Source organism: Bradysia coprophila, unplaced genomic scaffold (genome assembly GCF_014529535.1).
Source record: "Bradysia coprophila strain Holo2 unplaced genomic scaffold, BU_Bcop_v1 contig_297, whole genome shotgun sequence".
Lineage (NCBI taxonomy): Eukaryota > Metazoa > Arthropoda > Insecta > Diptera > Sciaridae > Bradysia > Bradysia coprophila.
This window is the reverse complement of record NW_023503555.1, coordinates 2,195,085-2,316,980: the sequence shown is the minus strand read 5'-3', so window position 1 is coordinate 2,316,980 and position 121,896 is coordinate 2,195,085. Positions and strand designations below refer to the sequence as shown.

Below are 121,896 nucleotides of genomic sequence, written 5' to 3'. Positions count from 1 at the left end.
AGTCGTTGAACGTTCAATAGCTGATATTCGTACAACATTTCAACTCTTAAATTTACTTCTATATCGAAGAAAAAAGTTGCCAAAGAAATGTTTCCATGACCTTCTGACATATCTTCACTTTTTACCTTCTTACATCAAACAAAAACATAGTCAACAAATCGCCGAATTTTCTCAAAATTAGTTCACGTTGCTGTATAACTCTTAGGCAGCTCGATCTTAGAATCTTTTCCCTGCACACAATTTTGAGGGGGAGTGGAATTGTATCGGGGAATCTGACATACGGTGCCAAGAGAATCCGTTTTTGAACTACGTAAGAGGTGAACTCGCACACGCAAGTTTATTGCTGCAAATGCTTTTTAGCCATGTCATCGACATAATGACTCCTTTTCACCTTTTACATAGTTGAAAAATGCGTTGTTTTATCACCGTGTGCCAAATTACCCCACGCCCATGTTCAACTTTAGTTCAAGTAATTTTTGCTCTTCAACATTTCTGTATCTGATGTTATCATTTCACCCGAAGCCCCACACTAACAATATCCCTAATATAAAAATTTGAGTGCTTATAGACCTTAAAATGGATCATAAGAAAAAAAAAATTATTAAATTTTGAAGATAAAAATCGCATGCCATTCGCGAAATGGATTACGAATAAATAAAAATATTCAAACGTAAAAGAAATTCTTTATAATAAAATGCAATTTATAAAAGAAAGAAAAACAATTTTATATTAAATATAAAAAGACTTGAGAAATATTTAAATTTAAAAAAAAATTAAATTACGAACGGACAGTGATACAAAATTAAAGAAAAGAACGACAATGGACGAGTAAGTTTTTAATTTTTGTTAAGTTGTTACGCCATATTTTCTGTTTACATTTTGTTAAAATTTACTTTTAATCCGAAAAGTTACCGCAAAATTTCACTGTGATTTGACGACTAATCCAAAGTTTAATTTTGAATTTTCAACTTTTCAATTTCATTTTAAATTAACACTCGGAACGGGTCTGGAAATTTCTGGTCTGACGGTGATAATGACTGATCTGATTTCGTTCAGTTCAAGCTGAGGTTCCGGAGTATACAACCCTGATAAGGCTTTAACCTGATTTTCGAAATTAAATTTTACTACAATTTTTGAAATAAATCTAAAACCAGCTTTAGCCTAGGTGTTAAATTACCGAGGAGTTTTAAGTCAAAATCAAACAAGTTGAGATTCATGTTAGCTTGAGCTGAGATTTAGTTCAGCCTGAGTTGAGATTCAAGTCAGCATGAGATCACGTCTTGAGTCTTAATTTTAATTTTATTAAAATCTATTACTTCTTTCATAAAAAACAAATTTTATTAAAATAAATTATTCAGATTATACTAAAACCGTGTAAAAATAAATAAAAATAAAACATTAAGCACACATACACACACACATTATTAATGAATGAAAACGTTAGTTATGTAAAATTTTAGTAAAATTTAAAAGCAAAAATTAAATTATATTTAACAAAAGAATGGAAAAAATAATCTTAGAATTTAAATTTAAACCAAACAAATGGACACAGTTTAAACATTCAAGATACAAAAAAAAAATCTCTAAAAAAATACTATTTTTGTTCAACAAAATGTAATTATTTTACACACATCTATGTTTGTATAATTAAACTAATGGATAAAACAAAAATATGATATTCAATATTATATATGAAAAACAAAATAAAATAATTTAAAAAAGAAAAACTGAACAGTTTGTAAATGTAAGTGAAAAATAAGAAGAAGAAAAAAGAAAGAAAAAAATGTTGCGATATTATTATTTAAGAAAAGTAAATTAAATTTAAACAGAAAAATTATATTGTTTCGGACATAATGTGTGTAATGAATTATTATAAAATTATAAAAGAAAATTAGGTTAAATAATAATATTTCATAGAAATTTCGACCGAGTTATTTCATTTATTATGTTCCACACTCAACCAACCTGCGTGAGCCCGTATATTACACAAAAATCTGTTACATTTGAGCTTTAGTTTCCAAACAGCATTTCTCCAATTTTTTTAAGCTTGAACAGCTTGAACATTTCGATCAACTTTTGATTAGTCGATGTACAGTATTCCAGTACTGCATATGTAAGTTGTAAGTAGAAGGAGGAACAATACAATAGTATGTTGTGTTACAAGTATTGTAATGTTGATTTTTTGGACTCGCTCCACTCGTAAGGAAAACTTGGGTCGTGTGCTGAAAAAATCTCATTACAATACGTGTAACACATCATGCTTTGTGCCAAACGAGAATTGAAATAGACAGATGCCCAAAAATCATAATTTTTATTGTAAGCAATCACTCTTCAAATTTGATCGATCACATTGCTTTGCATTTTCTAAAACGAATGCTGTAATACAAATTCCATAACAACACTGCTTTGAGTGATGAAATGTCCCATCAAACTGGTGTTGAAATTTTCGACTTTTCAATCTAGTTATCGGTATCCGTAGTATTTCAATTTTCGGTGGCACAATAGTATGTTGTGTTACAAGTATTGTAATGTTGATTTTTTCAGCACTAGACCCAAGTTTTCCTTACGAGCGGAGCGAGTAAGGAAAATTGGGTCGTGTGCTGAAAAAATCAACATTACAATACGTGTAACACATCATGCTTTGTGCCAACCGAGAATTGAAATAGACAAATGCACAAAAATTCAGAATTTTCATTGTAAACAATCACTCTTCGAATTTGATCGATCACGTTGCTTTGCATTTTTTTAAAACGAATGCTGTAATAACTCATACGAATTTCATTTCAACACTGGTTTGAGTGTTGTAATAAGCCATGAAAACGGGTGTTGTAATTTTGGACATTTCAATCTAGTTATCGATATTGAAATCCGTCGTATTTCAATTCTCGGTGGCACAAAGGTGTTTTATACAACCGCATAAAATTCATCAGGCTGTAAATTTACCTCAAGAAACTCTTCAGGTAGTACAAGATTGTGAATTTGAGCACTATTTCACAGGACTCTCAATGATTGGCGCTGTCGGCGAATAAAATGTTTTTTTAGGAAAATTCGGAATTTTGTTTTTGTTACGTTGCCTTTTTCGTATAAACTTCGTAGCCGCTGAACTCAATTTGTGTGTCACCGCCTTCGTGATCAACTCAGAGTTGTCTTAACCTGGTTAGGAAATTTGTCATTTGTTAGGAAATTAAATTTTCATGAAAATATTGTTCGATGAATTGACAGAATTGACCGACTTACCGATAGCGTCAATTATTGAGAGTCCTGTGAAATAGTGCCACGACAGAGTAAAGTTAACCAGGCAGGAGCGCTTGTTTGACTAGGGACCTGAATCTTCTAGTAGCCCTATATATTTTACGAATAAAATTTTTCAATTTACGTCAGTGTTCATTTGAGTTCATTTTCATACAGTGTATTAGGTCCCTTATTTGACGTTTCTAAAATGAAGCGCTCCTGCCTGGTTTATTTTACTCTGCCGTGATAGTTCTCAAATCCACAATCTATATCTACTGAACGATAAGACTTTGGAAAAATTAAAAATTGGTATATCAGACTTGTTCAAGTTAAATGGTCACCAAACATTTCGACTGGACTTCGCAGTCATTATCAATGGTTATTGACTGGAAATAACAGAAACTAGTTTAGTTACAAATTGGTTGCGTTCGTTAACCTGTTACAGACAGTTGTCATCTGTTATCGACAACGACAAAAAGAATAATCGGCAAGCTCTGATTAATGAGGTCTTACATAGCAAAGATCATGTTAAAAACAAATGAAGTAAAAGATTTTTGAAGTCAATCTATGAAAATCTTCGATCAAATGAAGTAATAGTAATAAGTCCAAGGACTCAAATTTAAATTTTTAGACCCGTACGAAGTACTGGGGTCTTATAGGTTTACGCATACGTTTGTAACACGTCGAATTGGACTCCCTGAGTAAGGGGAAACCTATTGTGGTTGTCTAGAGATGCCAAATCCGCGAAAAAAAAATGTCCGTCTGTCCGTCTGTCCGTCTGTCTGCACGATAACTTGAGTAAAACGCATCCGATTTTGAAAATTCTTTTTTTTCCCGTTTGGTAATGTCAAAAGACAGACTAAGTGCGAAGATGAGTGATTTTGGATCGACCCCTCCCGAGCTGTGGCCCAATAAGTGCTTTACGGTTTTTCGAAGATATCTCCGGACATTTAAACGCTATACTCGTAAATGATACATCGAATGAAAGATATTTACAATACCGATCGACAAAAAAAACGTTTATGGAAATCGGATGACCGACTCGTGAGTTAGACCCCTTGGTGTGGAACAGGCACAGGGCGGCAAGCAGTTTTTGCTTGTAGGTCGGCCACATTTGAATATATTTCGTCTGTTTTAGCGTTATTAGATAGGTATTGACCGTACCAATCAGGGAAAAAAAATTTATGAAATTATGTTCTCCGGAGCGTGAGATAGGTCTCTTGGAGTGAGCTCTTATCTGGCTACTCGGCCGTACAGTGAACGTGGAGTATTTTGTCAATATCTCGAGTAAATTTTGACCGAATTTCATGAATTTTTTTTTGTTTGAAAGGTATTAACGAATGTAAAGCGTCGGTACTATTTCCGGTCTCCTAACAAAATGGCTGCCGGCGGCCATATTGGATTTTATTAAAAGTGATATAAAGTGGGAAAAATGATACTTAGAGAGTTTCTGTTAACATGGAAATAATGTGTTAAGTGTGAGGGGTTTCATATATGGACATCTATATATACCTATATACAGCTATATTGAGCTATATACAGGCATATAGAGCTATATAATAGCATATATTTATCTGTGAAATGTTTATTTACAGTGAAATATAGGTAAATATAGCGGTATATAGCTGTTTAAATAGGAATTTATGAAATTTGACTTCGTACGGGGCTGTCTATATTGCCTCCGGCAATTTAATTGTATATGTTAACAAGGCAAAGAGTGGATAATGTAAGTGATTTAAAAGGAAGAATAGTTTTTCAGCAGAGAAGAAAATGAAGTAAGAGAAATGAAGAGTTTCACATTAAAGGCTTTTGATACGAATAGGTGTTTCGTACGGGTCGGCGTTAGCTATGTTTTTCAACCAAATTCTATTTGATGTTCGATTATCTCCAAATAAAACAAAAATAAGAAAAACCTTTTTTTCCTGGATTGGTAACGGCAATGCCTGTCGTTTGCCATTTCATTTACACTTAGGCGGCTCTAACTCACGAAGGGCTGATCATAATATTCCCACTGCCCATCTTCGAACTTAGTCTCACTATTTCAACGACACCTTTCAGGGATAAAATTTTTTGTAAATGGGATCTGATTTACTCAAGATATCTGCATCGATTAGTCTGATCGCGACTTCTAAATGTTAAACTCATTGACTTGTGCAAAACCGAGCCTATCTAGTCGATTGGCTCTAACTGATCCATTCTTTTTCAGGTAAAACTAAATACAAAATTCAAACCTTTCCTCGCTCTCTCTACTTTAAGCCACGTTATTATGAATTAATGCGAAGCTTTCATAAAAGATTTACGAGTTTACAAATACAATTCGTTTACCTACACTATCTTTGTTGAATGCTAATACGCGGAAAAAGGAAGATAACAACCAAATCAATGAATCGCTGCTACTTTTCGTTTATTTGTCACTTCAGTCGACACCACCATATTCCATAAAAATTTAAAATTGTGACAAAATTCTGCAAGTACAAAATGTCGCTCACATTGGTCACCGTAATGCTGTAGCTTTAAATCACCATACTTCGTACTTCTCAAGAAAATCATAACATTTTTGTAACCCGCAGATACGCCAGCCCTACTTTTGGACCTAATTTACCTGCATTAACTATCGGAGGATTAAATGACACGGAAATGCTTGACTTGAAAACGATCACGTCACTCTATCCGGAAAATAGCGAAATAGAAATGTATGGAACATGGTCGGTTAATTTCCGATTGGGTAACGGTAAGTCCGGAAACAAGACAAAAAGGTTACAGTGAAAAATCAGTCATTACCTACCATATCGAAGAAAAAAAATTAGTTCGAAAGCTTTGGTAAACTCACCGTTTTTCATTCTTCACTTTTCGTTCAAATTTTTGAAACGAACTTTAATGACTGGTTACATCGCATTTCCACTCGTCGACTGTATTTCTTTTGTAAATACATGTAAATAATGTGTGGATGCTTCAGTTACTAGCGGAACAAACAGTTGGATGGCACTACCTCCTGTTCATACAGTGGCACCATTTATTTCTCGAATCAAAACTTGGGGCTACAAAATAACATTTTACAATTGTTATACTCACAACATACAATTTGATCCATTAGGAAATACTGTGTGGCCGATACTGTCCTACACATGGATGCTCGAAAAGTAATTATTTTTGTGTGAATAAAGAAATGTCTTTTTTCTGATTTGATGAATATTCCAGAGACTCCGAATTAGCTGAGCCTCCCCGTGAAAACTAAGCAACATCTACTCCTAACTATGAAACTAATGGGAGTTCGGCTCCTACGAAAAAATATGTATAATTGAAAGAACGTAATAATTATTAGAATTTTGGTATGTTTGACGCCAGAAGTAAGTGCAATTATAGTTATTTACGTATTTATTGTGGACGGTATATTTTAGGCATTTTCACGAGTTGTAGCCCGAACGAAATGCCTAAAATAAACCGTACACAGCAGCCTTCGTTTTCGTCCCCAACACATGAAATAGTTCATTAAGTCCTTGGTTCCTCTTGTTGTATTTCAATTCTCAGTGTCAAAAAAATCTTTTTGAGATCCTCCCGTGACAGACGGCAAGCATACGACCAGTATTATTATTGGGTCTATTACTTCCATCGATCAAAGTTTTTTAATCGGTTGACCTCAAATCTTGTACTTCAATTGTTTTAACATACATTTTACTATATAAAGGACCATATTACCCAGAGCTTGTCATAATTCGTGTCTTGTCGTCGTTATAGATGTATGTGACAGGTTGACCTAAACTTTTGTGAACAGACTGACATTGCCACCCAACTTTCTAGTAATCTTAGTGTTGTTCACTACATATTCTGTCAGTAAATTTTCATTGTGCCGGGCAATAAATAAAACAAAATTTTCGGTTTATGTCGCGTACTTACCTATATACTCTGTCACATTACATTAAAATATGGAAAGTGTCTTTCTTACCAGCGGTCATCCAACAGTCCATAATCCATTTCTGATGACCTTAAACATTTTCAATCAAATTCTGGGCGACAACGAACGATTCATTCTGGCTTCGAATCAATGCGATGTAAATTCCACATTTTTCAAAGACGCTCAACATCGTGTTCTGATGGTGATAGCGTACACTGTTGGAGAAACAATAACGGTGGGCTGTCCAGATAATTATTGGCGGACGTCGCACAGGTCTAGGTACCATACAACCCATACGACCACGAAGATCCGCACGAAAGATACAGTATCAATACACGACGCATTTGGCCACTTGTTACTCACGGCAAGTGGGTATCGTCGAGTAAGAGGAAACGGTATAATATTAATTTAGACTTTGTTTACGAAACTTCCTCTATAAACAACCAGTCAATGATGTCAATAACGTCTGGAGAGCCGCTGATGACTATATATTGTAATACACAGACTCTGGGCACACTTTGTGGAAGATCATTTTTCCTAAATAGTCTGATTGCGAAGGGCTTTCTGGGCGAAATACTGTTTTTCAGTCAAAGGGGAAGTGAAGGTGGCAACACGTGTTGCACCTGCGGCTATACCACGACAGCAACAGAGTTCACGTTCCTATCGAATGGGGTGCAGCTAGCACGTATCGAAAGACACGCTGCTGAACACACGGCAAATGAATTTACGAACTAAAGTTGTTCTAATATTCGCCGCATACTACTTGGTAGGTTCGCATCATTTAAAAAGTATATACAACGCACTTCAGCCATGAGTGATCGTTGTGACAGCTGCCAGAGTACTGTTTTGAAGGAAAATTTTTCCCAAATTTAGAGTTTCAGTATTCTATTTAGAGTATCACTCATGCTAGAAATGCGTTTGTCCAACATAAACTACGGATTAAAATAAGATCCGGTTTTTAGTATCATGAATATTTCGCCGAAAGTCGATACGGAGCAATTGGTTACCGGGGAGAGGATAAACACCAATGGACAATCACAATCACTCTTATTGTTATCGTCGTTATTCTATGTTTCCTTGTAATATTTCTTATTTCAGAATATTATTAAACTTTGTCATTTCACATTTAGTGTATGAACACTTCAAAATATTGAAATTAAGCAGAATAAATTACGCCAAATATTTGAGAGCTAATTACCAAAAATTACCTGAAATTCCCAAAAAATTGTCAATTTTGGTTTTTCTTTGCTTGTGCATAGTCTTTGAACTTTTCCTTATGTCTTACGAGCATTTAATTATAACAATGCAAAGAAGAAAAAAATTGGAATTTTTTTAGGACTTAGTACTATTCCTGTAGTTATTGATATCTGTTATCGATATAGCGACGTCAAAAAAAATAAACGATGATCTCTGGCGATAATAATTTTTTGGGCTTTGTTCGTCACCGATAAGGACTCGCTCTCAGAATATACGCTATGAATCTGATCTTTGACAAGCACTGCCTGGACACAGTAGGTGTCGATACACGGTAAAAGTTGAAAAGTGTTTTCTCGGGATAATTTTACACTAATATAAACTAAGATGTCCTAACATCAGTCCGAATCAATTCTTTTTTCTAAAAACCTTGTTTGCAAGTGATTTTGGCTATTTTTCGAATAATTCGTCCCTGTGCGACCCCTAAATCGATTCAGATCGAGTCGGTCCCATAGACACTTTTTATCGGGGGACCATATAGAATGATTTTCTGCCCTGTGCCCCAAACATTTTGGCACTTTAATTTTTCCATACAATTTTGGACACATCTACTGTAGAAATTGCCATCAATTTGCATTTAAAAATTGTTAGATTTTAAGAGGTAGTAGATCAGTATATTGCATGCTTATGATGTGTTTGCTGTCAGTGTAATGTTAACGCAAAAATAATGTCGATTTGAAGTAAGACTGAGCGAAAGTGTGACCACCGCTAGTCTAACACTGTCCGATTTTAGGCCTCCTAATTTTGTAAACAAGGTGGGTGCTGCTGCTAGAGAGGTGCTTTGGCCAACTGCATGTTTCGGTTAACACATCATCTTGGTGATTTTTAAGACTGTAAACTTTAGATCCAATTAGTTCTCTTCCGACTTCTTCAAACCGAACCGTCGAATTTTTGTTTATCGAAATGTTCGTACTCCCAAGTCATTTCAAACAAGATTGAATCGAAATATTGATTTCTAAAACGAACAAAAAATGCTTGAAATGCTCAGTCGTTGATTTTGAACAACAACAAAGATCAAAATAAAGAACGCATCACACTGTCATCAAATCGACTCCCGTTGCGCCACCTTCCGGTAATTCTGTAATTTGACATTCAATAATCCACTTTCAAACGAAACGATTCAACGAATTTCATTGAAACGAAACCAACGACCAAACATTTCCCATTTTCGTTCTGGATTCACATCGCCCGGTTCAATATTTCGATTCGGTTTGTTGCGTAGAGCCTTCTGCATGTCGCTAACATTGATTTGAGCTGAATTTCGTCGTTTTTTTCGTTTTTATTTTCGTTACGATAAAGTGATCGTTCTCACATAACCTAAACATTTTGGCGGCCTATCCTTTACGGTTACAACATTTGATCAAATGGAAGATTTCGAGAAAATTGAAAAAATTGGCGAAGGGACGTACGGCGTTGTATATAAGGGACGAAACAAACTAACCGGTGAAGTAGTTGCGATGAAAAAAATTCGACTGGAATCAGAGGACGAAGGCATTCCATCAACTGCTATTCGGTATTTCCATTCGATTGGTTGTTTTTGTCGTGCATCATCGTAGTGTTTACGTTTTGCTTTTGGTAATTACAGTGAAATATCGTTGCTGAAAGAGTTGAAGCATCCGAATGTGGTGAACCTGAAAGACGTGCTAATGGAGGAGAGTAGACTGTACTTGATATTTGAGTTTTTGTCGATGGATCTGAAGAAATATATGGACACATTGCCGCAAGGGAAAATGATGAACCCCGATCTAGTCCGATCGTACATGTACCAAATAACTTCCGCTATGTTGTTCTGTCATCGAAGACGAGTTCTCCATCGCGATCTGAAACCACAGAACCTATTGATCGACCAAAAAGGCGTTATCAAAGTCAGTGGTGGCACCTGTCTTATTAGTAGCAAGAACTGTCATTCCTTCAACACCAATCGTTACAGGTAGCCGATTTCGGTCTGGGCCGTTCATTTGGCATCCCCGTTCGCGTGTACACCCACGAAATTGTCACATTGTGGTATCGTGCGCCCGAAGTACTGCTCGGATCACAGCGATACTCCTGCCCCGTTGATGTCTGGTCGCTTGGATGTATTTTCGCTGAAATGGTCACGCGTAAACCACTGTTCCAAGGAGACTCCGAAATCGATCAATTGTTTCGAATGTTCAGGTAATTTGTTTCTGCCTACCGTGGATCTGTACTGATTAACCGGACTCGATTGCATTGAAATCACAGAATTCTGAAAACTCCCACCGAAGACATTTGGCCAGGTGTGACCGAACTGCAGGACTACAAAACCAATTTCCCCTGCTGGAACCAAGTCCAATTAGAGAAACAGGTAACATTGCCGTCGAATCAAATGTTTCGCAAGCACAAATCGAACTTCCGCTTCCGTTTTGCTTTCAGGTCAAAGGAATGAGTGCAGTGGGCCTAGACTTATTAGCCCAGACACTGGTTTATGATCCGATAAAACGTATATCTGCAAAGAGGATGCTCGAACACGAATATTTTAACGGTTTCGATACACATTTGCTGGTCCCGTCACACTGACACAATTTTTATTCGAATAAGTTTCTGTCTTGTAATTCATCTGTAATTTTGCTGTTCTAATTAAATGAATTTATTCCCGGACGGCTTGACTTGTCGGTTACGTTCGTATACGGATCTTTCGTCTAAAATCAGGATTTCTTTTGGTGAAGTCTGCCTACCGAGAAGAAATCAATTGGCCGGACAGGCCTCACACATTTTTTGGTAGTTTTCCAGTTTGAGTGATTTTTAGTGGTCTGGAATCGTTTGCAGGAATGGGTTAGATATTCCAAACTGTTGTGACCTGTCGCAAATCGCAATAGCCCGTGAGGCTATTCTGGTATGTGAGATTTGAACGTAGGCTTTTACTAGAAAAAGTGCTACTGTTGCTTGAACCAATGAAAGTAAATAGATAGGTATGGCCAAACGTTCAAATTTGTTCTAGCCGGAGCACATACGGATTTGCAAGGCGCCACCTCAAACGAACTCATTTCTAGTGCAAATTTCCACTAGAAATGAGTTCGTTTGAGGTGGCGCCATGCAAATCCGTATGTGCTCCGACTTGTATGGACTGGCCATACCTACTTATCTACTTTCATTGGCTTGAACCACGTATTCATGGGAGAAATCAACGCACTGGAGAAATATTTCTACTCTGACTGTTCCCTCAGAAATCGTAGGTTCAGTACCGAAGGAGCGCGTCACTCCGATAGCAAATTTTGCCACGTGTGGTTTTTGCAACTCGAGTCGAAGGCGAAGGATACAACCACACAAGGCAAAATATTGAGTTCCAAACTATTGCGTTATAAGTTATATTTTACTCACTAACCACTTGGGAAATGCGATTTAATGCTCATGTTAATGACGTAATTACTCATTTCCCGGGGAGCTAGTGAGTATTATTATACTGTCTTCCTGGGACATTTTTTGTTGAGACTTGTGTGAAGGCTGTACTCTGAAGTTCTCACGTTCAAGCTCTACCGGGTATGTGCACATGCACCAATTTGTTATGTTCAAGTCAAGTCAAGGCGTGTGTGAAGACTGTATTTCAATGTCCTTAGAAGACAGTACGGCCCTTTGTCGACTTGGGACCAGAAAATGAAAAAAAAACTGGTTTATCGCGATCGCGGGGAATTTTTCCGTGAGCAAATTTACAACTTAATAGCGTACTGGTTAATCCTCTGCTTTCCATTACTCGAATGAGATGCCAGTGTACACCATATTATTGGTAACAAAACAAAGATGAATGAAGTCCGAGATAATTAAGTGGATATCTTCTAGCACTACTTATTGGCAAAGAGATTGTTGGAAGACACCGATATATTCTAACTCCTATTAGTTTCACTCCTAGAGTACATCATAGATGACACTTAGGTGTTAGGTCTTACAACTTACCTCTGAGCACTGTACAAAAGATCTTGCTTCGATGGTATCTCAAAAAGTAGAATTAAATCATTGGAAACTAGTATAATATTGATCATACCTATAACATGAGTGGAGCAAGCAGTATTACCACACACTTTTAGATAGATCATCCAGAGGAATAATGAGGCGCTCATCATTCAGTGTGAAGAAAAAGGTCCCTTATACTTACGTGTTGATTTGTTTGTCTAGCTGCCACACTAAGTTGGTTCTGAAGAGTGTTTTATGTTCATTTAAGAGTAATGGGCGAGGTAATGGATGCTTTGTTAAGAGCCTCCATTAGGGCGTACAATATTTTCGCTGGATATCTTTTGTCAAAAATCCTTTTTTGAAAAATGTTAGCATAAGGACCACAGATGTGTTAGCTTTAAACAATAAAATGGATTTGTTTGTGGCATGGGCATCACAATCTATTTTTGGTTGAAAGCTCAGTAGTGGTTAGTCTTGATTTCCACTTACGAAAACAGCACTCCGCTTACACTTTAAACAATAGAAAAGAAAAGGGGCGCTTTTTAGCTAAACGGAGGCGAAACGGAGTGGTTTTGTTTTGTAAGTGGAAATTAAGCCTTACTTGTCGAAAAAGGACTTTTGTAGAAAAATATCAGCGAAAATAAGAGATCGTTTTTGGGCGGCTTCCCGAACCTTGTTCGGTTATCTGTTCGGGTAAAAAAAACGGTTCGGGCTCGGGCTACGGTTCTTAATTCAGAAAAGTGTTCAACTTGCAGTTCGGTCGCTTATGTTAACAAACTCGAAGTTGAGGGGTTAGGCCGGTTCGGTCCAAAATATAATATCAAAATTACTAACATTTCACACGTTATACCTATAAATGTGGAACTATCTCTATTAGTTTTAGTGGGAATTGACTAATTTGACACAGTTGAAATGTAAGGAGAAAATCTGCTATCCACTTGTCACATGCGCTGTCACATACGGCTTATCATCTGTTATTGATAAAGACGACAAAAATAATGACAAGCTCTTGGTGATATGGGCGTGGGGTAAACTGACACACCATACAAATTGATGGTGTGCCAGATTCATCTCAAGGGGCGAGTCCGGCACAGTCATGACTTTTCGTTACATGTCGTAAAAGGCCGTGCCAGATTCCCCGATGCCGTGATACGGTCCTTTATATAGTAAAATGTATGTTAAAAAATTGAAGTAGAAGATTTGGAATCAACGGATCAAAAATACAGAGTATCGATGGAAGTAATAGACCCGATAATAATCGAGACTCGATAATAATATTGGTCATATGCTTGCCGTCTGTAACAGGTTAAAAGGATAAAAATCAACCGATTTTCTGAACCGCACAAAAAGATGGTGCGGGTTCGGGTTATGGTTCTTTATGTCAAAAACTCGAGGTTCAAAGGTTCGGTTTGGAAACTTGTTTTTGAGGAAACGTTTTTCGCAGATTTTCCTGAGTTTTCCTACATTTTCCTGAACTTTCCTATATTTTGCTTCCTACATTTTCCTGGGTTTTTCTTATATTTTTACGAATTTTCTGATTTTTTTTGAAGATTCAAGAAAATATAGCAAGTCTTTCCCAAAAATAGAATCTGCTGACAATACAATGCGAAGCGTTCGAATAGCCGAGTGTAGTTTCAGCTAAAAGTATGCCTCCTAACGAAATCGTCGATATGAGTGGCGGGAAATAATGATTGAACGAAAGGTTTTAGATGTTTTAGAAATAATTTGTTTTGTTTTTTTTTATTTTATATAATTTTTATATAATTTTTTGTTTTTTTTTCTTTTTTGTCTTCAATAAACTGGAGAAAATACTCTTCATATGAAAGGGTTTGGTTTTTTAATTTATGTTTATTTAACTTTTTTTTCTTGTTTATTTACTGTGTTAATTCGTGTGTTGTGGTGTTTATATCAAATAATTTTGTTTTTTTATTGAATGTTTTAATATTGGCATAGTTTATGACATTTTTTTTGTTTTGTTAATCATCCTCATCATCTCTTACAATTTTCACTGCTTTTCCATTTTAAGTTTTTTTTCCTTTGTTTAACTCGCTATAGAATGTGAAGTGTTTCTCTTCCATTTAATTCATTTTTGTTTTGGTAATTAATTTAATTTTTCTCTAAATTTGTGTTTAGGAAAATGTTTCCGCAATGCACAACTACAGTCGACCATATTTAGCATAATCTACCTCGATTCTGAACGATTTTTAATGGTAATGAACAGAATAACTTGTTTTCATAATCGATGTAGTTCCATGTTGCAGGAAACATTGTTTGTAGCTCAGTAAAGAAATTGATTCTTCAGCCCAACGTCGTAATTTTCCAATGGAAACATTAGGACCTCGGTCGAAAAAAAAAACGATTTTTCTAAATCAGTACAGATAGTACTATTGCAAACTGAAAGGGAAGTCCTACCTACTCCAATCGCGAAATATTCATTTTGCTTTCAGCAACAATCTAGTATGTACGCACATCGAAGGGATGCAAATCATGTATATTTTCACAACACAGGCGAGAAAAGAGTTTTTTTTTTACTCACCTCAGCTAAAACTTCGGGAGCCTTGGTTGGGAAAAACGTTGTATTGAACTCGGGAAAAAAGCTGCTATTGTTTATGACAGTATTCGATTTGTCGGATTACCCTCTCACACGAGTGTGTGTAAGTGAATAAGTGAAACACAGCTGATGTAAACAGTAGAAAGTTAAAGAACAGCTGTTGTAAATTCTGCAATACATTGAAATTTGCGGAACGTAGAACGGAAAGTATAGTTTTCGCGGGAATGTTTGTTGATCCGAGGCGTCGCCGAGGTCAATATTCACACGAAAAAGTGTCTGTTCATTTTTCGTTCGAGCTACGCACAGTACTTTACATGTTGAGGACGCCGATTGATGAAAAACACAGCCCTCGCTGCACGTACAAGCATGTATTTGAATATTTCGCATAATATTGGAGTTGGATTAAAGTTGTGTTCATGTGGTTTTGATGAAATAGAGTCCGTTTTGCGCACCAAACGCTGCCAAATTTTCCTGAGGTTCATATTGGCCACTTACGATAGAGTTCGCAGAACAGACATAGCAGCGTAACATGCAAGTTTTAGGTTTCGATTGTTAGCATCAAATTGTTTATTTGATTGAATATTTTGGTTTTCATTTCGTAATTTGGAGCATTTCGAAGTTTTCTTTTACTTAATTGGTTGTGAGGTGTTGCAGTGTCAAAAAGGATTTTTAATTTTATTTTAATTTATATTGCTTGGTAATTAAACATTTCATCTTCATCCACTTTTTGTTGATTTTGTTTGTTTCTTTCATTTTGTTTTTTTTTATTTCTCAGTTTTCATTGTTTTCATTCTGTCTATTTCTTTGTCATTTTTTATTTTAATTTCTTACAAATTAAAAATCGTTTTCATCGTTTTTTCTCTTAATTTTTTTTTGTTTTTTTTTTTTTGTTTTTGTGTTCTTTACAATAAATACCCTAATATGAAATATTAAGTTATATAAAGCGACTTTTCATTATAATGGACGTTTACTTTAAATTTTTTTTATATCTTTTCTCATGTTTGCAAGTCATTTTTTACAATGTATAGTCCCAGCCAACAGAAGATAATAGCCACTACCACCAAATCGGAGTAATCAATCAACAGATGACATTTAATGGCATCGATTTTCGACTAAATAAATCCTAGGTAAGCCTTTCACTGACGAAGAGCGTATTAATAGTACAATTCAATACTTAAATGCGGAGAAGGGACACGTTACACTATTGAATTCTCACAAAAATGATATTTCCGTCATTTTACATCCTATCCGAATAGGCTGACCATCAAAAAAGACTTCTATTGACATTGTCAACTTATTTAAAGCTAAGCTAAATTCATTCATTTTCATTTTTCTTATAATTCACTGATGTGACACATCCCTTTCTGCATTTAACTATTCACTCATCGAATCTATTACTTCATTTGATTCAACCAAATTTGGCGATTTGTTGTCCCGAATCGGGACAAACATATGATTTCTGATGTTTTAGGACCAATTGATGATCAACAAAAGACCGAACATCTTCGCTGGCTGGGAATGATCCATGCATGGATGCGGATTCCTTAATTTTGTGTTAATTTTGTTAGGTCTGAAAGAATTCATGCTGAGATCAAATTACGGATTAATTAGACAAGCGTTACAGCCAAATTAACGGATTACAAAATTGTCGATTCGAAGGAAAACGATAAAAGATGAAGAATCTATAAAATATGTCGTTGACCGGGTGTGGAACACTTTGGATCGAAGAGGTTCACTGTTGGGGATTTTCAATACATCCGACATCTGTCAACGGATTCTACTACGAAAATATTCCCGACGAAGACCTTCTACGTGATCATTTGATTGGATTAATTCCACAAGCAGAAAATTGCGAGAAACGGTAGATTATCGCAGCATCAAAAGTTTAAACTGGGAGTTTCCATCTTGAGCTCCGTCACTGTGTGTTGATGCGTGTAAGTATTGTAATTCGTGTAAATGGACTATCTACATTGAGCAACCAAAACAAAGTCTTCGGTAAAGGTGTCTACAAAATGTGGATTGTAAACGGGAATGAGTTCTGTTGATTTACAAACTCTCTACTGGCACAAACTTTTGATAATTCAAACGATTGTGGAGCCGATGGATTTTTTGTCCGGCTGGCAGGAAAGAAAGTTTGGATGAGTAAGTTATACAGTGCAGTGTCGGGTCGTGCCGTGTCTACCACATTCGGCAACTTGGACCACTCAAAATGAACTTCCAAATTCACCTCATACTTTTCGGAGTTGAATTTCTGTTGAATGACAGTTAAAGTTCCGATTGTACAAAATTCCCGATAATCTCCATGAAAACACAGCACTATGGGTACAAGTAGTCTGTCGTATGAAATCCGATTCTCGATAGAGCTTGAGGTACAGGTGGAGGAATGGCTAACAAAGTTTGCAGCAATTTTAAATTGCTTTCAACCGTTTAACAGCACGTCTCCCCCCTCTCCGTCTAGATTACTTCCCTTTAATCTACAACTCTAATCGATTAACAGAATTCGCATCAGACAGCCTGTCACAGACTTTATCAACTACTATGAACATTAGGCAGGTCCAGACTGACTCCAATGGATTCGGGCGTTGCCTGAAGAGTTTTTTTTTGTAACGAAGGACATTTTGCAAATATTAGGCATTCAACGCCGGAAGGGATTTTGGGCCCTGAGGTTATGACACAGTTTGAATCTCCCTTCATTGAATAAATAAAACTTTCAGTTGCCATTATTCCATCGTTTTTCTATGGAGAAAAATTGTTCCATTCAAATTTTCCATCTTCTTCATTAAGTCTATGGTATGTCGACTAAAATGCAGATTATTTTTTGTAGATTTTTTTGTTTGTTTGGTTATTTTATTTGTTTAAATTTTAGTTTTTTTTTCCTTTTTTTTAACTAGTTGACGGCTAGTTTTTTACTTTTTATTTTCTTAGATTTTAATATTTTTTATCTTTAAATGTTATTTTTTTTTGTTTACTTTTTCTGGTATTTAAATTAATTCAAATGTAACCCTAAATTAACGTCTAAAATTATTTATTTGCAATTTTTATTTTTCATCTACAAAAACATTAAAACAACAATTTTTTACTTTTTACTTCCATTTTACACCTGCCGTTTTTATCATCTTTCAATTTAATTAATTTTTTCATTTTAATTACAATAATTTTTTTACTTTTTCCTTTGTTTTTCATTTTTTTATTTGAATTTCTCCTTTCTTTTGAGTGTGAAATTGTTATTTTTTTTACAAATTTTCTTTATTTGTTAGAGAACTGGTGAGTGATTGAAAGTAATTTGTTTCATTTTACTATTTTGCGTTTATTTTTTAATCTTTACTTGAATGTGACTTATTGTCCAATATTTTTTTTTTCATTTTTAATTAAATTTGTTTCTTTACTTTATTGGAAAAATGCGCGCCCCCATATTGTTAAAGCCAAGCAGAAGTGGAATTTTTGTTTGTTTTGTTTTTGAGTTAGGAGTGGGAAATATACTTGAAAATTTGAAAAAATTTACGTGAATCACAGAAACGTTTATTCGAGGGATTTTTAACGACATCAGTGTTGGCTTTGCTCATTATTTACAGCTATAATGGGAAAATAATTGAAGGCAATGATGGGAAACATAGATTGATGGGATAAATGGGGAAGTTACGAGGATCTCGTTATCTGTGTGTGCACAGTTTCAATATCCCGGTGAATCATCGATGAATATTTGGTGAATCATCGATGAATCTTTGGTGAATCATCGATGAATCTTTGGTGAATCATCGATGAATCTTTGGTGAATCGTCAATGAATCTTTCGTGAATCGTCGATGAAACTTTGGTGAATCGCCAATGAATCTTCCGGTGAATCGCTCATGAATCTTCGGTGAATCGCCGATGAGTCTTTAAAGAATCGCCGAAGAGTCTTCGAATCTACGATGAATCTTCGGTGAATCGCCGATGAATCTTCGGTAAATCTCAGATGAATCCTCGGTGAATCGCCGATGAATCTTTGGTGAATCGGTGATAAATAATAGGTGAATCACCGATGAATCAACTATGAACCACCGATGGATATCGGAAGCAGTAGAATCGCTGGGAAATCTACGGTAAATCGCTGATGAATCTCCAGAGAAACAACGGTGATTTGACGCAAAATCATCGCTTCGTTCTTGGTGATAAAGTTTATGTTACGAGCCCCTGGTTTTATCTCATCTCTCTGAAACACGTATTATATGACTCGATTTCCTTTTCAGTGATCGTGAGAGTGCCTGTCAACTAGCCTGTAACTAGCCTAATTACCCTACTTATTGGAATTATGCCTTTATGAGGAGAAAATGTGACAAAATGTTCATTAATGTTCACAAAAAATATCAACGAAACTTTCGTCGAAACCCTCACTGATATCACGTCTTGTGAAGTTCCGAATGATTTTTTTTTAAAAGTTGATAACTAACAGCCGTGAATCAGCGCAGATTTTTTCACAGATAGGAGATAAAGTGACTGACATTTTTACCAAGAAAACGGATATCATCGCATAGTTCACCGTAAGCGTTTCGATTCTGACAAATTGATTCAGATATTTGGAACTTTTAGTCAATCATCTGTTATCGACACCGATCACCAAAATAAATCGAGATGATCTCTGGTTGGTGTTCTCTTATACAGCAAAACTTGTATAGCAAAACTAGTGAAGTACAAGATTCGGTATCAAACACTACGCGATACTTTGAACAATAGAAGTACTAGATTGAATCGTTTAAAAAATGTTAAACACAACCCTGACGTGACAATCCCAGCTAGAAGTTTCTGTTATATTGTAAAATTCAATAAATTGTTTGTTATGATAAACTAGAATGGTCAAACTAGAAATTTTCACTTGAACTACCTAAAGTGTGTCCGTTGGAACGAATATAAAACTGAGTAAATTTTTCGATTGTTGTTCGAAAAATGATTTTTTTTTATTCATCTTCTTTCTGTCTTTTTTTTACATGAAACCCCATTTAATTATACGACTGATGTTTGTTTGCCATATCACATACAATTATTTTATACATCGATTTACAATGAACTTTTTTTGTTTTTGTTTTTTTTTTTTTCGTAATTTCTCAGTCGGTTAACATACAACTACAATTTTTGTTTTTTGTTTACGTTTTACATAATGGAAAAATGTTCGTTGAATTAAGATGAAAATTTGGTTTGTAATTCAACGCATCAAAAACATATTTCTAGATTCCAGACATGGAACGAAAATTTAATCTCGAAAAATTTTGAACCGATATGAAGACACAAAGTCTCAGACAAAAAAAGTTTTTTCTTCCATTTCTCAATTAATTTCTGGATTTTATAAATTAAAAAAACAAATTTCTACCAATATTTACATAACAGCAAAATATTTTTTGTATTTCTTGTTACACGAGTCCCACCATTTTATTACGGACAGAGAGAAACTCAAAATTATTTGACTCAAATGTTTCTTTGTCCATGTCCACGCAAAATTCAATCCTTGCACCAAATTTCACTTCCGTTATTTATACCAATCAATCAATCATTTTGTTATCCATCCCTATCTCACTCTCTCTTTAAATTCTCTCACTCAGAAAAGAAATTATTTTTCTCTCAGAATTTTTTTTCTTCCATTAGTTAAAGCTATGCTCTACCGTGAATTGCCGTCAACTGGCTCGACATTATTGCTGCGCGCCTCATATTCCATAACTTCCTGATAGATCAGTTCCTTCCATTGTTCGACCGTATGTTCACGTTCGTCGACACTGTGATCGTATGGACCGGGTGCCGGCTGTAAAAAATTTCCATTAATTCCAACTATTCAACGGAAGGGTAGCGATTTGTTAATTTACAGTTCTGTTGTTAGCCCCTAAATTCTTAACTGACGTACTAACCAAACTTTTCATACTCACCGCATTCACTTCACTTTCATCATACCATACATGTATATAACTATGTACCAGTGCTTGGTCAACAGAAATTCTATGTTCTGGATCTACAACAAGCATTCGGCTAAGTAAATCTCTTGCCTGGCTAGCCTTTAAACGACTGTGTTCACTTGAATCACTTGGAAACAGTACGTCTGGGAATAATCGATCAAAGGCATAGCCTGCATATCTGGGTCGGTTTTCTACATAGTTTCTTACAGTTGGCTGTAATCTAGCCATAAATGATGAGGATGGTGTTCCCAATTGTTCTGGAAGAGATAAGAAAAAGGCAAAAAATTAACACAAAATGCAACAACTGGATGGCGATTAATCGGTAAAAAAAACTCTCTAAGAATGCTATTGCGATGCTGTTTTAGCGACACGTTCTGCGAATACGACTTTGATCCTTTGATCTTTTATTCAAAATCATTTTCGTAAATAACACTGTGACCAGTCTAATAAACAATAAAATTCAGACAGCTGCTCAGATATACCATTCGTTATATCACCAAAGTATTATTGTTGAGACTTGGCCTATGACCAACCGAACCAACCAGTTCAAAAGATTCTATACAACCATCTATTATCGACAAAGACGTCACAATGAGTATTTAGCTCTGACTGGTGTTGGAGAATCAAAGTAACATGATCGATGTACTTGAATCGTGAAACAACTTAGTAAACTCTTGTGAAAATACACAAAATACAACATCGGGCTCCATTCATTCCCCAGTCTCTAACATATACGACCATCTGTTATCGACAAAGACGACACAATGAGTATTTAGCTGTGACTGGTGTTCACTTATATAGCTCACATTGCATTTTGAAATTAATGAAGTAAAAGACTTTGTATCAAACACTCTGTATTACGTTGAACAAAAGAAGTAGCAGATCTGATGATTATTATTACGATGAGCTTTCCGTTTGTACGAGCTTAAGGGTCATCTCTTTTTCCATGATTCTGTTAGAGAGCAGTTCGAAGGGAACCGAAAGGGCAGTGCATGTCCGACAATATTGACGTGTTAATGCTTTAGTCAGAAGAGTTAGAGAAGATACCCATTCAATAGACGTTGTAACAACAACGCTTTCCTCGATTGAACAGCACCTCCATTCACATTTCAGATCGCTCATATAAGTGAATGGCCAATTTGAATACGTTTCGTGACATTATAAAACATGACGTTACATAAAAGCGAGTTACAACAACCTCGTTATACTTCCACCCGTTTACAATCATGTAGATGTTAATCACGGAATAAAAACGCAGTGCTTTGGCTGCAGTAACATTCCATTCGTTCGACGAATGTACATAATATTCAGTTCATGACTCTGCTACAGTGATGTCTGATATTGTGACAAATGTTTTGTACTGTGTACGAATCCCAGAAGGAATCCGTCGACAATTATGGAATTCCTTTGTTCGAATCGTTCATAGACACATTGTTGTCATTGTGTCCCTTAGTAAAATGTTGCTTTTTTTGGGTCCCGCCGATAGCATATTACATGAACACAGTAATGGCATGACGTTCTGTTTGTATAACAAAAAATGAAATGTATGAATTCTGCATTTGCCAGCTGTGTGTCGCAGACAATGTCCCATTAAACATTGATAAATGATATTTCATTGGTTGATTCGAACCACAACATACCCATTGCGTATGACAATCTCCCAAATTTAATGGAAATAACGAATATGGGATATGAACGACAAAAAGCATTAATTGGAAGCACCTGACACGATGATGGGATTCTTTTTTGCTGTTGCATTTTAAATGAAATTGTTGATGAGAATATTAGAGCCTGTCCAGAGTAATTTACCATCAGGCAATGAAATGTGACAAAACCCATAGTCACTATGCTTAATGGCATTTTCGAGTTAATAAAAATTTGTGAAAAATAAATGACATTGCCGCTGCTATAATTATGATGAGCAAACCACACAACAATTTCGTGGACTAATTTCACAGAATGTATAACTGCAATGCAGGGACTTATATGTGTAACGGTCACAGTGTTAATTTCGCAAATGATAATTAGAACCCAAATCACCTGGGTGTCGTATTGAAAAAACGAAAAATTTGTAAATTTACTGATGACCATGTCATCATGTACATACCTATAATTTTGTTCCACTGGTCAATGTGATCGGTACCGGGGAACAGAACACCACCTCGAATCATTTCACCCATTATACAACCTACAGACCATATGTCAACATTTTCTTTATATCCCATTCCGAGTATGACTTCCGGTGCTCGATAGTATCTTGTTACCACATACGGTGTCATCATGAAGGTCGTGCCGGCTGTACGAGCCAAACCGAAGTCCAATATTTTCAATGTGCAATCGGATTTCACAACAATATTGGATGGTTTTAAGTCCTGTGGATTGACACAATTTCGCATATTTATGGGTTAAAAAAAAACATTGTGCGGTGCAGAGATGGAATCACGGTTGAATGAAACACACACAAACGAAAAACTAAAAATAAAACAATTGCATACCCTGTGGATTATTCCAGCCGAATGGAGATGCTTTATCCCGCACAACATTTGATACAATAAATATGACATTCGTTCATGGTCCAAATCCATTTGTATGACCTGACATAGGTTGGCATCCATAAGTTCCATGACCAGATAAACATCTTGAAATTCTTCTAATGTGCGTTGAGGCGTGAAAGCATTTAGTAAACCAATGATCTAAAACGGGCAAAACAAAAACGTATAAGTACACAGGTTGTGGACACCACACTGGTGTGTTCTGCCGGTTTTTTTTTGGTCTCTGCATTCGGATTCAACATTTTATTTAAATCGATATGTAAGGCAGCGCACCATTGGAATAATACAAAAAATCCGAGTTTTTTTTTGTCGCTCCTCGTCTGGCATTAATGGATTTTATGCAAGTTTTATCGTGTTACATACGGTGCTAGTCACTGGGTTTTTTTTCTGCTTTTCTTTTATTGCGTACAACATGAAAGTTTCTCTTTTAAATTTATATTTAGTGATATGTCCGTACCGTTGCCGTCTCCCATCCCTTTTGACTAATAGCAGCTCAGCATTTCCAAGACGTGATTTATTCATCAAATCATCATAATCGCTTAGCAAAAAAGAAAACCTTTCTGCATGCGTCCACTTTCATCTAAATTGTTTTTCCTTTACACAGTATCCAGTACGGAAAATGTGTATAAATATATGACGATGGCCGTATACAATATCGAATCCGTACTTGAATGTGTCGTGTGCCAGATTTATGTCAGTTTGAGCGGTTTTTATGTCGACTTTTTATGTTGACAACATTGTCAGAAGAATTAAGAATGTTGGATTTTTGGATTTTTGGAGCAGCTAGTGAAAAAGGGATAAATTCGTAAAATAATATATTTTCAGGTGGTTCACACGCTGCGACGGGAGGGAATAACAACTATTTGGGATTTTGTTTATTGATTTACTGGGACTTTTCTTCGACTAGTGCGTACTTCAGGCCGGACTGGCCATTCTGTGAAGTCCGGCGATTCAAGAAGGGCTTATTTTTTATGCAAATTTTTAATTTGTGGGTCTTGAACGAATGCAGTTGTATGTAGTACAAGGGACTTTTCAAGCCAATCCAGCCCCTGGAGCTGTTATAGAAAATCATTGCGACAAATGAAGTTTTTCATTAAACACAAGGCCTTTAGGCGATTGATCAGTCTACATTTGGGCGTTTCATTCGGTATTTTCGCTGATATCTCTTTGTAAAAAATCTTTTGGAAAAATTTAAAACGAAAATAACTGCAGCAAACGTATGAGATTTCAATAAAAAGATCCGTTTATGTCAGTTTGAACAGTTTACCTAAATTTGCAACACATTAGAGAACACATTCGTGGTAGTTATTGTTATCTTAAGTATTCCTCTCAAGTTTACTAATGCTTATCTTAGCGTAAAATTCGCTCGTGTTCAAATGATTTTTCTAAAAATCACTAAAAGACCAAAATGTACACTAAACTCATTTTGAGAGTTGCCGGTGTGGACCAATTTATGGTTTATTGATCTCCTACGTTGAAACATCAGATTCATTTTTGTTTTGCCATTTTTGCTTCGTTCCATTTGATCTATTTGTTCCATCTTTTAAGAGTGATATCGCGAAATCTTTGAACAATTTGTATGGAGGACAAACTCAACGTATCTGGATTTTTTACGAGTATGGTACCCTTCGAATCCTTGCTTCATTACGAGCTCAACGAGGTATATCTAGCCTCTCTCGGAATTGTCGTTTGCGTGGTAGAGCTGCTTGAATCGGTGGTTTTCAGGTGGAAATTTTTTCAGTGACTTTATTCAAGGCTTAATATTTCCAAAGTTCTCAGTCATCTGTTATCGACAACACAGCTAAGCGATGACCTCTGATAAGTGTTCTATCATATAGTAAAATGTATGTCATAACTAAAGAAGTAACAGATTCGGTTATCGTCATGAAGCACCAGGCGTTATTTAAAACAAAAGAAGTAACAGATTTTACAATTTTAACATCTCGTCATCGTAATTATAATTGTTGAAAACTTCATGTAGGAGATCATAAAGTAAGAATACATTTTTTACGAATAAGATTCTCATTTTTCGACCATTTAATTACCATTCCTAGCAGTTTCTGTAAAAAAACATACTTTAATAGGAAAGAAACGAAATGCTTTTCTCTTTCCTCCCAGCTATACTATACATGTTCTTGTGCTATGGAATCTATGGAAAACATTTACGAATGCAACAACACCGATGCACCGGAAATGCAAATAGAAATGTTTGGTCAGGCGAAAAAAATTCTCTGCTAAAAATTATCTTTGTTAATTTTCCAACCTAATAAATCTAATAAGAAAGTTACTGAAAGTTTGACCTGCATGGGAAAATATTATGCACACGAGAAAATAACCTACCACTGGAAGATATTCTCATCGGTATAGTTTAATAAAATTCTATTCTAATAAGAATTGATTTTCTCTGCTATGATAGCAATAAACACGATATCCTGTTGCTACGTTCAAGCTCCAGCTTTAATAACTTATATATTCTGTGAGCAACTTTTTAATGGTTTTTTGTAATTATGTTAGCTAAAGTTAACATGATAAAACAATTTCTATATGTCCGGAATGAAATTATTCCGAGAGCAGCAGTAATGATTGCGTTTATGGCATATAGCAAACGAACTAGCATAACGAGGAAAATCTTTGCCGTTTAAAAATAATTATCTTGATAAATACAGTGAAACGGTTGGGATATCGATTTTTATTGCTTCTCAGGTGATTTCAGAAATTAATTCAGATATGTTTCAAGTCAAGTTGTGACTGTAGATCATCTTCAAGTTACGGTACTTTCAAACGTAACCTCAGATTAGTTTCGTTGTGTTTTATTTAATCCAAACTTTTATGTCAAATATAGCTGCCATTTGAGTACTAGATTTGAAATCCTGTGTAAAAAAAAGAACGAGCAATAAGCGGCGGTTCAAAATAATTCATTCAAATGCCATTATTTTTAACGTGGATGGCATTTCAAACGGACTTGAAGATGATCTATTCTAGCGTTGCCTTATGTAATGGCAATCGATTGCTGTAACAATGGTTGTAATTTGTTGGAATTTCTTGCCGATGTGAGCCAGAAATTTTTCATCTGTGGTGTCTTGGTTGCAAAAGAAACAACTCTCGTTCACCCCAAACAAGACGTGAGAAAATAAGAAATTTCTCACCTGAACTGTCATCAGAGTGTAGAAAATAAGGTTATTCACTCCGCATGAATGAAATAATTATTTGTTACCATCAGGAAGAAAACTTGGAAATTTCATTCAGAGGGTGTTTTTTGTGGCCAGAGCGACGCTACTTTTCTTCCCGAGGTCTGGAATACAAGCTACACAATCAACAAGAAATTTAGGCTTCCAAAGTTTCAGCTTAGGTGAGAAAATGACTATTTTCGCGCTTTCGTTATAATTTTTTTTTTACAATGCAGGTGAGACAATAGGTATTTCCTCGCCTGAAACTTTGGGAGACTTTATTGTGTAACATCACCCTCGAAATGAAATTTTGCAACTGTTCCCTCGATGAACAAGTAAATATTTTATAAAAATAACGCGTCAGGGTTTAACATCTCTTTTCGCTCATACCTTTCACTTTTTAACGTACTTTATATCCATCAGAAGAAACTATTTTTGGGGAAATATTTTTTTGATTTTTCACTAATTTTCTATTTTTCCTTAATTTTCCCACAAATTTAGAAAAATTTGGAAATTTGGAAAAATGTAAAACTCTGGAAAATATGAGAAAACTTGTTCCTCCACACTACATCTAATGATCCAGCAAAATTTAATTTTTGGTATGAAGGATGGGGGAGAGAATCAAATAAATACAAAAAAGGACGCGATTCATACAATTTATGACGCGGTAGGTCAACAAAAAAATTCCATAAATAATTTCACAGACTCCATCCGTATCACGTAACATCTATAGCGATTGTGCATGTGAAATTCTTTCTTTTAGCAAGCCAAACTTCACCCCCACCCTTCACAGTTCATCAATTAATAAAGAAAAATCGAAAAAAGTGAAATTCGAACTTACATTTTTGTGATTGACTAATTTCATAAGTTTGAACTCCCTGTAGGCTCGCTTAGCATGTGTAACATTTTGAAATGGTCTAGACAGCTTTTTAATGGCCACATTCTGTTTCGAAACTGTGTCGTATGCAGCGCTAAAAGAATTGGAAAATTAAATTAATTTTTCAGTGAATTATAAAGTGTCGATACGCAATGAAATGCGTTCGCAAAAAATGTTTTTGTGTTAATTGAAATCCATATACCGAGTGTTATCATTTTATTTACAGAACAAGTTAAACCGATTAAACCGATGTTATTCAACGGGCGTGCTCTGTAATTAAAGAGCTTTTTGTTTGGTTTACGAAATGGAAATGGAAATTATAAAGCGGAAGAGCTACACGAATACGAAATAATAATTTTAAAAAAATACAAAACAAGAGGGTAAACACTTAATAAAAACACTACTGCAAGCTTGTTTATGAAAATTTAGTTATGTCAACTACCATGTACCGTCTACCTCTACTCTAGTTAAATGTCACCATCGAAAGGTCTACGATCCCCATTTTTACGAAAATTGAAAACTCGACTCTTTAAGTGGATTATAACTCTTAAATGTAAATGACTTTCAGCAGTACCACCATACGTACTTGAAAAGTGAATGCTAACAGAATTTAATAATTTCATGAATAGGTTTCAATGAGCGGATACACGCCGATCAAATATTTATTTTATACATCGACTATACGTTTAGTTCGATTAATAAATTGGATGCTTTAGTGGATGTGGAAAGCCCAATGCAGTCCTTCATTTATGAAAAATGTTCGATGTTAAATGTTCGAAATTTATGTACAAATAGCGAACATTTATAATCGAAACGAAATTATTTAACATATTTTGCACCTCTATATGCAAGGGTGATGCGGCAGGTAGAATGAGTATGATAACAAACAATTTATGATTAAAATCCAAAAATACAGAGTTATTGTGAAGGGCTATAGGTAATGCGTGTTTTATGTTGCATTTAATTCTATCATGGCATTGCGACTGTGTTTGCCTATCAGCTATGGATTTTATTATGCAGATTGGATAAAAACATAATGTAAAATAGGATTGGCTTTGCAGTTGATCTGGGGGATAATTGTGGAAAAATTGAATGATTTCAAGGTGCAAAATGTAATGGAATTTGTAAAACGTTTATATTGCATAGCACCTTTCAGAAACGGCTAGTCATCTGTTATCGACAACGACGATATGATTAATCTTTGGCTAGTGTTCTCCTATGTTGCAAAATGTATAGTAGAGAATTAAAGAAGTAAGAGATTTCACATCAAATACTAGTTTAGTTTTTGAACAAATTAAGTAACAGATTTAATCGTAATGTAGCGATAGACATACTGATTATGAGTGATTACGTCTTTGGTTAGAACACTAACATTTTAATAAATTATTAACAAAGGACTATAAATTCTGAATGGAGTTTACTCAATGTACTCCAACTCCCTGACAATTATTTTTTATTCGAATTTGGAAATTTTTCGCGAAAATAAATTCTGTGAAAAGTTCTACAAGCATTGAACCTAACAATCATCCGCATTCTTTAAAAAAAAATTTCTTGGAATTTCAACGAATCATGTTATTCCGGCAATAACATTTCTTTGACGGAAAATGCAAATTTATTCAGTAAAACTGTGGGTTGTGGGTTCAATGAGCTTCCTTGCATATTATACGGTGTATAATTGATGTTGTAAATAGCGGATGTAACGCTTACTCTAAGCAAATTAACGTAGGATGTACGCTGCACATAATACGGTTAGCGAGTAGGTTGTAAGGGACTGGTAAGGCTTAGCCACAGTCTTTTTTAGACCCGTACGAAGTACTGGGGTCTTATAGGTTTACGCATACGTTTGTAACACGTCGAATTGGACTCCCTGAGTAAGGGGAAACCTATTGTGGTTGTCCAGAGATGCAAAATCAGCAAGAAAAAAAATGTCCGTCTGTCCGTCCGTCCGTCCGTCCGTCCGTCTGCCTGTCTGCACGATAACTTGAGTAAAACGCATCCGATTTTGAAAATTCTTTTTTTCCCCGTTTGGTAATGTCAAAAGACAGGCTAAGTTCGAAGATGAGTGATTTTGGATCGAACCCTCCTGAGCTGGGGCCCAATAAGTGCTTTACGGTTTTTCGAAGATATCTCCGGACATTTAAACGCTATACTCGTAAATGATACATCGAATGAAAGATATTTACAATACCGATCGACAAAAAAAAAGTTAATGGAAATCGGATGACCGACCTGTGAGTTAGACCCCTTGGTGTGAAACAGGCTTGTAGGTCGGCCAAATTTGAACATATTTTGTTCGTTTTAGCTTTATTAGATAGGTATTGACCTATCAGGGAAAAAAAAGTTTTTGAAATTATGTTCTCCGGAGCGTGAGCTAGGTCTCTTGGAGTGAGCTCTTATCTGGCTACTCGGCCGTACAGTGAACGTGGAGTATTTTGTCAATATCTCGAGTAAATTTTGACCGAATTTCATGATTTTTTTTTTGTTTGAAAGGTATTAACGAATGTAAAGCGTCGGTACTATTTTCGGATTCCTAACAAAATGGCTGCCGGCGGCCATATTGGATTTTATTAAAAGTGATATAAAGTGGGAAAAATGATGCTTAGAGAGTTTCTGTTAACATGGAAATAATTTGTTATATGTGTGTGGTGTTTCAGGCATTCCATATATGGACATCTATATATATCTATATTCACTTATATTGAGCTATATACAGGCATATGGAGCTATATAATAGCATATTCCTCTGTGAAATGTTTATTTACAGTGAAATATAGGTAAATATAGCGGTATATAGCTGTTTAAATAGGAATTTATGAAATTTGACTTCGTACGGAGCTGTCTATATTGCCTCCGGCAATTTAATTGTATATGATAACAAGGCAAAGAGTGGATAATGTAAGTGATTTAAAAGGAAGAATAGTTTTTCAGCAGAGAAGAAAATGAAGAAAGAGAAATGAAGAGTTTCACATTAAAGGCTTTTGATACGAATAGGTGTTTCGTACGGGTCGGCGTTAGCTATGTTTTCTAGGAAATACAAGGAAAAACAATTTTCCAAATATTGTGTTGTGTGTAAACACTGGCATGGAAATGCCTCCGGAAAGATTTAGAAAAAAAGAATTTGTGCCGTAAATAGTATCCCATGATGTAGGATCAACAATTTGGGTTTTTTAAGCGAATGTTGATGTCATGTCCATAACTAGAGATGATTAATTGGAAAGTTCAGTGGGTAGTGTGAATTTAGTGGACACTAGTCGACATCGTATCTTTTCATTGTTATCCCAAGATAATGTGAAGGGTTTTACGTGCTGTGAGCTTCGAAAGGAGTTTGTTCTTAACATGTAAACATATTGAAACAGAATGACCACCACAAAATAGGCTAAGCCAAGATCAATTAAAAATTTTTTTTTTTTCGTAAAATGCAGAAACAGGGTTTCGTCAGTGAAATGTAGACATGAACTTGTCATACAAACGAAAGTGATTCACTGCATGAACAAGGTGCAGTGCATGTGCTACGAACGCACGTGGTAGTGGCAAAACCATATAATAACGCAGTGTCCAAATTTTGGTGAATTTTATCGAAAAGGTTTGGAAATGCCATGAAAATTCGAGAAAATATTTCGTTTTATCTATCAAATCCACCACGATTGTTGGCATAAATGCATGGAAATGTCCACTTAAAAAAAATCAATTTAATTTCCATGTAATTGCTAAAACATTACAAGCCATAAATTTAATACGACAAACAATGTTAAAACAAATCATTAATTACAATCAACACTCGACTATAATAATTCTGTGGTTAAATGTGGATGCATTGCGTGATGAAGCTAAATTCAATGTAAATTGCAAATCTTCAACGACCACTGCAATGAATTGTGGAGTGTGTCAGTTGTCAGTACTTTTTAGATGGAACCCTGTTTTTAAATGGATGGAACCAGCGACCGGAAATGTCATCTGTTGTAGCCAGCAACGACAAAATAAGCTTTCAGTATTGGTTAACGTTGTCTTATATAGCAAAATGTACACAAAAATAAATGAAGTAATAGATTTATGTATTGATGATGTGCTTTTGCTGTCTGTGAAAGATTACCAGAAAAACAATAGTCGAAGCATCTAAACGAATTCAACCTCACTTGCACAAAGTTCTTCAGCAAACGACGAAAACTTTAAAGCTTTATTGATTCCCATCAGACTAGGTATAATGTTCCAAGCAAAAACTGCCGATTCATTTATCATTTAGTTCTAATGTGACCTAATTTCAACGACGTTTGTCATGACAAACGGAGTAGCATTAATATTTGAATCCGAAGTCGCCATGAAGATTGTAATTGATTTAGACGGCGCACTGATTGATAAGTGTCACTATCGTTGTGTTCGACTGTTGATGGTGTTAAGTAATTGACTGTGGGCATCGAGAAAGGAAATGGAAAGGAGAGAGTTGCAATTTTCAATATATGAATCATAGTATGGGACTACTAACACCATTACTTGCCAATGTTTCATCAATCCGTATTTTTAATGAATGATTGAGCAAAGATAATGAAACTCTTGTCAAGCGTACAATTGAAATCCGTACATTTTGGAAAAGCCGTTGACAAAACACATCTACCATTTCACTATTAGAAATTCGTTAAAATCATGTCAATCACTGCAAGTACCAACTCTGAAATTCAATTACCAGAGTGCTAAATGTTTGCATTGAACAGAAATGTGTGAACATGGAAAATCAGATAGACGGGCTGCTTGTTTAATTTAAATTTCTTCATTAAACTAAAACATTTGGGAAGCGATGCAATGTATATTTTTCGATAGATTTTTATCCAACCACTGACTGGTGCAGTTTCCATTCCGAATGTTTCGTTTTTGTTTGTATATTTACAATTTGTACAAAATTGTATTGAATTAGATTAGAACACACAACAATACTGATTCGATAAAAGCGTTACCGCATTCCAACATTTATTTTAGAACATTGAAATTGTATAGCAAGAGAATACAAACGGACAAAACATGTTGATGTGTTTAGTGAAGGACTCATAAAATTATACTGGGACATTGAAATGGTTTCTTTTAACAAAAATGTACTTACCAAACCGTACCCTGTGCGCCATACCCTCTAGCGCTTAGCTCTACATACCGAGACGGCACCTCAAATTCAATATCACGAAATTGATAGACATTCATTATGTCTGAGGAGTCCTTAATCGATTGATTTACGAATCTTTTCCTTCGTCAATTTAACAAAATTTACAGTTGCGCTCAGTCAATGTAACTGTACAACATAAGAATACTGTACGTTGAAGCGCTTTCTCTCTCTTTCTTTTTTGAGTCCCTCAATTCTATGAATTTCTGAGTACGGATAAATCGGTATGTCGATGAGTGAATTGATTGTACAAAGCACAACTACACAATCAGCAAACAAAGCTACGTTTACTAAAAAAAAAAAACAGAAAAAAACGGTGCATAAGTTAAAGGAAATGATAAAAATTAAAATTAAAATAAAAGTTTTGGACTAAATAAAACCACATTCATTTGCGCACTACTAAATTGCGAACTGAATGCACGCATAAAGGGTACAGACTGTTTTCAGTTCAATATTACAATTTATGGTTGACCAACCATAGTTTGATAGGATTTTATGTATAACGATTCCAATTGCATTACAATATGGTGTGTTTTGTGTACAAACATATTAACTACAGATAGACTGAGAGGCTGCGTTCATATTGGTCCCTCAGCGACAGCCTTCAAGTCTACATACATTGCTCTTGACGATAAATGTCCACTTTGGTATCTGTTTTGATAACCGCTAGGATGGCATTGACTTTGTGAAATATTCATTTCGCAGTCACCTTTCATCGCAGACTGAGCAATGCACTCGCTAGGACGGGCGGTACCAGCACTCAAATCAAGAAAAAAAACATTTATATTCAGACGGACTTAGGTAAAAATAACATTTCGGCTTCAAAAGGTCTTATGAAAGCCTTATGAAAGAGTGACATGCTTGTGGAGGTTCTCGGTCTAAAAGTTTCTTTCTATGAAATGGAACTCACGTTTCAATTTTTGACGCTGCAATTTCATAAAATATTCACGTAAAATACCCAAACCATGCAAATTCAATTAAAACCAATTCAATATTCAACTGAAAACACCTGTATGTGCGCCTTGGGCTCAATAATGAAAAAAAACAACGTAACACAACCGTTAATTACAACTCCCAAGCACATTTAACAATTTTGTTCCAACTTTGTTTCAACAAAACGATGAACAAATGAAATGTATATAAAATGGATGAAAGAACAAACAAATGTTATAGTTGGAAACTACGCAGAACTCATGCTAACATTTACATTTCATTAGCAAAAGAAAAGCTATGTCAATCCGTGTTGTGTGTCGTTTTTTATTTGTAGGCTTTTGATGTAAAGCTAATAAATGAGTGCTTTGGGAACAAAAAGAAACTTAATTTCACTAAAAGCATTCAGCAGCAGAAACATTCATTCAAAAGAGAACAACTTTATGCTTTTGGATATACATCGTGTTCATGCATCAAATGTAAATTATACGGGAAATCGCAAAAAGCATCCATTTCTTTCAAGGATAAAAAACCTTCAGAGGTTTAACATTGGCTAACAGATTGAAAAATTCAGTGAATAAATATAAAACTATTGAGATGCTAGGAAAAGGTCAATTTCAGAGAAGAATTTTTCCCGAATTTTCTCAATATTTTGCAAATAAAAAATAAATAAAATTTGTGAAATTTCAAAAAAAAAAATCGGTAAATTAAGGAAGCCATGGCAAAATAGGGGATTTCAGACCTTGGGTAATAATTCAACCGTTCTGTGAAAGGGCGCAAGACGATTAATTTTTTCTTCAAAAATCTGCTAATCGACCTGGCGAAGAGTACCAATAACGATAAATTTAAAACTTGTTCAGTACTATACAGTAAATCGATCGATCTTTTTACGAGTAAAACTGGATGCAATTATGCAAATGAACACAACAATTTGGAAACAATTTCGAATCGTTTCTTTAGTCATTAAACCGACAAATGCATTACACTACGGTAAATGAACGCTCTCTTTAGCGACAGACGATCAATATTGTCACGCTAAATTTCACTCAGACTTAATGAAAAGACGACTCGTTGTTATAGCTCGAAACACTGTCGACTTATATCGTACACTGGTACACAAGTATACTACGAAGTGAGTTCATTATATTAGCATTCTAACGATTTTGTGTTTAACGAATTTAATGTCTTTATTGCAAATTAACAGAATTATTATTAAGTTACGATAGCAAGTAATGCCTTAAGTGAAGTCAATTAAACTTCCTACCGCTATCACGACGAGTGGGAAATTACACAATTTGATAAAGAACATCGGGATTTTTTTTCTCGAAACATATTGTTGTGATTGCTGAAGCTCACCGATAATAGACTGATATTAAACTGGAATTGAAATTCCATACAATAAATATTTCAAACCAAATTGTTCACAGAGCTGAGCACGGTTATGGTTATATGTTTGTTCAACTACGGCTTCCGTTTTCTTTTCTTCGTTAAAAATGGATTATGGTTCATGTTAAGTTATAAAATTTAAAATTCCATGAACTTTTTACCGACAAGAATTGGGTTAATGATGTCGATTGAAAATGTATAGCAAGAAAATGTTCCTTTCTTAGGATTTTATACCAAATAAAGGATATTACGTCTATTACGTCACTGATAACTGCGCCCATATTTTGGTAGGTACATCAATCAATGAAAGTCTAGAACAGGTATGGTCGATCGGCGAATTCGTCTTAAACGCACTCACATTTTATGTCAAAATAATATGAAAATGAGTGCGTTTAAGTACGAAAATTTTTGTGCTCTGATTATATCAAAAAATCGAAATTTTTTATGGACCGCCACACCCAACTACCCGTTAGTGCAACTAACGAAGTAATAGATTTGATAACAAACAGCAGGAAATATTTTATACTAACGAACTAACAGATTTTATGATTGTATCGCAGTGTCCACTTTCCGGATTCGAAAGGTCAAATGAAGACATAATTTGACCCCAATTACTAAATGTCTACATACATCAAAAAAATGCTTCGCAGAATAAATATGATGTGCTTGAAAGTTAAAATAAATTTCGTGAAATGGTGAAATAGCAACAGCATTGGCTGTTCACAACGTCTAGTGTTCTTTTCCTTATATAACTTTACATAATTCTGAGGCTGAGATTTTTGTAATTTAAAATGTTTCATGTTTGAATTACCGTCAAGTTTCTTTGAGTGGCACATTTCATAGTTTTGAGAGAAATCTTTCGTAATTAAACATTATTTATTGTGCACACATTTATTCCGAGAAGTTAATGCAGGCAGCAATGATATGCTAACAGATTTGTAATTACATTGAAGTGGATGTTTTTACGATTTATTAGAAATTGAGTTTTAAATGAGAAGAGAAAAAGTTAATCTTAAGGTCTATTAATAGCAGTAGCAACACTCAGACTGCCTGTATTATCACAATGTTCTTCTTTCATTTTTTTATTTATTAAAAAATTAAAGCTCATCATGAACGGAAGCCATTATACTAATGTCTTTAGAGGGAGGTCGGACCGAAACCTTTTTCAAGGATAGTTTAAATTATTGACAATAAAAGTGAAAGACAAGGTATGGTGAAACTTCGCTTACTTTCGAGGTACGGGTGCAGAAGTTCAACATATTCAAGAAGAAGCTATGAAAACTTTCATGTTTCGTAAAATTCATAACTAAATAAGAGTCGAACATAAAGAACGGCACGATGTCACGTACATCTTCGTGGAAACGAGGAAACGGCTATAGTCATCTGCTATCGAAAACGATGACAAGAATTAGATGTGGCTAGTGATCTCTTAACAGGTTGTCGGTTATTACGATTCGTCAACTTTAGGCACACCGGAAAGTGCTAAGGGAGTCGAGGAGTCGACTTTCGATTTTTGGAAATTTATTTCGAGGTATTCCTCGACTCCATTAGCACTTTCCGGTGTGCCTAAAGAGCCTACTCGATTCTATGAAAATTCTATGAGAATTCTATGTAACCAAGTTCGACAAGCAGACAAAGATATAATAATGACTGACGTTCCATTTTCACAGTTATAGTACTTCGGACTAAATTAACGCGAAAAGATGTAAGTTCTGTAGTCGAACGTATGAGTGACTCCCTAAATTGATGGAAACGAACATGTTTGACATCTATTGACGTACTTATTACGCAATTACGTCACACTGTAGCAAATAAATTCCTGAATAAACCTGAAACCTTCTTCCAGTGTCCAAATAAAGACTTATTTTTTTTGCTTACATAACCAGAATTGATGCAGCGATTTTTTTACTGCACGAAATTATTTATGAAAGCACATTATGGAGCTACTTAAAAAAACTCCTTTCTTACAAACCGTACAAACATTAGTTCATATGTAAGGAATAAATTTCAGGAATTTTTTCATCCATTAAAGTCTTGAAGCTTAGACGACAAAAATGCTCTATCAGATGTAACGAAAAAGAAAACGAAATTCTTAAAACATAAAGGAAAAAAATGTGTTATTTCATAAAGAATACTGAAATATTAGAACTACTACCATGAATAAAAGAAGAGAAAAGAACGAAAGAAAAAAAAAAGAAAAAAAACCTCGTCAAGTTATTACATCTTTTATGTGTACGACGGCTTTTGCCATTACATACAAGCTCAACAAGCTTCTCTAAGTCTTTTTCACATATTCTCAACATAACCGTTTTGTGTGCAACGAAATTTATTAAAACACGATAAAGAAGCAGCAAATAAGATAAAAACGGTTTTAAGAGACAGCAAAAAGATAATTTTAAGAGAACCGTTTTTCACTTCACTGGATCTAATGTACACTGGCAGGGTTTAAGCAAAAAAAAGAAAAAGAAAAAGAAATAATGCGGATATGCGGTAAGAATAATGTGTGCTGCATGAATAGAAAATTCTACCATAGATTGTATAGTACGGAATACGAACACTGGTCCACTTACCAAACGATTCCTTGTGCACCTGAACCAATTGGTTTCAAATTTTGATATCTCTTAAGTATTGTAAATTTGGTGTCGCCCACCTCAACAGTGTAAAGAGCGTGACGTGAGCTCATGATGAAGCTGCGAAGCGAGCAAATTTATTGTCTGTTCGGTCTATTGTCTGCAAGAAAAGAAATAGATTTTTTTTGTTAAAATAAGAAAGGAGTTACGACTTCAATGTACAGTTTAACAAGCCCCAAAAAAGGCTTAGAGGTGTTGGATTTCAATCCACCATCCATTCATGCTATTCCATTTGTATAAATATTACCAACCACAAAATGACATCCAGACATCGTATCACCTATTCAGAAATGGCATAATTATGAGTCTTTTGTTTCACAAAAAATATGGTTGGTTATGCTGAAGGAGACACTTTAATCTTTTACCATCCATAATGTAACGAAATCATAAGCAACAGAATGATAAATAACTGTGGAAATTGTGATCCGACATTTTAAATGAAAGCACAGACGTAATGGTAATATATTTTTCTCCGGTTTAATTAATGTTATACAGTTTTTCCTAATACATCCCGGCTTTGTTCTCGGCATATACTTTTTTCCGTATGAACGCACAGAACACATTTTTATAATTTGTTGCATTTAAACCATACACTAAGGGTATGGCTGTATATATATAGTAAAAGATGTCAGTTTGATAAAATAAAATTTGCAGTGTGACCGAGCAGCTAGCAGCTAATGTCTATTTGTCGCAATATAATATACAAACCGTTACACACAGATCCATAAATGTTTCTGTCACAAAACCATTTCCACATCAAGATACAGTCGTTTAATTCTGGACATTTCAGCAGACGTTAATTTATCGAATGAGTTGTGTCGTATCAATATTCTGGTTCAGACACCGAAGAGGGTTAACAAATTAATTACCTAAGTTAACGTGGTAGAACGTCTGCAGGTTTATAATTACTGTCAGTACAAATATCGTTGGTTGCATGTCCAAATCCAGTACTACATAATAGCCCTTGAAACTAATAGCTACCCTAACGTCTAGTTACTTGACGTAAAATTGGAATATTAATGAACATTTTCGAAATACTTTAACAAGCACTTGTGTAGAAAACTTGTACAATCAACATGATGAAAGTAACGGTTGAGGTATTCAAATATCAGAAACAGGATATATATTACTAGGATAAAGTTGTGGTGGAGTTGAAATTAATTAAAGTTTGTAAAACTGAGGTATTGCAATCATTTGTCTAAACAGACACAGCATTCAATAAATGCCAGAACGGATTAAAGATTAACAAAATCAACGGTTCATTGAACCATACAGGAACGAGAGAAAGAAGCGCTGACCACTGATTTATGTGGTCCTATTTATTGAATGTTACAACAAATGAAGTAAAAGATTTTCGTTCAAGCGTAAGATTAAATCATCTGACAAAAGAAGTAGAAAATTCATTTATTCTATCGCGACGTAGTTGTCGCTACCAAAAAGATTAAATGTGTAATGTAGTTAAAGAGATCATTCACAACGGATATTCATTTAAGAGGGATTGATGGGAGTGATAAAGTAGTTGTCCCAAAGATCAATAGATTTTTATTTTCGTCAAATCATGGCGCTACGTTAGTGAAGGGCCGTGACGCAAGTCCGTTCACACTGAAAAATTTGACAAAAAAATTTTCCGCAGGACTGAGGAACATTCACAAACTTTTTGACTTTTCTCTCTTCACTCCCACTCCTCCCCAAAGACCTATCTCACGCCTCCTAATGTTTTGATTTGGCCGCGATATTACTTTTCAAAACTTGGACTTTTGTATGAAAAAATATTTTTTAATGCGTTTTGAAATTGATGAATTTTACCAACCTTTGTTACTTTGTGAGTTTGTTACTTCGTTACAACGAAACTTTTGAATTTACCGATGGATTTGCCTGAAATTTCCAGGGTATGTCAAGGACGTAATTCTAAGAAACTAATTTGAAGGAATTTTCGTAAAAGCTTATAATTTATAGAGTTTCAAATTTCAGTCGAGACGTGTTTCAGTGTTTTCAACAAAATCTACCATTTGAGAGCTATGAGCGTTTTAAGTGCGAGCTATGTCAGCCATAACTCGGAAAATATGGCAGATAGAAAGTTAGTTTAAAAGACAAAGTTATAGAGTTTTAGATTATAGTCGATGCGTGTTTCATGGTTTCCCTAAAAAGTCGCTTATCTTGGAGCTATGAGCGTTTTAAGTGCGTTAAATTTTTGAATTTCGACAAATATTCTATTTTCGTCAAATTCTTGATTTTCATCAACTTATTGATTTTCGTCAAATCAATTTTCGTCAAATTTTCAATTTTTGTCAAATTTTATAATTCCGTCAATTTTTTGATTTTCGTCAAATTTTCGAATTTCGTTAAATTTTCGAATTTCGTCAAATTTTCGAATTTCGTTAAATTTTCGAATTTCGTCAAATTTTCGAATTTCGTCAAATGAAAGCCGGAAGGTTGATATGAAAGAGAAAGTTATGTAGTTTTGTAAGAAGAATATTTTCGTTCAAACTGCACAATATGATTGTCTATTATCTGCGACCAAATTCTAAAAAATTACAACTTACAAAAGAGCTGATATCGCCCAAAACCACTTACAGTGGAGGTGTGACGCAAGTCCTGTTATCCACTTACAAAAGAACTGATATCGGTGTAAGTGACGCTTACAGAGTCGACACGCAAAAAGATATGCGTCACAAATGGCAGCTGAGGAAAGCACGCGAAAGTTTGATCAACAAACATTTTACCCGAAAAATTTTAGAAAGAAAATTATAACAACAAAAATTGCGTGATAAGTGGCAGATGTTGAGGAAGGAAATTTTTTAAAATTGTGAAATATATTCCTTTAAAGAATCGAATTCAAACGGAAGAAAGCCGAATCATCTGCCACTTGTTGACGCAAATTTTTGTTTTTTTTGTGATGATCGTTGAACTCGTATGGACGCCTAGATTACGAATAAAATAAGTGGGGAGTAGTAGGAGTGTAGGGGGAAAAGTCAAAAAGTTTGTGTTCCTCAGTCCTGCGGAATTTTTTTTTTGTCAAATTTTTCAGTGCGAGCGGACTTGCGTGATAAATTCAATGTTCTGACTAATTTCGTAGAACTTTTCGGATCTCAAAGTAAGCTTAGCTACAATTTGTTATAGATTCTTGGCAAATTTATAAAATTAGTTTTTAGTACACACTCCAATTTAAATCAACAATATTGTTGTCCACAATGATTTTTCACTGATATGGACAATATGAGAAAATATTTTAAAAAAGGTCATCAGATGCATGAATAGTTTTGATGCATTCCATGTACAAATGTTTATTTTGATAAGACATTAAAAAGTTCCTCCTTTTTGTTATAACAGAGATGAATCAAAATATACAGTTGTTACGTTGTAGCATTGTCTAATATTATTCTTATGTAAATATGATGACTGTGCCTAGTTCAATGTGCATAGTATAAGGAGTGAAGACATAAAGATTGTATGTATCTAAGTATCTATATGAAACGCACCCAAGACAAAAGAATGTGTAAGTATATTGATAAGAAGCATAAGTTGCCCGTACACAATAATATGACAACAAGCGCATGCATATGTTCTGTTTTTCATTAAATGTTATACATATGACAAATCTTAAGATGGACCAAACGAAGTTAGGTTTATATCGCTCGAAAACATTACTTACAGCAATTTTGAGACTCGCGTACGAGGTCGAATTTCATAAATGTAACTATGTTACTATGCACCTATAAGTGGTCATCTTACGGTTTCGGATCAACCAAAATCTTTGTATCATATATTGTAGTTACGTACATTACATTTGATAGTTTTTAGACAACTTTGTCTTTTAAATGAACTTTCTATCTGCCATGTTTTCCGAGTTATGGCTGACATAGCTCGCACTTAAAACGCTCATAGCTCTTAAATAATCGATTCTTGCAGAAAACCATCAAACACGTGTCGACTGGAACGTGAAACTCTATAACTTTGTCTTTTAAATGAACTTTCTATCTGCCATATTTTCCGAGTTATGGGTCCTATAGTTCAATAGCTTAAAACGCTCATGGCTACGAAATTATAAGCTTTTACGAAAATTCCTTCAAATTAGTTTCTTAGAATTGCGTCCTTGACATACCCTGAAAATTTCAGCCAAATCCACCGGTAACTTTAAAAGTTTCGTTGTAACAAAGTAACAAACTCACAAAGTGACAAAGGTTGGCAGTCCAATTTTTGAAAATTAATATCTCGGCCAAATCAATACATTAGGAGGCGTGAGATAGCTCGTTGAACTCGTATGGACGCCTAGATTACGAATAAAATAAGTGGGGAGTAGTGGGAGTGAAGAGAGAAAAGTCAAAAAGTTCGTGAATATATGTTACTCAGTCCTGCAGAAAAATTTTTGTCAAATTTTTCAGTGTGAACGGACTTTCGTCACGGCCCTTCACTAACGTAGGGCCATGATTTAAACCAATTTGTAAAGTTTCACTTCCGCACTATACGGGGGCTGGTTGTAAAAAATGTGCAAAAAATTGTTGTCGATCCTTACAGTATTCCTAAAATCTTGTAGATCTACTTCAGCGTTTGAATTTAACATAGCAGTTGGTAAGTGTCTTGAGCAACATGCACACGGTTTTTAATTACTTTTACTTCAAAACAGCCGATTCCGATATTCAGACAAAGTCTACGATAACGACCAATAGAAGTAATAAGGTCAGGGAGTAGGGAACAAAGGATCTTTGACCTGGATTCTTGCTTCTCAATGGAAGAAGCCTCCCAAAAACTAATCTATCTATCTAGAATAACGAAAGAATGACATCCAATGTCTTCAAAAAATGTAGGTGGGGCAACCCCAAAAATGCAAACATTTTTTATGAACATCCCCAAAGATGGACAAAAGTTCCGAAAACTAGATAACGTTAGTGATTGACGTTACCCGGTTTTTAATATACTGCTGGCTTTATCCAACCTTGTGGGATATAAACTTTGAACTTTCTTTGAATCGATTTTAAAATACTTTTGTTGACGAAGCTACTTGTAACGATGAACGATGCTCATCATACAATAATTTACAAAGAAATCTGACCATAATACAGACCTATACACTGCATTTAATGTGAAAAATGTACATTGAAAATTAAGTTCTATTCATTGCAAAAACTTTTCACCTTTCAGCTTTAAAAAAACCGCAATTAAATACGCACTACCGAGCTTTAGAACGAACTCAACTTTAACCAGCAGCTTTACGTACGGTACAATGACTTTAACCATCCTACTTTTTTATTTTACTTATGACAACAACCATCAAAGTTTTATATTACGTGAAGATGAAACCGCCAGCACAACTTATATAACCACAATAGTGCAACTAAATAACAGATTGGACGACTAGAATATAATAATGATGATAATGGTATAGAACGATGGCTTCATGTTATGTGAAAATACAAACAACAACAGAAAAGAAAGTTTTGAGTTTAAGTTTACGCAATATCATCACAATATATTGCATTTTATGTTATGAATAAGGACGACCATTTTATGGTAAACCAACGTAATATCTGCAGGATATTTTGAATAATTTTTATATGGAAAAGTTGTTTTTGTTTTAAGTTCTTTCTATGCAGAAAATTCTCATAAATATTTAATTTTATGTTTATTTGTTTGGATCACCATTTCGTTTTTAGACTCATACGAAGTACCGAAGTCTCATAGATTTGCGTTCGATTTTGTGACATTGATTTCACCAACACAACCAACTTTTTTGTTCCTGGAAGATAATCAAAACTGAGGAGCTAAGTTCTGAAGTGGGTAAATAAGAGCCAGGCTTTCTTAAATTTTGTAAGAGTAAGAGTAAATGACCAGAGCGAAGCGAGAACACAACGTTTTTCATCCGTGAACACATCAATTTCTCCCACTATTTTCAAAACAAAAAGAAAGTGACAGTTGAAGTGAGAAAAAACCCTTTATCACCCCATCTGAGAATACGAATTTGAGAAAATAAAAATTTTCTCACATCAATTGTCAAAAGACAAAAGTCAACAACGCCAATTTCTTGCCGTATTTGAGTGGAGAAAATAGGTTGTTCGCCCACGGGTCTCACGATTGATTTATTTTTAATCCTGATGAGTGGATCATGAGTCCGCCCTAAGTGATTTTTGCACAAAAATCTATTAAATTTTAGCCGATTTGGATAATTTTTCTTGTCGGGCCTTGTACTTTGTATACGTCTATCAGTATTGCTGAAGATTTCCAAGAAATGTAATTTAGATTTTTAGAGCGAATTATAGGAAACGAATGAGAGGAGACGTAGAAGAGGCAAAGGAGTGAGACGACAAAGAAAAGGTGAGACGAAGAAAGAAAAGTCTTTTGACACGATTTCGTACGGGAGTCCGTAGCCTAATTCTCAACTATTTTTCTGTGAATAAGAATGTGGTCGGCGACGCGACGGACAGAACTCACTCCCTTTTTCCATTCGAATTTCGAACTGAAAATGTAATTGGAATAATGACTCCAATTTGTATTCTAATTTCGTAGACAATCTGAATTGCAATTTTATTTCTCAATTTACGTGTGTAGTGTATTCCCTCTGTCCCGTACCCCAATGTCCATTTATACATATAATACGAAATGAATGAACAAATCAAATGAAAAATGACTTATTAATTAAACGGCCATTCTACGGCTATCACAACCATAATGTGATACCATTTTTTACGTAATTATCCAAATTAAACAGATAACCTTTCGAAATTTTGCTTTTAATGTCCGATAGTCATTAATCTTCACTATTCGAGTGTGCCGAACTTATAGGATGGGTTGATGAACTAAAACATGAACGTAGTACACACACAGAACACATCCATACCATATATAACATCATTCACCAATGTGAAAACGGACAGGGACTATCAGATGGTGTTAAGTATTCCAGTGCCATCATATTGAAAGTCAATAAGAATAATGGTCTGTCCGTTCGAAAGGGGTGTCTCATATTTCTGAATACGAAACGATTTTTTTTGTGAGTTGTTGTTGATGATAACTGGTTGTCGGTGGATGCGTTTTGATATTACTGATCAATCATTTTGAAGGGGGTAAAAGGCAGTGAGTTATGAACCGATAAACTTAGTGTTCTCATCCAAGGGCGTACTGTTTCATCACCGTATTAATTACAAAATCTTTTGTTTTAATGGATTTTCAACCAATGTCGTAAAAGTTCAATCATCCATTGAATGGAGTTTGAATGTTCACCATACGTCCAGTATGGCTTACTGTTTTCGTTTACTTTACGTGACCGTATGCCGTTTATGGGTCACCAGAGACTGGAAAATTATTTCGCTGCTGTATGGACACCGAAAATAGCGCACGACTTGTGGACAAGGTTAACGAACATTGTACATGAATAAGCCACAACCAACCATTAATTCTCAAAACCTCAACGAAGCCACCCAACCTCCAGCGAACAGAGAACCCAGAAACAGTTTGGAATAATTTAAAAAATGTAAAAAATTACGTTTTCTCGCTACTATAGGTGGTGTATAGTGTCCGCTTTTCACAATTTTCACTGTTTTAATGGTTTTCACGGTCGAGATGATTTTGTATAAATTGCATAATTTCAACCTAAACGAGGCGAAAATTCTGAATTATTATTATGCTCAACCCCTACGGGACAGTGGTCAGTGATTCTGCAGATGTGTGTTTAACGAATAGTTTCACTTGAAATTAAATTTAGAACTAGTTCATTTGACCGGAAAGTAATTTAGGGAAATGAACATTAAGGTAAGACCGGTCGTCTATTAGGAAATCCGCTTAAATAGCGTAGGACTTCTAAACATTTATGTCATCCTGTATACAAAGCTAACGAATTGGATTCATTTCTTCTTAATGAAATGGTAGTAAAGTAGAAGGATCAACACACAGCAAATTTCGTGTAAACGGAATAATGAATGCGACTGCATTCAACGATCTCCAACAAAACGTAAACTTACCGCCAACATTAAACGACAAACGAAAACTAGCAAGTAGTAAATCACAAGCGAATGAATCAACAACAAAAACTTCAATAGCAATGACAACCACTAATTCGGAAAAGTGAAACTCAAAGTAAAATTGTACGAGCTGCTGATTCGAGTTGACAAACATTTTTCCACAGTTAGAGCACTCATCTTTGTAATGTTTAATTTGGAAAATGGTTTCTACTTCGATGTTGAACAATGTTGAACAAGCATTTTGTGAGTGTATTTTATGCGAAATGGCAAGGGAAACGAAGTCAAACATATAAGTTCTGATTGAAAACTAATAAAGTTGGATGTTGGATTTTAAATTGGCAAAACAACAGGAGTTTGTTTGAAGCTACGGAGTGAAACAAATACGAACTTCAAGCCAATGGCAAGAATATAATGGGTACGGTGACTAACAATCTAAAACCAACCAAAACCCATGAAATTTTAGCACATCGATAATTAGGTACGGAAATTTCAATATTTTCAATAATTTTATATGCAAAAGTCTATCAGCTCTACAGTCAGAGGCTGTGAAATTTCAGCATGAATTTGTTTCAGCTGTTTTTCAGCTGATCCACACATTCAATGAAAACTGTTTTATAAGCTGCTACAAGCACGTACGTAATAGTGGTAAAACTGTATAAAGACGTATAACCAGTTTAGTGGGGATCAGCTTAAAAACAGCTGAAGCAAATTCATGGTGAAATTTCACTGGCTCTAACTGTAACCCAATCATGACTTGTCCCAGTATTTAAAACGTCACATCGATTCGATTTAATACGCCTGTCCGGTTCGCGTATGAGTAGGACAACCAATGAATAAAGAACTGATGTTTGTCATTTTAAACACTGAGAACCTCGTAAACACTAAACGATTAAAATTCCATAAAGATGCTAGTTTTCGAATGTTAGTCACTGTAGAAAACACGGGGATACAAGAATTTAAACGAAAGAGTTCCAATTTGCCCTACATCGAAAAGGATACAAATCAAAACTAGACCAATTTTATGAACACAACTGAACAAAAAAAGTTTGACTCCACACAGTTGCAAAAACCAACAGTTTAACTAATTTGAATATAATTTAATACCAAAAGTTCGCATATGGTTGGTGGCGGTTCTGCTGGACGAGACATTCTCTACACTTATTTGAACAAAAACATTAGATAAAAACTGTGGTCTCAAACGAACGGGTGGTGGTATAACATATGCGGGATATGGAACTGAATGAAACTATTTAAATTCGGACGTGATATCAAATGTTTAATTAAAATCCGGAATGACAAAATCCATATATTGGAATAGACAGTAAGCTGCTATCATTAATAATGGAGCAGATTGTTTCAATGCTATTGGATCATCAAAATTAATAACATGGTTGAATAAATGAATATGTTATAATCGAGTTGACTCATGAAAATTGGTTCTATGAACGCAAATAGACCACTCAATTTAATGACAACGAAAATCTACTTACCATAATGCAATAGATCCCATTATTTGAAGTATAGTCCAATAACAGAAATCTGAAACAATCAAAACGGAAAAAGAGCTTTAATTAATTGAGTTGTCCTTTCATTTAAATTCATTGAGAATTTATTCACAAAAAAAGAGAGAGATACAGCAGCTGCCATTAATAACACAACTTGAGAAAGTACAAAGTACACATTTTGCTGCAGAGAAGATGAAGCCAATTTTTCGTAAATGAAAAATATGTTTCGGCATAAATAATAGCACAAAGAGAAAAAGGAACGTAATAAGAATAGGAGATATTACAAATTGTGAGTCCATAAAAGTTGAAAGGTATTGTTGTTATGCTCGAGAAAAGTACTAAATCAATGGATATGTTATATGTAGTAGAACCATGGTATGTATGATGTATGAAACAACACACCACCGATCCGACGATATACTTATACGCATGCATTGCAAGAATAATGGCAATATGAATTTAACATTTTCTTTTTTTCGTGTGTTATTTTCTGTTTTATATATCCAACATTTTCCGACATATTATTCCATCATATGATGGGTGTACAGTGTAATGTACAGAGAAAAAAAAAAGAAGAAAAAAATGGAAAACGTAGCACTGCGAAAAGCGATTACGACGAACGAGTGAAATATATGTTTTTGAAAAATGTGAATTTTTGCCCGGAATAAATAACTGTCATTCATCATTTTTTTTGAGCCGGAATAATGCTCCCCCCGACGAAACCGTGTGAGTCTAATGTCAGTGAAACGATTGTTTTAAATTGAAGGAGTCACGACCTTGACGGAATGGATTGGGAAAATTTTCTTTTGGAAAACAACCCACTGAAATAGAACGCATTTTCTAGTGGACTTACGTGCCTAGAAAGGTGTTTGTCTCAATAAGACAAAACCACTTTCAAAAAAAGATCCTCGACGCTGCTATGGCTAGTGGTGATCGAAAACCAATACAAGCATTTTTGTTATCGACATTTTTCCAGGTACATGAAACGTAAAAGGTCGTGTGAGGTATCATTAAAACGGTAATTGCATGAACTTTCGGAACAAATAGGGTCTTATTAGGTTTAAATTCGTCCACACTTAGTAGTTCAAAAAAAATTGGTAAAAATATTTGATTATTTCGGTGAAGTTCTAGCGGTTCGTCTGCATCTGAAACGCAACATAAAAACCAAAAAACTGATTTCCCTGATCGCTACTGGTCTCAGCTTCGCAAAGACATCAAATGCGCCTGAGTAGACTACCTATTGTGTAGTGGCATGATGCATGTGGCTAGAATAATTCTAGGGACCTTTCCAGGTACATAAAAGTCTACTGGGAAATGTGTCCGATTTCGGTAGGCTGTTTTTCACAAGAATCTCTCATGGATTAGTAATAAAGCTTTCAAAAGCAACACAATATACGGGACCGGATATAAGAAAAGCTTAATAAAAACGTTGAACGTATCACATAACGAACGAACGAGAGAGAAAATAGATTCTCCACACACCCAGACACAATGAAGAAAACGAAGCCATAAATAGAACCTAAATTAAGTGTACAACTGAACAAGATAGACAGCTCAGAACGGCAAACTTCAGCAGAGCAATAGAATTGCCAATTTCGAAATACCGAAATACTTTTATCACTGCACAATGTACGTTGTTTCCTTATACGTAGAGAAGAATGTCCTAAATTGAAAATCGACTTTCTTTTATAACATTCGTACTGCGATTGTCTTTCCGTGCTCGTAATCTTTTTTAATGTCCTGAATAGCATTGCAATGGGAAATTGTAGTTTATCATGTAAACATCTAACAGTTCTTTGATTACACCCAGGGTTATTGAGGATGAATTTCATTGAAACGATTGGGTATTTGGGTTATTGAACCTTTTCTGATCGATTCGAATTTTCTAATTGTATTACACAGTAGTTTGGCCAGAACTACCACTGTATAGTGTCCAAAAACAACTACTGCTGGAAAACGATTTACTGCACTAACGAATCGTAAATTACAATTCCTCCTTCTCGAATTTCCATTTCAAAAGCCGCTGCGAGAATTTATTTAAATTTCATGCATTATGCAGTGGACATTATTCGAAATCCAGATAGCTGCGGTCTTGATCGTACATTGAAATTCAATTTCTTTTAAATCTCTTCGAGTTTATTGTTTTACTTCGTTCGCTTTCACCCATCCACATCGTTCAGTAACTCTTGGCGAATACCAGTTAAAGTGCTTTCTTTCCGTCTTATGCAATAACAAAAACGAATTAAAATCATTTGAACGCAACAGATATAATACCTAGCAGAACCACTTTAGGTGCCTACTTCAGCAGATGAAGGAATTAATGGTGTAATGCGAATTTAAAAAAAAAAATAACATTAGCAGGTTGTTATACTCTATGGACGACGAAAAAACATGAACCGGTAGGAGGAACGGAGTATATATACATTCACAGCACGTCGTCTAATAAATAGAAAAACGATACCAAGGTGTAAAAAAATCGTGTACAAGGAATACCAAAAAAAGAAATGGCGAGCACCGAACACCCTTTTTGAAACGAGTAGGTATAATCCACCCTTATTTACTCACAACATAGAAACATCTATCACGTATAACACAATTTTGCTGTTACATAACGCGTGCAATTATGTGCCATCGTGTCAGGTGAAACAAATGGAAACGTTCGAAAACCAACAGCAAAATATTCTGCACCCAGATCGTAGATTGTTATCAGTTTCAAAGCTAACTTTTAGTTTCTTCGAGATTAAATTGAAGAAATGGATACTCTCCGAGCTTCATAAACATTTTTGTTTGCTTAACTTTTGCTGGTAGACGTAAACTATAATTATGACATAAACTTACACCACGTCAAGTTAAAACTACGTATTCTATGAAAAGTGCCCAGAAACTGTTGATAAAGTGAGCTCAGAAAGTTGCTGTTCAGCAACTCTTGCATTACACCGTAAAGCTTCTATGTGATCCAATCTCACAATGATAATTCTCTTTGATTCATTTTATACACACATGTGTTAATCTACGAGTTTCGACAATGTCAAACGAGTTTGAAAGACGACATTTCGCATGAATGTTCTTTTGGGAATTATGGTAACCGTTTGTCATTAATCTTTGTAATGTTCAACGATAGATATGCTCATAGACTCGTGCACACAAAGAAGCTAAGTCATAATTTAGTCCTCTACAATTATGTCGAAATTCTTTACCGTTTTGTAATGTACAGTGCACGATATGAGTTTTCACCTTGCATTTTAACATGCTTCTGGCTCACACAGAAGTCCGATAGCCGAAGGAATTTAAAGTAACGAAACACAAAAAAAAGTTGTGGAAAAACAGCAACATAAAATGTAGTTTTTATAGATCGTAAACATGCAATCTAAGTGACGCTCGTCGAGAATTAGAGCACAATGACTTGCTGATATAGGGATGGAGGAGTTTATGTTCATTTCACATACAAAATAAATGGATTTCAGGTCTCCAATAGAGTTTAGAACGTTAAAATTTCACCGTAAATTATACGACATGGGCTTTGTCTGTGGATGGTATTTTCATGTGGGATCAGGATTTCAAGCAAAGTTTAAAATAATTGGTAGAAAACTGTCTGTCAAAAACGTTCAGCTTCAGACAAGTGTATGTAATAGTAAGTTGAAAATAAATTTACTTTCCATCATCGTCGTAATGAAATATGAAGTGGAAACGAGAGCTTACGCTTTTATGAACTTGTCGTATTTCGGGCGTAATTTTAATCATTTTAATGGCATGAAAAACAATTATCCCTCAGATATTTGGAAAGGTAGAAGTTTAACGGATGGATAAGTCTACATTAAATATTTCAACTTTACCTTAGCGAGTCCTGATTTCTCAGTAGGTTTTACGGATATAAATTCGGAAAAACAATCAAGCCTTTAGATGATGGCGCATTTATAAAAATTGCAGGAAACAGGAAAGAAAATCGATTTTGTTGAATAAAAGATTGTTTGTCAACTGTGGATGCTTTAGATCGAGTTTACATGATATTCTTGGCTGAGATGGTTATATTTGACCTTATTCCTTAGTCAATTATGGATAAATACGAAGAAACCAATTCCGCAAATAGAAAGATTGATAAGTTTACCAAGTTTGAACATGGCAGGAGGTCTACAACAGTTATATCATACTCTGGTGTCCCCAAAAATTGTAAAGAAAAGTACACACAATGGATTCCAAAAATTTCAATTAACTTTTCCCCATATTGTGTGCACAAAACGTGCCTTCAACATGCTTTCAGCAATCCAAGCGAAACCGGTGCGAACTCGCCTGGTGATGGTACTTTTGTGGTTTTTAATGTAACCCTGAATTTTACCTTAATTGGTTTATAATATATACAAAAGCCGTATTGTACGTTGTAATGGTTTACAATGTACATTCAACGAAAATGTTTAGGTGTACACTGTACAGGGTAAATGTGTGTTCTACCGTTGTGCATCAGCATAGAGCGCAATAAACGATTCTGCCTTTGAATGCAACGGGTTTATTAAAACAATGTGAAAATTGGTACTGAAAACGTAATGATGCAGAACATTGTCATTTTGTCAGTCTAATATTTGCTGTGGTTTCATGTAAACGAAATTTCTACATTGAGAAAATTGTAGTGTAAAATGCAAATTAAGAAATATTGTCAATTTGGGTTATACGTCGTATTTAAAGCGAGCGATTCCGGACAATTGGACTCGTGTTTCCATGCACACCATTATTAAATAGATTACAACTCGGAACAGTTCTTGGAATTGTTCATACGCTTTTTCAAAGCGCACGACGTTGGCTGAAACTGTCAGTAGGACAATTTTAGGTTAAGCTATCAGATTAAATCTTGCAAATCCAGCAACCATTTTTAGGAAAATATTTTTCTGAATTTGCTTGAATTTTCTAAATTTTTAACGTAAACTAGGAAAAATCTAGGAAAATGTGGGAAAATTCAAGAAAATATTGGAAAATGATTTTATGTACGAGAATACCTCCGAGATACCTCCTAAAAGCCATATCCTTCGAATTCGCCTTCACTCCCTTTGAAAAGACGCCTGCATTTATTTATAAAAATTGATCTGTTCCGATCGATACAAGATATAACGTTGTTGTGCTACAGTCGGCAACTTTGAAATAAATAGCGCATTCTGTTTCAGCAGTTTGTCGGCTGATCCACTCCTTCGAAACTAGAGTGTTTTTACCTCTTCAAACAGTTTTACCACTGACACCACACGGAGTGTGTGTAACTGTTTAATCGCATTTTAAGTGGATCAGCTGAAAAACAGCTGTATGCTTTCCTACGGGGAAAAAATTATAAGAAAACAAGAAAGAGCCGAGAGCTACGTGTGAAGCTGTTCCTCGGTTCGGCTGTTCGGCAGATTGTATGAAAGAAATATTTGATAGGCAGCCAGTAGATAGATACCTGTTAGTAATGCAGTTGTATCATATTTTGAATGTAGCGGCTCTTTGCTTAGCGCTAAATAATAACGATGGATTATTTAACAATATGAGTTCTATAAAACGGAATCGAAACCATTTGCTTTTCGTCGAAATATGAACCATGCTTCATGGAAGCAACTCAACCTAAATATTTGGGTATTTGCCTCAAATATTTGTTGTTGTAATCGATTTTTAGTTGGATTGTGTGACCGTTAATGCCGGACAATAAACGTTTAATTTGTTTACCCACATTAAAACATTATAAAACGCGTACGGAAAAACTAATTTCAACGCCCTTTGACTTTATCCCGAAATCCTAGAAACGTGTGCGCTTTGTTTGAAATATAATCAACCATTTTACGGTACATATACCGAAATAAATGACCGAAACGCCAGTCACACCAAAACGAAAGATAATCAACGCCAAAAATACATAGGAAAAATGGGAACGATGTCCTTCGCCGCCCAGTTTTACACCCTTGTTACACATAATATAAATTAAGTAATCAAATCATTTTATCTAAATTTGTTTTTTATTCAAAATCATGGTGGATCTGCTCATTGCCATTTGTTATTTAGCATGGAGATTCTGATGGCGGTTGTCAGACAAAATTTTATATATGAAATGTGAGAAGAAAAAAAAACATTTTTGCATAAAATATGTTAATAAAAGATAGGAAAAATTACGAGAAACGTAAGCCAATCTTAATGCTGACACACTGTGTGCTCCAGCAGCGCTGCTATTCACCATTCTTGACTGGACAAAGATGAATGATGAATTGCGTTAGATTGTGGCGTAGATTTTTTTTCCTTCTCCATTTAATTAAATTGAATAACAAGACGGAAAATAAAGCAAAATGAAAATATGTTTCGATGTGTGTGACTTCCATTCAAAAGAAAATCTGCGTTGGCATTAAAATACTTAGGAAGTCGCAACGTTAAGCTTTAATGGCGTAATTTTTCATGGTAAAAAATAGGACAGAAGAATGGGTCGTAAATTTTGGGAGAGATTTTCGTAGTACTGAATGGAATTATAATCAAATTTTATGCGATTAAGAAACCTCTCTGTGGAAACAAGTTTTAGTTGTGTGCGGTTGAAAATGTAAGAAAGGAAGGAGTGAATGTACGTAGGAAAACTTTTTGGTTAAAGAAATCCGGGGTGTAATTAAGTTGCGACACGTTTTCTGGCTGTTTCTAGCTGTTCGCTTTCAATTAATATTTTATTAATCAATCAGTACTCGTGCTGTATTAATGACTTTTTCATAAAGGCGGCTCCGTTAATTTCTACATAAATCAAGGAAAATTTAATTTGGTTTCCACGTCGGTGACTACGTGTCGAATGTACATAATTCTCGTATACCTACCAACGTACACCAATCCAAAACTCTAACAACAGCTTAAGTTTTTTTTAGAATCTATTTTTATTACTTAATTCGATTGCCATATTTAGCTGTCAAACGTCATATTATGGTCTCTGCAATATGTTTCAATGCTGGTTGACGCAATTGAAAAATTGATGTATCAATGTCATCGAAATATCTTATCAAATTTTAAGCCTAGCGTAGTAACGTATGTGAACGTCAAAATGCCTTCTGCATAAATAACAGAACATCCCGATGGGGTGATAAATACAAGAAATCTTATTCACAACGTAGGCGAGAAAATAGTCTATTTCTCACCTCAACTGAGACTTCGGGAGATTTTGTTGTGAAAAACATTGACCTCTGGAAAAAAAAAGTTGAAAATTACACTTTTTTGGGTGACTTGTGACCCTGTCTACGTTCTGACCAACAATACATTCGAAAAGAAATTTCCAACTTTGATTCACTTGGTGAACGAATAACTATTGTACTCAAAAGAAAATCTTCAAATTCGTTTAAAATCCTAAAAAAAATCCTTAAAAATCTCCGAAAATCAAAGGGAAATTCAAAATGTCGAAAAAGTCCTTTCGAATCCAAAAAAATCCTCAGAAATCCTTGGAGGATTTTCTTGTACAAAATCCTTTTGCAATCAAAATGCACGATGTTCTGCCGCTCGGAAACATCCTTTCACTCGGAAAAACTTATTTTTGATATCCTTTGATCATGATACACGTCCAGAGACGATTTATTTAATTAAATGTGTGAGCGTGGTATAATAGAGGTGTGGTCGTATGTGGTTAAGAGTCTAGAAATAAGTTAATAAAGGGAAAACCAACAGGTAATAATGTTTCTGTCTTATCATTTCTTTCTAAAGAATGTGTTGTACCATACGGGGTACAGCAAAAACCATCATGACCGCTTTGTTTCGCTCTTTAACTAACATAATCATCTTTCTTAGAAATACGGATGTGTATGGGTTGGGTAACAAGTTAGAAATAATTTTGCGTGGGCATAGAATTTGACTAAAATTTCTGTTTTGGACTTTTGTATGACAAAAGTTCAAGAGTTTTTTTTTCTTTAGACTTTAGCGACTCAGACGTCAGACAAAAGTTTCATTGTTTTCCAATTTGATAGAATCCACCCCAACCTCTACCAATTGTCGAGTGATTATGCCAAATTAATGGAACCGCACAACGAACTGAGGCAATGTTGAGATAACATGTTCAGGTTCACATTGAACTCCAACATTATTATTGCAGGCAATTACAAGTCGCGTTTTAAACTTTCTACTAAATTATAAGGGGGTTAATCAATTGGTGTGGGTAACTCAATCGTCAGTGTCTGCCATAACACGACATTACAGAATGTTAGAAAATCATACCGACATGGAACGATATACCATATATATACGAAAATATGTTACCCTTATTATGGTGTATGTGCATGCACACACCATGTACATATATATAATACCCAACCGGTATCATTAGTTCTAATAAAAAATGGTAAAGCAAACGGACCGTGGAAAATGTGTAATCATATTGAAATAATAAAAGGTGTGTCGCAGTCGCACCACATAAAAAAGCAAACAAACCTGAGAAGATTATAACATTGTGTGGCTTTCGGTTACACATGAAAATGATTATAAATGTGGAAAAAAAAGTTGGATCTTCATTTGGGCTACCTAAATTCATATAAAGGAAAAAATAATCTCCAAGCTGGTAGAACATAAGCTTGCACTGCATTAGTTCTGTACGACGAACAGAAAAAAATAGACGGAAAAAATAAAGGAATTTTGTTGGCAACCCGATGTGTGTATATGTGTGTGGTGGAGAGGTTTTCTTTTTGTACATTTGAAATGATATGTTCATTCAGCACCTTGAGCTGAAATATATTTTTTTTCTTCGGTAAAGTGAGGTGAAAGGAAAACGAATGTTAATTTGCGCATACCATCCATTCACTGCCAAATGATATTATTTCATTTTTATTATTAAATTTAAGAGGGTGGTTTATGAAGAACATAAAAACAGGCGATTGAATATCAGACGCGAAAAAAAACTCGAAAACATTTAGCTTCCAGAAATACAAATGACAATGGAAGAATGAGGCGATAAAGTACAAAGGAAAGACATTTTCATCGATAAAAGAAAAATCTGTAAAAATGCTTACAATGTCGATAATCTTATATGTTCGTCGTCACAAGTTCCTTTTGCTACGGTATAGTACAAATTTATGTCAAGTACACTTCACACAATTTTCTTTTTATGTATATTCGGAAGTCCGTTGAATAGCTTGGAATGAATTTTTTCCTTTTTTTTTAGTTTTTTCTCTTTTTTGCACTTGAAAAGTTAATCACGTTTCGGTTACATAAGAAACTAAAACTAAATCGAACGGCCTTTTTACCACAGAAATACACAATTCAATAATGGACACAGAACAATTCTTGACTGTTTGCTTCAACAAAGAAATATTTTCGCAGAAAAGCTAAGAACCACAAAAGAAATCACCAAAATTTCTATATCAGAAACCGTGAAATGCGGACCGACCAATTTTAAGCAGCCGGATAGCGGCAAATTCAGAGCTACACAACATTCCAATCGAGAATTTCCATACAAATTTTCGCTGTGATATACGTACCCATTCAACGCAAGAGACAGAGAGAATCGACTCTCCAATACGCTCTCACCGGAAAAACACACAAAGAAAATATCAACCCCATGTATCGGTGTACATAAATCTCATCGCAACACACATAAAAGCGAATACGAAAAAGGGGGTGACTCTCTGTATGACTATAGATTATATATGACGACAATGGCGCTGACGACGCGTCGAAATATTTTCATTGTAGAGCGTTTTAAATTAGGAGAATCAGCTATGACGTCAAGCACTGAGAGGCGAGAATAGAGTTTGGTGTATAACATGGCATGATATGTTATTTAAGACATTGTGGGTATAGGTTGAATTTGGACAGAATATGAATTGAATGCAAAATTCAGAGAATATGGACAAACGAGAGCGAAAATATTCGATCGATTATAATATTTTGAAATTAGTTTTGTGCTTTAAAAGCACTTAAATAACATCCATATATAATCTGTTTGTGAAACTCTCGTGTAAGCCGACAATGTTGTTTTTATGTTTATGAAATGTATTTATACGTGCGGGAGGGTTGAATTTATGTATAGCACACATATATAACGTCTCATGTAATGTATCACAGAGGGATAAATATGTGTGCCTTAAGTATAACATGCAAAGACATTTTCAAAGATAAAATGTTTGGAGTATGATTTCCTCTTTGCACAACTGACTGACTATCCGGCTCTTAATAACTTCAATTTAGTAACCCATTTGGTGGAGCAATTTTGTTATTATACATATAATGCAGACAGCGAAGGAATGGAACGACAGGGTTTCAACATTCTCCATTGATACATTGGGGGGTGGGTCGGAGTAGCATAGGCATTACTGGCACGATTATAATTCCGAAAACTTTATTCAAATTGAAAATACTTTTTTAATCAACTATCAAATTGATATTAGACGGATTGTAGATGCGAAAAAAAAAGTTTTGTTTCTGAGAAATGGTTTTAGTTTTCCCCGTTCCCGAGTTCTTTTATTGCTTGTGGCTTTATGCCAGAAAGTATTCTATGAAATATGAAGATATTTTCCGATGAATGGTTGTATGTATTGCGTGCTCCATTTTATAATAAACCGAAATCCGTATAACGAGACCTTTTCAGCAGGCTGTGTGTAGACCATGTACCATGTATCCACATGACGCCTTGCTGTTTATGTAAAATTTGGAATACTTTTTTCTTTGAGTCGCAAAACAAAGAGATTTATTACTTCCCATGCAGGAGAATAGCACAGGTCTAATAAATCTACAGTTATGACACTTTTGAACTACTTAATGTTACATAAATCTTTCACACTCAAGCAACCTATCGTTCGGTTCACGTGTTTTAAAGGTCATGAATTAAAATTGTAACGCCTTTTGCATACATTATTACTCAAAGGGTAGTGAAGTCAACCCGATTTCTGACATAAAACGTGCTCTGTTATCAAAGAGTTACACGCGGTGATTATATATCCGACAACTGTGGACTAGTATATGATCGCTAACTCAACTATTAACTTCTGAAGCAGCGTGCACGGTAAAAGTTGGTTGGGAACGAAGTTATAGAAAATGTAAACTTCCCTTTGATGTTTTCTTTTTATGGAAAGTCCCAAAGTAAGATTTAGCTGTTACGGAATATTCAAAAGATTGAGAACGCGATGCAAGAGTTTTGAGCAAAAGTTTTCAGTTTGGTTCTTTTTCCTATTAGCTGGCTCAATCCAACGAAAACCCACACACAATGATTTTGCCTCGTTTACCTCATATCAAGGACATTGGTAGTCTAAATCATTTAGTTCTGGTTAACATCAACCTGATCTTAACTGGAAACCGAACGTAAGAACCTGCCCTGATTTGAATCGGGTTTTCTCAGGTTATTTTCAGGTCAAACCGAAAATTCCTGGCGTGGCCTTGACCTGAAGTTACCAGACTTGAAATAAAAATTTCTGGTTCAGGTTCACGACCTGATTCAAATAGGGTTTCCCATATTATAACCTGACCAGTTGCGAGCATTGTGCTTTATTGTTTGCTATACTATGAGAGAAGCGCCATTTTTAAGGAACAGCTGGTCCCAGTTGAGACAAAGTCTCGTTTGTTTCCGATTATTTCCTTCTGAAATGAAAACCTGGCCTGATTCGAATCAGGGTTTCTCAAGTCATGTTCAGGTCAAACCGAAAATTTCAGGTCAACCTGAATTTGGCCGGGACCTAACCTGAAGTTACCGGACCAGAAATAAAAATTTCGAATCAGGTTTTCTCATATACAAGTTGAGGACAGGTCCTGTCCTGAAGCTGACTTGTTGTGATCATTGCTTTATTGTTTACTATACTAGGAGAGAAGTGTCATTTTTAAGGAACAGCTGGTGTATCTTCGTAGAGTTGCCGAATATTTACTGTAATGGAACATTTCTTTGGGATAGAAATGAGGGACCGTTTACTGTCCACATAACCTTTCACGACTATAGTATTCTAATAACACATAAGTCCAAACTGATCACCATTCACAACAGAAACCCAAACATCAAGACAGAAAGCGATTTTTCTTTCCTTGATTGAATTTCCTACGAATTTCCTCTTTTTCTTACTCAAATGTTCAACAAATTGAGGTAATAAAAGGTATCACTGTAAACCGTTTATCGACCGGCAATAGAATCAAATTCGGATTGAATTGAATTGATCAAAACCAAGAACATTCGATTGGAATAGCTCTCGTATCACATCCAACACATAATATAAAAATTGGTTGTCAAGTTTTCCACAATCTTCAAGTATATATTTTCGCTTAAAAATCATTAAAAGTAAACCTTCCCGTCATATCGGTGCAATTGAATTGCTTTCATAAAATGTTACATTTTTGTTCGACGTTTCGTCTGCACACAAGCAAGACATTTATTTCCAATTTTCTTCATCCTCATATATAATATACATCCAATCCATGTAATAATGTTAATATTAATATTTTAAGAGCACTTTAACCGTCCAAAAGGGATATCGATTTCCATTGATATTGACAAACACATATCGAACAGACTTGACATTTATGTATACAGAAAAGAGTTTTCTGCGAGATTTCGATGGTTAGCTCTGATAAGTTTGAATGAGAATGTCTATTCCCAAATGGTAGAAAAGGTTAACACTATCATCATAACCATCACTATGTAACATTTACAATAATCGATCGATATAAAATGCTTGTTTGCTGTATCCTATCGAGGATTGCCTGGATACTTAAAATGTTTTCTTTCGGTTTCGGATTTGATAAAATAGTCAAACCGGTCTTATGGATTATGTTAAATTATATTCATGCGAATCGTGATTGTATTACATTGTGTCAATAACGATTGTTTCAGCACACACTACGCAGTTCCAGTTATACAATTGGAATAATTTGCTTGTTAGTATGGAGATAAAATGATAATATTTTATCGACAATGAAAAGGAAATGTTGTGAGCTATGTGGAGCGTGTAGTAAAGTGCTTTGTTTTGTGGTAAGAAAATATACCGTCGTGATTCTATTGATGAAGACAACGCTGATATGATATATGATATATGATATATGGAAAAACAGATTGATAGTCATCTGTCTCCATCTATATGTATCCGAATATTGTGCTGCATGATCTGTTGATGAGATTAAAATTTTATCACATACGCGCGATGTTCGGATGTCAAAATTACTTAACTAGAAGAATAATTCAAAAATTACACTTCAGTTCTAAGTTGTTGTCTCGTTTTCGCTTATGTGATAAAATAGAGTACACACTTGTCACTATCAGTCTCGGCAAGCCTCGACTTCTTCGTGACAAGTGTGTAATATATATTAATGCCCAAGGGGATTACTACCAGATAGTAATTCTTAAGGGATTATGTTTTTATGTAGCTAGAAGGAATCGAAGAAATATAATTCTTTCAGGGCAGGGATTAATTTGGGAATAATCAATGATATTAGGGTTTCAGAGATGATAACGTAGCAAAATTAAAGGTAATTTTTGTTTAGATTTTCTGGGCATTCAGATTTCAGAAAGTTTTGAGAATGGTTCTAAATTCAGTTCAAAATTATCACTTTCTCATAAAAGCAAGACGAAATCCTTTGGAATGCATAATGATTTAGAGAATTAAGAGAATGTTTAGTTTTACACGGTGTGGTTGAACAAAGTCTAATCAAAGTCTCCTGATCGACCTAAAGAAAGAAAGAAGTCCGCGTGCGGTCTTTGAGATAAAATCAATTTTATGTAGTGGCGTTGTTGTAGCATGCGCAGATATTAATGTAGGGCACCAGAACAAGGATTTTTAGGTATCTATATCCTTGTTCTGCCGCCCTACATTCATATCTGGACCCGGCATGCTCAACATCCGCCATTGTAACACCTTCAGTTTTCCTCTAAGTCTAACTTTTAGTCCTCCTTCTGGACGCAGAACGCGACTTTCAGACCAATGGTATAGCATTTCAGAAACAGGGAGCCAGTCCAACTAAAACATACTATACCGCCTTTCCAGAAGAGTCGACACAATTTTTGTTGTGGCCTAGTGATGCTTAAAGTAAAGTTGATAAAAAACATAGCACGTAGCATGGAATGATCGGTATCGTTGGAAAACTAGTGACATCAGCTACCCGACACACAAACAAAAACAGAAAATAATGTTTGATCCGGATCTGTTAAAATGACATAAACTTTCACTTTCAATTTATCTCAAAAACCGCCCGCCGACTTTTTTCTTTCTTTAGGCCTAAAATGATCAAGAGATCATCACCAATAGTAATTAGGGAAAAAAATACTTTGCAATTGTTGCAATTACTTTTTTAATTAGACTTTGTTCAACCGCACCGTGTTTAGTTGATGGTTTACACGGTTTTTGTTCTTGTTATATAAATTTCTTCAAAAAACCTATTCTTTGGTTTTGAAAACAAAAAATTCTCTGCTGGTAGTAAGTATGATCCTTCTGTCTTGCAATTTGAATTTCTACATAAATGCATTTCTAATCCCACGTGGAAATAATGTCTTTGGATCGTCGTAACTACAATCAAATCTCGTCATCTCTCATTCCTGATTTTGAACTAAGGCATCGAAAGATTAAAATTTAATCACTCTAGCACCTAATGATATGGGTTTAAATCAAATCTAGAGGGAATTAAATTTTAATACCGAAACAGATTCTGTTGCGTCCTGTTAATTCTTAAAAGATTACAATTTTCCACATTTTCCAAAAATTAACTTTGGGTAAATTAGGGAAAATTAGAGAAAATACGGAAAAAGTTTTTCCTATAAATAGCACCTAGGTGAGAGTGTTTTGATCCGAAATGTTTTTAGTTTTGTAAAATTTCGATTGAAGAAACTTTGAATTTAACCGTCTCTCTTAAACGCGCAGAACTTTAACGTTGAAATTTTGTTTGAAATAACTATCGCCAAACTATCGCGTTATCCATAACAGATGTTAATTTCGTGTAACATTCTTCCACTTATAATTCAAACGAATCCAAATTTCCTTGATTTAAATTTTCGGTTAACTACTGAATGGTTAGTAGATAATATGTCGCAACTGAGGCAAAAAAAAAAACTTTCTCTTTTGTACACAACAAACCTGACATTAGCAAAAATCGATATCCAACCACGAAAAGCATATTATCAAAACAATGTTGGACTTGCATGTGTACCGTGTGGCGATAGTATCAAATATAAAAATACTAAACGACTTTTGTCGGTGTTTAATGACTTCGTGTTCAACAAACTGGTTGGAAATATGAAACGGGCTATAATTTTGGGACAAAGAATTTGAAGAATTTACCCTAGTGAAAATGTTCTCTGGCATTCAACGTACAGCATTGATTATAGTATTTATAAGAGTTAAAAACTTGTCGTTTCCGTGTTTTAAACACTTCCGTTTGTCTTCATTAACTTTAGTTTTCCAATGGAGTATCTGACTCCATGAGAGTAAGTTACAATAAATTGTGTGAGTAGAAAATCCCGGGTCTCAACTCGTTCAGTCCAATTTAATCTTTTTAAGCACTCTCTCAGAAAGTCAATCGCCGTAGCTTAAAATTACAAATTAATAATTTTGTAATCAGGCAAATTGAATAAAAAAAGGACAAAACCAATCTAATTTCATAAGCCAGAAATATCAATAAAAAATGTTCATTTCAGTTGCTCCAAAAATAGACAACGAACTTTTTTTGTGGTGAAAATGGTTCGCTGCAAAAGTACACACGCTGTATTATAAGATATACACAATGGAATACAGTACCACCGCGGCAAGGGCAACAATGCCGAATTGTTAATGTGGTTTAATGCTTCGTACCTTCTTCTGTACATGTACATAGAGTCGGAATCAAATGTTTTAATTTTGCATTTCGATTTAATTTTAGATTCCTTTTTACCCAATGGGGATTTGCATCTATAAATAAATTGGAAATACTAAGAACGAAATTTCCACGAAAAAACACAACAGAGAATCAATTTTCCACGTTCGCATAGTCGTTAATTCGTACAGGCTTAAAAAATAATTGAGCAAATAAAACCCACGTTCGTACGGTCTTGAGAATCTCAAGTTGTGTTTATCAATTAATCACAAAAAAACGTTTGGTTTTTGTATATGAAACAAAAAATGTTTACTCAGACGGAAACAGAGAAACTGTGCAGGACCTCGTTTCGTTTCTTCCCTCTCAGGGCTTATTTTTGGAGAATTTTATTTCTGAAAAATCCGGAAAGATTTCCGAAAAATACGGAAATGGCTTCTAGAAATTAGGAAAGAATTCTCAAAAATTCGAAAACGGTTTTGAAAAATTTGAAAAGAGTTCCAAAGAAATACGGATAGAGATCTGAAAAGTTATGGAGATAGTTACTAAAAATTCGGAAAGAGTTCCAAAAATTCGGAAATAGTTACAGAAAATTCGGAAAGAGTTCTGAAAAACGTTGAAAGAGTTCCGAAAAATTCGAAGAGTTACCAAAAATTCAAAGAGTTCAGAAAAATACGGAAAGAGTTCAGAAAAATACGGAAAGAGTTCAGAAAAATAGGGAAAGAGTTCCCAAAAATTCGGAAAGAGTTCCGAAAATTCGTAAACAGTTCCGAAAAATACGGAAAGAGTGAAAGAGTTACTCAGAATTCAGAAAGATTTAAAGTCGGAGCATTATAATTTGATCGATTCTACTCATTTAATTCATTTTTAAATAATTGTAGTTTTCGAAGAAATCATTTCGAAAACATTACAGTATAAAAGCTTAGACACGTGCATTTGAACGGATTACCCGCAGGTATACCGCGAGTAAACAGCTCTAATGCGCATGTGTAAGCTTTTATACTGTAATGTTTTCGAAATGATTTCTTCGAAAACTACAATTATTTAAAAATGAATTGAATCGATCAAATTATAATGCTTCGACTGCACTAAAAATTCGGAAGAGTTACTAAAAATTCGGAAATAGTTACTAAAAATTCTTAGAGTTCCCGAAAATTCGGAAAGAGTTTCCGAAAATTCGGAAAGAATTACTGAAAATACGGTTATCGTTTCCAAAAATTCGAAGAGTTCCAAAAAATTCGGAAATAGTTACAGAAAATTCGGAAAGAGTTTCGAAAAAAGCTGAAAGAGTTCCCAAAAATTCAAAGAATTCAGAAAAATACGGAAAGAGTTCAGAAATATAGGGAAAGTGTTCACAAAAATTCGGAAAAGAGTTCCCTAAAAATCGGACAGAGTTTTTCGGAATTTTTTGAAACTTTACATAATTTTCCGAATTTTTCTAAATTAAAATTCCAAAAAATAGTCCCTGTTCCCTTTCCCTTGCAGATCGAAAATATATATAAATTTTGCGTTAAAGCTGAAATCTCAACATTTTTTGGTTCGATATTCTGTTTTATATACCCAAAAAACAACATTTACGTAAGCTTCGGTTTTCAATTACGATTCAACTCATTCCCCTCCATTTAAAAATTGATCTGCCACACAGCCCAAAACATATCTAAAACTAATCCGTATATGAAAAAAGTTTTCCTTGATCCTAACGAAATCTGCTCAACATTTAAACACATTCCGACCGAGCATATTCTATCACATGGATAAAATCTGCTGTGGTGTAATCTCAGCACAAAAAAGGAGTCAAAAGCAACGGTTGAACTTTTTTTTATATTTTAACAAAATCCCTTCAGTGATATGGTTCTGATATTAAAGTTATTTTCGCACTGTACGACCACATAAACATAATAAGCCCAAGGGATGGCTTCGTAGGCAGAAAATGTTAGGTGCCTGCTTACTTTGAATATAATACACTTCGTTCTTTTCCTGTATATACTAACTATGACGGGAAAAAAACACACAAAATAAACACGAACACAACATTGATGCCTTTATAATGGGATAGAGAGAGCGTAATAATAATAATAATAAACCAACAAACAACACAAAATATTCCAATTTTTTTGCGGTTTATTTCATACAATTTCATAGAAAATCCCCCCATTAAATTAATTGATTTTCTACGTCAGATGGTCTCTTCAAAAACATACGACAATCGGGTATATTTTGAACAAAAACTAATGGAATCTGAACACAGCGAAAATATAAATTTTTTTGTCGTCGATGTGCTTTCCGTTGTGATTAATGGACATCTTACCAATGAAAAAAAAATCTATCCAAACGGTCAGCGACAGTGAATAAATGGGTTAATATAAGTAAGAAAGGCAGACAGTGTCATTGGAATTATCTCAGTGAAAAATGAAAAGCTCCGAGTGATTCAATACGACAACAGAAAAAGTCGAAATGAAAGAAAATTGTTCTCTCCCCTGAATGCATATCTGGATCCATGCTGTTCCAACATACACACACAATACGGAAAACTATATAGAAAAAGGCAAGGGTGGCAGAGAGATCAATAACGAAACCACGCCTTTATCGCTCGCATCGCAATTATGGGGATACATGAGTTGTGTATAGGTCTCGCATAACCGTTTGCAACGCAGTATATTTTCGATATAATAGAAGAAGTAGAAGCGGCAGTAGAGGAAACAGAAAAATGATTTCCAAAACGTTTTGTTCATCGTTAGAGATATATCAAAGGAGACGAGGAACGTTAGTTTGAAAAGCTCTAGAGAAAAGTATGGGAAAAACAAAACTCGTATCTTTCCAGCCTATACAGAAAGTGTAGAGATTTTAACCCGAACAATGCCGGAAAAACTATACAATTTGCCGCAGAATGTTCGAAAATATGAAAATTGTAACTGTGTGTATAATGTAGAGGTAGATTGTATGCCATTAGTTGTGTGCACACAGTATAAAACAGATGATATCCCCAATGGACTTGCGTCAGTGTATACACCTCTCCACAATTTTTGGAAGGATATATTTTCCTCTCATGTGCTTCGGCGATTATGTAATTGTTTGTGGTAACCGGTATTAGGAGATCAATTTTGAATGAAAATGCTGAAAAGCTTTACTTACACATACACACACTTACACAGAAGCCGGAAAATGATGGAATAAATTCGGCAACGGTGCAAGGGTAAATATAATAATACATAAAAGGACCGTCGTCGTACATAAAACGGAGATATATTCCACAAAAGGACTTAAAAATAATAATATCTGCAAGCAATCATGTGTTCATTCAAGTAGAGTAGAAAATTGTGTGTATATTCATAGGGGGTTAATTATGTATTTTCCGTACACACACCGGTGGTATAGTTATATTACGAAGTTGAATGTTGTTATATAGTACGCACACCGAAAAAAACACCGGGTAAAAGTTCTAAGCACAAAATATTTTTGCATATTATGCGAGCTGTGAATTTTGTGAAAGTTGAATGGTGTCGTCGTGGTACATTTTACCTCAAGAAGACGACAAGTGTCAGTTATGTGGTACTTCAATAGCTCCCGTACTCACGTAATATAACGGAGGCAAATATGCATCATCTGTATAATGGAGATATCTATCTCGCATGTACACAGTGGTTTATTGGAATTCGTTGTTTTGTTTATTCAAAGGTTATCTCTTCACACAGCACCCAATAAGTGTACGGGCGGTGTGTGCACACTAATGTAACAATTATTAATATATATAAGAGTGGCTGGTTGCACTCCAATTCTGAATCACACACATGAATATTTATTGCGTTATACATCCTATATTGTACGGCATGGCAGCCAGGGATTATGCAAAAATTTTGTGTGTTGGCCAAACAAAGCCACGTAATTCAGGTGTAGAAATTGTGTCTCACATTGGGGGATTTGCTTGTGCATAAATTTTATACAAATGAGAAGATAAGAGGAATTGGATTGCGTTTCTGCAATTAACATCGTTCTGCTTTCGTTACCGGTTACAGCAATATTATATAGACTCTTGTCGTGAGACACACAGTGTTCGTTACACACAAGAGATTTATTGAAGTGGATTTTATGGTTTTTAATGGTTGCCGGAGGGTGATTTTTCTTCATTATATCTTTATAATATTTCTGCCGGTTTTTTGAAGATTTTGCGTTTTATATCTCCTTCAATGATTTCGAGAGATGTACGAAGGGAGATAATGATGACAATAATTTTTTTACGACGCCAAACGTTTTCATTTCGTCGAGTGCAAACAATGCGAGGTATCCGATAACAATCAGTGTTTAAATTACGGGAACAAATTCTTACAGCGTTGAATAAGTTAAAAAGCAGGCGGGAGCTGTTGTAGTACAATTAGACATTTTTTTCGCTAATTTTTCTGACTTTCATTGGTATTCAAATTAGTTGCTGTCGAGTGTCATATTTGATTGGAAAGAAAATTGATTATTGGTTCTCCTTCTCCCTCCGGTGTGTGGAAGTCTTTATAAAAGCTCGTCGAGATTCCGATATTTGTAATAAGTAAATATCAACAACAAGCAGACCCGCCACCGACAATAACAACACTATAATGGACAGATTAGGTCCAGGTAGCTCAATCGGTAGAGCATAGGACTCATACCCAAAAGGTCCCGGGTTCGAATCCCGGTGCAACAATGCTTGCCTGGTTTTATTCTAATCACTTGATTAGTTTTCTAAATGGCTGTACGACCGTAACAAAGTTGCAAATTTTAAGAAGTCAAACATTTGATTTCTTCGCAACCATAGCGCCATATTGACATAATGTCAATGACACAATTCATAATATACAACATACTGTAGGACAAGCGCCATCTATGACTCGCATACTAGTGGCTTAGAGAATTCACAACATGTGGGACGTTTACACGGTCGATTTGTGAACTAACTGAGTCGGGAGAAAAATAGCAGTTCATACGATCAAGTGACTTATGCGATAGCACAACAGGCCTACCAGAGGCTTAGGTGCTGGGTTTAACCCCCTTCCCATCTAATCCTAATCCTATGATCAGCCGAACTTTTAGTCATCTGTCATGGACAGCCACGACAAAAATAAGCGACGAACTTTGATTAGTGCTGTCTTATACAGCGAAATTGATGTTCAAACAAATGAAGTAACAGATTTCCAATCAAACACCAGACAATACTTTAATCAAACGAAGAACAAGATTTAGTGAATATATCAGACCTATCATTTATTAAATGTTAAAATTCCAGTTAGATAAATACCTATTGATACACAGTGCAAACACCGCTAAAGGATTTCCATTAAAATTGTAACGGTGCCTTTCCATCAATAACCTATTCAATTTCGACAAATGACTGCTACAAACGCAGCTTTTACATTATAAAAACCTCAACAATTCAACCTCAACCTTAACAATACCAAATCGTTTTCAATTTCAATAAACTTTCACGAAAACCAGCCGTTCTTTTACATTTGTAACTTTGGAAATTCTGAATGCGATGCCGATGATATTGCAAAAAAAATTTATTAAATTTTACGAGATACACAAATGGAACGAAAATAATTTCAATACGAACGGCTTTTCGAGGTTCAGAGGTGGTTGCGAAAAGAAAAAGTTTGACGCAGAAAACGAAAGGTGTGCTAAAATTGAATGTGTTGTGTGTTATCAACGTAGTACTGACGTAGTTCAGTCGTGTGAAACTTTATTATCAATCGAAAGGAATGTAGAAAAACGAGAAACCAAGAACAAAGATACTGAAGACAGATTTCTTGGTCTAATCTGTTTTTGGGTAACTTTGTCTACATGAAACAGGAACAAAGTGTAAATGGAACACCAATGGAACGATGTAAAGCTCGGAATAGGTCGACCGCGGTCACAAATCAGTAATACCCGGTTTCAGGTCAAGTAGGTAATTTTATTAAACAAACCTGACCGGATCCGAGCCTGGTTTCAATCAAACCTGTCAGATCGGGTTTTAGGTAGCCCGAATTTTTCATACTAATTTTCGGGTAAATCTGTCAGATTTCAGATCAGGTTGGGCCTCATCACTATAATCAGGTTTCAGATAAAATCAGGTGTCAAGTCAGGTCGAAATTGATTGATCAAGATCAGGTATTTTCAGTTCAAGTCCAGAGTAAACTGACCTGTACCGATCTTTGATGCACGATACACGACAGTGTAGTTTCTTATGTGTCAGATAAAGGAATCTAAATCATTACTGTTATTAGTTTATCGTCTATCGTGCCGTGCGTACTTTTTACCACGCTACTCGATGCTACTATTAACTCACATTTTCAATGTATATCGAGGACATTGTTTGTCGTTTCAAATAACTGTAATACGATTCAAAGTAACGAAACGAAAATGTTTGTTTAGCTCTCTCCCCACAATTCATATTTTCGGTTACGTCACTGTCAACAACTGTTTCCTTGTCAGCAATTCATATTCAATCGCTTCGAAGACATTAAAATCGAAATAAAAATCGTGTCTGCTGTTTCGATGCTAACGCATTTCCGACACAGAAATCCTTATCCCACTACGCAGGGATTGAAAATGAGACGATTCACAGGTTCTGGGTGAAATGTTGCCAAATTTATTGCGACATAGCCTGTGCATATATGTATATGCATAATACCAACTCACAATCACATTTGGGAAAAGAAAAATAAATTCAAACAAATAAAACGGAGCCCATCCTTTATCATACCCGTACCACCATGTTAGCAACGTGCAGAAATTTATTCCACACCATAAACCACAATTTGATTAAGATAACAGCGCATAGCTACATATCTATATACAAGCATACATCCATACGGAAGAAGGCATTTAGATCCGAATCAAGACTCTCTTTTTCCCTTTAAAATACAATCAATCAATAAATGAAATGTTCTCGGAAATAAAAACGCACATAAAATCCACACGTACTCGGTCACGGTGCAAAACAACTCCCTTTTTTTCTTTAAATTTATTACATAACTTTGTTAAAGTCGATGTGCTGTATCGGGTGGATTGTATGCTCAAGACCATCTGAACCTAATGGGTCTTGTTGTCCTCAAAATTTCGTGACAATATGCCTTATATGCCATAACTTATACACACCATTTTCCATGGAATCGAATTTATGTTCTCCTGCTTTTCCTTTCGTTACAACAAAAGCTACAATGCGGAAGCTATCATTTCACACATATGCTTACTCTCAAAACAAAAAACCCTCTCACTAATTCGCGGTGTGTATAATGCCATCCAATGAAACAAAAAACATTCGAGTTTACATTTTGAAACAGTGGCCGGAAATTGCTTTACACTTTTTTGTTTTTCGGGTTGGGTGAAGTGAAGATGACTGTGTAAGTGTGTTCAATGTACAGTTTTATGTGCAGACAATTTTACACAAAATCCGAGACCGTTTATTCTGACACCGAAAGAAAAATGTAAATTTATTCGATCGCACACCTGAAAAGTTTGTCTTCATTTTGCGTTTCTGACTGGCGAAAGCGATTAGAAAGCAAACTTTGGGGGCAACCTTTATCGCTTAATTTTTGTTTCTGTTTCGCTTTGTATAATTAATGTGTAGTCAAATTGTTACCCCAGCCCCAAATTACTGAATTTATTCAAGTTCATTATCACATTCTCATTGTCACCGATAAAAATTAATTGGAAAATTATTCGAAAGTTAAGTAAATTCAGCAGACGTATCGTTTAATATAGAAATTCATGTAGGGTCTCCATTTCAGGCAATCAACGAAAGTTTAAGCCAGAAATGGGAGTTGAAACATCATTAACTTTGTTCACAAAGCTTTAAAATGTATCTGTGTTTTGCAAGAATGAACGAGACCTTTATTTGCTCACACTTATCGATGTTTGATGTTTGAAACGTACGTACCAAAAAGCAAACCCAATTCTACATCTTAAAAGAATGGTTTCTGCCACTGTTTCCATCTTACAGGCATTACATGCATCTTTCAATGCTTTGGATTCTCCCATGCACTTTAAAATTCCACATCTCTTCAGTTCTTGCGGACATAGAGGGAAAAGGAAGGCCTAACCTTCTAGAGATAGATACAGATAGAAACAGACTCCCGAATCCATTCGTTATCTTTTAGTCAAAAATAGTTTATTATGCCACCGAAGACAAATGCTTTTTTAGGCACATTGTGTGTCTAAAACCATTTATCACCGAGTTGCATACAACGTTTTTCTCAATAGAGGCACCGAAACTTCCATTTTTCTTCACTGGAGTTAGAAGTCGATCAGAATTGATCTATCCTCTATGTTATCTACCTCTCAATCATCGGATAGTCATCTGTTCTCAGCAACAACAAATCCAATAAAATAATCCATTGTTTTCGGTCGGTAAGAAGTAAGTTCAACCAAACTAAGGAAAAGAGTTCCCACACTAGAAAATGTATTCAACACACTGTCATCACCAAAGCCCACCAAAGATTTACGTACAGGCATAGGTTTCTTCCAAGGTGAAATGAAATATCAAACCGTCATCCATATAGAGCCATAACCTCAACACTATTAACAATGCAATTGTCAAAATAACAAAGGAGAATAAGTTGTAGTTCTCTGGATGACATCGGTTCGTGTACGTTTCATTTTGTTCGACTGAACCGTTGCTTGGAAGAAACCTATTGAAAATAGAGAAAGAAATTTAATCCAACGAAAATCGGTGACAGCTGGACCACGACAGTTAAATACGAATAACCAGTTAATGAGTCTCTGACCAGTTAACCTTAACTATGGGTTCTCAAAATGAGAGGAATTAAATACAAGTTGAAACCGATGCGCTACTATCCACCTTTAGAAGGCCTCGTTAGCATAATAAGGCAACATGAAATAAACAGAAACCCGATTACCGCCGAAATAAGTAAGAAGATCGTGTCATCTGTTATCGACAATCAAAACTAAATGATTACCTCCGGTTGAAGTTGGCTTATATAGAAGCACTGTATGGTTTATCTATTGAAATAAAAGATTTTGAGTAATCAATCGGTTGAAAATATTTCGAACAGGTGAGGTAACAGATTCAAACATTACATTTGCGATCATGCTTGCTGTATACTACCTGTTAAATCAGTCTTCTCGCCTATCTTACAAGAATCTCATTCTAGCATACACTCAGAGTGAGGATATTGTCGTAACAGTTCAATGTACTCTAATTTGTAATGGGATTTAAAGGGAATGTCGGCAGGTAATGGTTATTAGCATTTTTCATATCAAATTACTTTGCAAATTATTTTATGGTCTGAGTGAGCAAATTACAATAAATTGAAATTTTCGATGATTATTAGCCACAATACAGAAATTAAATTCTTTTTGTAAACTTGACTCGTTTCTCCATAGTGCTGGATGATTCAGTATTGTTTGAGACAGAAAAAAAATTGCGCTGACGCATAGAAATCGTGATGAAATTGAACTTTCATTTTTTTTTTTTTATAATGCGAACAGGTTGAGATGGACACCAATACGTTTGATGCATCCAATAAGACAAACCAGTTGGTATTTAACCGAATTTCCAATTAGATTTTCCACGCGGATATTAATCTGATATCCAATTCCGTCTATTCGATAATCCAGGACGTATAACCTCAACATAATGGAAACAAAATTTCGATGGGCCACCGTCAGTGGTCATCGAAATATGAAACGATAAATTATTTTCCAACAAAACGATCGATTTATTGAAACTGTGCTACTGTAGTCGAACTAGAACGGTTTTGACCTGAAGAATATCCCGAACGAATTCTCAAGAAAATCCATAATTTTATCGTTTCATGACGAGAATAAAAACGCCGCAACATAAAAATCAATAATGTAAAAGACACAGGGGTGTAACTTAGAACAATTTTTGATTTTTGTACCAGCCCTGTTGAATGTCGTTCAAAAACATCGAATCGTTTTTTAATTTTCTGAATGTTTTCGGCAACAACGATTTTCTGTTATAGTAACTTTTAATTGTCTTCGGCAATTGCCTAAAATCGATGGCATTTTACGACAACTTTTATGGTAAAAGACCAACCGAATCCTTTGCACTCACCAGTTTCAAATGTTCCGTGCTACCAATTATCGATCGAATCCTCTTTCTAAGTCGGAATCACAAATTAACAAAAAAATTAATCGTCAGATAGATTCTGATACTGCAAAAATGTAAAACACTTTTAGTTAGAGAAAAAATAATTTCTACGACAAAACAATGTCTGAATGACAGATGGCTGAGGTTGATGGTGAGACAAGGACAGCAAACTTTCTAATTTCGAATAATATATTATTCGCACATTGCTGTTGCGCCATCTCTGCAGAAAGGTTAGAATTTATGTTTTAGAAAAAAGTGGGAAAAATTCAATTTAATATTAATAGTGGTCGTGCTGAAAGTCGAGTCGCTGTTATGTGGAAAGATGACGGATCAACTACAGGATCCTACCAAAGATTTAATTTTTTCCTTATATTTGTGAATCGTATTGAGACATATAGTCAATGCATTGCATTTGAAATGGGGAGAGTTTTTTGTATCAAAATTGTCAATTTTTTGTAAATCTTCTCTTGATTCAATTTTCTCAAATTTCGTACATTTGATTTGGTAATGAACCATTTTTAGAGTTTTTTCGAATATTTTTTTTCGACGATTCTTAAATTCTTCAATTCCATTTCATAGATCTTAACGAGAACTTTCCAAAGAAGCTCTATTTGGTGAAATTGTACCACTTTTAGATGAAATTGAACAAGGTTCTTTGTTTTACGAAGGAAAGAAATAGAAAATTCCAACAAGAGGAAAGTTTTGCGATCAGAACGTAGCGAAAGCCAGTCGGAATTTCCTATTTTCTTCCATCGTTAAAAATAACGTTTTTCACCTTTGCGAGGTGATTGGATGTTTTTCTTCACGAAACAAAAACATCAATTTGTTACACCATTTTTCTGAAGTCATGCTTAAAAATTCGTCGTAGATGGACTTACCTCACTAAGCCACTCAATAGAACGACACTGCTGACCAGAGATATAGCAAGTGGGGTGTTTTTGGAAAGCTGAAACTAGCATCATAACAAAATTAAGCAGTTTGGCTGCGAAAAATTATCACGAGTGGCCAAATAGGAGAGAAAAATTGTGGGCCACTGTAAAGGTATTGGATATTGGTAGAGGTAATGTCACTCTACTAGTACAACAAATTACTAAATCTGTGATTCAAATATCACCGCCTGTAGAATTTTCCAAAAATTTTCATTTTTCAACTGCAACCAGTGCACTTTGCATCCATGGGACAAATTTTTAATAACATAACTATCAGAATTCCATACCCTTTCCATTGCAACCCCAATCAGTTCTATCGTACCCACAGATGGATCCTTGGTCCGGACTGTACGGTTGAAAATCAAAATCTTTTTTGGAATGTGGTTCAGGGTCACAAGCAGACTAAGAATATCCAAAAATATTAAATTTGCGACGACATATTTAATTAAACTCCATTCAACCACACCGTGAGGTGACAGTTCGATGCAGAAAATGTCTATTTTTTCTCCGTTGTCAAAACAAGATGGGAGAAAATAGACATTTTCTCCCCTCCCCAAATTTCATCAGACAAGGCGTCAACAATAGTTAGCCGAGTGTTAAAATTACGTGAAAAATTCTGAAATTTATGCCCAAGGCATGAAAAATATGGCCTTTTGAGTGGAGAAAATAAGGTATGTTAAACCCCACATATAAACGCAATGAATGTTGCTCAGCTATGACCAGTCTATCATTTAAAGTAATCCAATTATATCAAACATGAATAGTCTATGCTACCAACTGTTTCCAATTCTCAGCTGTAGCTCGGCAGGATGATGAGGTAATAACCCACTTCATTTGGCAAGTTTGTTCCTCTCTTCCCAAAGCTATGCAACAAATACTTGGTAAGTTATCGCGTGACGAACGAAAAGATCTTTTATAACATATTGAAAAGTTGGACAATTTCCCAATTTTCTGTAGTCAACGACAATAATTTTCTGTTGATTTTTCTTCATCTTATAGTGGGACTTGCGTCACAGGCGCTCTACTTACACGCGCATATAATTTGTTTATCATAATGCAAAAGTGGATTAGAATTTTTAATTTTCGTGTAATTACGATTAGGAGCTCGTCGAAAACACATCGTTGCACGCGTAGGAAAACAAATCACACATGCTTCCGATATTATTGTATAGAGAGTGATGTTATCAAGTCGTGTAAAATAACGCGTCTTGTGAACGATTTAATTGTGAAGACATTTGTATAAATAGAAATTAAATTAAAAATAATTTTTGAATAAAGGTCAGTAGCAACTGGTGATTCAAACAGCGAAGTCTGTTTATCGCATCAAAAATGACTGAAGGAAGAAGATTCGAAACCAGAGCAATACTTGATGGCCAGAAGTGCGGCCAGTGGTCAAATTCAGAGGTGATACCTCCGATAGTAACAACAATGACGTATTTCCAAGAAGATCCAACGGACATAAAGGTAACAGGTGTGGTTCAAGGTCAGCAGATTGTTTGCCTTGAATTCGATTTTCTCAATTTTCCATATTATTTCAAGGGTTACTGCTATGGTCGTTTTGGCAATCCAACAGTTGATGTACTACAAAATTGTATAGCTGGTATGGATAAAGCCAAACACTGTCTGGTGTATCCATCGGGCTGTTCGGCCGCAACCGCACTGCTAAATCTTTTGAAACCGGGTGAGCATTATATGGCAAGCAATGAGAACTACGGTGGACCTCGAACTCTTTTCGAGCAATATTGCAAGAATCAAGGAATCGAAATCGACTTTTTCGATCCCACCGACACAAAATCGATTGAAGCTACCATCAAACCGAATACAAGAGTAAATTGAACATTTCACAGTGAAGCTTTTGAATGACCTGGCCTGTTTTAGTTAGTTTGGGTAGAATCGCCGTCGAATCCATGCCTGAAAATATCAGACATTGCTGCGATTGCGAAGATTGTGCACTCGCGATCGAATCAGGAAATCATATTTGCTATCGATAACACAATCATGACGTCATACTTTCAACGACCGTTGGAAATGGACGCGGACGTAATTTTTTATTCACTGACCAAGTACATGAACGGCCACAACGATGTCTTGGGTGGGGCACTCGTCACCAACGATACGCCACTCTATGACAACTTGAAAGCAAACCAAATATCAACCGGCTCACTTCTATCGCCTTTCGATTGTTATTTGGTGAATCGAGGCCTGAAAACATTGTCTCTTCGGATGACACGGCACTGTGAGAATGCACTTGCCGTGGCTACGTATTTGGAATCACATCCGAAAATCCGGAAGGTCACACATCCCGGTCTACCGTCTCATCCACAGTATGAACTCGCGAAAAAGGTGGGATCGAATCGAGCGGGAATAGTTTTGGCTCAGTTGAACGGCACAGTAGCAGAAGCGAAAAAGTTTATTCAGAATCTTAGCGTTTTCGTTTGCTCGGGTAGCATCGGTAGCTTTGGCAGCATGATTCTGATACCGTAAGTATGAGTGAATTTCGAGTGGAAATCAATGTGATTGAGACTAAGGCATGTGTTCTCATAATAGGACATACTTGAATCGGTCAGACGACAAGACGTTTGAAGAAACATTCGGTATATTCGATGATACAGTACGTTTATCCGTTGGTATAGAAAACATCGACGATCTGATCGAAGATTTGGATCAAGCGCTGAAAAAGGCGTTCGAGTGAATCGTCTATTTAAGTGAATTTTGACTCAAAGTGAAATGAAAATAAACTTTAATTTTTTCATCCATGTGATAATCCAAAGAAGTTTGATTTTAATTTATATCACATGCTTATCAGTTCCTTCTACTTCTCTGGCGAAATCTGTTCAGTGGAACTACGCGTGAATATTAAACAAAATTCACATAGAACGATATGGAATGCATTGCGTCAATGACCATCTAATGAAAATATATGAATTTGTGCTGCTACTCGTCGAAGGTCAACTCAAATTAATTTATGGACGAAAAAGTGATAACTAGGTCCCACCTGTTGGGTGGGTCAGATCCCTGGAATGTTTGTCTGAGCTTCTCAATAGTATTTTTATTGGCAATGATTTATTGATTTATTTCAATGAAATTTTGTATGTTGATGGCCACAAAAACGCATTTAGAAGAAGAGCTACTAGAACGGTCTATTATCTCTCATTATTCTCTAAATAATTATTTAATTCTGTTTAGTTTCACTGAAAGTCTTCGAAACTTTGTACATAAAATGCCCCGGTAAAAGATGACGTATGTTTTCAATAAAATTTAAACTCGTGTAAATTGCTACCCTTGCTTCGCTCTGGCCGCAAACTTCACACTCGTTAATTTTTGTTCTATTTATTTGGTTTTGTTTACAAGGCAAAGTCACATAACAGGAAAAATACTATTGAAATAAATACAAAAATTCTGTTAGCAACATCGGCTTGTTCGTTAGACCAACATAATCTATCTTAGAACCTAACTCTAACCTCAGGAATTAATTCCATTCTCCACCAAACATTTTTCTTTTTAAATCGGTTGAGAATTACTTCAGTTGTCGTGTTAACAAAAAGCAGAAGAGGCTTCTTTCGAGAACTACTCCCAGATGGTTGAACCGATACCGCCCATTTTCGAACTTGACCTGAGGATTTCAATACTTCGTCAAATATAGGAAAGTTTTTGAAAATCGGTTGAACTTTGCTCCAGTTATCGTGTTAACAAAGAGCAGAAAAGGCTTCCTTCGAGAATTACCACAAGATGGTTGAACATATACCACCCATGTTCGAACTTGACGAGAAGATTTCAATACTTCGTCAAATAAAAAAAAGTTTTTGAAAATCGGTTGAGATTTACTCAAGTTATCGTGTTAACAAAGGGCACAACATTTTAACATTTAACGTTTTTTCATCACATTTCCAAACATTTTTAATCATAGTGAACGTGTTACGTACGGTGTATTTTCTTTTGTAAAACCCATGACTTACAGTCAAGGGAATAAGTGCGCCACGACTGTTCGTTACTCTACGTTTCTTCGGACAACAACACACACTAATTCAGTGATAATTTTCCAACGACTGATGCGAACAGTTTCTAAATTTAAATTTTTTATTTTCTGAATGTGTGCAAGTGGATGTGTAAATTTCTTGTCCGACACTAAAAGTGTTACGAATCACGATATAAGGTCTTTGACCGTGATTTGAGGAATCGTGACACTTTTTTAACTTTGTACGTCATTTTTTTGAAATCCTTTGATATCCATGATATCCAGTCTAACTTTATTCTGTAGATTGAACATTTGGCTTCAGAATTAATTTGTTAAAATTTAATGAATTTCTTTAATTAAGTTTAATATTTTAATTGGATCGAGACTTGTGTTATAGTGACCGTGAGTTGTGTTATTTAATATAAAATCGACAGACCTAGGTGGTGGTATAAGAAACGCTATGGAACAAATTACGGTCATCGTGGACCGGTATTTGTGGCATAATTTCTTTTACATGTAAATTTACGGTCATGTTTTTCGTCCACAGCACTGAAAAGTTGAAAAAATTATTGCTTTCCATATCGACTCGTAAATAACTACGTTATACCTTGGGGCGAAAATCGTTACTTTCGCCCGCAAATGCACGAATGAAGATAAATTAATTCGGTACCATCGGCATGAAAAGTTGTGCATGCAGGCCCGGACTGGCCATATGGTGAATTCGGGGAATTCCCGATGGGCCTTTTGGATTTTTGTATGCGAATTTTTAATTTGTGGGCCTTTTTAAATTGAGTTGCATGGAGCCCCCGATGGGCTTTTTCGAGCCAGTGCGGTACTGTGTGCATGTAATCGTGGAAAGTGTTTTCACGGTAAAGTGGAGTTTGCGTCACTGTTTGTGACAGTGAAAATGCACATGCAAGTTTGCTGTTTTGGCTCTTTTGATTACTTCAGTCGCCTTCGGCTCGTTCCGCAAAGCTCTCACTTGCCAAACGAACAAACTTACAAACAAGGACGTAATATACTTTATCTCCTGCAAGCTGATATTTCATACATTACGCGTTTCTGCATATAAACACAAACACATACATAACCACAGCCTATACGATTGGATAATTCACACATAACCCACCTAGGGTAAATTTACTTTCCATCTACATATTTGAACAAAAAAAAAATCGCCGAACGGCGGAAGCGAACACGGGACCAGCAGCATATCAACCAAACATGCTGACCAATACGCCAACAAATCACATAACGAGATGCAATTGGTGTCGGTAGTGGTTCGTTAGTCACTTCTACATCGATCAAATAATCAGAGTAGTCGGAATGATGTGATTTGAACGAAATGTTGAGGTGGATAGTATATGTGTGTGAGTAAGTAAATAAAGGATTCTCTGTATGATGTTTTTTTTTGTTGTGAATGCGTTTTAAAACAACATGCTTAATTAATTAATTTTAAATCCAAATTTTTGTGGTTATTTCGCTAATGTATGAAATATCAGCTTGCAGGAGATAAAACATTGTTCTACCTTGGTGTATATTTCTCGAATCACTTCTTATGTACAATTGTATATACACTCGCTGGCGCTCGTTATATACAATTGTACATACGAAGTTATTCTCGAAATATACACCAAGGTAGAAAATGTACTATTATCTATCTAGAACGATAATCTCGAGCTTATCTCCCTAGGGAGTTTTTACTTATCTCGATATATCTGTTCTCGACAGATAAAATATGGTATGCACCTATTGCGAGACTGTTATTTTGACGTGTAGGCATTACTGCCCACGCCTTCGGCTCTGGCAATAATGTCCTACACGTCAAAATAACAATCTTGGCAACAGGTACATAATATACTATTCCCTTGATACGTATATAATTGCATATTGTTCTCATACTGTGTTCTGTCGTATGAATGACGTGAACTGATAATGATTTGCTATCTATCAACCAAAACCATTAATTCAAAAATGAAAATCGTCGAAAAGACACTTCAGTAAGAATAAACTGGCAGGAAAGACAACAATCAACTGATATTCTGTGTGCGAATGTAAGTAACCAATTAGTGTGCTACAGATTAGTGACTAATTTCGTGATTTATGTAAAGAGAAAAGTGTACTGGGACCTTCCGATGTATTTTAGTTAATAAGTCAATTACGGAAGGCTATGACCTTTTCTTAGTATTCACTATTTTTTATGTGATAACGTGTATAGTGTTCCTAGTGTAGACCGATGATTACACATGTCACAAACTGGCTTTAACATCCAGACATTTAACAGTGAGCATTTGACCCTCGACCTAAATGAAAGATTGTCTCTTTTTGAATGTTTTGCGTATAACTTTGGTTTATACGTCTTGATTGAATTGAACAAGATTTACAGCAGAGTTTGCTTTTATTTTACATTTACATACGAGTTTCCATTACCTACAGAGTAGTAATAGCCAAAAGTTGTCGAAAGCTCAAATTATTTTTTTTGACCGCCTTTTATTTGCCCATAAAAGACAGGAAAGCATGATCCAATCTTAGAAACCCGAACTCGTTGGAAGTGATTATCCAGACCCAAAATTTCCTGTCTATCTTCTTTGCAAAGCACACTTAATGACCTGGTCACAGTGCCAGCGTACATCTGCTAAAAACACATATATTCTAAATTCAAGAAAACTACCAGCATTAATTACGACTCTACTGTGCTGTGCTAACACTGCTCGCAACTCTGGAAGGAAACTACAACCGATCATACTAAAAGCTTTTCGATTTGGTAAACTACATTGATACATTTGGGTATGTTACACTTGCAAGCTTTCGTTTTGATGTGATATAAACTTGAATTATTGACATGTCTCCAGGTCCGTCTTACCGAAATGCATATTCTTAATCTCAGTGCGGGGTTTTTATGTCTACTCCTGATTTCATACCTAACACCTACAAATGCGGTATGCGAGTGGTCTGGATGCGGAAAACGTTGTCCGAGTGGAGCGAATACCCTGGTGACAACAAGAGAAGGATGCCGCTTCTTTGACGAAAAGTCGAAGTGCTGTCTTAACGATCCAGTTGCCTGTGAGTGGACGGGATGTGGTGACAAATGTCGAAGTGGGACAACCACATTGGTCGAGAATGGCGATGGTTGCCGAGGTTTTGATACGAAATCGTATTGCTGTATTTCAGCGCGAAATGCAACTTGTGAGTGGACTAGCTGTGGCCGCGATTGTCCGAGCGGAACGACAACGTTGGTCACATCCGGTGCGAATTGTAGAGGTTTTGACAAACGGTCACATTGTTGCCTTGAGGGTCTATATGACTGCGAGTTTGGTGGTTGTGGAAACAGATGTCCGTCGGGAACAAAAGTCTTAGCTGAAAGTAATACCAATTGCAGGGGTTCATTTGAAACGAAGAAAATGTGCTGCTTGCTGCGAAATAACCGGTATTCCAATAATGGATGGTGATTGCACGGAAGGGTTCTAATGAGTTCTTTTTTATGATGAATAATAAAAGTTGAATAAAAACACGCAAAGGGACGATTTTCAGACCTTCCTTTTAGAGCTCTTCCAGGTCTTTAAATTCTTATTCAACCCAACAAAATTGTAAGGGTAAGTATAAAGTTCAGTTAACAGTTCTTCAGTTCAGTTCAGATAAAATCTGATTCATTACACAAGAAGTCTTTCTCTAAGGACAACTATAACACCAGCATAATTGGTCTAGTAAATCCTTTTGTCTTTCACCGGACCTTTACAAAACTTTTACAAAATTAACAGTCATTTAATCAGTAAGTCTCGATTTATACCATTTATACCTACAAAAAAAACACTCCATTTTCTCTCCGTTTACACTTTAAACAATAGAAAACAGGAGTTTTTTGTGAGTGGAAATCAAACCTATGACCACGGGGTTATATTATCGTTATCAGTTTGTCGTTGATATCAATCAATTCTTGTGGAAATTCTTTGAAAGAGTTGTGTTGTTTTCATATAATAGCCTCACTGTGTTTTTAAACTTACATATTCAAGCAAATTATAAATGCATGTATGTCATCTGTGGGAAAGATTCGAAATTACATTCGTTTTGAGCAACTTTTTTTTAGAACATCAAATTCAAATAAAATGGCGCAATTGTTTTCCCTCTTTGGATTTGATTGTTGATGGAATTATTTGTTCTAGTGATTTCATCTCAATGAATGATAGGGAATCCATTTCGATGGAAATTTAACAAATTGAATAAATTTAATTTTTTTTTAACGAAAACTCGGATGTTTATTTTGATGAATTTATTACCGCCAAATTAATTTCAACATCAATTTGATGCTACCATCAGTGGCTAAATAACCATAATAAAAATGAGGGCATAATAGTACTGTTTAATTCAACAAATCAATGCCGTACCTCAGCACATTTTAAACATTTTAGTGACCCCGATATATCAACAAATAATGTTTTTTTTTCTGATTTCATGATGATTTCACAATAGAATGTAATTTCCAAATGTTCTGAGAAAGAATTGAAAGGCGGTTAGGTCATAGAGTATGTTCTGTTGGATATTTTTACCAAAGATATTTTTTCTGCAAACTCAATGCTCTCTCATCATAAACCATAGGTTCAAATTTTTTATACCTCAACTTAAATTCAATTGATTTTAACAGAGCCTTCGCTCTACCCTTTCCCTCCTTGTTTCACGTTCACGTTTCACCTCGAAAATCATTATTCTAGTTCTCACTACTGATTTATTAGCTCTAGTGATTTTTCTATGTAAGTCCCTGACTCCAGGCTACATAGATGTGAAATACTCATACCAGTAAGGTATGGAAGCGGCCAAAGTTCGCCGGGGGTAGTCTAAAAGTGCAATTTCTGAAAAGGTAACAGAAAGCTTCGATTTAAAATCAATTTGTTTGCTATTCGAAAGGGTTTGCAAAACTAGTCTGGGATCACCATTTACAGGCTTCCTCGGTTGTTTCGTAAATGAGATATCTGTCTTTCAACATGGTGAAATTTTGACTTTCAGCTGTTATTGCTCCATTAAGAAATTATCGAGAGCAATAATTTTTACACCGTAAATCTTAGAATTTGTCCCTCTACCAATTCCAATGTAAATCTTCAGTCCTCACTGTTTCACAAGCCCTGACTGACGCTGTTGCTGGCTCTCAGCTCTTAGATTTTTCTAAAACTTGTTTACTTGAACAGCACTTACCTCCCCCAACTCGTTTATGAAAAAAACCGGGTTGGAAACTTACAGGTTTATTTAAAATTCGTTCAAACCCACCGTGTGATGTTATAGCAGATGTTACAATAGTTTGTATGGTTATCAGGAGTGGTGTACCTACGCGTTTCAATAAAATGGTGACTAACGTTATATCCAACACAAAATACAGCCCTGCGTTTTAAAGGGACGCGTTAAAGGAAATGAAGGGAAATATTGTTTTCAGTCCGCCGAAACTACATTGACCAAATCAAGTAGTTAGACCCATAATTTTCCTAATGATATTATGCTTGCTGTCTGTGAAAGACTTAAACCCAGGTAAAATCAAGAGATGAATGCGATGACTGTCGTGGCGTTGATGAGAAATAAAAGTACTACACTGACGACGTATTTTTTATGAATCTACTGGATATGGTCATGTGTTGCATACATTCTTCCAGCACACTGCCTCTACCTAAAATAGAACACGCATTATCGATTTGAGTCAAAACATTGGAGTTCAAATTGTTTCTGAATGCGCTAATTAAAACAATGTTTACAGTTTTCAATTTTCTGCAAGTGAGGTTACGTTCATTCATTTGCTGAACTCGATAGAGATTTGGTGAAAAATGAGTTCGTCTGTCTGAGGATGAAATAAGCGAAATCGCAATTTCCTCCAAGGTTCTGAAAGAACAGGTTAAGAGTTGAACTCTGAGTTGATCACGAAGGTGGTGACACACAAATTGCGTCAACGGCTACGAAGTTTATATGAAAAGGACAACTTAACAAAAACAAAATTCCGAATTTTCCTAAAGAACGTTTTCTTCAAGTTGATATCACACACAATCTCTACTGAGTGCGTTTATCTATTTCGGTGTCACCCGCCTTCGTGGCTGTATGTACAATCGTCGAATTAATCAAGCCACAGTACATTGGTGTTTGTTCGTCGCCAAATTTGTTCTAGCCAAAAACACGTTATTCTCTCAAATGAGTTCCACTCAATGATATTAGGTGTTGTACACAAATTACGCAAACATTTGTTTTAGTGATTTTAGAGCTCCCCTAACGTATGATTTTGACGTACTATTTTTTTTAAATTTTGTATGGACCCTACGTAATCCCTGACACCACTCCCAAAAATGTTGTGCGTAATTTGTGTACAACCTGATAATGTCTGACTCGTCGGGGTTTTTTGTTGAAGATTAAACAATCGAAACCGTATAAAAAGAGTAAATCATCGCAAAATCAACCAGTAAGAATTTATAAGGCAAAAAGGCGAGATTAAATTAGGTATACTATTGAATTCATTGATTCATTCATAAGACATATATTCAGTGCGTTTGATATTGTGGAGCTGTGCCCCTTCTTTTTTATTTTTTATTAATTATCGTTCCAAGAGATTCGCGTGGTACATTGTACAATATTGTGTAATTGTGAAACTCTACAGAGTGCTTCTAACCTAACAAGATCAGTGATTAATTGCACACTCTATTTGAGATTTTTTCGTGTGTGCACCGTGATCCCGACTACCGTAGTCTTCACGTAACAGTAAAAATTACATTTATTCCACTTTTCGAACCTTCCCATTTTATTGTTCTTCCCAATTATGGGGAATTCATTTCTATGGATGTTTAACCGAAAACCGCTTGGTCACTTAGCGGAACCCATTTCAAACCTTTTAGTGTACCCGACATATCAGCAAATAAGAGTTTTTTTGAAGTCCATGATGATTTCACAATAGAATGTAATTTCGATTGTTACGAGAAAAACATTTAAGTTTAGCTGTTAGATCATAAACTAAGTATTACTCTGTTGAATGTCAGACACATTTTTTATCTGTAAATGCAATGCTCTCTCATAATGAACCATAGAGCCATAGGCCACAAGTAACTAGGTCCCATCTTGTGGATGGGTCGGGTCCCTTGACTGATCCTAATTTAATTGGATATTCGACAAGTTTATATTAAGAGTTAATTCGCCAATTACTCAGACATTTGGAAAACAAGCTCGCTCCGATATGATTGAGTTGTAGCTTATTCGATTCAATTCTAGCGAACAGGTATCTGTAATTTTTTTTAAAACAAAATCCAGTTCGGGTGTAATATGTCTACATGTCATGTGATCTCAGAGGATGGTTAAAATGCTGTTTTAGCAATAACTTGAGGAAGGAGGAAACAAATATGCTAAAATTTGTAGAATTGTTGGCCTATCCACGGCCGACAAATTGAGCCCACTCTGACGTCCATGAAAAGTTCAATTTTTCAAAGTTTAGTTGGACGATAATATCGTTTTGTTCAGAGACGCTTCTTCATAGATACCAATTGGACAATGGTCCAGGGCGCTGGGAAGATGGGGCGCTATAAAATGCAAACAGAAATTTCATACTACATACTTTGCATTTGCATTAAAATTCATGGGATGTTGCTTGAAAAAAAAAATTTGTTGTGCGGCCTTTAATATATGAGGAAATTACGCAGACAGCTCGAGTCTTTATCGTCATCGCGTCGTAATAATTCCTTCAATTCCTTGCAATTCCTTCAATTTCTAGTATTTCCTTATTAATTACCGAATACTTCGCCATCTAAGAAAATGCAGTCATTTCGAGGTTTTCGTTCGGAAATTTAAGTTCCTTAAATTAAGGATCACTATAATCATAAATTGAGTTTTAAAAACTTGATAAATATGAAAATTAAAAGTAAATTGAAGTAAAATATCAAACAGAAACCACATTCTGACATAATAATATGAGTCCTCCCATAACAAATGTCAGAAATGGATGTGTTAATTTTTTCATTTACAGTTGGTGCAATTTTTGATTTTTGACGATTCTTTTGAATTTAAGAATATACTAAAAGTTTCGTAGAATTTTATTTGAAAGAACGTAGTATCATTTAATCTGTTCGAAACTGAGAGTTCCCGCACTTCCCTGTCTAATATTGCAATAAGATAAAGCGACTTGTGTGAATTCACTCGTCGGAGTTGTCTAATGTTAGATTTAATTGACTTTTTATACTTACTGTAGTGTATAAAAAAAATTTATGAAAATTTTTGTGAAGACGAAAACTTAAAATTTGCCAAAATGGAGCATGTTTCTTCACAAAAAAATTTTTTGTATGAAAATTTTTGTGAAGACGAAAACTTAAAATTTGCCAAAATGGAGCATGTTTCTTCACAAAAAAATTTTTTGTATGAAAATTTTTGTGAAGACGAAAACTTAAAATTTGCCAAAATGGAGCATGTTTCTTCACAAAAAAATTTTTTGTATGAATATTTTTGTGAAGACGAAAACTTAAAATTTGCCAAAATGGAGCATGTTTCTTCACAAAAAAATTTTTTGTATTGAAATTTTTGTGAAGACGAAAACTTAAAATTTGCCAAAATGGAGCACGTTTCTTCACAAAAAATTTTTTGTATGAAAATTTTTGTGAAGACGAAAACTTAAAATTTGCCAAAATGGAGCATGTTTCTTCACAAAAAAATTTTTTGTATGAAAATTTTTGTGAAGACGAAAACTTAAAATTTGCCAAAATGGAGCATGTTTCTTCACAAAAAAAATTTTTGTATGCAAATTTTTTGTGAAGATGAAAACTTAAAATTTGCCAAAATGGAGCATGTTTCTTGACACAAAATTTTTTGTATGGAAATTTTTTGTGAAGACGAAAACTTAAAATTTGCCAAAATGGAGCATGTTTCTTCACAAAAAATTTTTTTGTATGAAAATTTTTGTGAAGACGAAAACTTAAAATTTGCCAAAATGGAGCATGTTTGTTCACAAAAAAAAATTTTATATGGAAATTTTTGTTACAGTCGAAGAAATTTAGTTTTCGGGTTTTCCAAAGGTATTAATCTTATTTAACCCACACTTTATCCCACAGCAATGGAATCCACAAATTTAAATTTAGTTAACTCAGCGGTCGCAATGACGGCGCTGCAGTCACGATTTCAAAATGTGATATAGGTTGGATAAATTAAATTTTGGTTTTGGTTACATTTTCTCTTGGTTTTTAATTATTACATCAGGCTTCTAAATTAAGAGTACCTTCATGCAATATAAACCGTTTGAGTTTGAAAAAAGATGTTTTGTATCAGTGAACGATATAGGAAAGCGTTCAGTACGTCTCAACATACAAAAGAACGTAAAATATAATTGTACATTTAGCCACCCTACGTCCGTCATCGCTTCTATTGTCTTCAAAAACATATTGTGTGCTTGTCATGATATGTATCAGACGTTTGTTTATTTATGTGTCTCATCTAAAATGCTGGCCAGCAAAATTTTGATCATTAAATTCAACGGCAAAATTGATCTAAATGTTAAAATAATTGTGAATAATAGTGAAGTTAATGTGGTTTTGTTTTCTCTTCATAAAGGAATTTGCATCAGTTCGATGTAAAGTGCGGAGCACCATTAGAAAAAAAAACTTGTCGCTGAAGAATGATCAAAAAGTTGCTGGACGCAGTAGCTACAATTAATGCTTTGCAGCCGTCCATTTGAAATCTTCGCAATCATCATTTCAACTAAAGGCTTTTTTTTAAACGAAACGCAGATTCGGAACATTCTTTTTCGCCAAATTACAATTTGGCATAGGAAATAAATTCAACTCTTTGTATAAGTGAAGCTCATGATTGAGCTCAATCATGAAAACAGAATGTGGTCAGGAATAAGATAAGAATATGAATATATGACGAACTTCAAAGTTCCTGATTTATAATCCTGAGATGCCTGCTCATGCAATTATGCGATTTACGATTTCCAAAGAATTGTAATATCAACTTTTAGACAAAATAACAATTTCCAAGTCTGTTTTCTATTTGATTTATTTGATGTATTTCCGACCTCGTTCTAGGGTAATAAAATTTTCTGTGGATTATTTGTAACTTCATGAAAATATTAAGATGGAAAACCTCAGAAACATTCACATAAAAATTATGCTTTCCTAACTAATGTTGAAATAGCCTTTTTGCACTCATTAGGAACTTAGGAAAATAACTACTGGGCAGTCAAGACGGTTTACTTGTAGTCCGAAATTATATTTTGGCTTCGTAGAACACAGATAAACACAAGAGAGAGGAATTATATGATATGCAGTACATACTGTCCCGTACAATCTTTTTCTAAATAAAAGTTATAGTCAAATCGACAATATTGTATTATTTGGCGATTTGTCATATTTTGGAGTTTCTTCACACTTTGGCGATTTTTCTTGACAATTCATCATATTTAGTTGATTTGTTAAATCATCAAGAAAAGTCTCAGAAGTGTGAAGAAACGCCATAAAGACAAATTTTCAATTCTCTATGATCCTTGGAGTTTCTTTACTCTTTGGCGATATTTCTTGGTTTTTCTTCACATTATGGCGATTTTTCTTGTTGATTTAACAAATCAACCATAATGATGAATTGCCAAGAAAAATTGATAGAGTGTGAAGAGAAGAAGAGAAAAACGCCAGAGTGTGAGGAAACGCCAAAGTGTAAAAATACGTTTTTGAAATGTCTCTACATTATCTTTCGTAAAATGATAGTGTCCTCGGGATCTTTCGTTAAAGTATGAATTCCCTAGGATCGAACAAGATGCCGTTACCTGACGTAAAATAAGAATTTCCTTAGGATCGAACCAGGCAGCATTTCGTAACTTTTATAAAAGGATAGATTCACTAGCTTCGAACAAATAACGCCTTTTAGATAAATTTCGTAAAAGGATAAATTTCAAAGGATTTGTTTAATCACCACGAAGAATCGCCAAAGTGTGAAGAAACGCAACAAAGACAAATTTATCATTCTTTGTTTTTGCCGGCGTTTCTTCATCCCTTGCCAATTTTTTATTTTTGGCGATTCTTCATGGGAATCATGATTAATGACGGCTACGAGCTTTAGCGAAAACGAATGAGATGTTCCGATCCGAATCTGCGAGCGAACTTCCGTTTCGTTAAAAAAAACCTTTAGTTGAAATGATGATGATGAAGATTTCAAATGGACGGCTCTTGGTGTTTCTCTAATTTTGATTCTATATCCTGCAAAGCATTAGTTGAAGCTATTGCGTCCAGCAACTTTTTGATCATTCTTCAGCGACAAGTTTTTTTTTCTAATGGTGCTCCGCACTTTACATCGAACTGATGCAAATTCCTTTATGAAGAGAAAACAAAACCACATTAACTTCACTATTATTCACAATTATTTTAACATTTAGATCAATTTGGCCGTTGAATTTAATGATCAAAATTTTGCTGGCCAGCATTTTAGATGAGACACATAAATAAACAAACGTCTGATACATATCATGACAAGCACACAATATGTTTTTGAAGACAATAGAAGCGATGACGGACGTAGGGTGGCTAAATGTACAATTATATTTTACGTTCTTTTGTATGTTGAGACGTACTGTACGCTTTCCTATATCGTTCACTGATACAAAACATCTTTTTTCAAACTCAAACGGTTTATATTGCATAAATTTACTCTTAATTTAGAAGCCTAAAATAATAATTAAAAACCAAGAGAAAATGTAGCTAAAACCAAAATTTAATTAGCCAACCTATATCACATTTTGAAATCGTGACTGCAGCGCCGTCATTGTGACCGTTGTGTTAACTAAATTTAAATTTGTGGATTCCATTGTTGTGGGATAAAGTGTGGGTTAAATAAGATTAATACCTTTGGAAAACCCGAAATCTAAATTTCCTCGACTGTAAGACGAAAACTTAAAATTTGCCAAAATGGAGCATGTTTCTTCACAAAAAAATTTTTTGTATGAAAATTTTTGTGAAGACGAAAACTTAAAATTTGCCAAAATGGAGCATGTTTCTTCACAAAAAATTTTTTTGTATGAAAATTTTTGTTAAGACGAAAACTTAAAATTTGCCAAAATGGAGCATGTTTCTTCACAAAAAAAAATTTTGTATGCAAATTTTTTGTGAAGATGAAAACTTAAAATTTGCCAAAATGGAGCATGTTTCTTGACACAAAATTTTTTGTATGGAAATTTTTTGTGAAGACGAAAACTTAAAATTTGCCAAAATGGAGCATGTTTGTTCACAAAAAAAAATTTTATATGGAAATTTTTGAACCTGTTGCGCGACTATAACGAGTGACACTCGTGCCAGACATGCCGAAACGTTATGGTTTCTATTGTTCTCAATAGAAGCGCAACAGGTTAAGACGAAAACTTAAAATTTGCCAAAATGGAGCATGTTTCTTCACAAAAAAATTTTTTGTATGAAAATTTTTGTGAAGACGAAAACTTAAAATTTGCCAAAATGGAGCATGTTTCTTCACAAAAAAAAATTTTGTATGCAAATTTTTTGTGAAGATGAAAACTTAAAATTTGCCAAAATGGAGCATGTTTCTTGACACAAAATTTTTTGTATGGAAATTTTTTGTGAAGACGAAAACTTAAAATTTGCCAAAATGGAGCATGTTTGTTCACAAAAAAAAATTTTATATGGAAATTTTTGTTAAGACGAAAACTTAAAATTTGCCAAAATGGAGCATGTTTCTTCACAAAAAAATTTTTTGTATGAAATTTTTTGTGAAGACGAAAACTTAAAATTTGCCAAAATGGAGCATGTTTCTTCACAAAAAAATTTTTTGTATGAAAATTTTTGTGAAGACGAAAACTTAAAATTTGCCAAAATGGAGCATGTTTCTTCACAAAAAAAAATTTTGTATGCAAATTTTTTGTGAAGATGAAAACTTAAAATTTGCCAAAATGGAGCATGTTTCTTGACACAAAATTTTTTGTATGGAAATTTTTTCTGAAGACGAAAACTTAAAATTTGCCAAAATGGAGCATGTTTCTTCACAAAAAAATTTTTTGTATGAAAATTTTTGTGAAGACGAAAACTTAAAATTTGCCAAAATGGAGCATGTTTGTTCACAAAAAAAAATTTTATATGGAAATTTTTGTTAAGACGAAAACTTAAAATTTGCCAAAATGGAGCATGTTTCTTCACAAAAAAATTTTTTGTATGAAAATTTTTGTGAAGACGAACGACAACTTAAAATTTGCCAAAATGGAGCATGTTTCTTGACACAAAATTTTTTGTATGGAAATTTTTTGTGAAGACGAAAACTTAAAATTTGCCAAAATGGAGCATGTTTGTTCACAAAAAAAAATTTTATATGGAAATTTTTGTTAAGACGAAAACTTAAAATTTGCCAAAATGGAGCATGTTTCTTCACAAAAAAATTTTTTGTATGAAAATTTTTGTGAAGACGAAAACTTAAAATTTGCCAAAATGGAGCATGTTTCTTCACAAAAAAAATTTTTGTATGAAAATTTTTGTGAAGACGAAAACTTAAAATTTGCCAAAATGGAGCATGTTTCTTGACAAAAAAATTTTTGTATAAAATTTTTTGTGAAGACGAAAACTTAAAATTTGCCAAAATGGAGCATGTTTCTTCACAAAAAAAATTTTTGTATGAAAATTTTTGTGAAGACGAAAACTTAAAATTTGCCAAAATGGAGCATGTTTCTTGACAAAAAAATTTTTGTATGAAATTTTTTGTGAAGACGAAAACTTAAAATTTGCCAAAATGGAGCATGTTTTTTGACAAAAAATTTTTTGTATGAAATTTTTTGTGAAGGCGAAAACTTAAAATTTGCCAAAATGGAGCACAGGGACTAAAGTAAGGAACAAGTGTGTAGGCAATTGGCGTCAGTGCCCCTCAAAGTGGCAACTCTGCCATCGATATTTGCCACCACGGAAAATTTCACTGTATCTTATGGTGAATCAGTTTTTCTAACTGAGGAGCATATTTACAGCATTTGACTTCCCCCTATGGCTCCAATCACCATGCAATTAATTCTTCGACTGAACTCAAGAAATTTAACCAATAAACTAACAAAATTTGCGTCACAAATGGCAATTGTTGAGGAAACCACACCATTTTCAAGAAAATTTCTGAAACTTGATAGAATCTTACAAATTTGAAATGAATCCTAAAATGACTTCGCATTGAGTTAAGGAACATAATTAAAATAAAGTCTGTAACCACTCCTTTATTCGCCCAAGATGAATTATTTCAAGTTTTGCTTTACACGTTTTACAACTTAGATTTGGCCCTTTCAGAACAAAAACATGGGCCCCTGACAAGATGCGGCTACACCGAAAAAAATACTTACTTTAGTCCCTGAATGGAGCATGTTTCTTCACAAAAAAAAATTTTGTATGAAAATTTTTGTGAAGACGAAAACTTAAAATTTGCCAAAATGGAGCATGTTTTTTGAAAAAAAAATTTTTGTATGAAAATTTTTGTGAAGACGAAAACTTAAAATTTGCCAAAATGGAGCATGTTTCTTCACAAAAAAATTTTTGTATGAAATTTTTTGTGAAGACGAAAACTTAAAATTTGCCAAAATGGAGCATGTTTCTTCACAAAAAAATTTTTGTATGAAATTTTTTGTGAAGACGAAAACTTAAAATTTGCCAAAATGGAGCATGTTTCTTCACAAAAAAAAAATTTATATGGAAATTTTTGTTAAGACGAAAACTTAAAATTTGCCAAAATGGAGCATGTTTCTTCACAAAAAAATTTTTTGTATGAAAATTTTTGTGAAGACGAAAACTTAAAATTTGCCAATATGGAGCATGTTTCTTGAAAAAAATTTTTTGTGTGGAAATTTTTATGAAGATGAAAACTTAAAATTTGCCAAAATTGAGCATGTTTGTTCACAAAATTTTTTTTTATGAAAATACTAAAATGTCGGCGGTATTCTTAAAAACTACTCTTTAGCGGAAATACTTCAGTTTAAATGTGTGTACGTGTCCGTTAAAATAGAGAAAATCGGTTCATGATTCGGTTCATGAGAAAATGGATACAAATAATTACGTTTTTTATGTTGTAACAAGATACCGCGACTCGTGGGAATTACAACCCTCGCTTCGCTTATTGTTCATTGCATGCATTGCAGTGCATTTCTATTTTCTGGCATAACTTCCGAAGCATTGATCACACATAGCTCATCCATAGCTCATCAACTTGACCTTACAAATGTCAAATGGATAATTTTAGGAACCTAAATTTTTCACTATTTTCTGCCAGTCAAGGAATAACACATTAAATTATCAATTATCAACATATTAAAATCCTGTTTTTCTGGAATAGTTTCCAGAACCCTATGACATGGCCCTCATTCCTAGTCGATTAAACAAAATTTTATCAAAATCGGTTAAGAATTATTACTCAAGTTATCGTCGTGACAAAAAAAAAATGGTGACAAACAATTACGTTTTTGATAACATTTCATACAATATCGGCACCAAAGTATATAAACATACTGAAGGTAATGCAAATGCTATGCGGATCACAAATTTTACGGAACCCATGTTTCGGGTGAATATAAGATCTGTTATGTTGTTTGCGTTACGTTGGCGTTTTAATGTTAGTAGAAATGTATCGTTGTGCATACAATTTTCTGTGTTGAGTATGAAGATGCAACCTAACAAAGTGAATTTAACTAGTGGCCAACATTGTAAAAATTATATTCACCCGAAAGTAGGGTTCCGTGAGTTTTTGTGGATTTGCATTACCTTCAGTATGTTTATATACTTTGATCGACACAGCACATTAAATTATCATAAATTATCACAATATCAATTATCAGCGGTGTATTATCATGTATTATCAATTATCAACAGAGTAAAATCCTGTTTTTCTGGAATAATTTCCAGAACCGTATTCCTAGATGGCCCATCTTCGAACTTAACCTCAGGAATCCCATTCCTCGTCGATAAAAAAAAAATCATCAAAATCGGTTAAGAATTACTCAAGTTATCGTGATGACAAAGAAAAATGGTAACAAACAATTACGTTTTTGATAACATTTCATACATTGTGTGGTAACAAACATTTTAGGGTATTTTCTGGCGTAAGACCCTTGACTTTCAGTCAAGGGAATAATCCAGGGATGGTCCACTCTAATGTGAGAACCAAAACAGACTACACATTCCATATCTCAACATAAATTCAACTGACTTTAACCAGTTACAGACGGCAAGCAAATGACAAGTATCATAATCGGGTCTATTAATTCCATCGATCAAAGTATTTTCAATAGGTTGTTTTCAAATCTTGTACTTCAATTTTTTTTAAACATACATTTTACTATATAAAGGGACCATATTACCCAGAGCTTGTCATTATTTTTGTCGTCTTTATCGATAACAGATGAATAGCCGTATGTGACAAGCCTTTGCTCTTCCCTTTCCTACCTCGTTTGCGACTGCAAAAAAAGTTCTTACCAGTTGTCTCCAGAATCGTTCCACTGAGACCCATGTCCGAACTGGCCGTATGAGTTAATCGGACAACTCCCGATGCGCTCTTGAACTACTTTTCATTTCAAGCAGGTCCCCATTCGTCTTTTGGTAGCCAATGTGGGCCTTCTGATCCTTGAGGTCGAAACAGCGTATCTGTTTCTATTTTATCACTTAATGCTTAACGTGAACCATTGTGGGCCTTTATAGGCATTCCAGCTGGGAATATTTTCAGTGACTCCAAGCGTCTTGTGAAAGCATACAACGTTTGATACCAATGATCTTCAATCAAAAATAAAGGAATTGAAAGGTGGTTTTGAATTCGATGTTCTTAGTGGTTTTTCCCATATAATAAAGGATAGGAAAGGTAAGAAGGATAGTTTTTTCCTTGTCTCAGCGGTTTTTTCCCCAAATATATTTAAAAAGGGAATTTTGTTCGTGAATATAGTGTCGATTTTAGACTTAGATTTTCTTCAAATTTGGTTTATGAAAGGAGGGAACAATGATAAATTGTATTTAGCATACCTGTTGTAAATTCCAGAAAACTAACAGCAAACCTAATAAATTGGAACACGAAGGAACTTGAAGTGCTAATATCAATCGTAACTAAACGGGATCAAAAGCTAATTATTCAAAGTTCGGCAGTTGCACATTGAGGTATATCAGTAACATTCGTAAGTTCTTTGTATTGATAAGCTCAATTAATAATGTCAGCAGGTCCATCTTCTCGAAATGCATATCCTTAATCTTAGTTCTGGTTTCTTGTGTTTACTCCTCATTTCATACCAAACATCTGCCAATGCATTGTGCGAGTGGTCTGGATGCGGTAAGCCATGTTCGAAAGATGTTAAAACCCAGGCGAAAACAAGAGACGGATGTCGTGGCTTGGACGAGAAATCAAAGTGTTGCATTGACAACCCAGTCGTTTGTGAGTCTACTGGATGCGATCACGAATGCCAGCGTGATACGATAACACTAACAACGACAAGCGACGGCTGTCGTGCTTTCGACACAAAGTCAAAGTGCTGCATACACGCGCCGGCATCCTGTGAGTGGACGGGATGTGGCGACCAATGTAACAGTGGAACAATTACACTGGCTGTTAGTGGAGATGGTTGCAGTGGCTTTGATACCAGATCGAAATGTTGTGTTCGTTGGCGAAATGCGACATGTGAATGGAGTGGCTGTGGCTATAGTTGTCCGAGTGAAACGACAACGCTGGCCACATCGGGTGCAAATTGTAGAGGTTTTGACAAACGGTCGTATTGTTGCCTACAGGGCATTTATGACTGTAAGTTTGGTGGTTGTGGTAGCAATTGTCCAACGGGAACACAAGTTTTAGCCGAAACTAATATGAATTGCAGAAGTTCATTTGAAACGAGGAAAATGTGTTGCAGGCCACGAAACATCCGATATTCAAATGTCGTCGGATAGAGATTTTAGAGAAAACTGCGAGATGAATAAATATTGAACAACATTTGCATTCGTTTTAGTCGCCCTTTCTCAGTCACTCTGATGAACATTCTAATTTTTCTTGAGTGAATCTTTATAAGTTTAGGTGCGTCGTGTGTTGGCGTCGAACCATATTGTATGGTCCGATGCAAAGCCCGTGGTGCACGAACCCACTATGCCATATTCGATTTGAATATTTATACAAATTAATCTACCTGCAAAATGCCTGAAAATTAGCGTTTAAATAAGGCCTTCCATATATTAACCATAAATGATCAAATCAACGCTGTATCGTTACATAACTAGTTCCATACAATATGTGGAACAGTTCCATTTGGTGTGTTGAATAGTTCCATTAAACGCGTAGAACAGTACCATTTAATCTGCGGAACAGTTCCATTTAATGTGTTGAAGTGGAACAGTTTCAAATAATGTGAGGAATAGTGAGGTAGAGATTTTGAGGAAGATTGCGAGATGAACAAACATAGAGCAACATTCGAAATAATTTTTTTTATTTACGCAAAGAATAACACAAAGCATCCCTTTCTCAGTCATTCCAATCCACTCTGATGAACATTCGAACACAACCTTTCTCGTTATTTATTTATATTATTTATTCATTACACCGAATAAGTGTATATGCACTTTCACAATGTCGCGGTGCAGGCAAAAATGATTTTCCATTTTCGCTTTAGAAATTTCATATTCACTTTGCATCGCAAAAGCATGACGAACATAAAAATGCAATTACAGATTGTGTAAGCCTTCCAAGTACTTATATTAATGCTAAAAGTTTGCTTTGCTGCTGCATACATGCGTGTGAGCCGTGTGTACATTAATATGGAAATTCGAATATATGTACGTTCAAGACATAAATCATCATTATTGTTGTAAGGTTTTTCATTTGCTTTGTTGGGATGGCTGTTAGTGATGCACAGATATTTGTGCGACATACAGTATTCAGACTTCAATCGTGGAAACTTCCTGCTTCCATACCATCTCGATGAGTTGTCTTAAAATCTTCACGCTTTTTAAACATCTAGGAAAATGCGAGGCAAAATTATTTGACTGCACTCTCTTCGAGTAAATTGAGGTGAACGACTTATATGAGGGAGAAATAGGTTAATATCAGCCCAAGGGATTAGTTAGTATTGCAATATGGATAGATCGTATACTAATTATGACGTTATGACTAAGGGAACTAAACATTTAGTTACCGGGAAATTTTGAGCCCTTGCAGAACAAACCCACCGGGAAATGTATGACTGGGAAGTCAATTTTAAATTGTTTATTATCGGGAAATTTCGACTCCGTTCGGGAAGAAAACATTATTTCCATGCCCGCTTAGGCAACCAAACTCTCACTCGGTCAACCATTTTCATTTTGAAATTTTAGTTTTATAACTGAAAAATTATTAGAATGTCCTTTTGCTTTACACTGTTTTCAAACCGTTGACCATAAACACCGCTACGTGATTTAAACTAACGATTGCATTAGCAAGGTAACCATGAGTCATATTACTGAAAAACTATTTCAATGGAGAGAAAACGTTAGTTCTTTTAATTGAACAATAAATTTCCGACTTTGCATTTGACACGCAAATTGACGGCATGGCTATGTGCAATAATTACTATAGAGACAGAGGATTGCGTCCGAGATTTTTTTTATTGCTTAATTACAATTCTTCAGACGGGCGGGACTCAAATTTTATAGTTTAAATGAACTTCTTGCAACAACTTACTGAACATAATTAAAATCCTGTTTTTATGGTTGGTAATTCGTTCCACACACAAGCAGAAGTAGTAGACCGTATAGTTGAAGTATATTTGTATCATCTACGGTATGTTCAGAATTGGTGGTTTGAAAACTTGCCTTGGACAAAATTTAGTGTATGATGATAAAATTCTTCTACACGCATGGAACTTTGAAAACCGACACATTTTCTGTTTCGTGTCTTACGGACTTTTTCTGAATTTTGCACGTATTTTTATGCGGAGAAATCAAAAACTCGAGTAAAACACAGAAGCAGAAAATGTGTCAGTTTTCAAAATTCCATGCGTGTAGAGCACTCAAATGATAAACTTAGCCAAATACAAGGTTTTACGTGCTTATATCGTTCAGCAGTTTTATTGGTTCCACATGGTTTTCTATGCTTTCATCAAGAGAAACATAAAGAGAGTAGAGAGAAAAATTAAAAGATAGACGCTATTGTTATGTGGAACGAGTAAAATGATGGAAGTAAACTAATGCTTAATTTCCTCCTGCCAAAGAAGTACTCCGTGTGAGAGACAAAATTGATTTTTTTTAATTTTTCCTTTGTTTATTTGACGGCTCGCTCTCTCACTTGCTCTCTTACAGAGTACTTTTTGTTGAGTGCAATGGACACTTAAACCCACAAAAAGTAAAGACTTAGTTTAGGTTAAAATCCAAATAAAATTCAGATTGATGAACAAGATCTGGATTTTCTAATAATTCTTTAAGTGTCCCTTCCACTCAACAAAAAGTACTCCGTGAGAGAGCAAGCTGTCAAATAAACAAAGGAAAAATTTAAAAAAAAATCAATTTTGTCTCTCACACGGAGTACTTTTTTGGTAAGAGGAAACTAAGCATTATGAATGAAAGATGTAAAAGCAGATATTCGTGGCGAAGCGACACCATCGCTAAACTTCATAATTTTCTGATTGCAATCACTTAATTGCAATATGAACGTACCCTATTTGAGCAAGACTGTAATTCTATATACCCTCATATAATATACGGATGTATACACTTGCTTCGCTTTGCTTTAATTAATTCACTACAACGCTTAGCTTATCAAGCCTGTGGCTTACCTTCTTTAGTTGAGGCGCTAAAGGTATTCAGTTACAACACAGCAGCTCACACTCAGCGGGATATATTTAACTACCATCATAATTTCCAACGCAAATTATGGCAACCGCGTTTTCTCATGAATTAAATGATCTAATTAAACATTTTCTTGAGACTGTGCCTTGTACGTTCAGTTTTATTTGTTGCTTGCGACACGATAAGAAAGTCAGTCAAATAACATCCGGCTGTTATTCGGGGGATTTATCATTAAGAAACAGAGACACAGAATAGATGCGATGTTATAACAGAGTTTACATACCCTCGGAAATGCATTTGTACGCTGCTGGGGGATTTCTTATTTAAATGAAATATTAAATTTCTATTTTAATCATTTAGCTACAATGGCAGACGTGTATTATGAGAATAAATTAGTCTGAAATGAATTACTTATGACTCAATTGTTATAAAGTTTTTACGTGTAAAACTATTTACATAGCAAGGCTCGTAAACATTATACAGAAGGACACCCAATTTAAGGACACAGTAGCTGTTGATGACAGCGACGACAAAAACAAAGCGATTAACTTTAACTAGTTCAGTTATGTAATGTTAATGTTAAAACGAATGAAGTAGAAGATTTTGTGCCGATCTGTTGAAAATCTTTTAATTAAAAGATTCGATAAAGTGTTAACCTTTGTGACGTAATTTGCTGTTTTTCAATTGGCTCACTAATATAACCTCACAGTGTTATACATGTTTGTACGGATTTACCACTACTCAAGCCACGCATGAACTAACCAGCAGAAATACAGCTGAAGCAAATTACGTCACAAAATTGATTGGGACTAACTGTAATTATATTTGGAATTAAAAGTGTTGTAGAATCGATAGAGGTCGGAATTGCCAGATTTCTTTAATTAATATTTCTATCCTGTTCAACACTAAAACTTTATTTATCGGTATTTTAGTATTTGTTGGTGGGTAGGTTAGCCTCCGGAGTATTTATTAGGAGTGGAAAGAGCAGCTTACCCAGCTAGTCTGTCTGCCTTTTCGTTTCTCATCACACGTGATCTTCCAGCTCGATAGAAAGTTTAATTAGGACAATAAATACCCTGTGTATGCGTAACAGTCGTCGGAACGGCACAATATACATCATAGACACACAATATACGTCGACAACGTACATTAAGCATGTTAGAACCCCTTACCACGTACAATACACAATGTACCCGACGCACTTTAATTTGATTCTCAAATAGAAAGGAAATTATTTGCGATACTCTTGACGAAAAATTAACTCTAATATATTTTTCTCGGTAACATAATACCCACTCACAATGTCAACCAATTTGATAAATTGTATTTTCTCCCCTTCGTTCATTTTACAATAATAAAAAAATGAAGAAAATGTTTTTCCAAAATACTTTTTAAGATGCTATTTAGCGAGTCTATATGTATAATATAGGAAAAGACGAAGAGTCAAGTTCAGCAAGTTCTATACATGCACGTATATATATATACAAACGGCAACATAAAGTAGTAAGTCTTATAACACAAATGGAAATAAAATAAAGATTTGTTTGGTCGTTGACGACACATTTTTTAATGCGAATGGCAATTTGTCACTGAATTTTCAATATAAAATGGAAATTGAAATTGATACTGTAGGCGATAGTGTAGATGGTACCGTTATATATTATATACATGCTATTGCAACAGAAAAGTCACAAATAGAAATTTTCGATGAAATACAGTCTAATAAGGTATTGCGACTGTACCGTTACGTATGATTTTGCATCGATATAGCGTCGACGCTTTTCCAAAACTAGCTAAGGTGTCGCTTGTTAGCAGCTTCAATTAAGTTTACAGTTGATTTGATTCACAGTCAATCTTAGTTAGTAGATTTGGTAGTCTCCTAAACCTCTTGGGTCTGAGCAATCGGATCAATTTGGCACATGAACAAGTTCAGGCTTTCGGACACTCCGAGATGTTCATTGGAAGAAGAAACGGTTCACGCTTAATATGTGATTGCCCCAAATTTTTTCAACTAAGACGCAGGATGCTAGGAGACTTACAATTTCGAACGTTTTATGCATATATTTCCACTATTTTCCAGTAATCGAAATTCGCAGTGTACGTAACCAACGTGAATATATCAAGTAACTCTTTACTTTAGTTTAATTTACTTTAAATAACACTTTTATTGAAAATAAATATTGAATAGCCACAAAAAAGTCCAAAAATGCTTCATACCCGAGTTCATACCCCACTTTTATATAGAAAATAGTCCAAATAAATTTGGAAATTTGGGTTCCAAGAGTATAAGAACAACGTGAATACATCGAAAAATTAATTATTTTAGTTAATCTCACTCTTGTCAGCAATAAATAATAAATAGCCGCACAAAAAACCTCAAAAAAGCGAAAAACAAACGAAAGAAAAAGATACAATTTTGTCGACTTGGGGTGGAATTCCGCTAAAGTCGCTCCAACCCTTTGCAGTGAAACTTATCCAAGGATGTTTTTACATATTATGGTACTATAGAGGCTAGGCTATCTCACCATACGTACCATGTCTCTGGCTTATGTCACTGCAGCCGGTCAGAGACTTGGGAAAATCACATATTTTTTCACCTAAAATGATTGATATCACCAACAGGTTAACATGGACCTGGTGGTGTGTATACTCAATATGTGCGTCTCTTCAAGGCCTACAAGGCTAGCTAAAAAAGTTTTTTTTTCCCAAAATGGTTTTACTCGACTAATCGCGAGAAAACGCTTTTGGGCCCCTTTTGGCAGACCCTTACTTCATGACCTCGAGCATCGACAACAAAATAAAGTTCACCAAACGTAGTACTACGTTTTACTCGCAAAAGTTCAACGAATCGAATGAGCTATAAGTCAATAATAACTGTGACCCCTTGTCCCAAAATGTCTGACTTTGTTCAATGTTTTGGCGATATCACTCTTTAAAAAAAAAACTCGGAGGAAAAGTGAACAATCTCGTTTTCGTGCGATTATAAACCGCAACTTCGCCTCGGACAAACTCACACAAAAAGTCGATCTTTCAATTTTTTATCCCTGAGTGGTTATGTAAATAATTACAGTCGGTGGAATTGTGAAACCAACGAAATAAAAGAATTAGTATTTAACAAGTTACTTTAATCAAAAGAAGTAACAGATTTTTAATTTTCTTTATCAATAGCTCACTCAACGTGTCAGAATTTTCTTTATGTAGCCAACTATCGCCGCGCGGTATTTATTTGTAAGACTGACACAAAACCTATTTCTATCAAATCAATTTTCTTTATTCCGTTTACGTTGCTGCTCCTTTAAGCCTCGATATCACTCATAAAATAAACGTTAACATTTTGTACAGAACGAATCTTACTGCAATTTGCAAATATGACCGCGCAGCCATAAAATGCTATCGACATTCGAAATTTGTTTTTCCATTTGTTTCCATTATTTTCAAAACCAGTTGAACCCAATTCAAACAGTTCAAACATCAACTTTTATTCAATTTTAATTTCCATTTGAAACTTCCAACAGCAAAACTGTTTCTCTACCAATATAAAAGTTTGCAATAATGTAATATTCATCGTTGATCAGACCAGAAAAAGATGGAAAAGTGGTGCTGCTACTTTTGTGCAATATTTTATGCTCTCTCTCTCTCTCTCTCTCTCTCTCTGTTCCTTCGAACTTCCTAGACTGAAAACCATTTATATTGTTGATATTAAATATGTCGTACACAAAACGTGGAACTGAACGACTGCATAAAATATGAAATTTCTATTGCAAAGTTTGAGGTGTTTGTGGTTTATATCAAAATTACAATTCAATATTTTTCCCATTTAAATATCACCTGAGATCGAACACATAAGTTTGGACCAAAGAAAATTGACGATAAATTGACTTTAAATCCAGAACCACCCAGAACAATCGAAATTTTTTCATTCATTTCCAACGTATAGCACGCCTGTTGATAAGAAATAGTTTGAAATAGTTTGAAATAGTAGTGGTAGTGGCCACTGGCAGAGGTATGCTTAGTAGCCCAGATGGAATTTTCGGTTTTTTGTATGAACGAAGGATATTCTACAAATTTTCGCCATCAACGCAATAAAGATCTAATATATCAAAACCCATTTTTCAAAAATATTTGAAATCAATCTTTTCAAAACACTTATATTAGTTCCAATGAAGTAATAGATCCGATAGCAAAACTGATATTATCTGAGTAAAGTTAGGTCCTTAATTGATTTTTCGCCTAAATGTAGGCTATGCATGCAAATTCATCGTACTTAGGTTAGCTCATATGTACGAGTCATTTAGTTTGTAAAACTCAGCAGCCACCAAACACGCTGTAACTGCCCAAATTATGAAGCTTGACGAGCAAACTTACCGACGTTTTCACTGAGATAGTATCGCTAGAAAAATTCCATGAGGAATTGTCTGACACGGAAATCGAACAAGAATCATTTTGATGGAAGGCTATAGCAGGTAGCCATTGAGCCATCAAGCGAAATGATTACAGATGTCGTTGCTTCCGCCCAAAGGGTCAGCGCAGCGACATCTATTATCATTTCCAAGTAGCCATCCCGTCCGAAGTATTTAGTGAACTTACGAAATAAACGTTTAACCGGGCAGAGCAATCGGGCTGTAAGTGGAATTCTTCTTGCCATAGGCAGACTTTGGGCTGAAAAACAAACTTACAGTAAAATACGTTGAGAAATTCACTTTGTGGCAATGAAATCATTTTAAAATGCTTCAACCATATGTCAGTGTTGGACCAACATTTTTTCTGGCTTTGCACGAATCGGATTATTGTTCGCATTTCATATGGTTTCGTAATAATACGTGACACGTGTCGAAAAAATCTTTCTGTAGATTTTTCCTTTACCAGTCATAAAACTTGGCTGCACGAGCGTCTACACGAATTTATTTTAAAAATATATTTCGCCAGGATAAGTGCACAAAGACGCAGTAAATATTCATGAGCATACTCCATGACAATGAAATGAAGTTGTGATATAACCGGGGAGTTTTTTTTTCTGTGAATAATTAAGTTGTTTGCAAGACTGCAACTTATGTTTGTATGTTGTGCAGCAGCAGTTTATGCGTCTCGACGCTAACATAGAAAATAAATCTTTTATACCTTAGGATTTCAGCTATACGTATATTGTATGTATATATGTATGATTCCGCACTTTTCCATATTTTAGAATTTTATATTTTCTCTGCTTGTTATTTAATAATTCAAGTTCGAGATTATTTTATACGGAAAGTTTTGTTTGTATTTCAAATTAATTATTGAAAAGCTTTTAAAGCATTACCACCATTACGCTGAGTAAGGAGAGTTTTATGTGTTTTATATGTTCAGAATGAGTTATGGCAGAATCGTTACTGTGGTCGTTTTCGAAATTAGATTATTCGCTAAGTTATGAATTGATTTGGGTGAAATTAAATAAATTGAAATGCACTCACCTCAAAATGGTTAGCAAGACATTCATGTCTTTCGTTGTTTTTCTTTCACCTCCATTTTTCACAACGTGTCATGCATTATCATTAGTAAAAAGTTCTAACATATGAAACGTGTGGAACTTGTGGGACTAAAAAAACAAATAGTCTCATGAATGTTGCTAAGTATTTTGAGGTGAGTGTATATCAAATAGATTTGTTTCTATGGTTTGTTACTTTTACTAGTTTTCACAAAACGTTTTTTTCTGACTCAACAGAATAATTATAGACAAATATAACACTCATACATTCTGCCCTCCTTCACCAAGTCAGACAATTCCACGTGGAAATTTTCTGGCGATTACATCGCATTGGCAACGTCCTATAGTTCACTGAAGCATTTGGGTAGTTCTTGAATGTTTGGTGGCTTCATCGATACAGAATGACTCGTTCGTATGCACCCAGCTTTGTACAGATATTATCTGAATACTTCGAGAGTGCTTCGAAAGTCACGTTAAGCCGGTGTTGGTAATACAAACAAACAAAGTAGACCGATTAAGTTAAGGGAATGACATTACCATAATCTAGGGCTTCCTAGAAGATTGCAGACGTCGGGCTACACTCCATATAATACATATACAAAATGGAGTTTATTCAACGATGATATGGCAATGTATCATCGTTGGAAGTTCTCACGATCAAGCTCTAATAGGTATGTGCACAGGCACCAATTTGTTATGTTCAAGTCAAGTCAAGTCATGTTATGCACGAAGTCACAACTACACATAGACGAAAGCCGAAGCAGGATTTCTCAGCTAATTTCGTTAACTGTAATTCGATCTTTTCCAACAGATTGAACCAAAATAAAAATCTTCAATCTCCAACTACATTTGGGTATATTTTACTCGCAAAGACCCCGGAATCGAGTTTTAGTGCTACTACCACTGATGGAAAACAATTTTCTTGGAAGTCCAGCGATGAAAATCTTTTACTTCATCAGTTTCAACACTTAATTTGTTAAATTCGGCGACGGGATGAGGAATTCCTCTGTGACCAACGCTTCACAATGACATGACAAGTAAATTATTTGCATTAAATTTCAAACTTTTTTATAAAATGTGTGATACACTGTCTGATAATGTAAGGCTCAGAATACGTCGGTTTTTCTCCTGAACCTGCCAATCAAAAACCTAATTCCTAATTTGACCTGAATTCGATCTGACCTGATTTTCATTTGACCTTATATGACCTGATTTATTCCAAATTTAACCTAACCTGATGCCTGACCTGTTTTAGATTTAATCTGAAATAACCTGAATTGACCTGATTCATTCTGAGGGATTTTTTTGAAAGTGGACCAGGCTCCGTCGGAGCTATTTTTTGCGACGGTTTGTTCATATGCCCAGATAGCCCTTGGCCCCAATAGTGCCTATCCAACGAGCCGCCACACATGTGTGTCCTTAGTCTGTAGCGGCAGTAAATCACGTATAAAAAAACACCTTTTTTCGACTTTTGCACCTTCATCACCAGCCAAGACTCAAACATGAAAATTAAACGACTGCGGTTTTGGACTATTGGGGCCAAGGGCTATCTGGGCATATGAAAAAACCGCCGCAAAAAAATAGCTCCGACGGAGCCTGGTCCACTTTCAAAAAAACCCTCTCTATAGGTTTCCTTTGTCATGTATTGGCATGAAGTTAAACATCTAGCTAAATAAAAACGTTTTACACTTATATACTATCAATTGACCATTTGTCGTTAGAAACCTACAACTTCTTTGAAAGTTGTTTATTTTTGACCAGAAATTGAATTTCAGGTCATCAGTTCGTATCAGGTCATTCCACATCGTGACATCGAAATTCGAGTCAGATCAGGTCAAACTCAATTTCCTTATCAGGTCAACCTGACCTGTGTCGTAAGCCTTAGCCAAAATCTATCAGATCACGTCCAATCAAGTTTCAGGTTATTAAGTTCATACACACGCGAGTGTATTTCAGGTTGACCTGACATGTTCCTAGCCTAGGAAATCAGTAAATCAAATCCACATGCGTTGAACAGCCGATTACAGAGCAAACAATTTGTTAAAAGTGATGCTTTGTGATTCGGTTGAAAATTCCACGGCATGGATTTTACGGAACAGGCAAACTTTTATAATAAACTGCAAATAATACGACCCACCACGATAAAATATGCACGTATTAATTAAAATCCAGGCACCTAATTAAAACTTGTTTCACAATTTTTTTTTACAGCGAATTTATTATATGCAAACTTCAACAATATATACCACCACAACACCCCATTATAATGTATGTCCTGACTCCCAACTCCCTTCACGGAAAATAATTTGTAGTAATATGCAGTTAAAAAAAAAAACTTTTGTATAACACAAAATGTATACACGACCGAACGAAAGTGATAAAGTGTAGGCGACAAAATTTATTTACGAAGCGAATCCATATTTTCATATGATATCCATCAGGGGGCTTGAAAGTTTCCGACGAAAAAGAAATTGTATTTGCTTGGGACATGTAGTTCGTCGGTGCGTACAAGAGGTATTGAAATTTACGACTAAGATTAGGATAACGCTGGGCTGGACTGACGGTACACGAGTGTAGCTGTTGTCGAGTATTAATATTTCAGAAAAAAAAACAATATATCTTTCACGCTGTACCGTACACTCTGCCAAGGGTGAAAATGTCACCAAAACTTTGGTCACCCACTCACATTCGACTTGTTTATCTTTTGCAGAATAAACGAAGATGAAAAAAAAAACGAAACAAAGGAAGAACGGAAGATTAAAGAAGATGTTTATGGATACTTACCGAAATTCCGGCACACTTTGAACTCCTCGTCTCTTTTTATTTATTTATTTATTTATTTATTTTGCAATGTATGTAGTCACATACGTGGACGAACATAAGAAAGGTTCTGAATTCTATGTATGGGGCGAGATATCACTGCCAACATACTTATACGCTATGAACGTAAGTTATTCCTTTATGATTTTTCTCCATCGAAACTTTTTTTTTCCTTCTTCTTCTTCTTCTCCCTTTACTATTAAAACACTTATTAGTTCTCCTCAACATACTTTACACGTTTGCTCGCATCACTCACCCTTGCATTTAATCTTCGGTTATGTACGGAAACTTTTGAAAACTAAAATTGAAACCAACTGTGTTGAACATTGTGAAGCACATTTAAGTTTGGGGTTTAAGTTTCGAGCATTTTCAAGTCAGCTTTCACACATTTATATGCATTTAATCGGACCTGACGGTATATATGCCAAATGAATGATGTTTGTTCGGCAAAGTTTTATTCCTTTTAAGAAACTTTTACCGACCGAATAAAAATTTGGGGAACATTTTCTAATTAAGTGGTTGCATCAAATTTAACTTACTGAAATTAACAAACAAATGTCGATAATGGGAAGTTTTTTCTTCTTCAAATTAATCAATTTAATTACTACCCAGCGACCGAAGGAATTAAGGCTAAATATAACTTTGGTGTGAGCAGTTGAAAATGTGACGATTAATGGGACGAGGAAATTTTATTCCGAAGGAAGTGCTCTATGTCATTACTAAATTAAGTAGCTCCTTTAGATAGTTATCTAGCTCGCTGGAACTACGCAGTGATAATTATGTAATTAATGAACTAATGAGATGAAGAAGTAGTAGTAGTAGTAGTAGAAGAAGAAGAAGTAGTAGATTACGTACATCTTATCTTAACCGATAAACATTCCAATGTACCATATATGGTTGGTTGTATCAATTCTGTCATGTTGAAATAAAGATTTACTAGCCACACCATTCTGTCTGCATCAGTCTGTGAGACCCAAACAGAAACTGCTAAATAAATGTTTTTCGCTGACACCCTAGTTTAGCGTCGTAATTTGGATGTCTTTGACCGACTACTCCTTACCACGGCAGAGTAAAATAAATCAGGCAGGAGCTCTTGATTTGACTAGAGACCTGAATTATCTAGTAGCCTTATATTTTGCGAATAAAATTAATTCATTTTATGTTAGTGTTCATTTGAGCTCATTTTCATACGGTGTATTAGGTCCATTATTTGACGTTTCAAAAATGAACCGCTCCTGTCTGGTTTATTTTACTCTGTCGTGCTCGCATCAAGAAATTCTATATGTCACTGTTCTAAAGGCTAATACACAGATCACTTTACAACGGTGAGAGTTGTAATTCCGCGCTTGTTTCTTTTTTTTGTAAGAGATTCAAAGGATTGTGAAAGATGAAGTAGTAACCAGCCAACCGGAAAATGCGGGAAAAAGACCGATTTCGATTTTTTCGAAGAATTATTTTCATTTTAATGTCACTCAAAAACAATTTGTCTTCGTCTACGATTATTTGTTGCTTTTGGAAAGCTTAGAACTCAGACATGACAGTCTTCACTTCAGGTTTCTGATATGTATGTGCCTCGCGTTGTACTTGTCCCGATTTAAACTTTTAAATAAATTAATAAATTTCTTGTCGTACACTAAAGCTAAATCGTTCGACACGCTTCTTATTTCAAAAATAATAATAAGACTCTATCACAAATCCAACAAAATTAATTTACATTTTACACATGCGAAATCTACCGCTCTCATAATATTCATTTTGTCATGTGGAATGTGTATGAATGTATCTGAAGGGTCTATAAACCCAAAGTTATTCAATTAATTATCTAATGGATAGCCTACCACCTAGACATTTAATAAATTGCATTCGACATATCAAAATCTTCATCCAATTTCAATAGCTTTTTCACTTCGAAACGAATAAGCTACTGATGCTGCTGCTATGCAAATAAATTGTTTGATAATAAATAGGATTGATCCCTCCAGGCTATTGTTGCTTTGTCATACTGTTTACTGTTTTTGGTCTCATATTAGTATCCAGGTAACAGAGATCGACATTTATGATGCTATATTGTAATGTGAAATAATTCTGCTGAGCTCCGGTAAATTCTATAAAGAGATGGGAATGTTTTTTTCCTTTTTATTTTACGAACGTCTACTGATATTGCATACATAAATTCTTAAAGATTTGAATGTCCGATGTTTACAGAGGATTTGATATTTGTATAATAACCCTAAGACGATTGAATCTGAGCAATTCTAAATTCGAAGGTGTTACCCTTTACAGACGAAAAGCATATTGCCTATATCAACATCGAGCGCAGCACTTCTATTTTTTTAAGTGAAAAATGTTTGACTTCTTTTGTTTTAACATAAATTAACAATATAGTAAACACTATCAGGAGCTGCTCATTTGCTTCACGTCTTTGGAAATGTAAAGTGTTAACCTGTCACAAACGACAAGCACATTAACAGTTTTACTATCTGATCTATTACTTCGTTTGATCTAAGATTTTCAGAAATTGATTTAAGAAATCTTTTACTTCATATGTTTCGAACATGCCTTTTGCTATATAAGACATCGTTAGTCAGAGCTTGTCGTTTATTATTGCTGTGTCTGTCGATAACAGATGACAGCCGTCTGTAACTCAGCCAACCTACTTACTGTGCTTGTTGATCTTATTGAAATAAATTTTGATTTGTAAACTAACATGTCCCTTGCCACATTATCCACTTCTGCCTTGTTTCCAGGAACTATTTTTGGAAAAACGTTTTTCCATATTTTCCCTAACTTTCAATATTATCGAAAAAGATTTTAAAATACCGGAAAATATGGAAAAATGTTTTTCTGCCTTGTCGTGCTCTCTCATATGCCCTTGCTTTCTACAAAAGTGTTATCAGGAAGGTGTGTCTGTTCACAAAAACAAATTACAAAAAATGCAATTAAAAACTGCAATTTTGTTGGAAAGCACAAACACTTAAGGATGCACTCCTGTCTCATACATTCACAGAACTGCGATTCACCTCTCAACATCACGAATTACGGCAATAAATTTAAAGTTGATGTTGTTTGTTATATACAAAAAAAACACCTCCTTGCAACTGCGGCATCATGTTATAGGGAAAAGAAACATTTAACTGTGTTGAATAGATAACATTTCCCACTCTGTTTAACACCTGCTATTATGTATACCACCCTCGGAAACGTTATACCACATGTACATACCAGAAGCAAAGAAGAAATCTTAAAGGAAATCGTTGCATACTAAGATTTACAGCGCCCCATTTTGTTGCGAAAAAGTCTTATTTATATTTATATTAAGGTAGAGACGATTAAGGAATAGAAGATGAGAAATATAGTGAACATGTTTGGATAGGATAGCAAGGGAAGCAAAGACCGAAAAAAAATCTACATCAAACGTTATATGGTGGAGCAGGTTGATAACGGGGATGTTATGTATGTACGGTACGTGGTTGTAAATTTCTCAATGATATTTTAAGGCATACTAGGGAAATTCTAGCTGATTAGGATATTGTAGACTTGATTAAGATACGAGCGATGTCTTTGAATGTCAAACGGAATTAATTAATTTGATTAAAGGCAGTAAAATAATGATGTCATCGACGTTCTATCGTAGTTGTTTTGTGTGCAAGTTAGATGTGTGTGTTTGAGAGGGAGAGTGATAGAGAGAGAAGGAATAAAATGTCAGTTTATTAGTCCTGTAACAATTAGCTCTCTTCAACGTGATTTTAATTGATTCTTACAATGATGGAAAATCAACCAACTTTACTTTCGAATGTCAAGTAGTGTAAAGTGATTTATCTTAAATTGACATTTGGCACGGCAGAGTAAAATAAACCAGGCAGGAGCGGTTCATTTTCGAAACGTGAAATAAGGGACCTAATACACGTGATGAAAATGAACTCAAATAAACACTGACATAAATTGAAAAATTTTATTCGCAAAATATCAAGGGCTACTAGATTATTCAGGTCCCTAGTCAAACAAGCGCTCCTGCCTGGTTAACTTTACTCTGTCGTGCATTTGGTTAACATGTTGAACATGTGATTGTGAAGTCTTACTCGAGCTCGGTTTTGTTAAGAGGACTGATAAGGAGTTTAAGAACGTCCAAACTCTCTGAAAAGCTCATGTACGTGCGTTCGTACTTATAATATGCATCGGTAGTTTGGCATTCGCATAAGTATACTTTTGTTAATCGCACTCAAACCGCTAGGCGTGACGAGAATCACCGGTTCCCTCCATACATCGATAAATGTGATGCTATCAACATTTATTCACTGACTCTTCGAAAAGACTTTTATACTTGATGTGTCTGACAACCTGACATAGCCAGGTAGATAGTACTGGACCCTTACCCAATTCGCGCTGATGACTTTCTCACTGTGACGATGTTGTAGATTCCAATCAAATTGAAAGGTAGAACCAGGATATCATGATTCAATTCATTTACAATTAAGCGGGACAAATCGGTGCAAACCTTTGTTACACCTTTTGTTCTGCACATAAAATCTTTTACTTCTTTTACTATAAAGTTTTCAGTAACTGGGGGTCACATCAACTCTGGTCAGAATAACCCCCGGCTAAAGCAACTCGATCCTCATTTGCTGATATTTTTTCCGCTCAACATCACATCATGTGTTACAAATACCAAGATCGAGAAAACAATGACGAGCTACATAATAGCCACATGGAACAATCATACGATACGATGCTTAGTAACATAAAATCTAAATTAATGTCACTCGCTTCCAGTAAACTACTCTTCATCATTGTTAATCGAAAATCCCTTTAGCTACTGTAACAAATGATCGATTTAACATACCCCACCCCGACCATTAATATGAAACCACTTCAATTTCTCTATATTCTTCAGCATACACACTTCCCATATCCAACAAATGGAATTGATAAATTCCATTCCAGACAAATCCCACAACACTAATTTCCTCCATAGATTTGTCATAGCAATAAAATACGCCATCATCATCATCACAAAGAGAACTTTTATATGAACCGAAAATAGTCGAGAAATATAACACTTTGTTTAGTTATCAAAATGTCTGCAAACGTTGTTTATCGACGTGATTGTTCATTATGTCTTTTGAATACTTATCATAATCTTGTCGGTCTTGTCGTCTTGTTTCTTACCACTCTAGTTTTCTTTATATACATACTCGTACACAACGGCGCTACATAAAATATCCCACTGAAATTGTATTACACTGGAATTCAACAATCGAATCAATCATCTATAATTCAATCAAACAAACGAAGATGATTGTTGTTCAATTTCGGTCGGTTATAAATGGGGCCTTTACGATGGCATTGTTCGACTATATAAAACACATTTTGTAGGATACGTATAAGCTACTTAACTCTGTGAATCCGTGCTCGATACATTATGATAGAGAGTGGTATGATTCACATAAACATTAATGCACGTTTGTCGCAGGAACAATCATTCGAATTGGATATTCAATTCATGTCAACTGTGTATGGTCATTGGACATGTTTGTAGGTGGGGTTCCCATTTTAATTAGTCGATTTCGTTCTAATTGTTTCGCACGCTGTTAACGGGCTACTCCAAACCTGAGATCTTTTGTTTGTAATCAATTTCCTGAGACTAATCTTTCGCAGATCAGCGGTTTTACCATAGGATCTATTACTTCGTTATTTGATCCAGGAAATAAATAAAATATCTTTTGTTTTTACAAAAAATCAAAAGGCTCGAAGGCACACAAAAAAGTGACGTTTCATTTTGATTCCGAGCTTTGCAATGAAATCAAAAGTTCATGAGTTTCGATAAAAAAAACTATCGAAAAAGAAAGGATCACCCAAGATTTAAAAAAAAAATCGCTAATGATTCAAAAGCCTCTGTACTCTAGCCATTAGGTATACTGAAAACTTTTTTCGTACCACGTACCGATTTTACCGTTGATTTGGAATGAAGATTCCGAAATGGTACAATGTACCAATTTATTTGGTGAGTCGTACCAATGGTTGGTATGCTGCACAAATTAATTGGTACAAGGTACCAATTTGACCGTTGATTCCAAAGGTGTAGTGGGTGTAGATGCTACTTGAGGCACATTGTACATTTAGTCACAAAATGGACACAATATCTTACAATACAACCATGAGCCACAAAATCGGGCTTGCCCGATTTCACAATATGCCCAGTGCGGCGTCAGACGTTCCGTACTAAATTTCAAATCACTCCAACAATGTTTCGAAATCGTCTGAGGGCATACCGTTTTCTTGTCGGATCATTAACGCTCAATTGTACATTTTTGAAGTGCAAAAACATCCGTGTCTTCGGTCTCTGTTCAACCAACCATCTGCAACTATGTCAATAAGCGGTGTGATAATAGTTATTTATCTACCAAGGTAGGTATGAAGGTATTTTTTCGCACTAGATGTCGATTGTCGATCCGAGGCGAAGCCGAGGTCGACAAGACGTCGTGTGCGAAAAAATACCGGCATACCTACCGTGGTAGATACAACGTTTTTCGCAATTTCGGGCCATAATCACCTTTCCAATGCAAAATATTACCAAATTTTCTACCAAACATTCACATGCAAACATGAATTCATTTGAACGATCAAGCAACCTGTTCTATATACACATTGCAATGTGATGTATAGAGACGCGCTAAATAAAATCAAGTAGTCAATGCTTAGTATGTACGCTTTAACAATACCAATACGTTCTATATAATTGTGTGACTCTGTAGCCGAATGGCTATGGTCGTTGCTTGGTGTTTGGAAGAATTTTGGTGTTGGATGTTCAAATCCTGGTCTGTGCAAAGTTTTTATTTATAAAATTTAGTCTTTCTTAAAGGTACTGAGCTATGTAGCGTGCGAAAAAAATGTGAAAAAGCCCAAGTGCGAAAAAATAATCAAAAACGCACTGTGAAATAAATACCTTCAAAACGACATTAAATGGATGCATGGAAAGGTGATGATTATGGCCCGGAATTGCGAAAAATTCCTTACGATTCTCTGCTACCATAATACGTACTTTTTATGTTGCTCCGAATAGAATATTCCTTACGGTGGTGCTGCACATTACATATATATTTTCGTTCCATTCTTTATTACCTTAAGCATTCACATGGCTGCAATGATATGATGCTACACCGATAGTACACATAAATGGCAACCATTTAAAACAATTTTGAAATTTATTCGTCTGCAACACCACGAAATAAATAAAATGAACATAAACATAAATTGTATTGGCCTAAAGCTACAAGATCAATGGATGTGATAGAATAAACAGTGTCGCATATGTGTGCCAGCCAGAGCCTTTATGCTCCATAAATTTATAGGGGACAAAAAAAATACTATCAATCTTGCTCGTTGAACATATTTTTTGCGCCCGAAATTTATTGCTGATAAGTTAGGTAACAAAACTTGTTTTCGATGAGTTTTTCACTTCTATTTTTGAAAGAATTTGATGGAGTGTAGAGTCGCTACATTTTCAACTGCAATTGCTTCTACTGAATATCAGCGATACCAACCAACCTTGCAGTTAACACAAATGAAAGAACTCAATAAAACCAGTGTGAAATGGTTAATTTAAGCATTAGTTTAACTCTCAGGGACAAGTTGTCATTAGTAATTATATACAGGTTGCACGGATCACAGAGGCTCTGAAGTGACAGAGACACACCACTTCACATGTAAGGGTTGGACAAGGTTCCGATTGACCTGAATTTAACCTGAACCTGAATTGTTCCGACCCAAATCTCACCCGAAACTTACTTTTACACCAGAAGCCATCAGTCCTGAAAATTTCAGATTTAGGTCAAACCTACTCTCAAATTTACACTACTCATGCAAAAATTGGCCAAAATTTTTCTCTTATTTTCAACTGCTCATATCTCAGTGTAGTGTTGGCGAGCCCAATCAAACCCTATCTGCCCGAAAGTACTCGATTCTGTAGTGTTCATGTATCTGAAAACACCTTCATAAGAAAAGTGTATTTTTTCGGTTTTTGATCAACTCCCACCCACTCGAAGAATTTTTGGCTTCGAGGGACCAATAGTTTTCAGTACACACACAAAAAAGTCCGCCGGAAAACGCACCCGATTTTGGTAGATACGTATTTAAATGAATCCTTTTACACAAGTTCGTGAAAAACTCCTGAAAAATGGACCCATGCAAAATTATTGAAAAATGTTGACAGAAAATGTATGATCAAATGACAAATATTTTTTGTGCTTGACGTAAACGCTTATTTTTCAGGCATTTTTCATGCATTTTACAGGTTCTTACGAAATGTGTACTAGCCTTTAAAATACATAAGAGACTTTAAGCGTAAAACAACTAAACAACGATGCGAAACCACTTAATGCATGGTAACATTCGAGCTGATTTATTTTTAGGTGAGCGTTAAAAATCAATTGATTTACCAATATCGAGCTGTTACCAATTTGCAAAGGAATAATTCCATTTGGGCCTTACCCCAAAAGAAATTGAGTGTCAATTTCACATAACGTGAAAGCTCAATAATGAAGAGGAAAATCCGTAAACAATTCTACATGTCATGTGAAAAAAAATCTTTTATTGTTGCCAAGCTTCAAGTATAGTCTAAAATATTGGTAAATAAATTCACAGAAATTGTCTATAGAAATATTTTCGTTTCTTATCGCTGTTGAAGAGTGCTGTTAGTAAGTCCTCACCACTCACATTTCCGAACTGTGGTTTTCAATAAATCCATTTCTATGGAAAACCCATCAAACGTAAAGATTTTCTTTTCTTTTCAAAGGATAACGCGAGCAACAAATGAATTAACTCGAAAATAGCACCCTTCGTCGTATTAATTGCATAAAATTTGCGCATTAACTCACCTCCTCCACCTTTCATAAAAATGGAAATTCTGCTTCCAGAAGATAACCAAATAAATTTTTTTATTTTCCAGTTTAACGATTTGATTTTTAATACGAAAAAGGGCCTCCGACATTTTATATCAGCAATATGTATTCAACATGGTAAAAAATACATATTCATAAGGGGTGGCAAATTAATACAAAATCAAAAATGAAAAGCTGTAAAGAGCGGGAGAAAAATGCAAAAAAAGGTTTGGGTTTTTTGGTTTGCGTAAAAAATATTCAATTCATTGGAAAAAGTAAATCTTGCGTAAGGAGCCGAACGAAAACAGTTTTTTTATGTTCGAATCCGTGTATTATGTTTGCGTAACATCTGTCCAAATAATGTTATTTTCCTCTGAGAACGGGTAAAAAAAAGGTTCGCTTTGATCATCTTCATATCATCGATTGCATAAGCATCTTGTGGGAATTTTTTCACAATCGACGGATGAAAGACCCAGATTTTAAATAATAATTTCTCGAAAATAAAACTTTTTTTTCTTCGCTCAACCAGCATTAACATGCAAAATGTTTTGTAAACAAAGTTTTTATTAAACAGACAGAAATTTCACGGCTGGTGTCGAGTTAATGCCATGTACAGAAACACCGCACACACACAAAAGTCGATGCGACCGAAAAAGTTTAAATTCAAGTGCTCATGTAATGTGTGCGAGCGTTTTATCATAAAATCCAACCAAATTCGGTGAGATGCAGAAAGGCGGAAAATTGGTTTTCCGACGCTTTTACTCTTGCAATGTTTGCCATGAATGAAACGTATGAAAAAAGGACTTTAATCTTCGGACTATTTGCAACCTCATTCTAGATATTTGAATGAGAAATCGTAGTTGAAATATTTGAACTAGTTGAATATTCCGAAAGTCACACTCTATGATTGCGGCGTTCCATACAGCTGCACTTCGACATATACTGTGGAAGCTGTCCATAAAAGACGTGTGTATTCAGTGGGAGGGGATCGACAAACGAGGACAAACAATGTTAATGGTCTGAGCAAAATCTAGATGGAAGGAAAGAGGGGTCAAAAACTGTCATAACAGTACTGACGTCTTTTATAAACAGTCCCTATATCATCATCAGTGAGTATATCACCCGTCACTGGACAGCGTGTTTTCTCGTTTCTCTGTTCATATTTAGAAAGAAGAAAAAATTCCGGATATGGAAGAACATTTACTACAACGTACATTGACTAAAACATTGACAATAATCCCTCGGCTTTGCTTCCATCAAAAATAATCTTCAAAGAATTACGTGTTGTGCTCCAGCTAATGGACATTTCATCTCACGCTCTGCTGTTGTTAATGATTCACGACAAAATATTATTTTGCTTTTTTTTTTCTCGAAAGCGGAGGAGAGCTGTACATACCATGTACCATTCACATTCCAGGGAAAAACTATTTTCAGAATTTTCTATTAAAATCATTGTCTCACCACCGTTTACGCGCGCTGGCACTGTGCGATAAAGAGGATATTGCTTGTTCACAATTTCCGTGCTTCGGAATGAATTATACTCGTAATTGTTTCCGAAAATTGAATTCAAATCTCCGTGCAATAGAAATTATTGGCTGTATATGCATTGCAATGGAAAGTTCGCGTTGCGTATACCTTGAACGGAAACAAGTATAGTCGTTGCATTTCGCTGTAATATAATTGCGGTGTGACGTTTGTGTTGAGAATTTTCATTAGAAATTCTTTTTCAGATTAAAGAGGATTTCTTCATTTTAATTTAACTTTCTGAACAGGTCGGATTATCACGATTGAACGACCGGCATAAGTTAATGAGGGGACTGGTTAGTGAACCATCTTTGTGTAATGGCCTCATAGAAAAATCCTTTTTTGATATTCTTCACAATATGCCGAAAACACTGCATTTCTATCAGCGGGTATTGCAGAGTTGGAAAAGAATGACGACCACTTCAGTGTAGCACTTACAATTTCAATGTTTATTTTGACGAGTTGGTGATTGTGATCCCAAGCTGAAGGCGTGGATCATAATCCAGTTCGTCAAAATAAACATTTGGACAAGGAGCATATAATAACTCAAAAAGGGTGCCCATACAATGAAAGAACCTCTTTTTTCTTTTAAAGGAACCGCCGGAGACGGTAGAACCTCTATATTTATTTGTATTTGCATTCCACGCAATATATATTTCAGTAGTGATTAATAGATGGATTGTTGTTATTGTAGTGTATGTACACTTCTTAAACCCTTTAAAAATTGCTAGATGTGTCACATTCAATCTTTTGCATACTACAAACTTGTCGCGCGGTATTATCAATATATCTGCTACTTCTGTTGCTTAAAGTATTTTCAAGTGTTCGTAGATAAAATCTTGTACTTCATTAGGTTTAACATACATTATGCTATGTAATGTCATGTATGTCTGAGCTCATCATTAGTATTTTTGTTGTTGTCAATCACAAATGATTATTATTGATTATACATGTCAACCAATTTTCTGGGAGGTGCGGGAAATTATTAAAAAAGCTAGACTTTCGTTTATTTTTCTAGTATTTTCGTAAAATTATTGTAATTGATGCCATATACACGATTAACTATAATGCAGAGTGACATATGAATTTTTATAGTTTTCTATTTCATTAAATTTTCTAGATTTAGGCTGAAATTTTTAAAACAAACGCTACGAAGAGCATGTCACCGTATTGCTCAAAACTTTCAGATGTTTTCGTCCCATATCAACCAGAATTATTAATATTCCAACTCAATTTTTTCCTCGTACAATTTATAGTTTTATCAAAGTTCTTCAGTTTGATAGTTCTTGACAAGATATTTCTAGTTAACACTCATGACAGCAAAAGAGCTATATCAAATAAAAATTGTAAAAATTTTTCCAAGTTTGTTGTCAATTTGACGGATTTTGACGTTACCTTTCCATAGTGCCCTCAGGAAGTTCATGAAATTTAAATCCGAGACTAAATGTTGCTTAATTTTTGGTATTTTCACGACAGAGTAAAGTTAACCAGGCAGGAGCGCTGATTTGACTGGGGACCTGAATAATCTAGTAGCACTATATTTTTTGCGAATAAAATTGTTTAATTTATGTCAGTGTTCATTTGAGTTCATTTTCATCCAGTGTATTATTTGACGTTTCGAAAATGAACCCCTCCTGCCTGGTTTATTTTACTCCGTGGTATTTTCTACCAACTTTAATGATTTTCTGGATATTTTACTTTTTTTGTCTAGGATTTCAATTTCATGAACTTCCTGTGGGCACTATGTAAAGGTAACGTCAAAATCCGTCAAACTGAAAACAAACGTGGAAAAAAATCTTACAATTTTATTTGATATAGTGCTCACTAGAAATATCTTGTCAAGAACTATCAAACTGAAGAACTTTGATAAAAATTACAAATTCTACGAGGAGAAAATTTAGTTGGAATTAATCAATAATTATGGTTGATAAGACGAAAACATCTTAAGCAATAAGACATGCTCTTCGTAGCGTTTGTTATAAAAATTTCAGCCTAACTGTAGAAAATTTAATGAAATAGAAAGCTATAAAAATTCATACCACTCAGCATGATAGTTAATCGTGTATATGGCACCAATTACAATAATTTTACGGAAAAACTAGAAAAATAAACGAAAGGCTACCTTTTTTAATAATTTCTCGCAGCTCCTGGAGCACTATTTGATGTCGTCCACTCTATCTCTCAGACTAGAGAATCATTTACCTAAACGTTTATTTGACAACACTTAAAACTATTTGTGTTGTCAAATTTTTGAACAATATTTTCTCTAATACCACCACCATATCCAAACAAGACTAAATAATGCCTCTGCCGAAATAGCAAACAAGAAAATGTCCCATGCAAATAAAGCACCAACGCCAATTTTAAAATACACAAACATTTCGCAATCTTTGCATGAAAACATTTTATGAAAAGCATCCACAGTCGCTCCACCTGCTCGCATGTTACATATTACAAAGTCATTTTCCTATTTGTTTTGAGGTTTATTGAACCGAAATAGTTTCGAAAGATTACTTTGAAGTGTACATAGTGAAAATAGACGAGAGAAGTTAAAGCGATTCGGGAAAGTAAATAAAAGTAAATCTGCAGAAAATGTCCTTGCATGTGAATTTGATGGCATTACACAAAGTTTGTAATGGATACTTACTGAGCGAAAGCATTCGTTTCGATATTTTAAAAATAGGGAACGATATAGCCAGGGCCGGAAGTAGCCAGATTCCACATTTTTTACTTTAGCGACAATTTATCGAATTGATTTTGATTTAGTGTCGAAATTGGCATTTGTACAGCCAGTGCTGTGATATGATCTCAGAAAATTTTCGCAACATTTTCATAGGTTTGAGGTTGGTCACTTTGATTTACCAAAAATTAAGACGGTGATGTACCGTGATTTTCCGAGCTAAATGATTATATTTCATTGAGTTATCACGATTTCTAGCTAAGTTATGATGTTTGGCTTGGTTAACCAATGGTAATCAACAATCTTCGAAAAAGTTGTTACCTTGATATGTTCTAGCCTGAGTACTGCCCTGATCGCTACATTTCCTGCATAGCCGAAGCAGTTAGTATGATGACGTTTTGGATAGTTTTTCTCCAGGTAGAATTCTTCGTTTTGTTGAAATTTTCTGTTCGTTTTAAATATGGAGTGGGATGTAAATGCTTGAGAAATAGCGTGGTAAATCTTCAATCAATCAATTTTTGATAACTTATTTTTGAAGTGGGAAAAATGTTCAGAAATTAGTTTAGCTAATTTTTTCGGGTCTCGGTACTCGGGCTTCGGACCTCTAAAATTTGATTCGGGGTTAAGGGTTAGGGTAGGGTTTCAAAAAAACTCCGGTCCGCTCATCTTTATAGTGAAAGAATCTTACCGAACGAAAAATTAATAGACAAAATCGCTAAGAGAAGCTTTGAATTTTGTGTTTTAAATCGTAATTTGCACATGCCGAAGAAATGAGAGAACTCGACTCTAAGGAAATTAAATACCTCTGGAAATACAACTAGCATACTGAATATGAACAGAATATCGTCAGTGAGATGCAATGGAGATGTAGTAGATTAAAAATGTAAACGAATAATGTTGCGTCCCTACACTTTGGAATGTTAAAGGTGTCTTTTCACAAAAATATAATTGCATTACTAGCAACCCGTTAGTCATGAGAGTTTATTTTCTTTAACAATTTGTACCTAACTTCGATGATTATTTTCAGACAACGTTGCATTATATGCTGCAGTTCAGTTGCGAGTTCACATGGATACGATGTGTACTTTAACACACCAACAACGACGAAGAAAATCCAGAAAATAAAGTTAACCGCGAAACCAGACGCTCTTTTACAATTTTGCGTCTATCAAATTTATTTCAATAAACACATGCATCCGTATAACTTTTGCTATCACATTTAGTTTACAATATTGCTCTCGAGGCAAGAATGTTGTGTCGGAAGTTTATGACAAGTTTGTATATAAAATAATTTTATTTGAATTAGTTATATTCCAAGCTGAGGAGGATGTGGTGTGCAAAGACGAATGCAACATTTTGCTATGGTGGAAAAATTTTTGAGACAACAGGAAATCCAATCATTTTTCCCGTAGTTACACAAAACGGGGGTGATGGGGTGAAAAAATTCAAAGTAATGCAACTGACAAGAAACAATTTTGAAATCGTTAAAAGATACTTGAATGCGACGCTCAGTACAGAAGACAACTAAGTGTAACGGAAATTGATTAATTCAGCTAGGGCTAGGCAATTTAGATACGAACTTATTCTCAAAGAAAACTATTTTCTACCACTGACTGTGGAGTGTTTGTTTAGAAGAAAACATCGAGAAAATCTTTAAGTTTTGTAATGCATACCGTGGAGTCGAGGTAGAACCAACTTCTTACCTAATCTTTCGATTTTATTGCAACCATTTGCAGTCGTTTCCAATTCATTAAGGTGATATTGTTCTTACGCATTAAATTCACATCAAATGCTGTTTTACAACAACTTGCAAAAAGTCAAATATTTTTGGATGCTTGCCCTCTTCCTTCGTTTTGCTGTTTCCTTTTGCAGTCTGTCTTAATTTTGAAAATTTTGAAGTAAAAATAAAGCAGTGTTTCAATGTCCATAACGTTGGCCTTAGTTTGATAACCACAACGTCCACTGGAGTACATGTTGTTTTATATAAATCTAGTACTTTAAAATCAGTAAAAAAAAACCCTTCAAGGGTAAATGTGACGCAAGTCGGCAAGTCCTTTATCTTACTTACAAAATAACTGATATCGCTGAGGGTGACGCATTGTGCGTCGTACGCAAAAGTTTTATCAACAAAAAATTGACTCAAAAAATTTGTGAACCATTTTCCTAACAATATGTTCCTCAACATCTGCCATCTTGAGTAACATCTTGAGTTATCTGAAAATATGAAATTATTCTTATTTTAAAACAAACATCAA

General features: G+C 35.0%; 4 protein-coding genes and 3 long non-coding RNA genes across 12 annotated transcripts; 6 read left to right on the top strand and 1 right to left on the bottom strand.

Annotated features, from left to right (window-relative positions):
• The first annotated feature begins 5,657 nt into the window (after positions 1-5,657).
• LOC119078842 lies at positions 5,658-6,582 on the top strand. Its single transcript, XM_037186548.1, has 4 exons — positions 5,658-5,738; positions 5,802-5,962; positions 6,188-6,371; positions 6,430-6,582. Exons 1-4 carry the CDS (start codon positions 5,710-5,712, stop codon positions 6,464-6,466), a joined length of 411 nt encoding a protein of 136 aa, XP_037042443.1. The 5' UTR covers positions 5,658-5,709; the 3' UTR covers positions 6,467-6,582.
• Positions 6,583-7,008: 426 nt separating this feature from the next.
• Positions 7,009-8,330, top strand: LOC119078843. Its single transcript, XR_005088074.1, has 3 exons — positions 7,009-7,505; positions 7,571-7,889; positions 8,086-8,330. It is a non-coding gene; the product is annotated as an uncharacterized LOC119078843 (long non-coding RNA).
• Positions 8,331-9,466: 1,136 nt separating this feature from the next.
• Positions 9,467-10,993, top strand: LOC119078841 (cyclin-dependent kinase 1). The gene is made up of 5 exons (XM_037186547.1): positions 9,467-9,890; positions 9,963-10,242; positions 10,308-10,531; positions 10,598-10,700; positions 10,769-10,993. The coding sequence occupies exons 1-5, from the start codon at positions 9,742-9,744 to the stop codon at positions 10,910-10,912; spliced, it is 900 nt and encodes a 299-aa protein (XP_037042442.1). The 5' UTR covers positions 9,467-9,741; the 3' UTR covers positions 10,913-10,993.
• A 7,148-nt stretch (positions 10,994-18,141) lies between these two features.
• Positions 18,142-72,826, bottom strand: LOC119078838 (stress-activated protein kinase JNK). Of its 5 annotated transcripts, none has more exons than XM_037186542.1 (9): positions 72,638-72,818; positions 46,876-46,924; positions 37,374-37,533; positions 32,434-32,777; positions 27,309-27,438; positions 23,244-23,441; positions 22,856-23,120; positions 20,662-21,005; positions 18,142-20,600 (listed from the first exon to the last, which is right to left on the bottom strand). In XM_037186542.1, the coding sequence occupies exons 4-9, from the start codon at positions 32,526-32,528 to the stop codon at positions 20,460-20,462; spliced, it is 1,173 nt and encodes a 390-aa protein (XP_037042437.1). In that variant the 5' UTR covers positions 32,529-32,777; positions 37,374-37,533; positions 46,876-46,924; positions 72,638-72,818; the 3' UTR covers positions 18,142-20,459. The 5 variants fall into 5 exon arrangements, with proteins under 5 accessions (XP_037042437.1, XP_037042439.1, XP_037042435.1 ...); XM_037186544.1 differs by having other exon boundaries at positions 20,722-21,005; XM_037186540.1 differs by lacking the exon at positions 32,434-32,777 and having other exon boundaries at positions 72,638-72,826.
• Positions 72,827-74,701: 1,875 nt separating this feature from the next.
• On the top strand, positions 74,702-76,359 carry LOC119078837 (putative cystathionine gamma-lyase 2). Its single transcript, XM_037186539.1, has 5 exons — positions 74,702-74,809; positions 74,880-75,066; positions 75,142-75,429; positions 75,481-76,082; positions 76,150-76,359. The coding sequence occupies exons 2-5, from the start codon at positions 74,932-74,934 to the stop codon at positions 76,292-76,294; spliced, it is 1,170 nt and encodes a 389-aa protein (XP_037042434.1). The 5' UTR covers positions 74,702-74,809; positions 74,880-74,931; the 3' UTR covers positions 76,295-76,359.
• Positions 76,360-79,521: 3,162 nt separating this feature from the next.
• On the top strand, positions 79,522-81,011 carry LOC119078836. 2 transcript variants are annotated; one of them, XR_005088072.1, is made up of 3 exons: positions 79,522-79,611; positions 80,221-80,348; positions 80,410-81,011. It is a non-coding gene; the product is annotated as an uncharacterized LOC119078836 (long non-coding RNA). The 2 variants fall into 2 exon arrangements; XR_005088073.1 differs by lacking the exon at positions 79,522-79,611 and adding an exon at positions 79,629-79,676.
• Positions 81,012-83,987: 2,976 nt separating this feature from the next.
• Positions 83,988-95,467, top strand: LOC119078833. Its single transcript, XR_005088069.1, has 2 exons — positions 83,988-84,019; positions 94,702-95,467. It is a non-coding gene; the product is annotated as an uncharacterized LOC119078833 (long non-coding RNA).
• Positions 95,468-121,896: the final 26,429 nt, after the last annotated feature.

Coding starts and splice junctions, on each gene's coding strand:
- LOC119078842 (XM_037186548.1), top strand. CDS start 5,710: ATGTCGCTCACATTGGTCACCGTAATGCT. Junction 5,739..5,801: donor ACATTGGTCACCGTAATGCT/GTAGCTTTAAAT, acceptor TGTAACCCGCAG/ATACGCCAGCCCTACTTTTG. Junction 6,372..6,429: donor TACACATGGATGCTCGAAAA/GTAATTATTTTT, acceptor TGAATATTCCAG/AGACTCCGAATTAGCTGAGC.
- LOC119078841 (XM_037186547.1), top strand. CDS start 9,742: ATGGAAGATTTCGAGAAAATTGAAAAAATTGGCGAAGGGACGTACGGC. Junction 10,532..10,597: donor CAATTGTTTCGAATGTTCAG/GTAATTTGTTTC, acceptor TTGAAATCACAG/AATTCTGAAAACTCCCACCG. Junction 10,701..10,768: donor AAGTCCAATTAGAGAAACAG/GTAACATTGCCG, acceptor TTTTGCTTTCAG/GTCAAAGGAATGAGTGCAGT.
- LOC119078838 (XM_037186540.1), bottom strand. CDS start 37,486: ATGAGCTCACGTCACGCTCTTTACACTGTTGAGGTGGGCGACACCAAA. Junction 23,442..27,308: donor AATTAGTCAATCACAAAAAT/GTAAGTTCGAAT, acceptor TGCCCGTTTTAG/ATCATTGGTTTACTAAATGC. Junction 23,121..23,243: donor CGGCTGGAATAATCCACAGG/GTATGCAATTGT, acceptor GTCAATCCACAG/GACTTAAAACCATCCAATAT.
- LOC119078837 (XM_037186539.1), top strand. CDS start 74,932: ATGACTGAAGGAAGAAGATTCGAAACCAGAGCAATACTTGATGGCCAG. Junction 75,430..75,480: donor CCATCAAACCGAATACAAGA/GTAAATTGAACA, acceptor GGCCTGTTTTAG/TTAGTTTGGGTAGAATCGCC. Junction 76,083..76,149: donor GGCAGCATGATTCTGATACC/GTAAGTATGAGT, acceptor TTCTCATAATAG/GACATACTTGAATCGGTCAG.